This window comes from Aulonocara stuartgranti (assembly GCF_965226115.1).
Source record: "Aulonocara stuartgranti genome assembly, chromosome: 6".
Classification (NCBI taxonomy): domain Eukaryota; kingdom Metazoa; phylum Chordata; class Actinopteri; order Cichliformes; family Cichlidae; genus Aulonocara; species Aulonocara stuartgranti.
This window is the reverse complement of record NC_138944.1, coordinates 23,987,097-24,108,992: the sequence shown is the minus strand read 5'-3', so window position 1 is coordinate 24,108,992 and position 121,896 is coordinate 23,987,097. Positions and strand designations below refer to the sequence as shown.

Below are 121,896 nucleotides of genomic sequence, written 5' to 3'. Positions count from 1 at the left end.
GCATTTTAAACAGGCTGTGCCACGACAGATACAAAGTAGAAAATAAATGCTGAACCTGAAAGCAAGCATGGAAATCCTAGGTGACAATGTGACAAGTAGCACGCGAAGCACAAGAGAATACATTACAGGATTATTAGGGTGTGCAAAATAACAGCAGCTGAGCCCTACCAGGCGACCAAAAAGGAAATACTATACATAATTAACTGCCAGTACTGTGGACACCAATAATTAAACTCAGTGCTGTTTATTAGAAAATTATGCAAGTCAACCGAAAAACACATTTTATAGTTCACACAGGTAAAATATAAAAAAGAGAGAGTGAGATATTTAAGATCACAGAGGACGTAGGAAAAATCCCTTTGTACCTTTCACATGGACTCGTTATGAGTGGCTGCTGTGTTAACCCAAGACACATAAACAAGGTCAGTGTTTGTCAAAGAGGATAATTGACACCAACAGAGAGTGTACCCAAATATGGAGCAGTGAGCTGTTGTGGGCAACCAGCCACAAACTCTGCAGCATAATGAAATGGAAAACTGTTGGCAAAAACGCAAGAAATGAGCAGAATTTTTAATTAACTAATAAGGTGAAGTTAGCAAAACAACTCCAGCTCCATCATTTCCTGGAAGAGGATTTTGCCCCCCCCCCCAAAAAAAATAAATAAAATAAAAATCATCACCCAATGGTTAAAATTCAGATCCCAATTTAAGTATAAAATTATGCTCTAAATCTCATTATGAGCAACTACATAAAGAAAACAGATTAAATAGCAATAAACTATGCATACAGCGTCTGTGTAGTCACAGGTTATTGTACATTGGAGAAACTCGCATGTAGTTGACTTTTGTATCGAGGTCAGCCCTCTAATTACGCAAATAAAAAATGCATTAAGCTAAATATGTGAGCGACTCTGCAATGCATTCGCAGAAAGGTTTCAGGAGGTGAATCGTTAGAAAAGAACATCTCTGCATTTAGATGAAAATGAGCCAATAACAGCTCATCTGTTTTATCTAAGCAAAGAATCCACTGTTACTGTTCTGATGTTTACTCTAAGCCAACTGCCTTCACCCTCTGCATTCTCCTTCCGATGCACACTTTAAGTAGTGCCACTGTTCCCCTCTTTTGTATGTATATGAATTTCTGTAATGTGCACTTGCCACAAGCATGAACAGGGAGTAGACTTCTGAAATAATTCCGATCCTCGGAAGGAGCTGTGTCTGTGGCCATTTACCTCGGGATAGATTGACTCTGCTGACTGAATTCAGATGAGCCTGACATCTGCGAGGCCTGCATCTCTCTCACATCTATCCCTTCAGTGGGAGTGGGAAAAACTGGCTCCTTGGCTACCTCCCCAGATTTCTCAAGCAGCTGCATCAGACTGTCAAAGGTGACAACACTGGATTTTTTTTCGTCTTTTTTTCCCAGAGAAACACACGAATAGTTTCAGATGCAAGACTGAGAGCTTAAGGTGCCTCACTGTGACTACAGTAACCGGGACTGGAAATACGGAGCGCGCTGTGTGATTTCCAGTTATGAGGCACTGAACACCGTGCGTCTAATCAAGCGCGCTGACCTTTTCACCAGCTTCATAAAATATTCATTACTGCTGAAAGTATTCCAGAATGCATACCATACTCGCATTGCTTTTTTATGAGGAATAATCAGGTTCCTCTGTAGAACCATGAAAAATGCGACACTGTATATTACCCGATGTGACTCGAGTTTAAATCCACCTCTGATTGTCTCTCGCAAGAAAAAAGAAAACGACAGAAGAAACGTAGGTGAGATGACAGCGAGGCGATTCCTCACCTCGTCTTTAAATGCACACGAGCTGTTAGCACTGAATTTCTTGTGTTAATCAGAAGTAGCTGACTACTGAGCGCTATCCCAGAAGGCTGTATACAGACTATTTGCGAAAACAGCATGAGGACGTATGTCATACTTCATTCACAATATGGGTGTGCCAAGTCCTGCTGCGTCTGTGTGCGCTGACAGCTTGAGTCACGCAGTTCAGGCAAAGACAAAAACATAGCATTGCAGTTGGGGAGAAGCTTGAGCAGATGATCAACTAAAGTGTGTAACTCCCAGGAATGGCATGGTTGCTTTAACGTTTAGCCTGAAAGAAACTTTAAAAGATGGTAAATGGCCTGTATTTGTATAGCGCTTTAGCCTAAGGACCCCAAAGCGCTTTACATATCCAGTCATCCACCCATTCACACACTGGTGATGGCAAGCTACATTGTAGCCACAGCCACCCTGGGGCGCACTGACAGAGCTGAGGCTGCCGAACACTGGCGGCACCGGGCCCTCTGACCACCACCAGTAGGCAACGGGTGAAGTGTCTTGCCCAAGGACACAACGACCGAGACTGTCCAAGCCGGGGCTCGAACCGGCAACCTTCCGAATACAAGGCGAACTCCCAACTCTTGAGCCACAAAGCCAGATGACCTTTGACAGTACAGAAATAATAAACATGTATTTTCTGCAGTTAAGGCTGAGCTTGTAAAAAAATAAATAAAGTAAATTGTTGAGGGTGGTTTAAAAAACACTCGTGATACAGCCAGAAGCCGGATAGTTTATCAAACCCTTACAATGCTAAAGACGCTCTGCTGTACTCCAGAGAATCGAGTGTTAATTATGCACTGCCTCTTCCAGTTGGCCAGCGGTGACTTCCAGTCCTCTCTTCTGCAGCAGCCTTCCCACCAGCATGTTGTTCTTTGGTGAGCAGCTTTCGGGCTCCATAGTCATTACTTGAACCGAATACCCATGAGTCTCTGCTGCCCATGACCGGTCCAAGTCTACCAAGCCCATACACTGTTTACCTGCAGAAGGAAAAAAAAAGGATTGAAATATTATTATTATTGTTCTATAATCAGACACTAAAATACTTTTACCTAAAGTGACTAATGTGTAAAAAAACAATATTTAAAATCTTTTTATTTATACTATACTAGATATTAACGCTGCCCCCTCAGTCCACGCACTGACTGAAACATGTCATTTTATCTCATCTCCCAGATGGATCAGTCACAGAGGAAAACCAGGCTGGCAACCTCCCTGCAACTGGGTGGGAAAAAAGAATCAGTCGTTGCACTGAATCTTTCACATTTGGTGACCAATTGCTGTCTAATTTATAAATGTATAGAGACTGCCTACACGCTGCAATCAATGTGATAAGCACAGCTCATCTGCAATACAGGACTCGACTCACCTGGTTGCAGAATGACTGTATTTTGTATTGCTCTAATAAAAGCAAGGTTGCTGAGCACCTGTGACATTGCAAAATTTCCTGTTTCACACCTCTGAGGATGTAAGAGACTAATATGAATCTATGTCTATATAGACTGCAGATTTTCAGGAGTATATCACAGTGCCAATTTGACCCAATTCTAATGCAAACTAATAGTAGACTGTCTTCGTCTTATTGCCACCTCTATGCACCGAGAGATGGCAATTGACTGCAAGTGGTGGCAGGTATGGTTCCTGTATTAGGAGTAACTTTTTCAAAGGCAATAAGGTTGTAAGTTCACTGCACACTGCAGCAAGAACTTTGGCAACTTCGTTCCAACTTGCTGCTCCTAACAGGACAGAAACTTTTCCGTGGGCACAGTCAGAGTTTTGTGTGTGAGCGATGACCCCACACAGTTTCACAACAGTTTGTCAAAAGCAACACTTAATCTATTAGTTTGATTTTTTTTTCCACACAAATGTTCCTCCCTTAATGTTATATGAACATAAACACACACAGAAAAAAAGAAATTAAGCACACAAAGTGAAGATTTCCCATTTGAAATGGTAAAAGTCTGCATTTAAACATTAATGGTGGTGGCATGAATCATTTCACCGCTCACGCCACAGACTGGATTCTGCTGGACTTTAAACAGACTTTTGCGCTCCATTTGTGTTATTATGACTGTGTTGCTAATTAGGTAACTAATCACTTAAAATTTAGGCAATAAAAACATAACAGATTGGCTCTTTTACTTTGACATAAGAGTCTCTTTATGTTTTTGAGGAAATATTTGCATAAAGACATTTGATTCCTCCAGGATCAAATGTCTCCATCCAGGAAGCAGGAGGGATCACCGATGTGTCTGATGAGCATAAGGATGAAGTCAATCATATCCCAGTCACCAGATCTCAACCTGATTAAACATCCATAGATGTGTGACCATCACCATCCAACCACCAGAAGACTTATTTGGGGACCAACGACATTCAATGCCTCCAACTAGAGAATCAAACATCTTGTACTTCTGGCAACACATAGAGGCTCAACACTATACGAAGGCTGTATGTTGGTTCTTCTTATAACTTATTACATGTCAGGCGAAAATCAGCAAATCCCCCATCATTAAGGTCTTTATTGCTCTAAAGCTGTACTGCTTTATATACCATTTCTGCATATTTTCAATATTGTGTGTCAGAAGACAGTAATTCATATACATGGATTGTCCAGCCTCATCTGTTAGGATTTCCTTAAAAACACAAACTTCAAATGTAATTTAGCAGTGTGTGGAAGCAGGTGGCAGACACACTACACGTGAGCTTTGCTCCGCCGTGTTGCTTTGACGGGCGAAGTCTTACCAGCAAGCTCAAGAGGGACGAGATCACACATAGTTAGAAAATGTTAGTGGGAGAGGTTGAGCCCTGTTAACTGATATAGAGAAGAAACTAGTGTGACAGGTGGTGTCAGGTACATATGAAAAGGCTTCACGCTGACGAGACTTGGGGAGCCTTCTCGGAAGCTTTGATAAACTGGAGAGCTATCAGGGCGAAGAGAGTCCTCAACATAATGAAACCCTGTAGAGTGAAGCTTCAGCAGGGGCCTGTAGGGGTTCTGACAAAACATTTCCCTCTGAATCTGACAACACTGATCTAGCAGCTGTTCGCCGCAGCTGTTTTGTCACTCTGTACAAATCTCTGCTCTAACATGTTTCTCACATCTTGAAAGTCTAGACTTTTTAAGGAACCCGCAGCAGTGGGGCTACCGAACAGTGTAAGTGTATGAAGAAAGTATGTCAAAGGATATTACAATGAAAAGGTGCTTGTGTCCATCACACTGGACTTCATCAGTCAGTATCATCATGGAGGCGTCAGACTGGTTCCAGCTAGTTTACATATTCATTCTGCAGCAGCGCAATGACAAAATAATTTGAACAAAGTAATGTCGAAAGAAATATTCAGGAACATTGGAGCTGTTTCAAAGGCAAAGTGTGGTCCCAGCAAATACTGATGATTTGATTTTAAATTAGTTTTGATAATGATACTCGATGCTGTGTCTCTATGTGCAGCAGTTACCAGATACTGCTAAGAATGTTTAGCCTAAAAAAGTAATAAAGGACTGAACATAAATAATAGCTCAGGTCTAAAGAGAAGATTGCAAACAGCACCAATGAGTCTCCTGTCTGGCGGAAGCTGGACAGCCGTCTGGTCTGCGAAGCGACAGAGGATCATGTGTTCCTGAAACAAAGACAAAAAACGAGTACAGTTACTGCTCACTTATTGTTACGTGGATGTGGTGCAAGTGATCCGTTCATCACTGCGTTAAGATCAAGTATATCTGAAAATGTCCACACACTGTATAAAAGTTTAACTAATACCATTGTAGCTTATTTGTATCGATTCATCCTTTTTCTCCCTTGCTTACAGCAGTGGGGTCAAAAACATTCTCACTTGAGTATCGCATGGCTTAAAATTTCTGTGTATGCAGCTCTGAGCACACAATGTACTACACAACATGGCACAGTATATATTACACAATGGAGGTGATTTGTTTGGGATTTCCAAAGCCGGATAACGATCAGAGTAATATAACATTAAAGTATCTTTGTAAATATATAAATGTGCTTTAAGAAAAATCCAATTATTCTCAAAGTGGCCGCAGTTAAGAAGCGGTACAAACTTTACACTTTGTGAAAGATTTCCCTTGGATGAATTAAAAAAAATGTCTTCAAATTGAGCACTTATGTTCATTTGTTCAGATGAATTGATAATATTTTGGCAGTCAACAGTTAAGGTTACCGTGACCTCACAAAGCTTCGACTATAACTCAAACAATCATACACGGCATTTATGATGAAAATGATACATTATTACGTATGTATGTACCACAGGATAACAGTCAGAACTGATGAAATCTTATATGTAAAAGTTCAAAGGTCAAGTCTGCAATCGCAGCAAACCACCCTGACTGGTTTGCAGAACCATATACCGCAGCCGTGAGGCAGTAATTCTAGTTTCTACCTTATGGTTCATGGAACAAGTGATTCATGAGAGTGTTAAGTCAGCTGAAACTTGCCTCCACTTTAATTGGTTCTATTCTTCACTCTGCGGGGTCGGCGCTGAATGCAAGGCCATGGAACAGGTGCTTAAAGCTCGTGTGAGCACCAATATCTCTCACCATTAGCCCTTTATTCCAGTGATACACTATTTGTCATTGTGCTGTCATTCTGTTTAACTACTGTAGTTTGGAAAGAACAACTCTGGTTCTGCTGTAAAACGAGCGAACGCAGCTTTTATTTCTGTGACTCTTGTCTGGGACATTGCCTGGGATGTCTGGTGCGGAGGGGCAAAGAAACAGAAAGCAGTGGGGTTCCCTACCTTGAGCCCAAATAAATAACAAATGCCAAACATGTTTGTCGAAAGGAAAACCAAGGAGGGAGGCCGAGGAGATTTGGAGCTCAGGTTTAAAGTGGAGGATAATATGCCTGCTGGTATAAACAGAATATAGATTTCTCCTGCTGGGTGGCTGCATGCTTAGTGTCTTCCTTATTGTGTGTTTTTTTCCTCTCACTCAGCTTTTTGGAAAAATCTGAACTCAGTATCACGTAACACTGTAATTGCTCAGTGGCTTCTAAGTATAATACTATGTTTTGTGCCTCTTGGGCCATGTAAAAAAAAAAAAAAAAAAAATCTGATTCTTGTAGCGCACAAAGAAGTTAAAGGTGGTCCAATGTTGTGACATGTCAACTCTTGAGGATGCTATGGTTAGGACCTGCAGCTTCTCCTGCACAGATTTTCCCCAGGGGCCCTGACAGGTCCCATATATCATCGCGGGATATGCCCTCCCGGAGCACAGTGGTGTGTCTGTGCCGAGTGATAAGGGAAGTGACTTGGGAATCTTTGTTTGCGAGACACTGATAAGCGCAGAGATCTCATCAGTTCTTCTAAGTTTCTGATAAAATAAAGATTTTCATCCAGTTTTATGAATGAATTGGAAGAGTTGTTAGATTTTTGTTGCCTTTAGACTGGGTGGATAAAAGTCAAACCTTTTAAAGCTGTACACACAGTAAGTGTACATTAATGCACTATATGTAAACGAGCTATGACAAAAACTGAGCCAACTCACAATAATTTGGCTTGTTTTTTTGCTCCTAAAGTATGAACCATTTGAAGATAATATAGGAAATTATTTGTTAAATTCTACCCTAACCTACTGAGTCTTGTCCTCAAAGACTTTTTTCCATATTTAATACTGCAACAGTTTAAAATTAGTCATCTGAAAGTTGCTAGTAGTTGCTAGCGAGTTGCTCCTAAATGTAATCTCAATCATGAATACACAAATAGATTTTATTTAAAAATATTTTTTATTAATGCCACTTCCCAGGAGCAGATGTCCCTGCAAATTCCCTCTAAAGGTTAGACCGTATAATGTTTCTTTTCCCCCCACAAAGCTTGTAAAGATGGCCAAGAGCTAGATCTCAGACTCTGCAGATCTCGGTTAGCGTGTTACGTTAAGGCTCATGACAGATTTAGAAAGACTACAAACAGTATGGCTGTTTGTAGTCTTATAGTCAGGAGAAAGCCTCTTATCTCTGAAGGAAAACATGGCAGCATGGCTTAGCTTCGCCACAGGACCTTGGCACCTTGCGGTCATTGAGTCAAACACGAACTCCTCTGTTTACCAAAGTATTTCAGAGTCAAACGTGAGGTCATCTGTCCAACAGCTAACGCTTGGCCGAAAATGGGTCAAGTAACAGGACAATGATCCCAAACACAGCAGCAAATGTGCAACAGAATGACTGCAAAAGGAAAGAATCACAAGTTCAGATTTGAACTTGATTGAAACCCTGTGGTTGATGAAACGATCTTAAGAGAGCTGTGCAAAACCCAATGAACCAAAGCAACGCTCTAAAGAAGCTACTTAATTTTTAATCTACTGCTTCTTTCATTTTGGGTTTGTTTTTTCTTATATAAATAAGGACACGGTGTAATACGTGCACAGAGTCCTTGCTTTTCACATGTATTGACCTGCATGTGACACTTTCCTTGTAAAAAGTTGCTGTAAACCTGTAATCTGTATTAAACACAATAAAGAGAATTAATCATATTTAAAAGCATACCTTAGATGTCAGAGTCTCCTGGAACATTTTGCTGTAAAAAGAAAAGAAAAAGTAAATAAAAAAGAAAACACAAAAAAGTTTGCTGAGAGAAAAAAAATAATGGAAAAGTTCTATACAAACAAGATGAATGTGCAACAAAATCAAAGTCTTAAACCAAACAAAACCCATGTGCATAATCTCCAAAGCAGGGAAAGAAGGACTTTCATTACTTTTGTTTTGACATGGGAGTAAAGTTTGTTTGAGATGGTTAAACATGGTTTGGTTTGCTTCATGCTAATTAAAAATCAACATGAAACAGTTCAAGGGTTAGGGGCCAGTGCGGTCACATGGAGAAAAGTTTAGCACAAACTTTCATGGCCTTAATGAAACGGGCAGTTTAGAGCTTCACAGCTCATAAACCCACAGACTGCTTGGAATGTCTTCACCTGCAAAATATCCACGAGTACCTGGAACACGGCCTGAGGGCAAAACTCTAAAAGTAGCAAGATGAAGATTGACAGAGTCAGGTGGGCTAGTCCTCCTCACATTTATACCCCGCAGAAACAAAGCTTCTTGTTATCTATCACAGCTGCAAAGTCATTTTTAGTGTCATTCTTTAATATTTTATGAGGACTTGGGAGGGTTGAAATGTCACGGGAAATGTGAAAAATGTAAAATATTTATGTCGTACACTGAAAATCACATAGCAGGAGTCAACCGTTTAATCGTTGCTCTACATTGTTATGTGCATATCCCAACTTACATTGGGGAGGAAGTGGAGAACAAGAACAGTCAATTTAAAGACTGACATGTAGAGTCAGTTTTACAAAATGAAGCATCTTTCTTGGCAGGAGAGCGTGGGAAAAGCATGTAATTGTGCTGCTAAACAGTGCATAAGAGAGCAACCTAAAAACTTTAACAAGTGGTCTAAAATCAAAGTTTACTGCAAAATAATCATGATAGCAATATTTACAAAATAATTAGCAATATCCAACAGATTATTTAAAAGGAGGAACTGTGCTTTCCAAGTACTTACATTTACATATGATAAAAATCAAAACATTTAGAGTGCCTATTAAGATTTAATGAGTTTTCTTCCCCATAAATCAAGCATAAAATGTTTTGTAAATATTTTAAAAACCACGCTGATTGTATTTTTCTTGCAGACTTGTTCTACCTTGCCTTATGATCCATTGCTACATTTCCTTTCATATCACTAATGGTGATACCATCTACAAGTATGTGCGCCGCATCTCCTGCCTACTCCTGTCTGTGCATCTTTGTGCGTGAGATAAAAGCAAAATGGAAAACCTGCGTATTTACAGTCTTCTGTGGCATTATCAGTCGGCATTCCTGGATACAAGAGGTTACGTTAATGAAAACCTACATGAGAATATGCTGCTCATCTCTCACATGAAAGCTATTTTAAGAAAGAGTGTTATAATGAATTGAGAGACTTGAAGAAGCTTCGTGTGAATCACAGTAAACACGGAGACAACACTCGGTTGGCAGCCTGTGATTCTTGTACGATTCTCTTCAAAATATAAAGTGACACAACAACACGCAGGACGAAATGCTATGTTGCTATGGAACACGGCTGTGCCGTCATCAGACAATACCATCCAAGATAACACTGGAATAAAATTTTACTTGATATATTAAAAAAAAAAAAAAAAAAAGAGCGAGAGCAGCTTGTCAAACGCCCAATAAAGAACTGCTGCGCCCGCTAAAAGTGGAAACAACAAACTCGTTTCACCACTTCAGTCATAAATACAATGTCAAGCACAAGCAGGGTACAAAAACACAGAAGGAGGAGATGCTAGCAGCTGACGATGTGCAAACTAAATGTTACAAAAAATGACTCAAGAAGAGAAAACAGTGGCTGGAAGTCCTTGATGCAGTTACATGAAGGTACAGGATTAGGCAGGTTTAGGAAACTCAACTTAATAAAATATGTCTCTATTTAAATTTTATTATGTAACAATATTTTGCAGGTTTCAGAAGATTTCAAAGGTTATATTACATTATATTATTATTTCATGGTAAAGCTCAATAGTAATGCACTTATCTTACACTTTAACTTAAAACTTCCAACAAAAACACATTACTGTTACTATTATGGCAAGGCAAGGCAAGGCAAGTTTATTTGTATAGCACAATTCAACAACAAGGTGATTCAAAGTGCTTTACAGAGACATATTATGCTATAATGCTCCGTCTTGTAGCCCCTTATATCAATCGACTGACACAGTGTGTCATCAATGAAAGCAGCTCACTGGAAAAGAAGGACAGCAAATGCCCTTCATTTTGTTTGCGTCAATAAATGCTGCCTGCAAGCTACAATCACCAATAAAACACTGTTCAGTATTTAATTAATATCATCAGAAATATCATTATTGCACATTTCCTTGAAATATCACACATGGTTTTGAGGCTGTATCAAGGAAGCCTTACTCACTATAGCAGCGGTCCCCAACCCCCGGGCCTTGGACCGGTACCGGTCCGTGAGTCGTTTGGTACCGGGCCGCGAGAGTTGAGGCTCAGGTGTGAAATGTATGGTTTTCAGGGTTTTTATTGGTTTTCAGCGTTATTTTGTTATCGTTTTTATCGTTTTTATCGTTAACTCGGTTTTCCTTGGTCTTTTCACGTGTGTTATGAATAAATCTTCTTTTTTTCGGTACCGGTACTGGTTTTATTTTGTTGTATTTATCCGCGACACCTTAAAGGCCGGTCCATGAAAATATTGTCGGGCATAAACCGGTCCGTGACGCAAAAAAGGTTGGGGACCGCTGTGCTATAGAACACTGAAGAGTGCATTAAGGGCAAGAAAGACTTTGCATGTAAAGCAGGAGGTAACTGAGCTCCAGCTGAGCACCTGAAACTCTGATATCCTGATAGCTGTAATATAACTCTAGGTCACACGGCATAATTTTTTCTTGTTTGCTTGCCATTTTAGAGTAGCTACAAACAAATCTGATGATTTATCGTGCAGCGTTTAAACAAGATTTAAAGCGGATGGACACTGGACAACGAATAAAGCAGAAGAGCAAATGATAGGATCTGTAAACACTCTACACTATAATTTCGCCAACCTGAAGACTTGAACAGACTTGGCCTAACAACAAAACAAATAAAATCTCCAGCTTCACTTGCTGGTGACCAGACTTGTTGCTACAACAGCAACTCTGCGTAACAGCCTTGTTTTGCAGCAATCAGTCACCAAAAGTTGTTTTAGTAGCAAACTGCTGCATCTTATGTACCATTAGTGAGCATAGCAACAGAATCAACAGCGTCTCCCTCCACCCTGTTTTCCATCTGTATTCAAACAGCACCGTGTCACGGCTTGCATGATCACCAGACGTTTGGATTAAATGGTTAATTTCCTCGTACGCCACATAATAAAGTCGTCGCTGACATTTCGTTCTAAATTTTCCAGCCAGCCTATCTGTCTGACACATTCCTTCCAGTGTCTAAATTAAGAACCAAATTCTCAGTTCACATAACAACACACTGTGACTGGCGGACCATCTCGAGAAGGTGATGCGATGCTGCTGCCCCGAATTGGCAAATGGTTATGAGCAGTCAAAGGAGGCAAACAGAATGTAGTTAAGAGATATAGACTGTGTGTTTGTGAGTGACGACGAGATGAGAAACTAATGGAGAAAGTGACTCATAAAGACTGAAAGGCGAGGGAACAGGAACGAAGGGAAGCAACATCTATCTAACAAGAAAACATCATGGTTAGAACGACATTTTTAAAAGCAGTAACCCACAGACGTGACACTGGATCACACACCTCTTGGGGAAGCTGAACTTCACAGCATTCTGGATGAAGCCGTAGCAGCAAGGACTAATAACAAAGGCGGCTCCGGCCTGGATGCAATGCTCCATTACCATATCTGTTGCAACGCCACATGCATGAAGGGCGACCTGCATTAGAACAGAAAAAGAAAGAAAACACAAAAAAGTGTTACTTTCACCAACAAAATGATCTTGAAACCCTCAGATTTCCAACAGCAAAAACCAAAACTGAGAGCATGCACTCAATTCCATTGATTACTTCATAATGGCCCCTGCTATTAAATAAATCTATGCTCTCAAAGGTGCAGACGCCGGGAGTAGCAGCAAACAAAATATATCAGTGCGTTTAGAGTGCAGGCACGGATGCATCAGGATTCCTATTGACAGGGTAAACTGTGCGTGGTGATGAACACCTAGCTATGCATTAGTAATGGTGTGGTTATATATTGGATTGCAGAATGGTACTAAGAGACCCAATATCCATCATTCCTGGCCCTGTCCATCTGCAAAAATGCATTATGATTTCTCAAGGACAACGAGTTTAATATCCAGACGTGACATAACTTCCTCTCATATGTACAGTGACAAACCACATGCCATGTTAATGGCCCAAATAAAATCCTTTTTAAACAGCCTGATGTCCCAATAGCTCCTGAACTCTCTGGAATGAACCCCATTCGACTCAAGCAGCGAGCTCCAAAGTCTATTTGTGTTTTCCAAGAAGTTGTCACTTGGCGTCTGTGAGTCTGAATTAACTGCATGTTGCCTTGACAGCAGTGCCACAAAGCAGAAGGTCAGAGCTGATCAGGACAGAATTGAGCCAGAACTGTTGGCACCACCACACACAAAGAGCAGAACATACAGACGCTCTGAGCCAAACCTCCACCCACCCATAAGGTCAGTGAAGGTTTTGAACGGAGGGTATATTTCTTACAGCGGCTTTACGTTTTTCTAGAAACTGAACTTTTGCGTGTTTGATTAAAAAAAGATTCACGCCCATTAAGATCTGTATCGATTTAAACGTGAACCCATTAAATGAGACTCTGCGATTTAAAAGAATAACTTCAATTACGTCCATTACCTTGTATCCATTTGACAGCTAATCTTCCATTTTATTCATGCCGTCAGGGAAAAAGCTTTATGCTTTTCTTAACAGCATGTTTTAGACTGATGATTAGGAGGAAGGGTTGCTATCAGAAATTACACGATGTTACACCTCCTCACATCTAAGGCAAAAATAATTACCAAAATAACACTATCACTCATTCCTAGCTTCTTAATGCTGTACATTAGTCATGCTGTATTAAATCCTAATTACATTTTATAACCTTTAGCCTCCATTTACCGCAAACACAAAGCCAATCAATTAAATAAGAAACACACAACTGGAATGAAACACATTGTGATATGTCTTCGTAGCTAATGCTGTATTTACAAGTTCTGATGACACAGTCATCTCTGCTTTATAACTGTGGTATTGACAAAGCATGGACCCAACTTAACATGTTCACATTCTGAGTGCAGCTGATTGGAAATGCATAATGAAAGGTGAAAATGAACACGAGGCCAATTTAAATCTCACAGTCCTACCGAATTACATGCATATCCTGCTGAGCTTTGCCTCAAGACACAGTCTGGAAGAAGAAACCCTAAATTAATGCGCACAAGTAAAACTATGTTCATACTGAGCTATCATTTCTGGAGAGAGAAAGCTGTTTCTGGCTGCATTATTCTCTCAACAATCGCATCACAGAAATAACGAGGTTTCATTATTCACTCTTATTCCAGTAATTGTATCCCTCTCCAGGTCTATCTGGGCCTGAGACAGAGCAAGTTCCTGCAATACAGCTAATTAATACTTAATCAACATCATACGCATTTGCAAAATTGTGCTGCAAGCCTGTGCAATAGTTTTGGGAACTTTTTCTCAATACGGTGCACTTTTAAATGCTCAGGTTTGTCTGTTTCACTAATTTTATTACATGTGGACAAATGAATGCTTAGATGTGTCGACCAACCTATATTAAGTATGATTACACCGAACCAAAGAGTTGTTTTCCTCTCAAAGGTGGATGTAATGATGCCTTTTACCTGAGGTGATCAAACTCAATCTTAACTCACTCTTTTGAAAACAACCAAGACTATAAGGAGAGTAGAAAATAGTCCTAATACACCATTAGTATTAGAGCTGCACCAGATAAAGACACTTGGCACTTAATCAATACTGATTTTTTACATGAAGCCCAAAGTAAGACCAGCTAGTGCATTTTTCTACATGCAAACATAGAGGCAAATGAAAGAATCAACTGCAAACAATCAGACTCTTTAGCAGAACCAATAACGGACTTGCATCCAATAAAATTAAAACCTGCTTCAAGCTCCACAACTTTTCATGCCTCTATAGTCTGTAGACTGAAGAACGTCTGATAAGACACGTCATACAGAGGTTGGTTTAAGTTTAACACCGAGGCCATAAAGTGAGCAGACACTGACTAACATCAGGGACACCTCAACTTAATTAGCCTGATTAAGTGAGTGTGCCTAAAAATGGGACCATGTATTATACATAGCAGGATTAAAACTGATGTGATGTGTGGCTCCAACAGGTAGTAATTGCTTTGTTATACAGGAAGAAGCTTAGCCACAGTAAGAAACTCAAGCGGGGCAGAAAATTACAAGCATAAAAATTGTTCTATACATAAATATATTGTAAATTAATGCATCAGGTGAAATGAATCTGTGCGTGTGTGAGTGAGGAAAGATTCAGGCTACCCTGCAAAAGACACTCAGATATCGAGCAGATGAATAATCTGTGCTGTTTGTTTCTTGCCAAGTGGAACGAGTCTCAGTGGAGTGAGGATGCTGGAACAAAAGCTACTTCTAATTACAGGAGGTACGTATATTTTTCTATTTGTCTCGGTGGAAGTTAATGTGAGGCTACAAGAACAGCTGGTTTTTCTGACAGCTGTGACCACAGAGCTTTAACACAGAAGAGTAAGACAGATCACTGATCTAGCTCAGGCTGCTCAGAGAGCCTAAATAAGGCAAGAAGAAGAAAAGTTTTAACTTGTGTGCTTTTGCTCCGCTTGTTTGAAAAATTCAGACATCCAGTGCACGTCCACAGCTAAGTACCTATTTGCGCTAAATTGATAATTATCGCATCGAGAAGTCAAGAGCTCTGCAGATGGAGGTGGGTGTTAAACAGGACTGACAAGGGTTTTGGTGGAGAGTCCTCCTCAGTAATGATTTTTTTTGTTTGTTTTAACCCCATTTAGCATAAAGTTTGACAGCCAGTTAAATATTTAGTTTTACTTAAAACATTTACTGTGTTTAATCTTTTAGGCTTAAACACAAGTTGGAGAAATGCAGTGTCCATTAGGAATTCAAAAGGAGATATTGCCAGTCAAGATTCTTGTACAAGAAACATAAATTAAATTGAATTGGCAGAAAACACTTTCCAATGATTATACTTTCCCTTCCAAACATGATTCCTTCTGTGAAACTCAGAGTATAAAGCAAATGAAAAGCATTGTTGGATACAGAAAATGAGAACAAAGAAAGAAAAGCAAGAAATTACCAGTCCTCACTGAAGAGATCTCTAAACTCAAAGTCCTAAATTTCCTGGATGAAACTACCTTTTGGCTTCCTGATAATCAGGGAGCACCGACGTACCCTGTTCTGATTAAAAGCTCCACTTCAGGAAATGAACAGTTATTTTGGTTGCTCTAACAAAAATAACTTCAAGTTGACATTTTCAAGCTCAGTGAAGAGATGAATGACACATTTCTCAATGTGATGCGATAAAAATACAGCGATCAGACACCTTAAAGCGAAGATGTGATTGTGGCAAAGTGGAAAATCGCACTTTGTTTATGCAGTGTTAATCCTTATGTTTCAATTTCAGTCCATCAGTAGAGAACTAATACACTCTCTTCCACAGAAAAGGTCAGGTCGTACCCCTGTCAATGTACAGTACTGTGCAAAAGTCTTGAGCTACCCCTCATTTCTCTATATTTAGATAGGAAAGTGGGAAGTGAGTGCAGCACATGTAAACATACATGGAAATACAGTAAAATAAGACAAAAAAGAGCGTGCACAATTCAATAAAAAGAACGTCAGTATTTGGTATTACCATTTTAATTCTTCAACACAGTCTGAACTGTCTTAGTAGGCAGGCTTCTTCTAATTTCTTTAAATAATCTCTAATTGGGAGTAGTTCTCCAGGCTGAAGGACATTCAAAGCTCTTCTATGGATGCTGGCTCCCTTTTGTTCCATACCTCAGCCTTTCCTCCCTGTTTCCCTTCCTTGAGACCATTTCTGATGAGCCTTTAGTCAATAGTAAATGGATGAACCTACAGGCCAGATGCATCTTTAAGGTCTTGTATCAGGTCAATGCTGCATTTTTTTTCACCTCATTTTTTAAGGACATCGCTTTTAGATACTGTTCATCTGCTGCAGAGAGTTGTTTTTTTGGCCTTCCAGAAAAAAATACATTTAGCTGAAAATGATCAGATACAAAGAGTGGACTAAAAATGAGTGAACAGCAGCCAGTGTCACCAAAAAAAGTTTGAAAGACCTTCAAAAATCCTGGGGAGTTATTGCTCAAGACCACTTTTAAAAAATTACAAAAACGTCAGGCTCAGTGGAAGGAAAACATATTAACGTGAGGACTGGCTCAAGACTTTTGCACAGCACTGTACGTATGCACATTTTGTCAAAAAGCCAGATAACAACAATTGTTTTGATGCTACAGTTCTGTCAGTTATTGCATAATTAAAATGTTTGAATTTTTAATTCAGTCAAAGACAGAATATCACATTTCCTTTGCAGGATAGTGCAACAAGAGAAGCAGTGGGACAATTATCTGTGCACTGATTATTTATATTTCTATAAGAGAAAAGTTTCTATCCCAAATGTTATTACTGATTAAATTCTCCACATTTTTAAGATTCTCTTAGAAAGCTAAGCTGTGAGAAAAACAATTAGCTTTAAGAGGTATTTTGAAAAACCCCATTATGATTCATGATACTGTGATTGCAATATTACAGTAATTACAATTTACAATACAATAAAACTGCAGAACAGATAATATAATAATTGCTCTTAATGGGTTTAATTTCATGGCTCTGGTGTAATTTAGTGACTTTTACCATGACAAATAGATTTGACATCACATGCGCTTGCTGCATTTTTGGTTTCTGTTTTTCACACACTGGGAATCTGAAGTGTTAACCACACTGTCTACAGCAGCGGTCCCCAACCCCCGGGCCTCGGCCCGGTACCGGTCCGTGAGTCGTTTGGTACCGGGCCGCAAGAGTTGAGGCTCAGGTGTGAAATGTATGGTTTTCAGGGTTTTTATTGGTTTTCAGCGTTATTTTGTTATCGTTTTTATCGTTAACTCGGTTTTCCTTGGTCTTTTCACGTGTGTTATGAATAAATCTTCTTTTTTTCGGCACCGGTACTGGTTTTATTTTGTTGTATTTATCCGCGACACCTTAAAGGCCGGTCCGTGAAAATAATGTCGGGCATTAAAGGTTGGGGACCGCTGGTCTACAGTACTGTACTCTTTAGATCATCATGCAAATAAATGAAACAAATTGTGCAAAAACGATTTTTGTAACTTGCTATGCTCACCCCGATGTGAAAAGGTCCAGTGAAGTAATCCAGATTGGCCTGAATGAAGCCGATATTTTTCAGACCGAGCTCAGCACTGCGACTCTGAGCCCTGACCAAGGACTCTTCTTTGTTCTCTATGAGGATGACCTTAAGCAATGACAGAAAAATCCCCACTGTGAGTAGCTGCTTCTTTTTAAAAAAAACCTGAAACAAGCACAAATGCATTTAAACTTATCCGTCTACATATCCTTAACAATATTAAAACACATCACAAATATTAAAAATTCTTAAACAAACCATATGCTTTGTGAAAAACTAAAGCATTTCATGGAGATGCATTTAATTATTAGGAATAATAACACATAATAACAGAGAGGGATGGGAATGGAGAAGCGGGAGGGGGTTCTTGTAAAGTACCCGCTTTTGCTTCTTTCAGTAGTTCAATTCCTCGGAATTGCTATTCTGCTTGTCTTAGAGGCTGGATCAGAGTCTCGCAGATGTTTAGCTAGCCTTTTCATTAAGGCAGGGAAGTGGTCCACTCAGGACCGGGTCTTTCCCTGCTGCATGTGCTAGTTGACTTCTTCTGGAGCTTCTGGAAAGCTTTGCACTCGTCAGGCCCATATGGGCTCCAAAGGCTCAGTAGCCCCCAGTGCACACAGCCAGCCCAGCGGTTTCCCAGCTGGGCAGCTGCCTGAGGGGTTAGCTGGTTGATCTTCCTCCCCTCCCCCCAAACCGGTCATGGTGGATGGCTGCTCCTCCCTGAGCCTGGTCCTGCTGGAGTTTTTTCTTCACACTGTCATAAAGTGCTTGCTCATAAGGCGTTGTCTGATTGTTCGGGTTTTCTCTACTACTGTAGGATCTTTACCTTACAATATAAAGTGCCTTGAGGCAACTGTTGTTATTATTTGGCACTATATCATTAAAATGTAACTAAAATTGAGATTAATATTAACAGGAGAGTAAAATGACTGAGGCGAAATTAAATGAATGTCATCAAGCAGCGACTCGAGTGTGTCCTGTATTTCGATAGGATCATTTGCTGCATGTGATAAAATTAGCACCATCAAAACTGCACGTTGTTGTTGTTTTAATTATAATCCTAACGAGATCCTAATGAGAATCGATAACAGAGAATCGATAAGGAGTCAAATTGATAAGTGATATTTATAATGGAATCGGAATCGATTCCCATCCCTAACATTTTTAAAAATGCCTGCCAAAAGTCACCACATACCACTCACGAACTCTACTTAACACGCAGCTAACACACACACACACACACACACACAACATCTTCATACATGTTACCTGGCAGTCTGGAAGTGTGTGAGCAAGAACAATCCCTACGTGGCCCTGAGAAAGAGCACAAAGAATAAAAATATGAAAACGCATGAAAAGAAAACAGCACACATCAAAGAGGGCATCGACAGAGTTATGATTAGTGTCTCCCTTTCCAGCCCTGACCCGTGCTGCGCCACTGCTCCGAGCCTGCATTTTCATTAGCACAATTACCAGTCTGCTTGTGCGCACCGGCCAGCAACAAAAGGCGTTTAAAAAGGGAAGAAAAACGCGAGGGAGTGAGGGCTGGTTCCTTTCAGCTGGTCCCTAATGGAGCATCTATCGAATGCAGCCGTGGTCAGGTATAGTGATAAATATGCATGCTGAGCCGGACTGATGGATGAATACTCGTACCGTTCCGCTGCAGAAATCCACGATGGTGTATCCTGGCCTGGCGAGCTCTGTAACCATGGCAACCAAGTTATTCAGCTGTTGCATCTTCCTGACTGCACGGATATTTGACATTTTCCCTGCAAAAAAACCCAAAAACCAAAACACTCATTTCATTTGAGCATAAAGTGGGAAAAAATAGACTTTAACATCAAATTCATCCAAAAACCCCCAAAAAACAATTAAAGGATTTTTTTTGTTTTTACACTCCCGGAGACGACAGCTATCAAACATGAATTACATTTTGTGAGGATTAGAAAAGCCTTCTTTATAGCTTAGTTGATCTGAGTCAACATTAGCCGTTTACAATAAGCACAAGACTTTCGAATAAAGCACATTTTTCATTATTGTAATGCCATCTTTCTTTCTGCTGTCAGGGAACAAACGGGCTTTTCCCGCAACTGCTCAAATTATGATTTACAGCCAGCTATTTCAGGTAATGGTTATAGCACACAGATGAAAAGGCCTCCACTCTCTCATCAGCATGTTTCTGGCCAACAGGGACCGCGAACAATCTTTCAACATCATAAAAAGCGGACCTTCCAGCCAAATTCAAATGTCCCCTCGTTGGTGGCAGAGTTTTCTGCTGCTGTGCGAGCAGTGTGTACCTCATTAACTCAAAGCGCACTGCAGCCTCCTGCATCTTCCGTTTTCCAGCACGTCACGTCGGCAGTGAGCCGTTGACACGCTGTGAGGACACCATCTCTGGTCCATAAATCTAGAGTGATGAGTGTTTCATTTACCCCTGAGTCACACCCTCATAATCAGACGACTGGTATAGCAAAATCAAAATACTCCTATACTCATATCTAGCTCACGTTGCTTCATATACAATAACAGGAGAGGAGAAAAAATTCATTCTGCCACAAATGGGAAATTTCACAAAGGAGCCATTCAGCCTCTCGCACTGGCTGTTACTGAGCTGATCACAGTTATAGGGAGAGCACAAACCATAAGTGAATACAGAGAAACATCGGCAGGATACTGAGAAGACTGCTCTTCGTTTGGATGGGTAATTTACACAGCTACAGATATTTCTATATATGCACAGCTCAACTCCAAAAAGGCCTTAAAATAGAAGGTTTCTGAAGGCTGTGAACAGAACTAGATTTTAATTTTAAATTAACATGCAAAGCATGATAAGATTTGACGGTGCAGGAATGGATGTCTGGGGCGTCACTAGGTATGCCAGGGATGCAAAAATGCAGTGCAGATTAGCTGTGTGTAATGTTTGATGTGAAAGACGCAGGACACGGGAGCTTTAAAACATCACCAGCTTATCTTTACTGATAAAGCTGATAAGACAAGCTTGGCCCATTTTGACAGACCTTTCCATTAATCCGACAGCCCGTGTGCTTCAAGTCTGAAGACGCACTTCACTTAGCACTTCACTTTCCCACAAAAGTCTTGATGGAAATCTCACCAGGTCAGACCGAGTACTGGTTTCAACATGATACGAGTGTGACTGCATACAGTCACGTTAACTCTCAGGCTCTCACCAGTTTACGACTGCGCATGCCTCTTGTGCATGTTTGTGAGGTGCTCAGCTCATTAGAGAATCCCCTTAACAGCAATAACATGAACACATTGGCATTTTATCTTATCGACTCTGTTTCTAATTTGCGATAAGATTAAGGCATTAACCTATGATGCCTCTCTCGCTACCTCTCTGAGCCTGTGAGGGATGTGCAAGGTGGCGTTTAGCACAGACACAGACAGACTTTTACCATGACCATGGCACGCCAAAGGTTTGGTTACAAAAAAAAACAACAACAACAACAACAACATTTCAATATATTGGACAATTTCTTTTCAGACACACAAAATATGCTATATGTAGTTAAATGCTTGTTTACAGTATGCCTGACTCTGCTTGCACTGGTTGTTACTTTCCAAACATGTGTTTCCAGCAGGGATGCTGCAGAGTGGTGGCCAAACTATAAACTATACAACAAAAACACCCATAACACATCGAGTCAAGGAGTTTATTGAACTCCTCTATGTATACCAAAGTATTCTAGAGTCAAATGTGAGGACTGGCAGTCCTGAAATGCATCAATAATCCCACTCACAGCAGCAAATGGCTGAAAAAGAAAACAGTCAATGTCAAAAGTCAAAGTTTAGACCCCAATCTGACTGAAATGCTGTGGTGGGACCTTAAGAGAGCTGCACATAAACAAATGCCCACAAATCTCAATGTGCTGAAGCAACACTTTTAGACTCTCACACTCTGTGAGTCTGATAAAGTCTAAAAACCATTACTTCAAGTTATTGCTGCTAAAGATGGTTCTACAAGCCACTAAATCAAGGGGTGTACTTAATTTTTTACACACTGCTTCTGCTTTTTTTTGCTTTGGTTTGTGTTTTATAAATAATCACAATGCATCTCGGGGTGTATTTACCACATTTTAAGGTTTTTTTTTAAAATTATATCCTTATATGTAACCCTGTAGAATAGATGTGGCGTGAATAAGGCACGGCGGGACCACAGAGCAACGTTCAGAGCCATCTTTATTTAATTCACGTCACACCACAACACCCCAAACCCATGAGTTTTTAACTAGGCGGGCGTGATTAAGGATGCCGTGCAGGTGCGTCCGCCCTCCCTGCACGGCACCGCAAACCACGCCCCACCACAATAGAATAAACAGTGTATTTTTCATTTGACCTTTCTTCTACATATACATTTATTAATACATAATTCTAATTTAATCAAACATCTGATGTTTAATGACAACAAAAGGTTTCAGATTCTGATTTAAAGCTCTACCTCTGCTCTGTAACAACCATCTTATATTGAATACAGAGGCTTATTTATCAAACAGGAGGGTTGAGGTTGGGCCCTCTGCTTGAATGAATAGTTTCACAAGTACATCACGACATGATGCCAGGGTTGCTAGCTAAGGAATAATAACATAAAGGGTAGTGAATACAACCACTGTGCCCGAATAAAGCTTGGTCAAATAAAATATAGCAATTGTGACACAGAAGCCTCAAAGGTCTTATCCAAACCCTAACTTACAAAAGAAAACCAATCACAAACCATGTAATTCACACAAAGCTCACTCTGAGAAGGACCCATCTACAGAGATTTTTTTTCTTCTCCACTTTTCCCCCCCTCATGCATCCCAACTAGATGTTCTATCCCTCAGTCACTTTACTTATAAAGTGAAACCAGCTGGAGCAATCACAAGTATGACAGAAACTGCCTGCCACTACCACCTAGCTCAGCCCAAATGATCCACTTGCAAGCAGAGCTGTTTGACAGGTACACATTAACTCAACTCTCCTCTATCATTACTAACCCAACATTTCAGCCATTAGTTAGGCACTGTCCTTTACAGCATTATGCCAAGTAATTAGAAAACCATGCATAAATTATCTTTTATGGGTAGAAGACTGACAGCAAGGACTGAATCTATTCACCTGAAACAGGAAATTAGAGTTTAAAAAAAAGAAGCTTGGCGAAAACGCTGAAACATGGCTTGTTGTAGACAAACAATTGTCACATTTACAGATATTCATTAAGAATGTCATGTTTTCTTAAAACAAGAAGAAAAACACATCATAACTGATTGGGCATAACTTTATGGCCTGATATTGTGTTGGTCTCCCTTTTGCTGCCAAAACAGTCCTGACCCATTGAGGCATGGACTCCACTAGACCGCTGAAGGCGTGCTGTAGTATCTGGCACCAAGATTTCAGACACAGCTTCCTTAAGTTCCCATGGATCAGACTTTTTTTGCCCAGCGCATCTCACAGATGCTCAATTGGACTGAGATCTGGGGAAACTGGGGAACAAGTCAACACCTCGAACTTGTCAAACCATTCCTGAAACAAGAGGCCACAGCCTTCAAGGAATACTGGTCCCATGAAAGGGTGTACATAGCCCGCAACAATGCTCAGGTAGGTCCGTGTTAAAGTATCATCCACATGGATGGTAGGACCTAAGGTTTCCCAGCAGAACATTGCAAGCATCAAAACTGCCTCAGCTGGTTTGCCTTCTTCCTATAGTTCATTATGGTGCGGTCTTCCCTTGGTAAGCAATGCACACACACCCGGCCATCAACGTGAAATAAAAGAAAACATGATTCATTTGACTAGGCCACCTCCTTCCATTGCTCTGTGGTTCAGTTCTGATGCTCGCCTACTCATTGTTGGTGCAACAAAGTGTGATGCGTTGTGTATTCTGACACTTTTCTATCAGAACCAACATGAACCTTTTTGGCAGTTTGAGCTACGGCAGCTCGTCTTGACCACACAGGCCAGCGTTTGCTTCACTAACAGATGTCAAGGTGAAGTCATAAACAGTGTCATAATGCCTGATTGATGTCTAAAATCAGTATAATCGGGCAAAACATAAATGCAAGTTTAATTGATGGATTTATAATCACTCTGCTATCCATAGCTTACACACTGTATATATGCTTAAATACAATGTAAGACCAAAACAATAATTTTGGATTTTCTGCTTTACCTGTCTACATGGGAGAAAATATTTATTCATTGGTTATACTACACAACCACAATCCCAGTCTCCGGTTGAGAAACGTAATTACTTCTTTGTTCCGGATTATGTTTCCTTGACCTCTCAGTATATTCTGCTGACATGTTCCTTTGGTTGGAATCTGATGGGGTTCAGGTGTTTTCTTCTCAAAGAGTTTTGTGTTTAACCTCCTTCCGCAGGCGAATGCGAGCCGAAAGCAAGCACACTGATGTTGGCGGAGGTTATGAACAGGTGCACGGACGCCATCCCACCCAGATAACTCCAGGCACAAAGCCAGAGATGACAAACCTAGTAAGAGGCTTGGTATCACAGAAACAAGTTTTCTGTTTTCGTAGGAGGCTGACTCTGCTTTGACATCTCCCAAAGCTCAGAGAGGAGAAAACATGCTGTGGCAGCATCACTGGAGGGAGACACAGGATCCATTAATATGTGTGTCCTCTGCTGCTAAAAGGTGCCTAGCACTTCTGCTGCTGGCACTGAGCCCCGATCTACTGCCTTTTTCCCCTGATGCTGCAGAACTGCCTTCCTTATCAGGGAGGTCCATCACACAGATTAGAATGTAAACACATTTCTGTGGCACACGGGACCTCTGTATTCTGCAGGATCCAACTACCATCTCTAAGAGGACATGCTGGTTTAAAAAGCAAATATAAGAAGGGGCTGGTTTGAGATTTAAAGTTGAGATTATTTAATGTTTGACTTCAATATTTTACATTTTTGGATTCCATGTTTGTTTGGAGAAATTGCTAACTATTTACTGCCAGAGTGGCAAAAATGTAGGAGAATGTTCTCTTTGGAAAACAAAAAAAATTCTCCAACTCTTTTTTATTTCCCAGAGTCTGATTTGCATTTGAATTTAGGACAGCGCATTTGTGTGCCCGGAAATACCCATGCATGCCATCAACTGTTAAAAGTACCACCTTTTACATAGAGATCCTGCTCCATTTAATCCCTAACACCATTGGGATAGAAAGTTTCCATATGTTCACGTAACGTGCACATGCCAGAGTAACTCAGCCTCAGACGTGTACCAAAACCTACAGGAGCTATCTGCTGGATGACGCTATTGGTTCTGCTGCTATAGAGGAAATGAATTTCCAAGAGTGGAGCATGTCTGCAACAATGTTCCCTGACAGAGTAATCCATTTACAACCACGAAATATGAAGTCACAGGATGTCATGTGAAAAGATGGCGAGCCAGAAAAGCGACAACTTCCAGAGAAACTCATTATGCGAATCACATATGGACAGCTTTCCATGGCATGCAAGCATATGGCTAAAAAGAACTATAAAGAATAGAATACAGTATTTTGTATGTCTTTAATATTGTGGCAGTGAATGTACATTTAGATATTGTTGCAATAAATATAAATATTTACCTAAGCATACTAAATTATGTAAATATAAATCTCTGTGTGGGTTCAGTGTTTTCCATTTTTAAATAGTCTTTATCTGACAGAGGTGCTGCAAAGTGCATGGGCAATTTTAGAGTCATTATCTCCATTAGGCTTATGTACAATAATGCTTTGACAATATGATTTGGGGCAGCTGTATGTAATAATAGGATGAGATTATTTTTTTAATATATAGGAACAAATGTTATAATATTGACTGTAAATGGTGTTTAATGGTCTGAGACGAGTAATTTATGTGTCAGTACATATAAAGTAAATAAAACACTGGTTTATTCTTTGACATGGTAACTATGGAAGGAAACTTAAATACTGCATTCAGTTAAAATATATGTTGTATATTTTTCATACCATACAGTCTACTGGAAGGAAACAAACACAGAAAAGTACAGACAAACAAAGGAGAGACTTTATGATGGTCACCAGGGTGAAAAGAGAAATGCACATATTGATTTTGAAATAAGAAAGGCTGAAGTTTGAAGAGGGAACTGTTGCATTCAACTGAATACATGTTTGCATAACTATAAATCGAATAATGAAGTCATATCCAAGTACCGATATAGTTATATATCTGTTGATATAAGCACAGGGAGACCCAATGTGCTCAAGTGTTTCAGAAAATGAAATGGCAACAGTGTGGATCATCTTCACAACCACTTCGGCAGTTCTTCTGAACGTGCTGTGAACGCCTGGATCCGGCTTAAGTAGCCATGAATACGGCAGAGTGTCAACAGATCTTGTGGGAGTTGGAAGTGCCAAAACCGAAGATCCTTAAAAAAAAAAAAAAAAAAACTAATATGAAGCCGTAACCTGTAAACACCAAGTCCTGCAGCTCAGCCTGTCATAACTGCTGAATAAAATATTCAATTCTTTCACTGTCTAGGCCAAAAATGCTCTATAAATAATAATAACAATAAAAAGGTCTGTGCGCCTCATACCAGTGAAAGACTGGCTGATGTAACCACAGCTCCTGTTTCATTGCTGGGTGACAGAAAACAAGCTATATTGCAGGCACGACATGGGACTAGAAGAGTGTGACTTGCACACATAGACCCAAATAAAGAGTGCTTCTGACCACTTAATAAATGAACTGCCTGGAGCTCAGTCACTAAAGTAAAAATGGATTAGAAAGACTTTGACAAATGCCTGCCAGGATATGAAAGGCATAAAAGCACACGGGGTAAGAAAAACATGTCCTGCATGTACTTTTTTCAAAACCACATCATTGATGACTTTATGATCATAGTAATTAAAATTCAATGTCTACTTTAAATGGCCATTCCACTGCAACTAATGAAAATACGCCAAATATTTTGTTCATGTAAGGCATTTGTCACTTAGCTAATTAAAACTCTAATTTCACAAAGCTAATTACACATTTGCTATTTGCCTGTCAGCAAACACCCTCCCTCTAAAAGGGAAATATTTCATCATGTTGTAATGTCTTAACAACGCCGAAGCACCAAGCAGGTCCCCCTTAAAGCACAAGCTAAGTCTTTGTTAACTTGTTCTTTTTTCGTGCAGTTTGCTGACACGTGCACTTGTAGCTGCCGTTCATTGCGATCTATAATTATGACATCAGAAGGAGACTGGTGAGGAAGGTGGAAAACCTTTGCACAAATACGGGTTCTCTCTCCAGTGTTAGATTTGCATCCCTAATATTAATTTCTGTGGAGTTAAAGGGACATTCAACATATTTTTATTCTGTCAGGAACCCAATGTTTCTGTATATGGCAGGTAGAATTGTTAGCTTGTCAACTTCTTTTCCCTAATTCAAAAGCTGAACATATTGTTGGCATTTATAAGTTTACGCACTGGTGCATTTGGCCATATGTTCATCATTATGGAAATCTGCTAGCTAATGAATGAGGAAATGAGCTCTGGCATGTCTTTGCAGCGTGTTGAATGTTGGTTATTAATGACAGGCAAAAAATCCAAATTCAGCCAACAGTGTAATTATCACGCCATATATTCACACGTATCCTTTAGAAGGGCAAGGAGACTGGAGCCTATAATGGGAAGTTAAAGGTGGAGGTGGACAGGTTTGCCAGTCATTGTGTAAATAATATGGGGGAAATCCTGAAAGCTTTAACAACACATGCCAAGAGGTTTGAAGCTATGAGGAGAAACGCTGAGCAGTAAAGATATAAAATCTTACTGACGATCACTGAAAGCTTCAATTGTTGTCAAGCTGTCAAAGAAAAAAATATCCTGGCGTCACTCAAAGATTTTTCAGCACATCTGTGTAAGACTGTAGTGACAAGAAAAACAAAAGGTAATGAAAATAAACACGAGGAAAAAACTTCTCATTGTGCATCCTTAAGCAGTGCTGGAATGTCTATCAAAACATGACCTAGCTGTACGCGTAGCTGTAGGCGAGAGGTTGGGAAAATTATGGAACTCCTTTTGTCCCTCCAACAGGTCGTGACACATTCCCAATCTGTGTGCAATGCCTTGCTTCAATATGAGCGTTCAACCAGACATAACAAACGTGTTTCCTGAAATACACCAGTTATCATCTGAAATTATGTTGGAACCATTTATTAATAAATTACAACTGAAAAATTAGTAATTGGCAAAAATGTATAAATTCCAATCTACTGTTTTCCTTTTTCCTTAGCAATAAAAAAAATCACTGTCTCTGTAGACACAATTTAGATCTAATGTCGGATTTGGCCATAATGCACAGCACTACATGTGGCACAAATCAAACACAGCACCAGAGCACAAACACTTCATACCACCAGTCATGTGTCTAGACTTTGCTTTGCTACAGTTACTTCCACATCATAACTTTTTTAATTACACATATTGTTCTTTTTATGCCATAACTGGGATGAAAACTGACCTAAGTCTGCTTTATAAATGAGCTGCCTGTAAAATTAAGTGGGCTGCATATGGGGTTAGGTGATCTGTTCTCCTCCCATGAGTAACCCGCACCACTGCAGCCGGTATCATCCATTTGTTATAGTGGTGCTATCCACCCTCCATAACCAATGCTGTGTGTTAAATAATGTTAGAACATTTTCCTGGTGTTTGAGTTTTTGTATCCTCACAGTTTTACTAACTTGCTCAATCAGCTTTTGTATATATAAAATAGCTTATCTTCACCATGTTCAGCCCACACACAACGCGATCTCTTGCTGACAATCACCCATGCCAAATTAAACAAAAATGAGTGGAGATAAACTAGTATCTCTACCAATTTAAAATCAAAGCTTCAGATAAAAAAAAAAATAGCCTTCTTCTGTTTTCTTTAACTTCTAAAAAGGGAAAGGTGCATCAGGGACGCAGAACTGAAACTACAGTGAGGCAGATTAAATTGACAGAATTACATTTATCCAATAGTAAAATATTGATTTCATAAAACAGGAAAACACGAAAAGTTTGCCTTTATTGGCAAACTGTCGGCAATGACTCGGACCATCTCTGACACCACTGCAGCTGCAATAAGAAACTAAACTATCCTGTAGTGATTTGTAGGTAATTTCAGCCTTCTGACATTGCTCGTTGGGCTTGACATCACTTCCATTCACATCAAAGAAAGTGTGTTTTGAATATTGATATTTTGAAAGTATACATAGTGCTTATTCTCAAAGATTTCTGGATGGTTAAAGAGAGACAAAAGCAACACCACGACAAGCTTAGCTACTGTATCATTCCAACACTTATGGAGATAGCATTGAATATCTTAGCCATCATTATAACAATGTGACATTTTAATAATGGCACGTCAAAGAAGACAGATCAATAACTCTCCTTTCGGCTCCCATTGATTGCATAGTCTAAATGTTGGCTTGCAGTCGGTCTCCTGGGCACCGTTCGCTGCCCTGTTTAAAGTGGATGTGGCAGGGGAAAAACTCCTACATTCTTTTGCTTTAAAACTCGGATCGTTCGTAATCGATCCATCCTGTAATAGCCAAAAGCACATTGTTGCAGAAGATTCAATGACCACAGAGCTGTAATCTGGACCAGCACATTCACAGCTCAGAGAAACAAATAACCTGAGGCCATCCAAAGGCTGACACGCTGGTAAACTATCTTCACAAGGAACACACCGTTTGTGTACTTGAAATGTGTTTTTTATATATATTTTTACCACAGCAAATCAATCTGTCCCATTTCATGAGGTACTGGAACCTAAAGAAGGTCACATGTTATGAGTTTTTCAAGGAAAGAAAGCACTACAATAAACTTCTGTAGATTAAAGAATTTTGAGAGCTGTGTAAATGAGAATAGAACAATGTAATTAAGGGAAGATGATTCAAATGCTTTTATTTAATTGAAAACTTTAGTAAACAGAATGGTTAAAAAACGATTTTGGGAATTTTGACTTTGAAAGTAGGAATCTTTTGTTTAAAAAATAGCTTATTATCAGTAACAGCATCTAACACTATACATCATTACAATATTGAAAACAACATAGAAACACATTTAAATGAAATGTAATAAAATGATTGTGTTCTTCAAAACTGCACTTTCAAGACGTGAGGAAAATAGATTAAATAAAAACACTTTTTTAACATTTCTTCAGGCTACAAAGAGCTACAAGTATGTTAAGTCTAGAAAATGCTTAATTTCACCTGTTCTTTCTGTTACGGCTCCTCAAAGTCTTCCTCCACAGTTGTACATTTAAACTAAGTAGTTTGTTTTTATTCAGCGCACACTCTCAGCACTCTACACTCTGCCAGAGCTGTCAAAGTCAGGGAGTATATGGCATAAAGCTGGCATCGTTGGGGGGCTGTGTCAATGTCTTTTGGCCTGCAACCTTTGTAAAATCTTCCAGCCAGAATGGCTTTTAGCCCTAGTTTTGCAGTGCTAACTCAAGTATAAATAAAGGCTAGTTGGACACCAGCCAACTGGTGTCCCTTTTGCTCTATGTGTCCTTACAGAAATATTGGGTTGTCAAAGGCAGGGCCCCTCTGAATAGAGAAATAGAGAAATGTAACCTTATTATTGTCACTGCAGAAACAAACACACTCCTGGAGCTTAAAAGCAAGATTTTAACAACAAATACTCTGTTTTGATGGAATAAAAATCATTGCTCCTTTAGCTTTCTTTGGCTCTCCAGCTCACATTTTAATTAAGTGATAGAAAGCAGACACTTTGTCTCAATATTTATCTGCGTCCTCGTTATATCCACAAATGTGTTGGCGCTACACAGACATTCCTATTTAGGAATGTGGGACAAGAATCAAGGGATTACAGACTGGCCACAAACACCACACGTGCCCTTTGGATAATTAGAGGAGGATTTACGAGTCATTATTCTGTCTTACGGAGCTGTCTGCATACTAAAGGCACAAATCGTGCGAACACTGATGTTAAACTCAGTCTCAAACCTCTTCTCACAAATTCCAAACCAAAAATAGCCTGATACACATTAGTGTAGATAAAAGAATCTACAGTTATCAAAATATCAAGGTAGGTCGCTCCTGCAGCCTAGGTGATATATGTTTATTGTAAAAAGATCTGCAGACACAGAAACAGACAAAACACGTGCATAAAAGACGATTCTCGCCTTTATCAGTGTAATCCTACACCATGAGGGTCTAAAATACACAAGGGAAAACACAACTAACAACAAGGTGTTGAACAAAAGCAACTGAGACATGCATGCCAAAGTCTATCCACAACCTTGCTTTGAGCCAAATTAGATGTGGGCAATGGGGGAGGTCCCTCCTATATAAAGAGCACATTTTATGGTACTCACTAAAACCAAATATGACACATCATCTATTATAGTTCAATCGATACAGAACTGAATAAAAAGGTTTGAGCTTTTCTTTGAGCCCGTGCTTACAAAGACAGAAATTCCAGTGAGGTGACACATAATGATGGGAACAGCAAAATACTTTAATTTTGCTGTCAGGAGTTTGTGAAAATAAAGTTGAAAACATGTCCTTTGTGTCAAAGCAATGCTTATGACCTGAAATTATAGAGGCTCTGAACAGAAACAAAAGGAAGGTAGGAAGCGAAAAGGGAGAAACATGGAAAAAGAAAAACAGACAGAAGGAGAGAGCGTGCATACTGCAAAATATGCCAGCTCACATAGTAAATCAACAAGACAGATGCATGCCATATTTAAGAATGAAGTATCAAGCTGCAGATTTCAGCTCTCCATTGCTAATTTAAGTTACTCAATTAGTTCAAGACTGCTATGGAAAATATTAGTAATCAATTAATTATGTGACATTCATTCATTTTTGGAGGCTCTGCTTTCCACACATAACCCAAAATAAAGGTAACCAGATTAGCATCTCCTCGTTTCCACTTGTAATTATAAATTAACACAGTGGAATGCAACATTTTATAATAATATGTGAAATGTTTGTAGTGGACGTACATGTTGAGTCAAAGGAAACCATCAAAACATCCTTTGGGACGAAAGACTTTGGTCACGCAGGTAACCATATGGTCGATTGGCCAAACAGAAGCCATTTCTCCCAAAAAAAGATCATGACAGTCCACTGGGAGATTGCCAAAAAATAGCTTCCAGACTACGAGAAACTAAATCTTTTTCTCAGAGCAATGCTACAGTTTAAAATAAATGGCTGTCACATCATGCTGTGGGAATGTTTTTCTTTGACAGTGTCTGGGACAAGGACAAAAGGAAAAATGGATGCAGGAAAATATCGAGCAATCCTTTGACAAAACCTTTTCTAAAGTACAAAGGATCTCAAAAGTCACAAAGGAAACCGTTGCTTCAGGAAACCTCTGGACCTAAATCCAGATTAGTATCTCTGGAGCGACCTGAACGTGGCTGTGGACCAACACCAATGGTAAAAACTTCCAAACTGATATGTAACAGTTTTGACTTTGTCTTTTTGTACACTGGACGAGCTCTTCACCTTATCTACATCTTGTCTGTCTTACTCTAGCTACATATAGACCGGTTGGGCACAGGGTTTGCCCAACCGGTCTATATGAGTTTTATGGATTTAGACCAGGGCTGCCCAATCCCAGTCCTCGAGAGCTACTATCCTGCAGCTTTTAGATGCATCCCTACTCCAACACAGCTGAATCAAATGGTTTGATTACCTCTTCAGCATGCCATCATGTTTGGCAAAGGCCTGATAACAAGCCATTCATTTGATTCGGGTGTGTGGGAACAAGGATGCATCTAAAAGCTGCAGGACGGTAGCTCTCGAGGACCGGGATTGGGCACCCCTGATTTAGAGAATTCATATGACTGTATAACTTCATGCTGTCCTGTGAGGAGTTCTTCAAGATTATTATGGATTATTGTTACAGACTATTCTGGTTTTTGGCTTTATTGGCTTTTTTTTTCTTGGTTATGTCTTAACCAGCTTGAACATGGTCGGTCTTGCAATCAACAGCTAGAATAAAAATTAGCACCTCCAAATCTACAGTGATGGTGGTCATCTTGGAAAGGATGAATTGTCCAATAGGGCTGGAGATAAGGTGCGGTCTCAGAGGAGTTCCAGTAGCTTGGGGTCTTGTTTGCAAGTGGGGGAAGAGTAGAGGGGGAGACTGACAGGAATGTCCAACCATAGGGGTAAAAAAATAAAAAATAAAATAGATGGACTGTTAAAATTTGAAAGAAAAAAAAGGGGGGGGGGGGATTTCTAGTCAAACCATTTCCAAACTGTTAACAAAAATGATTAAAAAAAAAATCCACATAAGAGTGGATGAACAAGACTGCAGTCTCTAGAAAAGAATATTAAGAATAAAAGAATATAATTACTTAACAAATAAATTGAATATATGGCTTCTGATTATTTTGTATGATAACAAATATGACTTCTGAATATTGGAGAAAAACAACTACTAAAGTAAAAAGTCCAAATATTTTAGACTTCATAAAAATTATTTAATCATTTAATTACACTATAATGTCTACAATGGAAAAATATAGTGGTAACTAAAGGAAAAGATATTTTTCCCCCACATACAATAGTCTAAACTATGCTCCACAGGAATGGCCTGCAGAGACCAGATTGCGCAGGCTGAACAGACTAATCACTAATTAATTACGAGTGCAGTGAAACTGCGTTAGAAACATGTAATCCAAAACTCATTGAAAACTAGCTGAAGGTAAGGCAAATTGTCTTCCTCCTCAATACCCACACTGCAATCCCTCACCAGAGATTATTGAACAAAACAAAACTGGGGAGACAAATGAATATTCATGATATGACATTTGCAAGGAGCTCATCGTGGAGGCAGTCAGTGGCTCTGCATTTAAATGGGCACAATTCAAACATCACTGCAAATAGTGAAACTCTGTAGTAAGCCTCCAGGGAGTCTAGATGTGTTTGAACCTGAATTGTAGAAATAAAGTGCCAATTATCCCTCTAATTACGAATAAAAAAGCTAGCTTCCTGTTGTGCTGGCTCCCATGTTTACGGCATATCTTTAAATCTGCAATTTAAAGGCTCTAATGAGTTCAATTAATTGAGAATGAGAGGAGTGATTTGGGAGTCACAGCCTGCTGTTTGGAGTTGTAAGCCCACGGGGATGCATGTTAACCAAATGTAGGGATACAGTTCAAATATATCCTCACTTAAAATAATAAGATCATTTAAAAACACATGCATACTGTATATTTATATTTGTATCAAAATATTCTCTACAAAGAAACTACAATCTCTCATTTTAACGACATAGGGGTCATATGATTGTTGGGTTTTTCTCTGTATGTATCATTGTCGGGTCTACCTTACAGTATAAAGTGCCTTGAGGTGACAGTTGTTGTGATTTGGCGCTTTATAAATAAAATTGAATTGAATTGAATTGAATCGAATTCCAGGTCTGAGGCAATACTAGTGAGAAACGGTTTTAAACTTGCCCTCTAACACCAGCAGTGGTGACTCCTGTGGTTTGAAAAAGAAAAAGAGTCTGAGAGAAGTCTATGGAAAAGTGACCATACTACTCATATAGTTACTTGATCTTAAAAACAAAAATATGTTCATTTCCTATAACATTTAGTAACATCTCGTATAATCCCGCTTCTTGTCCTAGAAGAGCTGGGATAGGCTTCTGCCTCCCTGCAACCTTAACCCTTGGTAAGTCTAAAAAAAAGTACCCCTTATGGAGGTCCTAGAGGCAAAAATCGACCACGCCATAAAAAGTGCTATAAAAAGATTATACATTAATATTTTTCCATTTCAAATTAGCCAATATTTTAGACCTACTTCTCCTTGAAATATATATATGAAGTTTTAATTATATTTTCGTTGTTTTAACCCTTTAAATCCCAGGTTTATTACAGGAGCGCCGTTTTTTTAGCCCCAAAAAACAAAAAAGTAAATATTTTCAAAAAAACCCCATTTGAAGTAATATTCGTTTGTTATTATAATTAGGCCTTTAGATGGACTAAAGATCGGCACCAAAATTAATTTCGATCCACTTACAATTTTTTTTTCCGGAGCCGGAAATGTTCTCCAGGCGGCCAATGCTCCTTCTCTAGGCCGACAGAGGTGCATCTTCCCGGCTAAGTCGCGACGAAGAACCGGGGCATTTTTTCGTGGGACGCATTTCTCCAGCACACACGTCCGGTACCACGTGACAACAAATACGTCATTTCCGGTTGAGTAAAAAAAAATTTGCACCCTCTCAACGACCTGGGGACAGAAAATGGTCCCGCCCGATCAGCGGGCGAAGCCGGTGCTGCAAGCCGCAAATGAGTCTTCTTTTCCCGCAGGTCTGTTAAGGCAGCCCGCTGTTTTCCAGCAGTCGTCAAATGTGAAGCAAGGGCGCCACCCGGTGGCCAAATAAAAAAATTACAACTCTAAGGCCTCTTCTCCAAAACGGAAATGAAACTTAAGCCATCGCGAGATGCTTACGGTATAAATCCTGCAGTGAAAAATAGCGTTTATAATGGGTTTCAATGGGGCGATTTATGGCTCTAGCGCCTCATGTGGATGGCGGTTTTTAGCTTAGCCACCTTAAGCTAATCGAATAAACGGAGACGGCAATTCTAAAGAAAAAAAAAAGGGTTGGAAGGTTTGGCTATATTCTATTCAACACAGTGAAAATGGCCTAATATTAAAAAACGCTGTGGATGAAAAATGGCTGTAGGTCCTACTGAGGGTTATTAATAACTTTGAGATTCTTAGATTAAACACTTTGGACTCAGGAGGAATATTTGATTTATTACAAGCATTTGGAGAGTTGAAGTTCTGAATGGTGTCAAGATCAGTAAGTTACATTTAGTGCTGGGAAACTGGATGGAGATTTTAATTAGCCTGATATCCAGGGTTAGTTGAAAGAGAAATCTGTATACATGGCAAGTGTCTGAAGGATACATCAACTCAGTAAAATTCCAAATAGATTACCCTTGACATTTGTCTGTCAAAAGCCTAAGGATGCTAAGCACCTTTTGACAACTATCTGACAGCCAGGCAGAAAAAAACACATTTAGCCCCATTCCTTAACTTTCCCTCGTTACTATTACTGAACTCAGACCAAACACTAATGGTTTCCAGAAAAAACAAACTAAACACGGGCAGAGAGTCAACAATGTGATCTTCAGAATAAGCTGATATGTTAATGCACAAATCAACGGTTAAATACATTTGTGTCTGAACCTGATGTAAATCTCTCAGCAGAGCATCATTCAGCCCGATGGCTGGACAGCAAAATAAGTGACTAAAAGTGGAAGTTTGAGTTTGAGCTTTGAACAAGTTTTTTCAACTGTTCCTTTTCCAGGATGGAATGATTTTGAAAACAAAAAAGTATTTTCTCTAATGTTAAGAGGAAGTTCTGCTTGTAGCGTCAAAATTATGCATAAAGGCTCAAACACATATGCATGCATCCCCACTAATTTACTAGCCATCAACAAGCTTCTGGCCAAATTCTGGCCAATTTTAACCACTCATCTTGGCCAGAATTAGTAACCTGGTTTGCATGGACCCAGCACATATTGACAATGATAATTATTTTAAATAACTTACACTGAATATAAGAAGATTCACTTTTCTATAACCTAAAGGAAGAAAAACTGAACTTTCACAGAGATGCAAGATTTCATTTGGAAGATGAAATCATTGTCATACAGTATTTATTTTATTTTTTTTATAGTTTATGATAATCCAAAAGAGTGAAGTTCTACTTTAAGAATTAGTATTATGCCCTCAGGGTATCCAGCCAATATCTGTTGTTTTTTTTAATGAGAAAAAGTCAAGTTCATGAATCTAGACTTCAATCAAATACAGCTAATTATCTTCTAGTAAGTTCATTAATAGTAAAATGACATGCCTGAGGGAAAACGACACCCATGAAAGGCAGCCAAACTGATTTAACAGTGGAACAAATCTGGTATGTGCACATATTACAACCTTAATCCAAGTCACTGGAAAAGCAGAGCAGGAAACAAAAAGAAATTAATCCACCCACATAATAAAATAAATGACACTTGTAATTTGGACATTCCATCTCACATCTTACAGGCAAGTCTTCCAGCTCACAAACACATATGTTAAACATCTGAATTTTACCTGGAAGCTAAACATGACAGATGTTTAAAAGCTCAGTGTGGAGAAAACAAGCAAAGCACTGAAAATTGTGCAAGGGTCACAACTTCTGATGAAGCTAATGTTTCCAGTGGGATTTAAATTAAAAAGAAGAGGGTGATGCAGGAAGATGTCAGTTATGGGAATAGGAAGTTCCAGCTCAGCTGCAAACACCATTTCAAATCGTTTAATGTGTTTAATGTTGCCTCGGAATATTGTGAAACTACTTAACACTGCGTGGATATTATAATACTGAAAAGCCATTACAGATCGACCCTGACAACACCGCATCAGCAGCCCCGCGGGCTGGGAAGTATCACAAGTTCACCACATTAACAAAACTGTTTTTTCCCCCAGTATATCTAAACTAATGGGCAGATTTAGAAGCAAATCAAAACTTTTACATCAAAAAATGAATCAAGTGGCGTATTCGTGACAGAGGCCATTGGTAATCATGAACCTACAGAGAATTAATACAAAGCCTGCAGCTTTCCTTCGAGCTTTAATGACTACTTAGCATTTTTAGCTCACCGATTTGGTTTAACAACCTCAGGTTTACTGTTTTGCTTCAGTCTCTGTGCTCTTTCTGATGCAGCAGCAAAGAGCAACTAGTCAACAATGAGCAACTAGGTGATAACGGAGTATTTATATTAAAAAAAACAATTTTAGATTAAAACCTGGGGTAAAATAAGAGAACCCAGCAGGAAAAAGTGCTACTGTACCACAATGACTGGATTTTTCTTCTTACTTTTTAAAATGTATTTTAGCTATTGCATACACAGCCCTTCAATGGAGAAAGGTCATGAGGCACGTTGTGAGGTTATTGTGTTCTAGTGCAGCACTCAGTTGTTCAAAATATCTGAAACAGCACCTTTAAGTACACACAAGCCAAGTTATTAATGTACAAAACAAAATATTCTACATGATCTGCATCCAGTTAAATTACCCACATAACCAAGTTCCTAATTCCAGTAAAAGCAAATCTCTTCCTCATTTTTTCTATTAATCTATGCGTACTTTTCAAGAAATATACACAGTCAGCTGCGGAGTTTGGGGAATCTCAATCACATCTCTCTTGCAGTAGAAGCAGGGAGCCGGAGACAAATGGAGCCAGCTTTCATTCAAGCAGTTCAACTTCTGCCATGCTGTTGTAACCTACGACAAAAAACAAAGGAACTCGTCTCATCTGCGTGTACCAAAACAACCCCGAAGGATCTAATAGCGCCATGTCTCAAGCATGACAACTTTGCAGTTCTTCACCAGCTCTCCCCTTTAATGGCTCGTTGTCTTGTTCACCCCCTCGTTCCTGCCTTGTTTTCTACTGATAACCCTCGTCTCCCCTCATGCTGTCTCACCCCTATCTCAATCTCCCACTGTCACCCACTCCATCATTCTACCATGCTTTATTTGCACCTCCTCTCCTCCATCTATTAAGTGAAGTGCTGGAGACAAGCCACTGGCTGTTCTAACACAATGGCCCCTCTATTCACATTGCTGTTTATCTGTTTGCAGACAAACCCTGACTAAACGTAGTGAATCAGCGCCTCCATACAAGCAGGACAACTTTGTTGTTCTACATATTATGCACACCTGGGAGCCTGTGTGTACAATTTTTTAATCAATGAATGCAAATAGGTCCGTATATAAAGCAAAACAGTTTATGGAGATGTGCTAGCATGATTATTATTTGACAATTGTTTATTTTTTAGCAGTCAGACGCTTGGAGGTTTTTCCATGTATACTGTAAGACCTAAATTGTACCCGACCTTGGAAATGGATAAAAATAGAAAAAATGGATGAAGGCAAACTCTCATTTATTAATTTCAAATCCATTGCTCTAGAGTACAGAGCAGAAATAACCCCATTTCAAAATTTCATGTTTCAAAGGCTTGTGGGTGTTATATATTAGTTTTGCACACATGGAAATATTTATGCACACGTAAGGGGAAAACACTGAAATTTTCCCTGTAGTACTGTACGTGTGTACATGTGTGGAGCCATTTGTGCGCACAAAAGGAATAGATAGATGGGGAGGCTCATGCGCTGGAGTTCTGTACAAATTGTGTGCCTTTCGTCTCTGCTCCTCTTTAATTACACAGTACAGAATCACAGGGGCTACCTGCATGCAAGCATAATTCTGCAGGAGCAGACATCAAGAGCACCGTTGATCATGCAGAGTGCTGACAAAAGTGGAACAGCTGAAATTTAGTATCTCTACATGATTTTCACTCTTGGTATAGACACCCCGCCTACATCACATAGAGTACTTCAGTTCAGGTATCAGTGGAGTTTTAGGGAAGAGCATTCTAGATGTCACTGAGGTTTAGGCTAGAAATTGATGCTAAAGTTTCACTGTGGAACCACATTAATGAGCTAAAAATCAGTGAGACCCAATATAACCAGTACAGTGCAGTCAAAAGTAAAAGGATAATGACATGAGCTCAGTTTTATTTGGCTCTAATTCAGCACAACAGACCAACAATGAAACATTGACTATGCAGTTAAAGTGCTTCGATAGTCTTCTAATGACGTTTCGTGTGGGTTCAAAAAGGTTTCCTGCTTTTTGTGCCTGCACTTCTGAGTATTGGGACTGTTCCTGCTGCTCTATTCGTTTTGTTGTTTTTTTGCTTTCCCACGCTGCCAAACTCTCCTCACTCTCAGCTTTGTCATTACTCCTCTGATGCAATCATCTTTTTGGCCGTCTTCACCGAGTCAATTGGTCTCATATCCCCTCTTTAAAACTCAACGCTAATTATGTCAGTTTGCCTTCCAAGTCCATCTTTCCTCTTCTGCATCTCCACCTAATCCAGGATGTTCTGAAAACATTGTCCAAAGTTACAATCAGCCATCTGCTAACTCTGCTCCACCCCCAGACATTTTGGCAACTTTGAGACTTCGTTCTGTTTTTTACTTTACTGGAGTCAAACTGCCAAAAATGAGTTCAGTGTGGAACTTCTTTTTATACAATCCCCCAATTTTAGGACAATGGAGCTGAACAAACATACAGACAAGATATCCAAGTTTCCAGGATGACTTTAGTGATGGTGAGATCCCTATAATGTTTTTTTGGTTAATCTGTGCCATGAAAAGAAATTTTGTAAAGATTTATTTAACATACAATGAACTCTTCTAATTTAGGAGATGCCTTGACTTTCCTATACCTCAACCTTGTTTTCTTTAAATAAATATCTCAACACATTTTGAATTATTTCTGATCAAAATTTCTTAACAAACATGAGAAAAACTGTATTTACATTTTTTGCCCATGTGAAGAACATGACAGACTATCTGTGCACTTCAGTCTTAAATCAGTCATCAAACTTGATACAAACACCCAAGTAAATGAAGTCCCATACAATGAGAGCGCCGAATACAAAAAGCTGACCCGCTAACAGAAGTCGGATATTTCCTAAGTCTGGTCTAACCTCCCCTCCCCACTACTCTTCCAACCTTATCTTGATACTACCAAACAGCAACAGATCAATGGACGACACTCGGGTCTACACCTAGATGAAAGCAAAGGTAGTGTGGTGTCTAAATGTGGTAACTAAGCATCAATCATGTAAATTGCATTAAGGAGGGCAAACATCTTCTTGGATTCTAAAACAACAGATAGCCTGCATCAGGAACTCAGTGATCTTAAATCAGGTTTTTAGTAGCAAAGATCCATTGGTTTTAATGCTTGTTGTTTTAATGGCAAGAGCCTCAAACCAACTAAGCCAAGTAAGTAAGTGTCAATAAACAATAATTAGCATCATGACTTTACTTCAATTTTACAATATTTAAAGTACGTAATGAGGAGTTGAGAGACTTTTAAAGTTACATATTCATAATTAAGTATTTATTTCGCTGGCATAATGAGAGAAATAAATGAAAAAAAAAAAAAAAAACATACTACAGTTATTGAAATCTGCTACTGCCCAGCTGCCAGAATTGTGAATATATGTACAGGTCCAGATTGGGTGCTTTTTTATTTTGCTCATTTTTAACCTTTATGTTTTTATAAATCCTACACTGCACATTTGTATACAGCTTCAAATGAAAACAATTTGAAAGTAAAGACCAAATATTAAAACACATTTTTTTAATTTTTTATCTCAAAATTATGACAGATAATAGAAATATGTCAATGTGCTAACAGGCCCTTATTTGGGCAACACATCAATTTAGATGTGTGTCATACTGACTGCCTGGAATATTCACACAAACAGAAAATAACAATGAGCAAATCAAAACACCGTTTGTTATCAAAGTTTCTGTTGAATCAGTAAAAGTAGGAATAAATACATCGGGAAAATACGCTTCAAAGTAGCGCAAGTTAAAAGATGGATCACAGAGCAAAGGCTTCAGGACGCAAAATAAACAAAATCACTCAACAGCTCGTTTATCTGTTTATTTAGCGTGTTTGCTCATTCCCTGCGGGGTTTTTGTTGTATTGTATGGTAATGTATCATTTTGTAAACCTGTTTGGTTTGGATATGGATAAAATCAATTTACTATTCAAGTTGCTTGGAGTGAAAAAAAAAAGCTTAATATCATGGTAATGAAGTGGAAATTTGACCTACACAAAACAAAAGCTGAAAAGAGGTAGAGATCTTAAATTAAGGTGTTTTTTTTTCCTTTTCTCATTTTGTTGGAGGAAATAGGCACTGCATGAACTCCTGCTTGTAACAATTTCCCAAATAAGCAAAAATGAAAGGAAGAAAGAAACGAGTGCGCTACACAATATTAAAGAAAATTGAAATATTTAAACAATCACATGCATGAAGCATGTGCCTTCATCTACCTTCCCCAATTTCTTGTGTCAATAACACTGAAGCGGCAACGTGACCGTATGGCAGCAAGTGCCCTCACCTCACAGCAAGAAGGTCCCACCAAAGCCAGACTGTGGAGTTTACATGTTCTCCCTGTGTCTGTGGGGGTGGTCTCTCCGGGCTCCAGCTTTCTCCCACAGTCTATAAACATGCACGTCTATTCCAAAAATGGCCAAAGATGGGAATGTGAGTGTGAATGGCTGTCTATCTCTCTATGGATGGACGGATTCAAATGTATTGGATTGAGATGGATGGATGGAATAACACTTATATGTTGGGAGTGATGCATGTGCATCATTTAGCGTTGCTAACAACAAAGACATCTTACTAAAAAGAGAAACAATGCAGGTGAGGAAAAGAGGCAAAGAAACAGATTTTTCCCCTCTCTCTGTTGCTCCAATGCCACCTGGGGCAGCAATCAACAAACCTCCCCCATTGTCTATCACAAACTACTCTCACAGCAAGAAGTATCCACTAAGACAAGTGGGACACTGTACAAGTTGTCTTTGAACCTTTTTAGGTGTTTTTATTGTTTTTGACTCTTGTTCTACCACAGACCTATTTCACACTTTCACCCTACAACATCAGCAGGATAGCACATGTAGATTAAAAATCATTAGGGGACCCTCAAGGGGAACCGCATCCACCTGCAGATTAACATAAAATGTGTTAGCATTAGGTGCAGCTATAAATCACCAACAGCCACAGTAGTACCGAAAGGTATAATGCAAATATTTATTCATGTTCCTCGCTCCATATATAGTAACATTTGTGTTTTTTGAAGTCAACCCAGAAATAAGGTGGGAGAAAGAGGCTGTGGAGTGTTGCAGAGGCATACAGGCTTACAAAACATGAGGGAAGTAAAAATAGTGAAAGGAGGACAAAGAGAGATGAAGACATCAAATAAATACAAGAAAATAAAAATAAAACAAACCAAAGGGGCAATGATAAAAGTGCAAGGGCAGGAGGGCAAAAATAAAATGGAGCCAGCAAAGAGCACAGCCTCGAGGCAAGATTAGAGTTTACCTTCAGTAGGGTTGATCGCTCCTGGTAAGCTTTCCCATGGGAGGGTCCAGGAAGGGCAAGGATGAGGAGTGAAGACTGCCTCGATGCCATTTTCCTTAGGGAAGAACACACACATGAAAACACACACACACACAAATATACAAATACAAGTTACTATAGAAACCTACAGCCTTTGTTGTAATCGAGTGACTTATTTTGTACAAGCCCTCTGCTACCTTGCACACAATACAACTCTTATTAAATTTTCAAGACAGAACATTGCTTCACCAGTACAGAACATACTCCAGCACATCTAGTACAATTAACTACAATAGCAAGAGAACCAGGGAAACCATGGTAAACTTTTTTTTAGTTCTCTCCATGATGACAGCAGGGCTAACTATGTATTTAACTAGCTTTGCTAAAGTTTGTCTAGATAGATGCAATATTTGTTGCTAGAAGGCAGCGCTATTTAGAAGCTCCTGATGAGGCTGTGTTCTCAGTTCTCCTTTCCTGCCGTGTTTCTCACCACAGCGTCTGGGGTAGCAACAGCTCATTTGCTACAGACTCTGAAATTGACTGAAACCGCAGGTATACAGGCATGGTAGAATGAGCGATCTGAATGGTGTTTTAAAATGAAACGTGAAAGGCATATTCTCAATCATGCAATAGCCTCTATTGGTAAAGCCTTAATTTTTCAGCAAGACAATGATCCCGAACTCACTGTCAATGCAGTAAAAGCACATGTGGATACAAAAAAATGAAAAATGAAACTCTATCAATCATGGATTGGCTTCCTCAGAGCTGTGTTAGATCATTTTGACAGAAAAGAACAAAAGGCAGCCAAGATCCAAAGAAATTTGGGTCATATTAAATAAAATATTTTATGCAACCAGGTAGAGCAGGGCGATATGGCCAAAAATATTTATCACGATATATATTTGAAAATTTGCAATAACGATATAACTGACGATATAATTGATGCGTGACAAAATACAACTCCACAACATTACTAGCGCAAAAAGACAACCTATCATTTATTTTCACTTAAACAAGAAGCTGGTTTTTATGTACATTAAAGCTTTATAAAAATGTAACAGTGCAAATGCAAATTCCTTGCTGAAAGTTTAACCAAAAGGCATTTCCAGTAGAAATAGGCTGACATATACTGAGCATAACCATGTATAATATCCACTGAAGTTAAAAAGAGGTGCTTTGCAACATTAAACTGCAGTGTGCAGTACGTATTTTTCGGACCATAAGGTGCACGGGATTATAAGGCACATTAGCAGTCAGATAAATCAAACTTTATTAAACTCATTCTTCTTGCTTCCTCCACTTCTGTACCATTGATTCATTAATGTTGAATTCTCTGGCAGCGGCTCTATTCCCATGTTGCTGCAGTATATTAATGACTAACCTCGTATTGTGGATGGATTATCTCAGTTGTTCTCCTGACTGAAGATTGGTCCTTTTACAGCATCCTGCCATGCGATTGCATTTGTCTCTAACCATGAAGAACCTTCACGTTAACTTTTATAAGTGGAAAAGTGTTAGTGTTCGTCCTCCAGCTTCACTGTTTATGTTATGCTAACATAGCTGTGTCGCTAGCGATCACGTAGCACATGATTATATACCAGCTAGCCCAACTTCAGTAACCCTACAAACGTCACTGCTGTTTAGTTTCCTGTCTTCATTTATGTTGGAAGTGATAGCAGAGCTGTACGTTTGATTTTTTTCAGAAATCTCTCAGTCAGAACATGCTATATCATGCTTAGGTAACTAGCGAAACTAGCGAGCTAACTTCCGCTAGCTTCCTGCTAGCTTCTAACTCCGTTAAATGTAATACATTTTGTTTTCATGGATGCCTGGAAGTTAAACTTCATAGTTACACCTGGTAAAGCAGCAACGCTGATCGTTTTTATTAAAGATGAAAGAATTTAGACAGTTTTAAACTCTCAGTGATGCTGCAGTTTTCGTTTGACCTGAAGCATACGGAGTTTAGGACCCAGATTACTCCCAGATTTAAGGGCATCTTAGTCCGACGGCCGCTTGCATGTTCTGCAAAAAAATGTGCTTTGTCGTGTATCTGACAGACAAACACCAAACCAGTTCCACATCACTGAAGTTGCACCATTTTTACAAACCAATTCTGGATCATCTGTTTCACTCAACAATCAGCCATGTGCGTATGAAAACAAAGGCACTGCGCATGCGTGTTTTACTCATATTCTATCGCGATATTTCATTTTCCTATCGTTGCCTAACATTATACCGGTATTACCGTGAACGGTATAATATGGCCCAGCCCTACAACCAGGACAGCGTAGATGGAAACACTCATGCAGAGGTTTCACCGAATTCAGAAATCAGTGGACGACATCACAGTAGCTATGTCCATCTTTTGTACTGTCTGTATTTACATAGACGTTTGCACTTGTTTCAGTAAATCCCTGGAGCTGTTTCCCATATAAAGAGGAAAAAAGCTCATCTTACTATAATATGACACCCTTTTAATAGAAGGTCTAACATGGAACATTAAATATGTGCAACATAGGGCTGCACGATTTTGCATAAAATGAGAATCACGATTTTTTGGCTTAGAATTGAGATCACGATTCTCTCACGATTTTCTTTTCCAGTATAAATATTTATTTCGCTTATTAACTGCACATCAACTTCGTAACAGTTGAGACTGAACATAAAAACAATAAATAAACATAAAAACAACAAATGTCTCACATTTTGTCGTTGCCGCAAAATATTGTACTGCTTGTAATTCCGTCTCCACCGTTGCTCAACACTGCGTGTATAGAGCAGGTAGTGCAACAATAGAAAAATAGTTGCGGGAGGGCACTGTATAGCATTTCTCTAGGGTGTTGATCATTTTCCTAAATCCCTCGTTTTGCACAGTGTTGATGGGAGCCATATCTTTGGTCAGGTGATAAGTGATAGCCTCTGTAATTTCTTTGCCTGCGGGAGTTCGACGGGTATAGGGAAGCGCTGTAGGTTCCTGTTATTAATGTTTGGGTGGTTGACCGGGACGGATTTTCTCCTGTCACTTTCTCGTCATCCCTGACGTGCTCTCCGTTGTTTTTCCCCTGCTAATTTTAGCATCACACGGCACAGCTTCTGTATCACGTGGTATAAGGCTCCGCCCTTGTCATTTGTTGAGCAGGAAGAGTGAGCGCTTGTTTTCATGCAGATTACGTCCCGGATCAAAATGCGGTACAATCGTCGTCGTCTTTTTCTTTTTCTTTTCTTTTAAATCGTTGTCACTTGGAAATGAGATCGCACATAAGTATGAATCGAGATCGCGATTTTCTAACGATTAATCGTGCAGCCCTAGTGCAACACTATGGTCACCGTCTGTTACATTTAAATGTGTTTCATGAATAAAGACTTGACTATCATGTACAATGACATCAGAAAAATACATACACTGTGAGGTGCATCACTATGATGCAATAAAAGCACTGCAATTAAGACTATATTACTAAAAACCCTTAGTTCTGTTGACACTAACTGATCTGTGTGTTATACACTGGGGTTGAACAATGTCTCGCTGCCATATTAAAATATTCTAATATTTTGTTTTATTCATCTTTATATAAACACATACTACTATATAATACAAACCAATCAAAGTCTACAACACTGCAAACCTCAAGCTCAAAAAGTCTGTGCCAAAACCAATTATATTCACTCTCCACAGTAACACAAACTTGTAGTGCAAATGCTGATAAGGTCATTTTTGGTCACTGGGTAAATATGTTTGAGGTACCTCAAAGTACACTAAGGAAACATGCACCTTAAAGCTTTAATAATTTTGAATATGAAAAGGTGATTCTGTTTAAAGCTCTATTTCTTCTATTAAATCATATTCTTAAGTTTGATAGTTCACCTGCAACAAGGATGTCTGGTCAAACTTTAAACCCAAATGACAAATAATAGGTAATAATACAAGACTGCGTTATTATCCTGCCATAATGCTCGTTGATTTCAGTGAGGAGTTTTTCATGGGAACACACACAGACTGTCTTCAATCGCTGTTTCTGGAACAACAGCTCCCCTATGAACCCAATTCATCAGACATAAAATCAAAGACTTAACTTCCTTCCTGCAAACCCAGTAATTCTCCTTTTAAAAAAAACTCTATTTTTGATATCCAAGTTGTGTTAGCTTTTGTTAGGCAGTGATAATACCGGGTCTTAATTTCTGGTGTCGGGATGCCTGCTTGTTTACCATAGATACAGATCACAGGCTGGGGCTCCACAGATCACTGCATGGGGAGCTTGAACAGTATGCATGAGTGTGTGTTAACTGGAGTGATAAAGGGGCAGAGTTTATGAGCCATTTGTAATGTGAATGGTGTTGCGAGATGAGCCCACTGCCTCTGGTTAGCCGCCGTGAAGGATCGACTGTCACCATGTGAGACGGCAGACTGTGTGTTTATACCTTGGTGGGACACACACAGAGGACATATATGCGCACACAGACGCAAACAGACAGGCACATTACCCAGCGCAACAGCTGCACTGCAGACATGATGATGGCGACATGTAGCCATCCTTGTAATCCCTCTAGGCAGAGAATGGTGGCCATTGTGTGTTTGTCTGTGTGTGTTCACGCATTCCTCTCGGTTTTAATGTCGGATTTTAACCTGCCAGCAAAACTGTCATTTACACACATGTGGGCCTGACTAAATTTCATCCGGCAACACAGCACATCTAAAAGACACATCCCATCCTGACCACCCAGCTCACTCACCCTCATCAGAATTTTCCAAACCTCTTGTTTTTTTTTCTCCTCGCCTCGCTCACATTGTTATAGAAATGTAGCCAGCAGGAAATCACAGAAATATCTTTCCTAAGAGAGCAGAGCAAAAAAAGCCAAGTAAACAGTCTGAGGGCTCAGTGGCGAGAGGTTAGTCAGGGTTGAGGAGACAGTCTCCTTTAAAACAGCTGGGCCTGCTTATCTCCTGCTGTTGCAGAGGTAATATATGGAGCAAAGAAATCTATAAACGTGTGCGAATGAGCAAGTCTCTCGACAATCCTTCCTAAGGGACCTGCATTGGGTCGTGTATCTTGCCTGTGCACATGTAGATTTTTAGCCATAACTATAAACTAAGTAAAGCTATAACATTTTTGTTTTGGACCAGATTCACTGTTTTTATTGCACCTGAAGTGAAGATAAGCTGAATGTGCACTGTCTGCACTCCTGCAAGTGGTAACAGGATCCACTGAGAATACTGAAATGTGCATTTAAAAAAAGCACCCCAGGCAAATACAGTGTTTTTTCTCATAAACAGATTGTTAGTCTTAAAAAAAAAAAGCTTCTTTTTTTGTAATGTCTACAAGAGCAAAATAATATGCATCGATAACAGCTTTGAATTCCTTTCTTTTTTTTTAAGACCACTTAAAATGTTAATTTTATGAGTGAAAGCAATCACTGTTAAATATCTGGCAGAAAAACTAAATATCCAACAATTACAAAAGTCTGCCAGAAACCGAAACATTAACTCAGAGCTACACTCTTGAAGGCGCAATCAACAGAAAATGGAGGCATGAAATTACAGGGATAATACTTAACAACCACTCTGGAGGCTGCGAATCTGTGCTGTTAGGGGACAATGGGAGGCAGATCCCTTGATATTACGTCAGGATGGAAGTGTTGGAACAAAACATGTTTGGTTAACATATAGCTGCAAAGCATGCTGGGGATTAAGTAAAGGAAAGTAATCATTTACTTTGAGTTTAGTCATTGTGGGCCTTGGGCCGCCGACAAAAGGAACCTCTGGGGCCATCTCCCGGCCTTCTTCCTCTTCCACCGGTAGACTGGTTGGGTTGTCCTCTGCTGAGAGAATTGGGAGTCCAGACGTGGGAGCCTGGGGTATGGACAGAAGTAGCCCACAAGCCTTGGCTGCCCGAAGCACCCCCGGTACCTCCTGGACACGGCCGTACCAGCGCAGTAGGTGGGGGAGATGATGTAGAGTGGCGGCAGCGCGTGCTTGGAGGGAACACTATTAAAGACCAAGAAAAGGATGAAAGGATGAAAGAGAAAGAGGAAAACAACAAGGAAATATTGATTAAGTGACTCGACTGACATGTTACTGCCAGCGGAGCGAGATGCCACGTTCCACCAGAATTCACACATCACGCTGGTGAACACTTGTGCGACAGACTGGCAAAAAAAAAAAAATCTAAACAGAGCTGGCAGGAGGAGAGGGTGAAGAAACAAACAGAGACATGATCTGAGACGAAGCATAAGGGCACAGAGTGTGTGTGTTTGTGTGTGTTTGGACACAGAGTGGTGCACGGAGGCAGAAGGGGCACTCCGCAGCACGACAAGAGGGTGGAGTGGAAAGGATTCACTGTGGCTGCATGTGTTGTGGACAGTGATGGCCGTTAAGAGGAGACACGCTAGGCTGAGTGTGAAACTGGAAACCACTGGGGCACAGCTGACTACTAAAAGCCTCATTGTGAGAACTTCAGTTCTTTCCCACAGTCGAGGAGTAGCTGGAGACAGCTGAAAGGTGAAATGAGACCCACTCCACTGCCAGACAATGCAGCATTCCTGATCAATAACAGCATAAGCCTGAACTTTACAGCTCTCGGTTCGCCGCTGCAGTTGCTACCAAATTCATCACAAACAATGAGGCGTAATGAATATTCAGTGAGCACTTGAGCTTCTAAATTCTTCAAAGATTTTCAAGTTAGGAGTTTGTTTTTTTAGGTCAACATAACAACCTGCCAACTCTGTCAGCTGTTCCCAAAGTAAAGTCAGTAAAATGTATTTCAACCTGCTGCATTTGAATAAAAACCCTCCCCGTACAGTGTTATCAGCCTTTGCCAGGTGGCTCCAGACCACCTTTGAGAGCAAAAACTGTGCCAAGTCTGATGCAGCGAGTCTTCTTAACCCAAGTTTCTGCCTGGCTGGATTTAAAAAAGGGAACTGGGTGTACTACCTGTTCACCCTGACCAGAGTGTCAAAACCACACATCATGCATAATTTGACAAGTCATCATAATAAAAGTATTAAAGAGCCAGCAAATTCATGTAACTGCACGCTCCGGTCTGCATGAAAGCATTCAGTCTGACATCAGCGCCACTTTTGTATCCACTGAGACAAAGCCTTTCCTATCAGCACTTGACTGTTTGTGTAACAGGTGTATTATTGAAAGAGCATTTGTAAAGAAAGTGTGTCAGTGAAATAAAAGCGACAGGCTTAAACTGACAAAAAAGGGCTAATAAAATTAATTGTGCTTTGATGTGTATGTGCCATTCTTAATTAGACAGTAACAATCAGAATGAGGTTGTTGACACCACTCAAAAATTCATTACATGTCAAAAAGCCCTTACCAGATACTGATAGATGCACGGGAGCAGCACCACATCAGTCAGAGTGAAGTACAGTCCCTCGGCAAACACATGCTCCAACGGAGGCAAATCTGCTGTCTTCACTTTCCTGATCTCAGAGTTCTCTCTGGTGGCTAAAGCTGGTACTGAATCCACAGACAGTTTGGCCAAAGCTGCTCTAAGCTCAAGTCCATCACAGGCCTGAGACGACTGTCCAAGCCCGGACTCGGAGTCCAGGTTCTCTTGGCTTTCAGCAGACTCTTCACGTCTCTGCTCCTGGAGTTTCCGCCTTCGTATTTTGTCATCGTTGTGGACTCTGACAGGCTCCGCGAGCCTTCGCTCAAGAGTGAGAATGGAGAGGGGCACCTGTTGATCATCATTTGCAGGATTCTGGAGATGTTCTTCAACAGCAGAGGGGATTTCAATTTCACACAATCTAGTCCACCGGCTCACCTAAGAGTGAGGAAAACATGGTGTTTGAGGTCTGTCCGTAAATGCACTCAAAATAAAAAGGCTGAAATACAAGTCCTTATCATAGCACTGTGCACAACTTGTGCAGTTGTCAGATATTTATTTGTAATTAAAAACACAAAAAACATAACTTTGCTACATATTTCCAAAACAAAAAAAGGAGAAAAAAAGTTTTGGTGTCAGAATTTGTTTTTTTTCCAGTTTTTGACTTTTTGGCAGTTCCTTTTGTCGTTGTTCCCTTTTGGATTGAAGAGTGAAAGGATCACAAGTGGAATATGTGTATATGTGAAATACATCTAGTTTACCACAGAGTGCTTTAAATTTCATTAGCCAACTGGGAACCACCATTTGCTCAAATCTATTATAAATAACCTTCTGGGACCCTGATGGGGAACAATAGACGGTCAAAGTTGTGAGGTATAAGAGCTTTCCTAGATCTGAAACCATGCAAACTTTAAAGCAAACTAAGAATTAGTTCATTATTTACTTATAATACTTTTTAAAAGTTGTTAATTGTGTGATTTCTAATGATGATCTCTAAGATTTTGCATTTATTTGGTTTACTTCAGGGGTGCTCAATACGTCGATCGCGATCGACCAGTCGATCGCAAAGGTAGTATTGGTAGATCGCATGGCATTAAAAAAATAGATGCCAGCCTATCATCCATCCCGTCACTTGATTGATACAGGGAAGCCAGTCAGATGACAGCAGATTTTTTCTGACGCTTAGGTCGCTGCGCATGCGCAAACAGCGGCGCGAAGTGTAGTAAAACTGACAAGCTAGTCAGCGAGTTAACTCCAATTTTTAGCTCTCGGTTTTTTCTCTTAAACCTGGCCGTCAGCAGCTACTGTCCGGACTATGCATCCCTGGCTGATTCAATTCAGTGCAAGTCATCAGAGTAAACTCAGGTAATGACAAAAAATTTACATAGTTAATTGCGTTGTGAAATATTGGATATTGCGGTTATGCATGTATATACATTGTAGATATAAAGAATCCTCAATATATTTATAAATAAGTATATGTTTTGGATTTTTGTAGTGGGTAGATCATTTTGACTTGGTCATTTTATAAGTAGCTCACATGCGGAAAAAGTGTGAGCACCCCTGGTTTACTTGATTTTGTAGATTTGCAGATGGTCTTTATTTTTTGTTAACCGTCACTTTTTGTAATGACTGAGTTTTGGGGTTTTGTTCGCATTAAGTTGGTTCGGTTTTCCTTTCATTCAAAGATTTAATGGTTCTTTTTGATTTCAGCAAATCATTACTTATGGAGAGAGCATTACACTGCTTCACAACAGCTTTCAGTTTGTTCCTGAAGTCACTAAATGGTCAAAGCACTTTAAAAAGCATGCCTCATTCAGTCATTCACACAAGGTCTTTTTTTCAATGCGTTCTCTACCAAAGTGCTTTCTATCTAACATTCACACACATTCATATTCCAATTACTGCCTCGGGAGAGTAACTTGGGGTTCAATTTCTTGCCTAAGGATACTTTGGTTTCAGCTAACTATAACTGATTTGTAACTGTGTGCTTACTTTTAGACATATTTAACCTCCTAAAACCCGAACTCTTCCACAACATGCATTTTTAATTTCTTTTTGATATTCGGGCATATTGGGGCCCGATGAATGTAAAAACAAAGAATTACCAGATTTTTTTTTCAACCTTATCACTTGTTTATTTTCTTTTGTGCATTTTTGTCGTTTGCTTCCCTTTTTTCCACTAACCTCAGCGCAGGCTTTCAGACAAGTCTTCTTGAAACCCAGCAGAGCCAGTACATAATTTCTGGAGGGGTCAGCTTCGATGGTTTTGTTGATAATATGTCTAAGGACCACTGCCAGTCCTGCCCTGCAGAGCTGCCCAGTCTCATCCAAAACAGCAGGGAGGCGACAGTCCCTAACCAGCTGAGGCAGAGCCTCTGACTGAACATCAGAGGAGTCCAGATGCTCTGGCAGCTGACTTCTCAGAGACTCGGAGCTGCTGGGTTTCTTGAAGACCAGGTAAACTTTAAAAAACTTGCACTCGCAGTAAGAAAGGAGGAATAGGACGATGGAGGTGTGCAGGGGAAGGCGCGGCTCCTCGTTTTGAAAGCAAACTTCTAAATAGAGAGAGGGCTGCTGCTGGTTTTCGGGCTGTTGCTTCATTGTAAATAAAGTCAGCACTGCGGGGTGAAACACATGTGAAGGTTTAAAAAGTAGCCTCGGTAAGGTGTTCCGAGGTGGGGTTTGTAAATGGAAAAACAGCTGTATCTAACACGTTAAATGTCACTATGAGTGATACTTACAGCAGCAGTAGCTTCTATAAAACCACGTTGTTGTTATCGTGTGGGCTGCTTCTTCTTCTTCCCCTGTGCTAAAGCTACCACAGCTTCACCTGTTTTCTACTTACGAATAAACAACATACGATGTGTCACTGGAAAAATACATGTAAAACTGTATAATATATTATATGCCCGCTCCATAAAACTGGTTCTTTTAAAAAAAATTAACTATTCAACGAAGAAGCCGTAATGTGAAATATTCTGGAGTAACACAAGTTGCTTCATAAGGTTCCGCGCTTATATCTTGCGGACATATTTGAGTGTTGCACAGGTTAGAGGAAACGGCTTCTTTGTAGGAAGTGTTGTTCTGCCGTCAGTTTCCCCATGAAATCGAAAAGACCGGATTGAGGAGAGACAAGCTTACGAGAAGCAGAGTGTGAGGTATGGTATTCCAGTTTAACGATTTCATTCGTAAATCCTAATTTCTAACTGACAGCTTCGAGTAACGAGAACTTTTACCGTTGTGGTGCTATTATGGTCCCTTGTGTTGCTGCTAGTCCGGACTGAATATGTTACGCAGCAGCCGAAGTTAATCTTTTTTTCATTTGTGTGAACTTTTAAATATTACAGACGGAATTGAGACATTTGGGACTTAATCTACAAACGTGAGAAGGAAGATAATAATAAATATTTGTTTTAACCCACAGAAAAAAAGCACATGACGTATCACAAAACACAAACGCATGTCATTTACCTTGGAAGTCGGTGCTAACAAAAATGGTAAAAAAGCGCAAAATATGATTTATTTCGGTTCTTAGCAAGGTAGAGCCGTTTAGCTATTACTAGCAGTACAGCATCGTATTTGTTTTTTAATCTTAAAATGACCGTCGCAGCACATTCATGGGTAGAATCTGACCAGTGCTCTCTGCATGGCTTATTTAGCGAATCATAAATACACAAAAGTGACAGTACAGATTATACATTTTACAGTTTTACTGCTGTTTACGTTCACTGCCGCCATCTTGGATAGTTAACTCGGGGTTGATGGGTCTGTTCCGAGTGGGGAACCTGAGTTGAGGAGATGTTCCAGATTAACTGGAATCTACAGATTGACTGGGAACAAGGAAATTCAGATTTTCGACTTAATCTGGAACGCACCATTAATCCTAGTTTTCCCGGAGATCTGTCGTCTCCCCTTCAAGTGCCCTTCGTTTAGTAATAAAGATGTTTATTGTGACAGAGCTTTAACTCATGGGAAACAGTTTTCACTAAATATTTAAGTCTTACTAAAATATTGACTTATGCATAATTAATGTTAAGAGCACCAGAAATAGATGCATGATGTTTCAAGGAATTTAAAGAACATGTTACTTAATAAAGTGTTGTGAAAAGGTATTTGCCCCTTCCTGAATTGTTCACATTTTTAGCACTTAAGTTTCTGTTCAAGAAACTAATTTTAACGATAACATAAATAAATATAAATATCTTATTGTTGAATCATTAACTCTGACCTTAACTGAGGCAAGTGAGACCTGCTGTTCTTTAGTTGTCGTTTTGGGTTCTTTTGTGACCTGGATGATTTTGGTAGGTCGGTCACTCCTGGGAGTGGCTCTCGCAGTGGTTCACTAGAGTCCCAATGCCTTAGAATTGGCTTTGTGACCCTTTCCAGATTGATAAATGTCTTTGACTTTGTTTCTCTGCTTTTTGTCACTTTCTTTAGATTGCAGTCTGGGGCTGATTGTTTTAGCCTACTTCACTTTGTTAAACAGGTTCTATTTAAGGGATTTCTTGATTTAACGTGTCTGACAGTAATCTGGTGGCAACTGCTTTTTCACATGGGGTCAGGTCGATTTGGATAGCCTTTTTCCCTAATAAATGGGTGGAAAAAACCAACAATTTTTTTACTCTTACTATCCTTTGTTGTCCTTAGTTTAACTAAACTTGTTTAACTGCACATGATTTACTCAGTAGAGGGATGTTATTTGTTCCCCGAAGCCCGAAAAACTGTATTTTCTGATCCTCAGTTTCCATCATGGCTGGACCTGTCAGTTTGGAGTTGGATCCCATCTTTCTAAAGGCACTGAGTTATTTACACTCCAAAAGTAAAGACTCAGCTGAGAAACTGAAAGCTCTCCTTGATGAATCCCTTGCAAGAGGAAGTGACTCATCATACCGTTCATTACAAAAAGTAAGAAACTGGAGACGTACATGTTTATACAGTCTCTTTATGCTGTATCTCATTGTTGTTAAACCTTAATTTCCCTTTCTCAAACTAAAAGTTATTATTATTATTATTATTATTATTATTATTATCATCATTATTATTATTGTCATGTGTCCTCAGGACATAGAGGTATCAAAGGGGACTGTGTCAAAAATGACTTTAAGTAAGCAAGACTCCAAGTCTTCAAGTTCTTCATCTTCAAGTAGCAGCAGTGGAAGTAGTAAACCTGAGAAGAGCAAGAAAGACAGTGAGAAGAGACCATCTGAGAAGGTACTGTGTGAATTTTGCAAAACTACTAGAAGATCTCGACAACCTGGTAGTCCAACGCAAAAGGTGTTGCGTTGGACCATACAATCCTTCTTGTAAGGTGAAGTAGTGAAAAAAGAAAAAAAAGAAGGGAAAACATAAGTAAGTCAAGAACACTCTGCGATTTAAGCAGTCTTTTCTTCATATTTAACATTATTTAATCATTTTGCAGACACTTTTGATATTCTCTGATGATCGTAAACGTGCAGCTAAACGGCTAAAGAGCTTTTCAGGATGGAGAGGTCAATAAGTCGTGACAGGCCAAGTCAAATAGCTGCTCTCACTCCAGTTTAGCAGCATGCCAGATGCCTAACATGAATCTTTCTTTAGTCGGCTGTGTCCTAGTCCTGTTTGGCTCCTGTGAATAAGTATTTGTTTTGGACCTTAAGCACGTGTACTCTCAGGCCAGACAGGCTACCAGGTCTTTTTAAATTTATTTTTAGTTCAGTGCATGGCTGTAGCGGGCAAATCAAAGGGAGCTTCTCTCCTTATACTGAGGGGGGAAAAGGAATGAATAGATATTTTAGTAAAACAATGAACCTTTTTTTATGGTGAAAAGTGGAGGAGTAATCAGTCAATCAAGGTAGAGAACCAGCTCAGAGTAGGTCAGAGCTACTTACATGTTAAATAAATTTGAGTTCAGAAATTTACTGCAAATCTGAGAAGCATACGTATGTACTATTACATAGAAGAGTACTAGTGTTACAGTGAAGTAGATGCAGTTTGAAAATGTTTGTCAGTGATGCCAACATGCCATGTCTAAAATGTGCTCTTTCTGTCTTCCTGAAAAAATAGATCAGGGTTGACTTGGGTGAGGTGGACCCCCCGAAAAAGCCTCGTTTGGAGAAACAGGAGAATCGCTCTTCTCCGATCACTGTGCAGACGAGCAAAGACCTGCTGCCAAACATAAATGATGATGAGACCAGCGCCGATGACTTCGCCATGGAAATGGGCCTGGCTTGTGTGGTTTGCAGGTACATGTTGAATATTTGTAGATATGGTAAATTTTTGAGTTGCCGTCCCAAGTTTTATTTTTTTTTAACCTTTTATTATCATATGCCGAGTAAAGAAACATGTTTTTTCTGTCCCAAAGTGAGCCAATGAAATTCTTGCTTTTCCTGTCCACAACAGATACCAACCTAAAAAAATCCACATACAAAATAGATAAATAGAATAAATGCTAATTACAACAACAGCATATCAGAAATCCAGTAGGATTATAGCATATGAAAAAAAATTGTACTTGGAACTTTTTCCACTTTAAATTATTGAGATTCATTTTACTCCATCGTCAACCTAAACAGGTAAACGTGTTAGCAAATTAATTATGTGTCCCTGCCATATGTCTTTACTTTCCTGCTGTTTTTATTCCTTAAGACAAATGACCGTGACCATGGGGAACCAGCTGGTCGAGTGCCAAGAATGCCATAACCTGTACCACCAGGACTGCCACAAGCCCCAGGTGACCGACAAAGAAGTCAATGACCCACGGCTTGTGTGGTACTGCGCCCGATGTACCAGGCAAATGAAGCGTATGGTGAGGAAAGTAAATTATCTTCCAGTATCAGCTTTGTATTTGGATTCAGCGAGCTTGGTTTGTTTTTAAGTGAAAAGTTGTTTGTTTGTTTTTGTCCACAAGGCCCAGAAACCTCCACAGAAGCCGTCCCCTGCGTCTGCATCTTCAGCACCTGTTGTAAAAGACACACTAGTGAAAAAGACGGAGCTTAAACCCAAAACTGACACAGCCAGCACCTTCCAAGCATTCAAAAGAACAGAAGTGAAGGTATGTGTTAACTCGTTATGGCTTCCATCGACGTGCATTGTTAATGCGAATGTTTATACACAGCCTTTGTGTCGTCTCACGTTCTCCTCCTTCTCAGACAAGAAAAAGTTATGATTTCACATCCGTAAATTACTTGGGACTGCAAGGGAGAGAACAGCAGTTGCAGTCAGAGTGCAAAGCTGCTGTGAAAGGAAGTCTGCATAAATCCCCGCAGAGGAAAATGAGCAGAAAGTGTAAACTTATTTTCAAGGATCAGCGTTCCAGCACGGTGCCATTTCTCCAGAGGGAATGGGTTTAAAACTTTTCAGAGCGCTTTCACTTAATGGAGTTCACCAAAAAGTTATTTTGATAGCAAACATGATACCCTGTAGTCACAGATTTGATTATGTTAATACTTCTACCGTGAGGTGTAAGAGTTTTCATAGTTTGCAGCAAAAGTATTGCTCAGGCAAGCAGGACGCGGCGTGAGTAGCTGAGGAATCACATTTTTACTTGATATTTAAGAAACTGCAACTGCGCTGTATGTTGTTGTTGTTTTTCCTGCTTATAGGCTTTTATTTTTAATCAGATGCCGTAACAAAGCAGAGGCTGGTAATTTGATGCTTCTGCTTTGCAGTTCACAGACTGATGCAAAGAACCTTTTCTTGCATTTATAGGTCATTTTCATTTTTGTAATCATCTGTTCACCTTCTGCCTCCAGCAAACTTCTTTAATATATGTTCAGTCACATTATAATTGAGTACAAGAAGGTTGAAACTCACAAAAAGTGCCTGCAGAGATTATTGGTAATAAATTTACTAACGCACCAGTGACAACGACCAATTTTATTTATATAGTACATTTCATTATATTAAAGCTCAGTGTGTTTAATACAGAAAAAGAAGACTTAACACCATAAATCAGTGAAAAATGCTTAAGAGAACAAAAAAAAGAATAACGCATATTAACTGTAGGCCTGTGTGCAGAGAAAGGTTTTGAGTCCGTTTTTGAATCTGCACACAGATGTAATTGAACTTGAGTCAGCAGGCTGCTTGTTCCCAAGATTAGGACCACAATAATTGAAAGCACCTCAAGCGTACTTGGATCAGATTTTGGGAGCAGTTAAAAGATCACCCAGGAAGTTGATTCTGTTCATCTGGACGTAGCGTTTTCAGTAGGAGAAATGTTTCTGTCACCCATCCAAGTGACTTCTTCGGTCTAAAGAAGTGACCTCTCTGTCACTCAACTCCCAGTGTTTTCGTTGAGTTGCAATCAGGGTTCATTGCTCTGCCAACTTGTCTGGTGGTCAGCTCTGCCGCCAGCAGTCAAATAGCACAAGCTCCAGTCATGTCATTGTTACCAAACTGTTGGCCTTGGGTGTCCTAGATAGATGAATGGTCTTTTGGAGTTAGTTAGATAAAGGCATTGTGACTTCTTCCCCAAAATTGTATTTTGAGGCACAGGACTATTCACAATAATCAGTCAGCTCTGACTGTTGGGGACCATAAACACAACCCTGCATGCATTTGGACAACTAGTTTTCTTAACAGAGAAGCTCTTCCTGAATTGGGCCAAAAGTGCATTGATGTGACAAGAATAGGGGTGACCCAAGCACATCATCGATAGACAATGAAGCCTTCAAGTCCTGTACAAAAGCGTCAGTTAAAAATGGATTGTATTCAGCTGAATACTGTTTTCCTAACCCTCCTAATTCAACTGTATAATCTTAGCTATGGTGGCCACTGAAGGACAAATGGGTTTTTTGAAAACTAAAGCTCCAAACTAGGTTCTTCAGGCCCAAGTGGGAGCAACAGGGACTTGTTCTCAAATAATAAAACATAAATGAAAGAGATGAAAAGAAAATCCAAGTAGTTAGTAGTTTGTTATTAGTCAGTATTACACTCTAATAATGACAGTAACCTTTTCCCATGCAGCCACCAGCCACTTCAGCCAATCCCACCAGCAGCAGCTCCTCCTCCTCGGGCAGCGGTCTTACCGGCTGGGCTGCATTTGGCGCCAAAACGAGCCCATCTCTTCCTGCTAGCACCAAACTAGGTTCCTCAGGCCCAAGTGGGAGCAGCAAGACCTTGACAACTCCTTCTGGACAGAAGCCTGTTGGGTTATCTGGGCTAGCTGGAGGAAAGTCAGGGCTTGGGAGTGCAAAGATATCTGGGAGCGGCAATGGAAACGGCTCCAGTCAGGCAAACCTGAAACCGCCTCCACCTCTGACTCTGGGTAAGCAGCCGTTGAATAGGTCATCGAGCGGTGAAGGCCAAAGCAAAGGCAGCTCTTCGTCAGGGGCCGGCTCTCCTAACAGCTCCCAGACTGGAGGCAATGGAGGCAGTAACGGAGGAGGTAATGGAAACAATGGGAATGGGTCAAAGGCTGCACCTGGGGACAAACTACCTACAACCCAAGAGTCCCAGCTTAACGCCATGAAGCGGTTACAAATGGTGAAGAAGAAAGCAGCGCAGAAGAAACTGAAGAAGTGAGTGAGGACTGAGTGAAAGGAGGAAGAGTTGTGAGGAAAGGGGAAAATAAATGTTCAAAGAGGGCCGGTTGAGTGCCAGAGCATTACGTTTCTATTTCAAGAGCAGTTGTACATCAAGTAACACCATTGAGTTAAATACTTGAATTTCACTTTGTTTAAATGCTGCTAGACTCGTGTGCCTCATCCTGTCCTTACAAATCTAACCAGTGAAAAAAGTGTCATGTCACTTTTTATCAGTTAGTGTCATTAAATATCCTGTTCTTACATACTCGCAGTAGCTTTGACTTTATTGTGACTGTCTCAATTCAGTCATTCAGTTTTATTGGGAGAAACGGAGAATGGAGAATAAACCAGAACAGCAATAACCACAGAGGCAGTTTTTATTCATAACGTTATCAACGACTTTGAACGTATTTCTTCATTTCAGGGCAAACGGTGAATAAAACTTCATATAAATCATTTCACATAAAACATATACTCTATCTATAAATCACGTCATATATTTTTATATATAAAAATGTACTTCATTAATAAATCACTTCATTATTCATATGAACTCGACAACACTGAAGTATAAAAAGTGCTCGGCACAGTGCCCTGTGCTTTTATAATTCTCCACATTCATCACAGATCACTGGTCAAGCTCCATTAGTGAGCTCTCTTGTTATCTTCTGAAGGCCAAGCAGGTTCAACATCAACACTATGGTATGATAATAATATCTGTTGGGATGCTCGCCAAGCAGAAATGTAGCTTGGTTCAATTACATTTTGTTAAAACGGTAAACTGATGCTCAGAATTGGGTGTTTTAGGCGTAGGACATCCTGCCGAGGTAGTTGGCCGGGACGTATCCTTTTTGTCCGTTAGCCTCAGCCAACCACCACTCCTTGTTACCTCCCAGGTCACAGAATTGAAGGATGCGAACGTGCTGGTGCTCCTGCAGGGTCAGTTCCTGTTCGCATCGGGCTTGAAATGCATACACGGCGTAATACTGTGGAAACAGACCCAGTTTAGGTGTGAGCAAAGGCAGATGCAATTATCGCTTTTAAAATGTGTTAAAAGCAAAAAGCTAAGATTCAATCCAAAAACCTAAAACAAAAGGCATCATGAAGGAATATGTAGGCACTCCTGTTAATCCAGAAGGTGGCAGTGTTAAGCTTCCTGGCAAAACACAGCAGTAACACCAATACTGATTCTCACTCGCTGCGATCCATTAACCTATGTCAGTTTTTATTTATAATCTTTTATGTATTTCAAGACCTTTTAACTCGATGATGATCAGAGATGTATTTCAGTCAAAGGCCCCAAGGACGAACCCTACGAGTGCTGCTGAGTGACAGCAATCTCACCATGTAATGCTATTTTAAAAACAATTAAATTTAATGTCAGCAGACAGGGTGAAGCCATTAGACGTGATTTTAGAGTGACTCATCTTCTGCTGATCGAGTCTATATACCTGCGGTCCTCGTTTACCTACGCGCTGCAATAACCCATAATTCACAGCTGTGGCTCGGGTAAACCATTAGTTATTATTGGCTGAGCCTTTTTTTTTTTTTTTTTTTTAAATCAGTTTTTTTAAGGTCTATGTGATGTGTGTTTTGTTGTTGTTGTTGTTTTATTTCTGACCTTGAATTTCAGTCTTCTTTTTTTTTTTCTAACTTCAGTGTATACAGCTACTCTGACCTTAACTGTTAGGTTATCCTCTATGGAGCTAAGTAGTGCGATATGTTAATATGACACTGAGAGCAGTACTGATCAGCTGGCAGACCACCACACACACCTGCTGAGCCTCCGAGTCCACTGTGTCCTCCGTGTCCTCAGTGCTCTCCAGCTCCCCCTGCAGGCCCGAGAGAATTGAGCAACTGTCAGTGGCGCTGAGCTTGAAGCTGCGCAGGCTGCTGCTGCCGCTTCCTGACACGAACAGACTCAGGTCATCAAAGTCCTCATCCACCGTAGCAGGTGGCTGCTGCTGGGGCTGCTCTTTGGCCATCTGGCCTGCCCGCTGCGAGTCCCTCAGAGGGTTGTACTGCTTCAGGAAGGTGGAGTAGACATAGCCTTGCATACCTGACAAGGGACACAGAGATAGTTTGTCAGGTTCACTAAAATTAAGCTTTTTTTTTTTTTTTAAGCTTTATTTAAAAAAAAAAAAAAAAGCTTAATCTCTCTTTATATGTAGCCCTGCAGATTATTATGGATGTTATAGAAAAATATCAATATGGCATCTTCTGCCAGAAACGTAATCTTTTAAAGCCACTGTTATTTTTTTCATTTGTCTTTCATTCATATTTTTTGATTGGCACAAGAAAATAATCCATTCAAATCACAATGGGATCAAAGCAGCAATCTTAGAGATGTATGACAGTGAGTGTTAAGGGGCTTCATCCAGAGGCCACAGAGCACTTGCTTACACAAGTCTCGAATCCAGTTCCAGTGAGTTACTGAAGAGTGTGTAAATATGAGGCCCGCATATTCATAGTGTTGATATCAGCAGAAGGAAGAACAACAACTTCCTGGGAATGCTTGTTATCCCTGAGGAAAAGACAAGCCTGTGAAGAATGTACTTTACGCCAAGAAACATACACACACTATTTTTTTTCTAGTGTTCTTAAAAAAGAACTTGTTATTTCAGAGTACAAAGATGAGCACCAGTGATATCTCTTCATCCTTGTCTCTGAATCCCCAGGGGAAAAGTCTTTGTACTCTAAGTAACACTGCATACAACTGCGTACAGCAGTTTGTTCCAAGCAAGATGCTGGGATCTCAGGTGCCTCTATGAGACGCAAAGCAGAGATAGAGACAAGCTATGGAGCCGGCATTGTTGTGAGGCAACAATCTCCAGAGGCAACCATGACAGCACAGGAGCTCCTGGGACAAATTCTCATCTGCTGACTTATCAAGGCCAGAAAGTAAAGTTTGGTGTGAGTGTTTTCACAGAGAAAAATGCATTAGATAAAACCTGTGGCACCCATACTTGCAGATGATCCAGTGTGATAACTTAATCCACGGTGTGTGTCTTACTAACAGTACTACACGCGCACACACACACACTTGCCTCCAGTGTGTACCAGCCAGCGGCTGCTGCTGCCCATCGGATCTGTGTCCTCAATCAGAGCTACCAGCTCTCCCTCCAGCAGGCTCAGGTCCTGCTCCTGGCAGCCATTGCACTTCCTCTTCAACTGGTACAGTCGGTTCACTGGGTATTCTGCCAGCAGCCAGGCACGCTGTTCCTCGGTCTGATGCTGCACCTCCGGCACCTGAAGGACAGCACAACACGAAGTGTTGCCGTAAATATTTGAAGCGGGTATGTGGTGTGCAGGTTTACGTAGGAGTGTTAGGTAACAGTACACAAGGGTAATCTAGGGAGGGTGAATGGTAATATGATCCTGGAGCTAGGACGTTCAAACACATCTATTCACGTGCTCAAGAAAAAGAGCCTTCTAATATAGGTGCAGATGTTTTAGTGTATATGCGTATGCAGACCAATGAGCATGCCAATATACAGTACTGTGCAAAAGTCTTGAGCCTCCACAGTGTTTTACTGATGGCTGTATCTCTCTCATGACCTCCTCTGTACGTATTGTAAAATTTGGATACTTCCCCCAATAAGACTAATTGTTACAGATTTTCAGCCCAATTCTTATGTAATTTAGAATACCTCAGCCTTTTTTCCCTGTTTCCCTTCTGTAAGAATGGCTTCTTGGCATCCATTTCTTAAGGACATGACTTTCACTGACTTCGTTTTTTAGTCCTGTCACTTCTTCTATTGTATTCTATTTGTTTAATTTCCTCAAGTTTTTGGGGATACAGTGCACACCATCCCAAGATATGCCAAGTTTTGGGCTAATAGTTTTTGGAAATCACCTTGTTGGTGCAAAAATACCATTTTATGCCTGTAAAACTGTGCTACATTTGACAATTTCATAGAGTTGGCTAAAGAAATGGGAACTAATGATGTGTTTTTGTGAAAGGCTGCTAATAAAAAAGTGCTCCCAAGCCCCATTTAGATCTGGTAACAGACACAACGCTGGTGCATCCTTTTACTTGTTTTGTTTTTTATGCTTGAATGACGCAAAGTTCAGTCTTTGCTGAGTAAACATGCAAAAAATAAAAGATCAGGTACAAGAACTACACTCAAATTGAAATAGCAGGGAAAAAGGGAAAAAGCAGCCAATGCCCAAAGAAAAACTTTGAAAGACCGTAAGAAGCCTGGAGAACTTTTGCTCAAGAGCACTTTAAAAAGAAGAAAGTCTGGTCTTCTGAAGCAAATTATAGAGAAATGATGGTTGGGTCAACACACTTACACAATCCTGCAAATGAGACTGATGCCTATCTCCTGAATCAAGTACTTAGCTTCATCATAGCCTATGCGTATAACTGAGCATTTATGCCTTGCGACTGATTTTGTCAGAGTTTGGAAAAACAAAGGTCTTTTTGAATTTTCTCAAAACTGAAGACTATGGCACATTTGTTTTAACCTGTGATCAGTGACGAATGGAAAAATCCTCAGACCAGAGGTTTTAAAATCACACACTTGAGGCTTTACGTAAAGGTGAGATTAGTCTGTTCAGCTTTCTTACCGCAGTTTTCCTGTCTCGTTTTTCAAAGCTGACTTTTCGCTCCATTAACTTCTGTGCATTGTCCTTGACAAAAGTCAGATTATTCAGCTCATCCATGATGCTGTTCTGGACCTCAGCAATGTTTGACAGCGGAGGCTGAAAAGGCAAACATAACACAGGTTAGCTTTATTGTTCTTTTATTTAAAAAAAAAAACCTTTAAAGTCTTCCAAATGGGATATTTGTAGATGTATCCTTACTGGTAGCTGGTGCACTGATGGAGCACCCATCAGTGCATTATTCATCAGCCCTCTAAGTAGCGCCACTAGAAACACCACACTGTTAGTCAGGATAGTGTATGCAGCTGTGTTGAACCTCTGCAGTTCTTCCACTAGCAAAGCATTGAGAGCTTCGTAGTCTCTCTTGGCTGGACCTGGTGGGTCTTCTGATGCCGGTGAAAGAGAGGAAGAAGTGGTGGAAGAAGAGGATGAAAAAGAGGAAGAGCGCTCCAGGCGACTGCAGTAATCTAGTAATTTGTCATAGCGTTTTTGGATGAGCTTCTGAGGGGCTGTGAACATGCCGTGCAGAGAGGAGAGGGGGGTGAGCACCAAGTGCTCCAAATTGTCTCTCTGGGGGAAAAACATGGCAAAAGGAAAGAAATGAAGATTAGTTTGTGTAGCTCATAACATACTTATTTAATTTGTACATATAAACAGTTTTGTTTTGTGAGCATCTCCTTAAAAATAAAAAGAGAGAGATCTTTTTGCAAAATCTTTTTCTATGACGCATCTTTGAGGCCCAGCAGTTTTCTCAAAGTGGAGATGAAGAGTGTACTTTGACACTGGCACAGAATATCATGCAGTGATACAAATATAAAAGCAAACTGGAAACATTTTTGCACTGAAGGACAACAAATAGCACACTTACAAAGACCTTATAGGGATCGTAGCCATTGTCGTGGACCAAACCATTGCCATCATTTTTGTTTGAATCCTTGACTATGTTCTTCACATCCTGCACACTCTGAACAGCTACAGACACCATCTCCTGCAGGAAACATGGAAAAACAAACCTTAAAATAAGCCAAATTATATATTATGCATATTTTGCAAAAGAAAATGGTCAAACATGTACTTACCTGAGTGTACTGCAGGTAACATTGAACGTTTTTGACCAGTTGCCTCGCAGCTTTCTCTAAACTCCTGAAAAGCTTCTCCTCTCTGTCAAACACTTCATCTCTCACCTACGGAAATAACACATCACTTACACATAAACATACTAATAGCCAATTATTCCTCTGTATAGCTCATATTAGCTATAAAGAGTGGAGAATGAACTGGAAAAAGTTTGCTGTCACTTTGTTTTACCTGTGTATCAGCACCCGCGAGGATTTTGAGATAACCGGCAAACCTGTCTCCCTTCTTCCTGATGGAGTGGATGTTAAACTTGTTTAATTTTCCCCTCAGTGTGCCGTCATCCTCCAACCTCTTGTACTTCATAACTGAGAATCAACAAAAAGCCGGGGAACAGGTCTGATCAGATTTGGTGTGGATATATTTGGTATGGATCGTGTATAAAACACACATACCGGTACACAAAATAAATTTGCAGTTTTGCTAAAGCCGTTCATATAGATGCATTTTTTTACAAACACACATTATGAATAAAAATTGCCTCACGTATGTCAGTGTGAATGAAATCTCACCTATGTCCTTGCGTCTTTTGAATTCATTGATGTTAATATTTATGATCTTGGCAGCTGTGAATGCCTCCTGCGTCGGCTGATAGTCGGTGTGGTCTTCAGGCGTGGCGTGCCACAGCTCCCCAAGAAGCAATGGGTACTTCATGATCCTCTGAACGGGTTTGATGAGCAGTGAACCCATATCCAACAAATTAGGTTTCCCTCTGTGCAAATGTGCATAATAGCCAATAATCAGCTATCAAAGCTAAAGTAATAACAAAAAATACATAGTGCAAAAATTTTGCCAGTAACTACACTTACTCTTTATCATAGATTTTCCTGAAAGGAAAAGAAAGAAGATTACAAACAGAAAAGGATAATTTTTGGAATACATAATAATAAACATAAAAAAAATAATAAAGGTGAAAATCATTTAGAGAAAGTGGCTTAACTTACTTCAGTGCTAATACACATGTGGTAAAATGTTGCTTGATTTCTTCATCTTTCTCATAGGATTTGAGGGATGCGTTAGCCTCATCATGATGGTAACAGTAAATCTTATATACATCTTCTAAAGCTGCCTTTGCCTGGATAAATACGTCTCCTTTAAATTAAAATAGGAGACAACATGTTTCATTTACTACTGATGTGACCAGCAACAATCGCCAAAGACAAAACTGCTTCAGTCAGACAGCTTGTCAGTCACTCAGAAACTAGACTAGCGTTACCTATGACAACGGCTTCTGGATCAGGGTCAGCCATGGCCTCGTGCAGTCTGTGAAGGAGTGCTGCAGAGACCTCACACACCGTCTCCATGTTGGTGAACAGTCGATCCACATCCACAACCTGCAACCCAGCAGACTCAAAATGTACAAGTGCATTTTCTACCCACACGTCAGTTAAACTGAGTATTGTTAAACCAAAGGTTGATGTTATTTAAATGACCAGGCTTTGCTTTGTTTTGACATTTAAGCAGAGATTCATGACCTTCTATCAAATGCTCAGCGTATAGTTTAAGAATTTGAACTGAGGTTTACATTGGCACTGATTTTCATTGTTGTCGCATACACCAGACAGGTTTTTTGGTATACCTTGCTAATATCCCCTTTAGCCTTAATAATGTGTTTTATTCTTTTTGGCGTAGATTCTACAAGGTGCTGGAAACATTCATAATGACATGATCATAAGATGGATGCACTGTTGTCATAAATTGGTAGACACTGAGGTAGGTTGTGGTGTTTAAACAATGCTCAACTGGTAGTAAGGAGCCCAAAGTGAGCCAAAGTATTTCCCCCACACTGATATCACAACCACCAACCTGAACCACTGAAACAATGCAGGATATATCCATGCTTTCATGTTATTTACACCTAATTCTTACTCTATCATCTGAATATCGCAGCAGAAATTGACACTCATTTCGTCTATTGAAAATTGTTTTAGTTGACACCCAGTGTGGTCTTCTGATGCTGCAGCCCATTTGCTCTAAGGTTGAATGCGCTGTGCATTCAGAGATGCTCTTCTTGGTTGTAATGAGTGGTTATGTGAGTTATCGATGCGTTCCAGTCAGCTGAGAGCAGACTGGCCATTCTCTGGCCATGTTATTTACTCAAAACTGCTGTTCACTGAAAATATTTTGTTTTTGGGACAAGTCTAAGTTAACCCTAGAGATGGTTGTGTGGGGAAATCCCAATAGATCAGCAGTTTTTGAATTACTCAGACCAGGCCTGCTACTGGCACCAACAACCATGCCACAATCAAAGTCTCTTAAATCACTTTTCTTCTCTATTCTGATTCTCCATATCTCATGTCTAAACACACTGAATTCCTGCCATTTGATTGGCTGATTAGCTATATGCCCGAGCAAGGACTTAAACAGGTGTGCCTAACAAAGCGGCCAATGAGCGTATATGGATATCTGTCAGCGGTAAGGTTACAAGAGATTTTAGTGAGGATCGTGAAAAGCACCTACCATGAGATTTCGCAGAGGCTGCACCACTTCTCTAATGCACAGCTCCAGGTCAGTGAGGAAGTCCTTTTCAGTCTGAACAAGTTCCTGAATGACTTTTGCCCTGCGCTTCATCTTCCTCGCACGCAACTCCTCTGGGTCAACGGCCGGAGATGGGATTGGGGACAGACCACGTGGTGTCATTTTCTCTAAAAGTAAAAGACAGTCAAACGTTAAAATTTCGGAAAGGTTTTTATTTGACATCACAATCGTAGCATCTGTCCTAATGAGTCACACAGATTATACAACATTAATGAGCTAATTTTATATGTTTTCTACCATTTTAAGCCATCTATGTGACATTTTCTAAAATCTGGGTAAATACCCTGGCGCCATAAGCTGTGCAATGCTTTGAAAAAACTGTAACACATCCTCTTGATGCCTAAGCAGCATTCTTTATTTCACAGTGATCTAATTATTTTGACTTGAATGCCAAGAGACTTCACTTAACATGCCAGTCAGGCTGACTTCTGCTTCTTTTTTTAACTGCTCTGCTGCCTAATCAGTCTGTGGCTGCTCTGTGCTTTGCATGGCAGGCAGGAGTGTCTGCTCAGGGAAGAGGGATGCTTCCTTGCTGCCTAATCGACACCACACACTGCTTCCTCCTCTGCTGCGAGAGCACGATGAAAAGAGGGGGGGAGAGACAGAAGGCTGCAAGACCTGTGTCAGGTTGCAAAACTAATCGTGCCACTGATGTAATCCTACAGCGTGCTCAGGCATTCCATCTGCTGCGTGTGTGTGTGTGTGTGTGGGGGGGGGGGGGGGGGGGGGGTGTAGTTATGAGTACACACGTACAAATACACCAACACACACATCAGCACTGATTCACATGTTTTTGATGAACAAACACACACACAGTCACGCATGCACATTTAAACAAATGTATTCCGTCAGCCTCAGGTTATGCATTACACACACAAGAGTAAACACTGCAAACTCTAAAAAGTTGAAGTTCATCTTAGTGTACAAATATTACCAAGAGCTTCTTGTATTTTTTGGGGGGGGGGGGGCATCCAAGGAACCATTTGCAAAAGATGACTACATCTATATATCAGCAGCTTGAGTAACATGGCCATTGCCTGCTGGTGCAGACTGAAGATGACGAAACAGATGCCCTTTATTGAAGCTACGCAGAATGCATCTTGTGTTTCTGGCCGGTACTTGCTCTCTTATGAATGGGAGCAGTGTTCAGCATCGGTGAGTGACTCCAGAGATCTGCTGCGTACAGTTTCACCTTGCTTCCCAGCCTTGTGAAACTGTAAAATGAATCTGCAGTGGTTAGTCATGATTTATTTGACTGATTTTTTTGCCAATTCAACAAGAGCTTCACACAATTCCTTCAGTTATATTCCTTCAGTGACATAAGAGTCACTGAAGGAATATAATTAATTGGAATACAATGTTCTTCCTTCCTAAAATACTTTAAGTATTTTATAGTATTTTAGTATATTTTAACATGTGGTTAAAATGTGGTTGTTTTTGTGAAGGCTCTACTTGCACAGTAACTATACTGAAGCCACCTCACCTGGTCATTACATGGTATAGCATATACTATATATATATATATATATATATATATATATATATATATATATATATATATTATAGTCATAAATAGATATTTTCCTGCCACTGTAAAAGGTTTTAATGTGTTAAATGAATCCCGGTTCCTTTCCAGAGCTTTGAACTGAACACGTCGTCTGTCTCATTCAAACTTGACCTTGAAAGGTTCCCTCCACAGAGTTTAAAAAAAAAAACCATGGATCAAGAATAGGCGGGACATTTCAACTTATCCTTCTGCCAGCATTATGTTTGGTGAGGTATGGTTACTAGGATCGGAGTTCTCATGAAAGCAAATACAGGGTGTTTTTAACTGCTCAGTCCAGTGAAAGGGATCCAATAGAGTGGACAGGAAAGAATGAAGGCCACAGTGTATCATGTATCACCATCAAGAAAAATGACATGACAGACTTATCCGCATAGCACAGGCCCCTGTGACAATCAGTGGGAAGGAGAAATACTTTGGACACAATAAATTAAATTGTTTTTTAAATGCCTGAAGTTATTTGAAAGTTAGAAAACAGGCGAGAAAGACTTCAGAAACTACAAACAAATAGGTAGTTTTATCTGTTCCATTACTGTCCTGTGGCGTTTTTTGCTGGTAAATCATTGTTGGAAGTATTTTATTTAGTTGCGGTAAATAATTAGACATATTGATGTCATTGTTGCCATGGCTCTATGGCTTGACCAACCTGTCTGGCAAGCATATGAGAAGAGACTTTCTAGCAGCAAGTCATATGTTTCCTCTTTCAGTGAAGTCATCGTTCTGTCAATATTTGCATTGGTGTAAATATGTAATGCTGCTGGTTTCCCTGAGGGTGAAGTCAAAAGGCGCGGGTAAATAGTTTACTCAAAACATCACAGTGTTTTTTGTACAACTCAGCCTGCCATGATGCAGGTTCTGAAAGTAGAAAGTACAAAGGGATGAAGAGTGGTTATGTCTCATATAAACTTAACATCTTCTGAAAAGACAAAAGTGTGTGTGTGTGTGTGTGAAAGGTGTTGTTATCCACAAAACACCAAGATGGAACTAGGTTAGACTGCACTATTAGACAGTTATTTGAACCACGGTGCAGTCATGTTGTCATGTGATGAGCATTGTTCAATGAAAAAGAAGACAAAGAACAAGTGGCACAGGAAAGCCTACATACTTACCTAATCTTTCATATCAACCCCCTGCTGATGATTGATGTCATCGGCAGGGAGCATTCCCAGGCACTGACTGCACTTTAAGGACAGGGGAATCCAGTTTTACTTACTACTATGTGTTAGAATGAAAAGACTGTGTCAGCAGTAGTAATGAGGCAACACACAGCTGAATTGACAATTGTTTCTCACAGCTCATTTCCTATTGCAGCTGGCTTATGCCTCCCATGGTTTTTGGTTTAAATGCTACGGCCACTGTGATCAAAACTAAGACCCAACATTTAAAAAAAAAAAAAAAAAGAAAGATCCAAAGTCCCCCCCATCGCACAACACTGGCCTTGTTTACAAGCTGGCCTGGAACAATTTTAAGCCACTCCTCTGTGCCTGAGTTTGGAGCACACTTTGCATATGTGGCTTCATCCCTGTGGGAGTATCGCCTGCTCAACACATATTAACACAACAGGTTCAGGGTGCAGAGCGGCCCACACTTTTGTGTGTGCGTATGTGTGTGTGATCACTATTTGCCCGAAAGCCATCGATGCTGCTCCTACAGCCCGTCTACATTCAGATCTATTTGTCTGAACTTCTCCCACACAGCATTTTATCACCATGTTTGAAATGCAGAGACTTTTCAGAAGGACAGTTGCGCGTATAAGTTGTTGCCATAGTTTTGATCCCTGAGGGACATCATTAGTTGCTGTACCTTTAAGTTTGGCGCTGTACTCTGTCTTGTCAGACTGACTCCTCCTCACCAGCGTCCCCAGGTTGATGTCACCTTTGTCCGTGTCATCAGCTACGATTGTGTCCGTCTTTCTCCTCTCCAGGTAACGCAGGAACACAGGCCGGTTCCTCCTTTTAATCACTTTCTCCTTTTCCTTTTCACTTCCACCGCCCTCCTTGGGATCCATCATGAGGCTTTGCTATTAGACTAAAATCAAAAAAAGGCAAGGAAAGAAAGAGACACAAGGAAACAGAGCGAAAAAAAATAAACAAACAAAAAAAAGAGCTAGAGCCTGGGAAGTACAACAGGTGTACTGTTCCCTGTGCACTGGCCGCCAGCTCTGCACAGGTAATGTAGCTCCTCCTTGTGTCTACCTGTCATTGGAGCTGTGTGGCCACACCTCTTTGCTGCTGTTCTGTGTTTCTGCCCTTAAGGCATTCAAATCCATCCCGGAAGAGAAAGTGATAAACTAGAATCTGTCTCTCCTTAAGGGTAAAGACAGAAAAATAATGGCTAGCTGAGGTCTTTTTAATGAGTTATCCTCGTCTAAGAGCCTTAGGGTTAGGTGTCATATGTTGATAAGGAATAATTCATACATGTGACCCCCGCCCCACACACACACACACACACTATAAATCACAAATTGAGTTTTATATTTTTGCAATAATGTGATACAGGTCCTAATACAACATTTTAAGGATTTTACATCTGTGTGCCCTTTAACCACAGCAAATAGGAAAGGTATTGACAAGTCAAGTTATACATTAACTAACTACTGTTACATGCAGGACGTGGATCAGTAGATAAATTTCACATGGGTTTTTAGAAACATACGTCAGCAACACATGCTTAGATGATCACAGTGTTCCTTGTGAAAACAGTGAGTGTGTTTCCTCCCCACTGAAGGAGAGACAATAGACTCCCATTGTCTGTTTGTTTAAAACACCTATTCATCTTTTATTGACACAGACCTGTTTGACATCTTCTAAAGCATGCGTTCATAATCCTGATGAGAAATTGACAACAGTGTGTTTTTTGTAAGTGTCTGATATTATTCATCAGCAGAAAAATCTATTTGAATGTTTGGAGGGGAAAGAGAGTCTGAGCGTGTTTAACCATTTTAATATCTAGCAAAAGAGAGTTTTCAGCCTGAGACTCTCTGATCTTCACTCCTCCACCAATCAGACAACTAGCCTCTGGCAGACATACTGCATTGTCAGCCTGGGACGACCATTCATTAATTCTTTGCTCCATTAACCCCAACATATCTCCTGATGTTAGAAGGAAGGCATGGATTTCTTCTTGTCAACAACCTGTTGGTTCTCTGGCTGTGCCTTCTACCTAGAAGTTAACCCTTTCTTCTTCCACAGCTGATGCTTGAGTGGACTTTTTAATTGCCCTGACATCCTATCTCCATGTTTCTGTCAGCCTCTGGCCAGCTTCCCTGCCAGGTGGAATACTTTGTTTCTAGTCATAGAGCCTACAGCTACTTTTCCATATTTCTCTTACTAATATGTTGCTCAATTCCACTAGACTGATGCATATTAATAAAAGCGTGGAGACATGTAGACACATCTTCCTCATCTCCAGCAAAACTAACAATTGCTGTACATGCATACATAGTATTTAGTTCAGTTCAATTCAGGATTATTTATTGTATATAGCACCAAATCACAACCGCAATCTCCTCAATGTGTTTTATACTGTAAGTTAAAGACCCTACAATATTCTGGAGAAAATCCCAACCATAAAGCGACACCCTGTGAGCGAACACTTTGGAATTTCCCATACATATTTTCCTTATTTGAATACACCCATGCATATGCATGCACACACACATTTTTTTCTAGGAAGGTTGGGCGGTGCTTTGGTGAGACATCACATCCAAATAAGATACCCTACCACGAACTGATATAATGTGAGTTAACTCAGATAAAACTATTTCCATAATCCTGGGTTGCAGACAGCAAAAAATGTGATCTGCTTGGGCCTACAAAACACAGAAAGACTCACTGTACTCTTATTTTTTTCTTTTTTTTAACGCTCTGGTATTTTGTTGGGATCTTTCTCTTGAAAGGTGATATATAAATAACACATTCCTTACTTACTACAACATTGCAAATACGAGATTGGACCCACTTTGTCCCTCATACCTGACTTTATTGTGACACAGATTTGACAAGTTTATGCAGATGAGCCAGCTGGTCTTCCATGATGACAATATCCCGTTCCACCACATTCCAAAAGTGTGCTAATGAATTGAGATCTTGTGACTATAGAAGCCATTTGAGTACGGTGAACTCAGTAACATGTTCAACTAGTCTGGGTTGATTTGATCTTTGTGACACTGCATCTTATCATGCTGGAAGATGGGTACACTGTGGACATAAAAGTACAGAAATGGCCAGCAGCAGTACTCAGGTAAGCTGTGGCTTTAAACGACACTCAGTTGGTGGCAAATGCTACGCCCAAAGTGTGTCTTGAAAATATCCCCCACACCATTACACCGCCAACAAAAACCTGAACCACTCATACAAGCAAAGATGGGCTATTTGGCATTTATGTTGTCTACACTTGATTTCTTCTGTAACATTTGGTAGGGTCAGAATTTAGACTCATCAGACCAGGAAACATTTTTTTCTCAATCATCTGTTTTCCGATTTTGGTGTGCTTGTTCAATTCTACCATCACTCCTGTTCTTAGTTGATAGGATGGGAACCCAGTGTAGTTCTGCTGCTGTAGCACACGAGGTTCAACGTCTTGTGCATACACTAGCTGTAACAAGTGATGACTATTTGAGTTATTGCTGCCTTGAGCTCAAAGCATTCTTCTCTGACCTCTGGCATCAACAAGACATTTTTGCCACTGGATATTTTCTCTTTTTTTAGACTAGTTTCTAAAAACCTAGAGATGATTTTCTGGGAAAATCACAGTAGATCAGTAGTTTCTGAAATATTCAGACCAGCCCATCTGGCACCAACAACAATGCCACGTTCAAAGTCACTTAAATCACCTTTCTTCCTCATTCTGATACTCAGTTTTAACTTCAACTGGTCACCTTGATGATATCTGCACACCTAAATACATTTAGTTGCTGCCATTGAGTTAGCAGATTAAATATTTGCATTAATTAAGAACTGAATAGGTGTACCTAATGAAGTGGCTGGTAAGTGTATACATGTGCTTTACAAGACTAACAATAAAACTCTGTCTTGTGTGAAATGATGAACACCAGAATCTTTTGTACTCAGTAATGTTGTCAGTAAATTAATACTAAATAAACTCAATCTGTCTGCCTCAATTTGATATATAATTGTATTATACTTCATTGTCTGTTTTTTTTTTATTATTATTATTTTTAACTAAACCTTGTTTCACTGATATCAGTTTCAGATACATCTGTCTTACGCACCCTGCCTTACAAATATGACCTAGCAAATGATCCAATGAAATGATCTAGCAAAGTCAAATGTCAAGTGTTAAACACAAATGATTTCCCAGTGGTTTCCATTGGGATAAAGGCAAACCCTGTTCAGTGTTTTTCATAACCCCTTATACTTAGACCTGTGAACATTGGGTGACTCACAAAAATTATTTCCTTCTCTGTCAAACAGAGAAAGAAGCACAGGGCTGAACGTAGTCAAACACACATCAGAGCACAGAGTCTTATGTAACCAAGCGGACTTGATAAAGTAAACCATATCAAACACTGTAAACAAATGTCCAAGTGTGTAAACAAAGTTATCGTCTGTAAGCTGAACTGCTTCGCTCTAAGGAGCTGGTGTGACATTTTGTCATTTAAAGGTGTGGCTTTGTTTGATTTCATTAAGAGAGTTTACATTTGCAAGGGAATTTAGACTTATGGGAAAATCTGTGGCCTAAAAACACAGCTGTTATTTTTATCATCCATCCATCCATCCATCTTTCCACTTGTTCAGGGTCCGATTGGGGGTGGCGACAATATCAAAGACATGAACCAGCTTTTATGGCTCCTCATAAGCTATGCTTGTTTGTTTGAACAGAGGCCGACCTATAGAGCCGTAAAAGAAGCACATCAAGGGGAATGGGATCATTGTTTGTTCAAGGCACAATGGATACATACAGACTTTGATCTCATGATGTTGAAATTATCAACATGAAATCCACAATATCCCTGACAGCTATAGTATTTTTTTTTATTCGCTGGGAAAAACGTGCAATCACACAAGGACATAGGGTGTCCATGACCAGAATGCTTTGAGCTCAAGGCAACAGTAACTCAAATAATCACCACTTGTTACAGCTAGTGTATGCACAAGACGTTGAACCTCGTGTGCTACAGCAGCAGAACTACACTGGGTTCCCATCCTATCAACTAAGAACAGGAGTGATGGTAGAATTGAACAAGCACACCAAAATCGGATGATTGAAAAAAAAAAATGTTTCCTGGTCTGATGAGTCTCGATGTCAGGGACCAAGCAGTAAAGCATAAAGGACAGGTGTTTAATTCAAAAAAGAGGGGGTTTTATTAGTGATGGGACGTTCTGTATCGAGGCTTCAAAGCTTGTGTCGAGTAATGGAGGGGGCGTTTCCGCGATGCGCGTAACGAGGCTTGCTTCATTTATGGGAGGAGCTGAAAATGATGACGTCCGAAGCCTCGCTGTCCGGCTGTACCACGTGACTGGTTCAGGAAGTGGTTCGAACTTTGCCGCGAGCTATGACAGCGATATAAACCCCTCAGACTTCATTCAAAATGTGGGTGTTTGATGGAGAGTTGCGGTTAGTGAGAGTTTGGAGGTTTATGAGAGTGAGGAGAGAAAGTCAGGAGAGAATGGAGCCAGCTAAGAAGAGGAGGATGTCCTCCCCTGTGTGGGAACATTTTGATCTTATTCCTCCCAACAAGGTATGTAAATTTCTACAGAAGATGTATTTTCATAATACTGATGGTGCAATATAATTTGTGTTAAGCTGTCTTTACTTTTGTACAAGGTGAAGTGTTTGCTATGTGCCAGGGAGCTGGGATATAACAACAACACCTCATCCGTGCTTAGGCACTACAGAGCTTTGCATGAGAATAAGGGGAACAGCGATTGTGGAGCAAGACCAGGTGAGCCATCAAATGCAATGATAATACAGCATGCAGTAATGTTACTAAATGATATAACAATATTATACAACTGTTATAAGTTACGTGTGTGATATTTATATTTGTGCTTTGTCTTTATTGTCTTTCCTCAGGAGAACAATCTCAAATAGATGAAGACCTGGTTAGCATGGTGATTGAGGACTCCCAGCTATTTAGCATTGTGGAGGACAAAGGATTTAAAAGATTTGTTAAATCATTCAATCCTAGCTATGTTCTCCCCACTAAAAAGGTCATAAAAGCAGTGAAAATTTAGTTTTTACAGAAAAAAATGTGAACAGGCAGGACTGAGGCCTCAGTCTGTAGCTGTCCGTATTTCAACGTTACAAAAGCACAACCACTGCCCACACCCCAACCACACCTCACCTCACAGTAAATGATCATTTCCATTTTAAGCATTTCCAAATAATCATTTTCCATACTGCCAGTATAAATATACACAGTATACTGCCATCACTACAATATACATGTTTTACACACCCCTTTTGTTGTTGACATTTACAGGCTGTGTGCAAAATGCCACACTTTTCAAATTCATGCCAACTAATATTTTTACGTCCAGTAGATGTCCTACTAGAGCAAATGAAGCTTCAAGAAGCTTTGTGCTGGGGTGAACCAATTGGATGAAAAGCTTCAGTGCTTCATGAAGCTTCATCTGCCCATCACTAGGTTTTATTGACCCAAAAGTATAAAAAGATATTTTAACAAAGCCAAAACTTAAACAGGGAGACCAATAAAAGAGGTCAACTCAATAGACTAAACTCAAGATAACAATTAACAAAACTTCAACCCAAACATAAGACAAGCTAACCTGTTGAAATGACACATGGGGGAACTTAAATACTGGTTTAGCTAAACCAAATGACACACACAGGGGAAAACAAAATGGCTGCCATATAACCAACTAATACAAAACAATTAAACAAACTTGAAACACCCCCCAAGGCAATGAAGCATGTGGTTCTATCCAATTAGGCTGTCAGTGGTACTTCAGCTCTCCCAGCCCTTTGCCACACCTTTTGCCAGACAGGAGGAGAAGCCAAACCCCAGGTAACTCAAAGAAAGATGTATTAATATAACATAAAACAGAACTTTGAGCTTGCAGTGTTAATATGTGTGCACGCCATATAAACATTGGAAGGTGTCATAGAAAAATAAATTTCATAAAGAAACTATATTGAACAATAAGTAGAATATATTAAAGTAGTGACTGTAAATTAAACTTACCATGTGTGACATGCCATCACACTCGATTTCTGCTGTAACATTTGGTAGGGTCAGAATTTAGTGTAGACAACATAAATGCCAAATAGCCCATCTTTGCTTGTATGAGTGGTTCAGGTTTTTGTTGGCTGTGTAATGGTGTGGGGGATATTTTCAAGACACACTTTGGGCCTAGCATTTGCCACCAACTGAGTTTAAACCCACAGCTTACCTGAGTACTGTTGCTTGCCATTTCTGTACTTTTATGTCCACAGTGTACCCATCTTCTGAAGGCTGCTTCCAGCCCGATAAGACGCAGTGTCACAAAGATCGAATCAGCTCAGGCTGGTTGAACATATTACTGAGTTCACCGTAGTCTAACGCGTTACAGTAACGACGTTATTATTGTGGTAACGAGCACGGTAACTAGTTATGCCAAAATCAGGAACGCGTTAATCGCTACTGGGATTTAGATAGGGTCGTTATTCGTTACTTCGTGTGGTGGCTGTCGCGGAGCTTCCACAGATTCAGTAACATTAGCAAGTGGTGGAGGCCAGCAGGTGGATGAGAGAAAGGGGAGGCAGGAGGAGGAGAGACCGAGTGTCAGGTGAACTGAACTTCAGGTAAGAAGTTATGACCTGCAGTCTATCTGGGTCAGATATGAACCAAGTTTAGGTGGAGTTTATTTTCGTTGTGCTGACTTTTTCCGTACTGCGTGGTAGCTAGCATGACGGAGTTTCTATACAGCTGGGTGGGTGCTATAATGTTACTGATGTTGAACTTTATTTTGTTCATAAGGTTAATTATTAGAGTTGCCAACCGTCCAGTAAAAAACAGAATCGTCTCGTATTCGGAGAAAATATTACAGGTTTCGTATTGAGGTGAAAAGGAACACAGTTTGTCCGGTACTTCAGCTACAATGAAAAAGACACAAAGCTGGAGTTATTCTGTGTTTACGCTGCACAGCTGCCTCTTCTTCTCTCATCCTCTTACCCTCCCTCTCCTGTTTCTACTTCAATCATTAAACTGATCAATGATCAGCTGATCTGCTCTCTTGCTTGTTTATCGCCCACTTTGCACCAGAAACAGGAAATCAGCGGATGTCGCACTAAACAACAGCAGCACGTTTAAGCTTGATCAGCTGTTGTTAGAATTTATTTAATATTAATTTCTAGTATCAGCTGATGTTTGCTGGAGCCACAGCCGTAAAAGCTGCTGGTCATGATATGGTTTGGTTATCTGGTGAGAGGGAAACATGAAGATGAAACCAGGAGATGTCCTTACTGGATCATCAGAGCTGAACAGGTGATGGGGAAACAGGTTTACCTTTTAGGTGACATGAATGAGTTGAAGGGAAGTTATGAACTGTTTCTGAGAGACAAATAACACCAGGATCCTTTTTTAGGTAGCTGGCAGCTGGTAACTGTGCAGGGGCGGGTCTAGCAAAGTTTTGCCAGGGGGGCATGTAGGGCATTAACAGGGAGAGGGGGGCACAAAGAAATACTTTTCTTTCTTATTCTCATTTAAAATGTCTAGCTTTTAAAAAATAATTATCTGAATCTTACAACAAACGATTGATAGATTGATGCATATATACCATCAAAACAGTGTACATCACTGTCACAACAGTGTTTATTTTCATTCAAAGGCTTTATGATTTTTCCTATAATGGCGGGCTGGTCTCTAGTCAAAATGCCCGGGCTGATTTTTTTGTCCCAAACCAGCCCTGTATGCAGCTCATCTGCAGTCTGGTGTTACCTACATCTTCCTATTCAGAAGGCAGAATTTCAGAGTTCTGAGTACAATCGAAAGCACCACGACTGCAGTTTTTGTGTTGGATGTAAAAGGCGCACATGACTCTGTGACGTAGGCTAGAACCATGGCAGCGGTCAATGATGGTCCAGGCATGGGATTTCTCTCGTGGAAATATGCACATTATTTTTTCCTTTCTATTGGTAGGTGGCACAGTGCACTTGTGGCAAGTAAGCAAGCTAGAAGACTGGCAAAGTTATGGAAGCAACACATTAACAAGAGAATTCTGAGTAAAACCAAATTTACTTTCCCTAGTAACTAGTTATTTGTAAGTAACGAGTAACTTGAAGTAACTGAGTACTTTTGATAGAAGTAACTAGTAATGTAACTAAGTTACTAATTTAAAGTAACTTACCCAACACCGCTCTATAGTCACAAGATCTCAATTTGCATAAGGCAAAATCAGAGTTTGTAAAATTCCAGTGACCTTGTAAGTCAATATTTGGTATGGCCACCTTAACTCTTCAACAGAGCCTGAAGTCTCTTAGGCAGCTTCCTTGTCATTTCTTTAAGTTGTTTTTGGGAATTGTTCTTCAGGATTCTTGAAGGTAATTCAAAGCGCTTCTCTGGATGTTAGCTGACTTTTCTTCTGTTCTTGGTTGAGTTGTACATCTCTTGACATCCTCATATTGGTGATGATTTGAACCAAATATTTCACATTTGGATTCATCCCTCCATAAGACCCATTGCCACTGACTTTCCATCCAGTTTTGTGTAATTTCAAATATCTCAGCCTTTTCTCCCAGTTTCCCTTCCTTAAGAATGCTTATCCAAGATGAGCTCTATAAATCCTCTATAGGCACATCTAGTTGGTATTTTCCTTTTAATTTGATCTGTTTAATTTGCTTATTTCCATGATTATTATTTCTATTAATACTCAGTACGTGTGTAATATAACAATTTCAAGCTGACAGGCAGGAAGGTGGAGAAAAGGGACACAAAGAAAAAAGTAGAAAGACCTGAACGACAGCTAGGGGGCAGTAAAAATAAAGCTACTACCCATTACAATCCTTTCTGTGGCTGTAAAATTAAGTTAGAAATAATTACTTCCGGTTAAAATATGATTTATTATTAATAAAATAAAAACAATGTATTGGTAACAGACGAACAACTGAACAGACTTGAGGCATGAGACCAGGCTACTTATACGTGACACTACACTATTATACCAAATAAAAAACAAAACAAACAAGAAGATCGTGTTAAAGAAAAAAACGCTTCTACACTTTGGAGACGCAAATATGGGCCACTGCACTGACTAAATATGTCTAAGAGTGCTGGTCTGAATATGGGAAAAATAAATAAAATATACAGTACATTCGCACCTTCATGTAGAAACTGCGTCACACAAAACTACGTCCGCAGCTTTGGGGTGTTTTATTTTGAAACGCGCTGACCGGAAGCCCGCGGTTTCACGCCGAGGCTGTTGAAACAGAAGCTGGAGGACGGGAAGCAGGAACTAAGACGGGGGAAGTAAGAAGTGTATAATGAGCGCACTGATGTTACGCTCATCGGTCCGGTGTTTGGTGACAGTTTTCGGCACATTTTCCGCCTCTAGCCGCAAAGTTATTGCACAAGCAGCAGCTGTTTCGCACCAGTGTTATTTCAGAAAAACGATGCACTATCAAACGGAGCAGAGAGGACACCAGAACTCTCCCGACTACCGGCTTTATTTTAGTAAGTTAATTTCCGCCATTGTGAAAGGAACCATGCCTGTTTTTGCATTGAATGCTGCAGCTGGTTAGCACAGTCTCAAAGGTTGGTGTCCGACCGTGTTGTGGTAACCATAAGTCGACATGCAGGTCAAGGTAAACGCTTGACCTTTGAGTTATATTTCCTGCCCAAGCGGCTCTTTTGCGGCTTTGCTTTTAGTGCCAAAATCTCGCTAACGCTAGCCGTCGTTGTCACGTGTTTTGAAAGTACGCGTAAGGAGAAACGAGGAAGAGGTGCGTGTTCCTCGTGGGTTGTACTTCCTGTTTGTTGGCCACGTGGATGCCAGTCATGCAAAACCTCAAGCAAAACCGAAAATGGATGCATTTCTATCATCAAGACACATCATATCAAGTCAAACCGTGTTGTAGATCATGAATTTTCTTTATCAAAATGTAACAACAGGGATGAAACCAGATATAAAGCTTTATTCAGGCACAGCAAAGGTCCATGCTTGACCCCAAAACCGCACTGGGGTTGAACTCTGATGTGGTGCTGTGTGATCGCAATCTACACCTGAGCAGGGAACTCCAGTGCTTCCTCAGTGACAAAAGCCTAACTTAATTAAACAAATACATTTAGCTTCCTCGTGAACATTATTGTGATAAGGAGGAGAGAAGCTGAAAAACTAAAATAAACTATTCTGGTTCAGATTGTGAATGGCACCAAGCCCAAGCCAGGAGAGTGTAAGGAGTTGGGACAGTCCAGTTTGTTCACACTACAAGGCACTGTTTTCTTGGAGTATTAAAATGTGTTGTATGACCTCACTGTTAGCGCTTTACTGCTGCATCAGTAAATTACCAGAAAATGTAAAAGTGCCACTTTTTAAATGAAAATGCAAGTATCAATAAACATGAATATTTAAGTTATAGTGTGCACATGGTAGTAATGAGGAAACTGGACTGGAAATGAATGCATTTTTGCTTTTCACAATAATAATTGCTTTAAAAAAAAAAGGGAATTTGAATCACAATTTTAAAGAAAATGCTGTAATATTTGATTCATCTTGTTTCAAGCAGAAGGCTGCAGACATGCAGCAACAACATGCACACTGCAGTGCACTAACGTGTGGGCTGCATGCATGGAAATGCACTGCAAAACATACACCTGAGAGTGTGTTTGGGATTGAACATTGCTTTGGCATTGTGCATTAGAAAGCCAATTGTTCTTTTCCTGTTACTGTCAGTAATACAGGAACTTCTTAAAGCTTTGGCCACAATAGAAGGGCTGTACTGATGCCTGTGATTTATGTAGATAATTTATTATTGTTTAGTCAAATAATAAGACTCATAATGAAACTTTGTCAGAAGATTGAGCAGTTTAGGTTAATAATTTATTTTTCCCACCTGCATAATAATAATAATAACAATAATAATAATAATAATGATCAATGAATAGATTAACATCAAAAGTATTTGCACATTTATTGAACCCTGCAAAACTGTCTGAAACTGAAAAGCTTTTGATTTTACCTCACTTTCTAGTTTCCTCCATTGGCATTGAGAAAGTAGAGTAATAGTGTACCTATGACTGGGCAGTATATCAATTAAAATATGTTTTCAAAAGATATTAGCCGACAGCGTCATTAATACTGTTGTAGTTTGATGCTGTGTTTTGTAAAGCTGTTCTTCTGTAAAGCAGTGTTTGCAAGGCTTGTGTCTGTCCTCGGTGCACTGTCTGAGTGTAACCTCGTCCCTTGAAGCTTTGTTTTGCTGCACCAGTAATAGCTTAAAGGCTTGACCGTGTATATATATTTGTCTCTGTTCTGTTGCATGTGACAACATACACCAAAGTCTGTTGATTTGTGGACACAAGGACAAAACAGGGGTTGCTAGTCTAGTTGGTGTGAATGTCATTTTCACTAACTGACTGAGGCGGCAGTTAATTAAGACCTTATGTTTTTGGGAGGTAACATAACTGTTTTTGGTCAGTGGAATCTGGTGGGACGTTAAAGTTTCACTTCCTTGTGGTGAAGAGCTTCCTAATGGGAGCTAAAGCAGTGGCAATTTCTGTGCCAGTCAGTTCTCCTTTTTGCTTGAGGTTGTGCTTATTGCCGTCAACTGCAGGTAACACTGACTCATCAGAACCTCATACAACCCCCACTTCAAAAGCCCAAGTAAACAGTCCCTGCCTGAGTGATATGCTCCACCACCACTAAAGCAGTTCATTAGGCATAAAGCTCAGACAGGACCACTCGAGCTTCAATCCAAGGAGACTTGTTTATACCCCACAGACGGACAGCATTTGGGCAGAATGTCCTCTCTGTCAAGGGAGGCCATCTGTGGAACAGTCTTCCTCAACCCATTAGAGAATGCTCTACACTCAATTTGTTTAAGGCAAAGGTTAAAAACTGGTTATGGACAAATCAAGTGTGTGATCATGTATGAGTTGTATAGTTTTAATGTTTTATTTGGGAACAGAATGGTGTGTATGTGTAAGTTTGGTGATGGAGTTTTTATTATGAATGAATGATGAATTTTTATGAATTATTATGTCTATTTTTTATGCTTAAGGACAACAGATGGAAATTAGCCCTTGGCTATAATCTGGTATGTTTACATTCATGTAATTTTATTTTTTTTACATTTATGTTCATTAACACGCACTGTCCTAAATAAAAAAAAAAAAAATATGAGTAATACTTATATTTTAAACACCAGGAACAAGTGGCACCCCAGTTCTTTGAAATATGAACTATGACATCATTGTCATTATTATGATTTTTTTCTTTGTATTTTATGCCGATTAGTCTGTTTAAAAAAACTGTTGTGACATCTCTTATGATGTTTGTGTGGAAAGTGTCAAGATATAGCTATCCAATCACCTCAAAAATAACAAGATTTAAGTTTTTGTTCCCTACACAGACGTCTGGAATTCAATTGTAAAATGTGTGTTAAGCGTAAAATGTTTATGCACAGAAGTACTTTGCTAAAGTTTTAATTTATGTTTTGTTTTTTTGTTTTTTAGAAACCTCAGATGGGAAATACATTTCGCCATTCCATGATATTCCACTAATAGCAGAGACAGAACAGGTAAGGGTTAGATAGCAAAGGTCTGTTTTCACATGAATCTAATATTCTAACCATTTTTATTTATTTTATTTTCTTAAGGAAAATGATGTACCTGCTAAAAAGTCCAAGAAGAGTGAGAGTGAGGTAAAGTTCGATTAAGTGTTTCAGGTCACTTCTACCATTTAGGTGTCAAACTCTGGCCCGCGGGCCAAATTTGGCCCGCAGCCTAATTACATTTGGCCCGCGAAGCCAAACCAAATTACTAGCTGGCCTACTGGTATTATACAGCTCATATATATATTGTTTAGTATTAAGCTTTGCTTGTTCCATATTCAGTTTTTCAGCAAAACGTGTTTGAGTCCATAAGAAAAGATTCATTCTTATATCTGGAGGATTAAATATATTTCAATAAATATTAACGTTAGCCCGCGACTTTGTTCCAGTCTTGAGTTTTGGCCCACTGTAAAACAATCAGGATAATGTATTCGGCTTTCTTGGTTTCTCTCAGGTGCTCTACAACATGGTGGTGGAGGTACCGAGATGGTCAAATGCTAAAATGGAGGTAAGAATAGATAAAGTAGTCATGTACGTACATGCTACAGGTAAGGTATCACACATTACATTCTACTATACCCTATGACAACTGCTGTTGCACTGGAAAAAAGGTTATTATGCACAGTCATCTGTTTTTAAGAAATTGTAGTCGTGGTTTTGTTTTTAAGTCAGATAGCATAACGACAACCGGAAGACACTTTATTTATCTTTAGATAAGCATTTGATGTGGCTTTTTGAGTTGTAACTGACTTACAAAACTAAATGTAACTCACCACAAGGAAATTTATACCGCATTTAAAATGTAATGGAATGAGTTGCCTCCCACTTCTGAAGTTAGAATAGCAGTGCCCTGAAGCTGTTTTCATTTAGCTAGCTAGCTAAGCATGAAAGTGAATTTTGGGGAGTTCCTGACATTTAAGAAGTGAAAGTTATTTACCTAATTTCTTCAGCTGCGCTTCAACAGTGGAAAAACAACAAACATGCACATAAAAACACACACCTTCATAATTGCTTCAATTCCCAGATTGCGATAAAGGAACCGCTGAATCCGATCAAGCAGGATGAAAAGAAAGGAAAGCTCCGCTATGTTGCCAACATATTTCCCCATAAAGGTTACATTTGGAATTATGGGGCACTTCCACAGGTGAGGAAAAGCACAGTATGAGATAAGCCTCCTCCTTCTTCATTTTCATCATATCTGTTTCAAAATAACAGTACTGCAGTTCATTTTGTTGTATTTAAATATATTCCAATAATTATATTTTACAAATACCTGCATGATTGTTTTCTTACATGCTTGAACTGAAGACGTGGGAAGACCCGGGCCAGAAAGACAAAGAAACTAATTGCTGTGGTGACAATGACCCCATTGATGTTTGTGACATAGGCACCCAGGTAATACAGCTTAAATCTGTACATTGATTTTATTAGAAACATTCTATTAGGTACCCCTTTCTAGGATTGCTAGCAAGTCATATCTAATGAATCATGAGTCTTAGATATTTGTGCTATCAGTTAGGTGAACAGGTGCACCTAATGATGTGGTCAGTGAGTGTATATACATGTGCAATTTATGTAGTATTGCTTTTTATTAATTGATGATTTATTATGTGTTGTTTGGTTCTTCAGGTGTGCTCTACTGGTCAGGTTATCCAAGTAAAAGTGCTTGGCATCTTGGCCATGATTGATGAAGGAGAAATGGACTGGAAGGTCATAGCTATCAATGCTGAAGACCCTGATGCCAAAAATCTAAATAGTGAGTGTTTTAAACTAATGAAAGTCAAGAACTGGTAACATGTAATTAATTTAACGTACATTAGTGATTATTAGTAATTATTTTACTGTTTCATGGCAGCAGAAAGATTAAGGCAGATTCAAAATGATAAAGTGATCTGCTCTCTACCCTGATTCAAAAATACCATTTCATTTTCATCTGCTTATTCTATACAAGAAGATTAAGCACATGTAGAGCTGTTTAAGGTTAGCTATGCAGCCAGTATGCACTACTTGTCAGATTTGCATTTGCCCACGTACCAGGAGCGAGATACTAATGTACCTGCCCATTTCAGATTCAGTTGATTGTTTATCCAACACAGACATCATGGGAGAAATGCAGACTTGCACTCTGTAGTTAAGTCTGTACCCTGTGGAGGTTTTGCTGTAAACATTGCTGTGTTTATATTCAACGTGTCTTTCCAAAACACACTGTACCCTAGCCAACATGTTTAATGCATTTCTTAACCTCATACAGCATGTTCTAAATATTGTTAACCCTGCATTCATTTTAACTTGAATCCTGTTGTTGTATTAGTGTTGTATAGCTACATTGTGTCATAAATTATAATCTTAGAAACTGCTAACTGTAAATTTTCTCACTAAATATTTGCTGCACAATTTAGTTCCCAAATTCATGTTATTGAATGTGTTTTTTCTGCAGATATAGAGGATGTCCGCAAGAACCGACCCGGTCATTTAGAGGCCACTGTTGAGTGGTTTAGGAAATATAAGGTGCCGGATGGAAAGCCTGAAAACAAATTTGGATTCAATGGGGAGTTCAAAGACAAGGTACTTACTACCTTTGTAACAATCATATGACATGACAGTCTGCTACTAGTTGCAGTCCATGCAGTTAGCGAAAGAGGCAGCAAAAAACAAAATAGTCTCTATCTCTGTTGATAGGACTTTGCAGTTGAGATCATTAAGTCCACCCACGAGCACTGGAGGGCACTAGTACAGAAGCAAAAAAATACTGGAGGAATTGACTGGTAAGTTAGTTGAAGACAAAACTCCTGCTTTATGTGTTTGCATATGATGTAAAGGTGTAACTGGCTATGAAAGTATAATGAGCACTACTCTTTGCTTTTTTCTTCAGCAAAAACACGTTATGTTGTGATAGCCCTTGGAGATGTACCACTGATGAGGCCAGAGAAGTAGTTCAGTCGGTAAGAACTTTACTAGTTCTTGTTTCACACTATTGGTAGCCATTGCAGCAGTAAGATATAAAGCTACACGATGAGTAAGTGTGGTAGGTTTATTTTTATATTTTCATTCTCCAGGCTCCTGCATTTGGCAGCGCACATCCTGTGTCTCCAGAGGGTAAGTTAAAAAAAAAAAAAGACTTATTAATATATTTCTAGCTACATAAATTAATCGATGAATAAATAAAAGTGAGAGAGAAGAACGTATTCCAAGAATCATACTTGGATTTCCACACAGGGAAATTGCTTTGCAACAGTTGTCCAATTAAAAAAATAAAAGAGATACATTTTAAATAATTCTTTGCCATTCTAAACCTCTTCTTGCACAGTGGAAAAGTGGCATTTTGTCTGACACTCCCAAAACAGCATGGATACAGTCAAAACGTCTGAACACCTAATGAGGGATTCTTCTGCAATCTTATTTTGTATGGAGCCATTTAAAAGAGAGCCATCGACACTCTGTTATTTGTTGAATAAAAGAAACACACCAAGTGAAGAATTGTGCTAAAGTACCAGACTTGAAGTCTGGTCTGATTTATGGTGCCACAAGTGACACGTGTTTGAATTTTTTGCTAGTATGCCAATTATTATTTGTCATGGGGGAAAAAGGACTCCTTTTTTATGATTGTGAATCATGCTGTATTTGTATTCCAGGACTGTTGTGGCCATGTCTAGTTTATATTTATATAGTCCTCTAATTTCCTGTACAAATGTAATTGTTCTTGCAGATACAGAACCACACACTTTATATGTAACAAGTAAACGTTTGTGTAAATTAAAAGGAAAATCTTAAACAACATGTGTGTTTTATAAGTTCACATCACAAATTTCAACTTGTGGATAAAACACAGAATTTAGATATTGTGATTAACTTGGAAGTAACAAATAAAAGTGCTTTAAATAAATATAAATTTTATTTAAAAAAAACACCCACATATCAGCAACATCAGGAATGATATAATAAACAGCTTTCAAATAAACTGCATTCAGTACATTACAATACTTACAGTATTAATACCCATCCTCAATTTGATTTTCTTTTTTCTTTTGTAGCATACCAAACTTCAAGAGAACTAGGGAAGCTTTAAAAAAGTAAAATTACAGGCAAAAAGTTGCACTTTTTTTTTATACCTTTTAGTGTCTAACTGCAAAAAGACCAAGTGTGTATGAACTGCTGGCTTAACCTTTGAGATGAGCATACTAGCTAAGCCCAGAAAATCATTCAAGTAATGTTGACTCACTCAGAATCACTCTGAAGCATCTTCAAGTATGGCTATGCTTTTTAACCCGCTATTTCTTACTACACCTTGGCTCTCTCAACAACGACCTGCTACTGTAGCTGGGTACTGTACAATGAAATTTAACATTTCTATATGATTATTTTTACAGAACAGATTAAAAAAAAAAAACTAGAACTACTGACTGAACTATGGGGATACTATAACTGTAACCATTGCAGCGACAGTGAGTGTAATATTTACAAAAAACTTTCTGGATTATCTAACCAAAATCATTTTAACTTGGGAAAGGGTCTCAAAGGACGAACTATGGTAGAATTGACAAACAAAAAGAACCAACATGAACATTGAAGAATGAGTTATACTCCTGAAATACAAATTCTTGGTATGTACATTGTGACATAATTTATTTTTTTTAACACATAAACAATCTGTTTAAATAAAACGTTTTGAAATTCTACATTACATTTTTTTTTCCTGAAAAAGAAATGAAGTGCTTTAAGAAAATGAATATTGAAAAGTGGGGTGAGTTGTTGCTTTAGCATGACTGTCATTAATTTAATTACATTAATTCAATCAAATAGATTGGGAAGAAGTCATTGTACAGTTGCTTAGTGGTTATAAATAAATGTATACACAGGCACAAAGATGTGCAACTATTTTAATCACTGCTCTGGTCTTGCTTCGTAACATAAGCAAAAAATTGCTTTTTTTTGTTTTTTTTTAAGTCAATATCATTCCCTTTAGTCAGCTCAGTGCATATATGTTCAGATTACTATTACCTCCATTCTCCTTGCTAAAATATACGTACAAAACTGCAGGAAAGTATATTTTTCCACACAAAATAATTTTGTGTGAAATATAACAAACAAGAACCATATTGGGATTCAGGATGCAATGGCAAGTCCCTGAATATGAAAAAAAAACCAACCACATTAATACAGGCAATGCAGATGTACACAAAATTAGTTGAAAATGTCCCTGATTTTTGCAGTAATATTAAAGATTCAAGTTCAAGTAATACTTTCTTGCAGATTCATAAGAAAGTAAGAAATGAACTTTTATGCCTTTTGGTGGCCTGAATTTTAAGTGTGATCAACATTTTGAAAATAATAAACGAATAAAGAAAGAAAAAGATGTTATAATCCTATTGCCAAATGTTTGAGGTATATGACAGGTTTGTACTGTACACTATTTAAAAGCCTTCTCACCTCCCAAAGAGTCTCACATTTTATGTTTCTAGTAGGTTGAGTAGCACCTTATGAATAGATTCATTTGAAACCCAAAGAAATACAGTGAAACAGGCTGTTAGCATTCTTTGCAACAAAAAATCTCTAACAGGAATTCCAAAAGGAATATTAATTTACTGTACAAATCTCACCTGTTTATCTTACAGTTAGATTACAATAAGTAAAGACCACACAGCAAGCCAGCTGCCCTCTGAAACTGACACTGAGCTTACCCAGTATCATGTTTCTCAGTGTTTAAAAAGCACATTTACTAAGCACCACAGAAAAATCTACATGTAATATTCACAATCACCAGGTGTGTTCAATTAACCTGTTGTAAGGAACGTTTAAAAAAAAAAAATTGATAAACAAAGGAACCCTGGAAAAAGAACCAGAAAAACCGAGATCTTTCTCTCTGTTTTTTTTTTCTTTCAAAAATGCACCATAAAAGAATGGCTCAATTTACAGTAAAAATGACATAGGAAAGTGAAAGAAGCACCAGCAATTGATAAAACTGTTAAAACTTTTGCATGGACACCTTTATGGATTGTTCATACAACCCCCAAGTCCTTACAAATTCATGAATGTCACAATGTGTTGCTTAGAAATGACATGCTTTCAATGCAGACATATGCTTTTACCAGATCTTATAATTTAAAGGTACTACCAAAACTTTTTTCAGCTTCAACTATCATTACCAAATGTGTTTTAAAAAACACTGGCTTTTCGAAAAGCATTTTGTATGTTGGCATGATATTTCCGGTGTCCCGCTGACATTTATCTGTGCAGTTAGTGTAAAGGCATTTGAATTAAAATAAAAGGTAATAAGCATAATTTTTTAGCACCGTGAATGTTGTCATTTACAAAAAGTCAGTGTTTTATGCCAAGATTATATCTCCAAAAAACTTTGAAAGAAAATTAAAAACCACCAAAACTCACTCTTTACAGCTAAAATAGATCCGTGTGTATCAGAGTAAAAGCACCAGAGAGTTTGTATCTTGCAAAAGTTACCAAAGAAGAATAAATACAACCTTTGTAGGGTAAACGGGTAAAGCTTGATTGTTAAAGAGGTGAAAGGTGATTTGTAGCTCATCTAATCACAGGTTCCTTTTACAACAAAAGGGTGATGGGAGGGCATTGGTGCCTGTGGTCTTGTTTGTCATAGCACCTTCAAGGGTCTTCTTAATGAGTGTTTTCTACGCAAGCTGGCTGTAAGGCCCTGTAACCTTGGTGAAGGCGTACGGAGATGTACTGACATACGTGTTTGTTGTGCATGACAAAGATCCCTCCATTAGTGCCTTGATATAACGTTTGTAAGGAGGCTCCCCTGTGGTCTCTGATGACTCTAAATGCTCACGTTTAGGCCCCTTTTTGCTGGTCTTGCTAGGAGTCCCCTCACCGCCATTCCTCTCTGCTTCTTCTTCTTTCTCTCTAGCCTTTTCTGCCATCTTTGCTTCCCACAGTGCCAAACCATGCTTGGCTTCATTCAAATTTTTGTGCTGGTAGAACACTAAGGAAATACGGGTTGGGTGGGTGCGATCTGGATTTTTAAGGGGCGTTGTCGCATGGAGCTCCCGTTTTGCACACTCAATAAGGACAGAGCCATGGCTAGGTGCCACAGCCACTCCACCAATATCAGGGTCTAAGAAATTGTGCTCGTTGTCTGACCACAGCTCTGGCTTTTGCGGCGTGGTGGGTGTCTGTGGTGTTCCAGGCTCCAGCTTGATACTGGAACCCATGAGGCTTCCATTTGGCAACCTTAACCCTGACTGTGTTTCAGGGTTTAAACACATACTGCCAGACTGAGCAGAAAGCATTTGTGGACCAGGCATACCCATCTCTGCTTTGATTTGCAAATGGAAAGGATCTTGGCCTGGGGACAGCATTTGAGGGTTCTGGGGCAGATATGGATTTGGGCATTCTCCAAACCGATTGCCTTTGCTCATAGCAGTTTTGTAATCTACGCCTGCATGGGCTGAGGATGCTCTTGAGAGGGGGTCCAGAAACTGGGGATCTGAGGCGCTGTTAGGAGTATAAGGTCCATAAGGTCGCATGGGAGGAACTGGTCTAATGCTGCTGGCATTATAACCATTGACCTGTAAGCCTGGCTCACCATATCTTGGTGGGTAATTGACCTCATAACGCCGTATACCATACTGCTGCTCTGAGTAAAGTGTCGGCCGTTGTTGTCGATACATTTCTAAGTGCTTTGGGTTTGGGGGATAATATGGATTGTAGTTGTCAAAGGGAATTCCTCCATTACATTGATAACCGAGGTATGGACGATTGGATGCATTCATGTATGAGTTTGATGCATGGAGTGGGGAAGGATAAGGGCTGGAAGATGATGGCTGATGGGGATATATACTTCCTGGCTTTGAAGTGCTTGGAAAAGACCCATTATGGTTGGGAAACCTGGAGAAAGCAGCATTTGTTGAGCCAGGATAAGGAGGGAGAATGCTCTGGTGGTGTTGCTGCTGCTGATGGACCCCTAGGGGGTGTTGTGGCTGACATGATTGACGGGTTGCTCCTACAGCACCTGGAATAAGTCCTGGAAAACAAAATCCATTGTGTCACCTTTTGTAAAATCATTATTTGTGGGTCTTTTGGTGTTCAATTTAGTGTTCCAACAATATGTTGCTACAAAGAAAAAACATGTTTAACGCTTTCCCCCACAAAGACACATTTGACAACCTACACTGTACCATTAATGAAAAGTTATATATCTACATAAATCAATAAAGATGTAATGTTTTATTTATTTTTTTTTAGAATACATTTCATGTTTTTCCAACGGTAAAACCTGTCCAACCTATACAGCCCTGGTAAGCTGTATAGGCATAGAGCACCCTCACTAACTTCTGATGCACACCTCATTTTGTTCTGGAAGCAAGCCTGAAATATGACAGAAACCGCTCAGTTCAGAGAAATCAATGGATACCTATGAAGAGAAAATAATTTGTTACCCTACCTGCCATTGGATTGCTCTGAGTAGAATTCTCAAAAGTGCCAGCTTTTGATTTGGCCTTCTCTCCTTTATCGTTGGAGCTTTCCAGCATGGCATTCTTGTTGGCAGCTGCTTTCTTAGCATCCAGCTTTTTTTGTCGGCAAGATTTAGCAGGCTCTGCAAGCATGCGCACCTGGCGGCGGAAAACACTGAGAACTTGGATAGCCCCTGACTTTATTTTTTCTTGTTGACCTTCCTCACTTCCAAATTCATCAGTGTTGGAAGCTTTATAAAGAGGTAAGACATGAAGCTGCTCATCCTCTGGAATCTTTCCAATCCCTCTGTTATCCTCCCTCGTTAATGTACACACCTGAAAAAAAAAAAAAAGAATTACTATCTGAATTAAATGGCTTTGCAGGTTGAATTTATGCAAAGCCATAAATTCAAAAACCGGCATTTTTCTAAAGTACTTAGAGAAATGTGTTTCCCTTTTTTATCCTTACCACAGTGCTGCCACCCTGCATGTTGTGGAGGTCTCTATGAGCATGGGCGCAGAAATCCATACAAGCAGTAACCCCAGAGAAAGGACGGCCATCCTTGAGCCCAAGACGGCAATCCAAAGCCCTATGTTCATGTTCCACCTGTGTTCAGGAACAAAAAGAAGTTAATTTAAATAAGCTGCCTAAAAGTTTGTGAAGGTCACTACAAAAAACAACAAAATGATAAGCCAACATAAGGTGTTCTACTAGGGTAGCATAAATCACTTATGACAATTCTTCAAAACTGTTTACACGAAGACAATTTTTACAGTTCCTTTATTTTGTTTTTTAATATAGACCACATGATTCCCCTCGGCTTTTCCATGGGTGTTCAACTAGGGTGAGATCAGCTGACTATAAAAGTATAATTTATGGTGCACATCATTTTACATTTAGGGATTTCTCTTACCCTATAAATGAGGACATTTTCATTATAGAAGAAATGACACCATCGAGATAGAAATGTTCCATCATAGGATAAAGATCTTCACTCGTATTGCCTCTTGGGTTTTAGTAACCCACTCACTTTACAATGACTGTTTACAGTGATAAACAGGCCTAAGTTATGCACTTGCAGCATTGATCTAGCATTTTCATACATGCCAGAGAACAAGATTGAATCTTGGCTGCTTAACAGTAATATACAGCTTTCTTGTAAGAAAGGTCTATAAAAATTTGGACAAGGACAGGTTTTCTTTGCCTCTGTACACCACAAACACTGATCTTAAATCAAACAATCTAGGTGTGATAAAAGAGTTGACTTTAGGCTGTCATTGAAAGCAATAGATTTTATTAAAAAAAATATGTAGTTGGGCTTTTTTTCGTACTTTTGAGCTTTAGAGAATAAAGCACTGTACCAAAATGGCTGTAATTTTGAAAAAGTTTCAGTGTCATTTTTAAGAAACTCCCAGAATTAAAGTGAAAAGCCTTCACATCTTGATTCTTTGATTTAAAATCCCCTCTGGTGGATAAAATTCTCCAAAAACTTCCCTGTTTGCAATTTGCATTAGCCACATATAAATATATGTGCAGTATGTAAATGTTAATTGGTTTAGGTTTTACCAGGTAATAAGAAACTGTATTTTAATTTTTTATTTTAGTTTAAGAAAGAAAGAAAAATATGTCCAGATATTCACCTGGTTTCCATAAGCTTCAGGTGCCATAGTTTTATACAAGGGAGCCAGTAAAGTTGCCAGATTTTGAAAGTTGCTCTCCACTCTCTCTTCCTAAATGGAAAATTGTAAGCATTAAGATGAATAGCATGTCAGCTTAATCAAGGTAAACACAATGTGAATAATATTTTAAACTTCAAAAAGTACCTCCTTCACATCATCTCCAAGTAACTTGAATTTTCTTGGGACTTTGCTCCGGGCAAACTTGCAGCCATTGTAGTACATGCTCCAGGAACAGCCAAAGGAGAATGATGCTCCACAGGCTTCAGGATCTAATCCCTGGCATGCACATGTCCTCCTGCAAGGGCAGAGCAAAAATTAGGACTGTGATAGTCAGAATGATAATCTCATGATCAAAGGGGGAACTGGACTTGAAGCAAAAAAACAAAAAGTAATGAACAGAAATACATAAAAGCAAAGGCATTAACTATATTTTCCATGGACGCAAAAAAACAAACAAACTGAAAACTGTTTGGTTTAGAGAATGGTGGAATATTTTGGCACTGGCAAGGAGATCCTTAAGATACAGTTTTTATATTATATAAATATGTGATAGCAAATATTAGATCAAGTCTGAGTGGCTAAATGTGATTTACACAGTGGTGTCACTTACTCCTCATTGAGAGCACAGCGTCTCTGGGTGAGGGTTCCATGTTTTGTTAGAGTTTCACTTAGCTCGAGGTAGAGGCGGTCAGCTAGACTTGGCAGAATCCCTTCCCAAACTAGAATTACAACAATGATGCAGGTTGTTGCACATCTGTGGCCAGGGCGTTCCCGCACCAAAACCAATAGCTTTTCTTCTTCACTGGATCGACGAATCACCTGAAATGATGAAAAGTATGGGAATATGTGCACACAAAGATATTTAAGGGAAGTCTCAGGGGGAGTATAGAAAAAATATTTGTACCCATTTGGCTATGGGGCATCCTTGTGTACTTTTTCCTTCCTTCCCGGTGTATATTACTTTCTCAATTCTGATGGCGCGCCCTGTTAGGCCAGACCTTTAAAGCAGAATAAAAGCAATTAAATTAACACAGGTAAAACTGTACATTGTAGCTATGTAACAGTCATATTATTCCACTTCAGATTTTTGTTAACCTTTTTTCCATCATTTCCCGTATGCCAGCAATGCTTGGTGCTGCCCCCAAGTGAGTGTAGTATGGGCCTTCATCCTTCTCACTTATTTGTTCTAGTCATAAAGCAAAACATATTAATATATACAATACAACTGGCCCATCCTGTTTTAGGCTGAACTTAAGAGACTTACCAACACAGTGACAGGATGCAATATCATACTGTGTTTTCATTGGGGTGTCTAAAAGATTTTTTATAGGGGTATTCAACAGCTTCACAGGAGAATCCATAAAACTTTGTAGAAGTTGTTCCTTCTTAGGGGTGGAATCAGGTGTTTTTTTAAGAACTTCAGTGGATGAGGCAAGTGCTGATGATTCTACTCCATTCACATCAGTTTTGGTTGACAGGATTGTGACAGGCCCAGAAGATTCTACTTTGACTTTATTCAATGCATTGATGACAATGGATTTTTTCTCAAACACAGGTGAAAGCTGGTATTGTCTCAGGCTTTGTTCCATAGAGGCTATGATACTTGCCTGCTTCTTACTTTGCTCACACAGAGATTGTTGGTTTTCCTGCTTAATTTGTATTCTACCTGCCTCTCGCATGTGTATCTGATGCTCCTGGTTCTGTAACCCAGATATTTCAAGTCTGGGTCCATTTTCCATTTTCACAGCTCTCTGGATATGTTTAGGGTCACTAGAGTTCTGAGGGGTTTGAGGAGAGCCCTGGCGTTCTTGCTTTTGTAACAGGTGCATACGTAGGGCTGCATGCCTCTGAAAGTCTACGTGGGGACCTGCCGGTCCCAGAGGTAGTTGAGGTCCCCTTTGGAACTGAGTGCAAGATGTCTTCAGCTGCTGTTCAGCTTTGGGATACATTTGTTTTGTGACCTGTTGGCTTAAAGCACCTTGTGGTAAATGAGGTTGTGACTGTGTGGAGTTTGGGGGAAAGTCCACGTGGTTGGGTTGGTGGCAGTGGCTTTTAGGCTGCTGTGGTTGAAATTGCTTGAGGTTAGTGCTGCCTGAGTTTGGTGGATACTGCCTTTGATGTTGTGACATCTCTACTGTGTTAATATTACTAAATGTTGCATGGTCATTTTGCTGGACGTGTTGGTTGCTGGATTGAGCAGGACCATTTCCAAAAGGCTGATTGGATTGAAGCAGCTGCTGACCTGGCTGAGGCTGACTGTGAGGTCTGTAACTGGGAGACTTTAGTTGCTGCGCTTCGAATTGTGGTGGCTGGGACATTGGCCGTTGGAGCTGACAGTGCTGTTGTTGCTGTGTTGCCAAAAACCCAGGTGACAATATTTCCTGGAGGTCATTGTCCTCACATAAGCGCTCTGACTGCATCTGGGATTGGCAGCGACTGTCAACTTGTTGATTTTGAGTGAAGTTTTGCTGCTCTGGCATTTTCTGGGCTAAAGACGGCTGCATTTGAGCTCCTTCAGAATTTGATTGCTGCCACTCAGAGGCAGTGTTGTGCTGAGCTGAAGCACAATGCGTTTGCATTGGCAGATAATCCTGCTGTTTCTTCTGGAAGTTAGACCCCTGGCTGCCATCAGAGAAAACTCTCTGTGTCTGAAATCTTTGCATTGGGTTTGGCTCAAACATCTGGTCATGATCCGGGGGGTTAGCTGTCTGCTGTTCTGACATAGACTTAGTAGAGAAGTTCCTCCACAGATCCTGCTCTTGTGCCTGAGATGATGGGCCACTTGTTGGTGGCTGTTGGGAATGTGAAGAATTCAGTTCTCTCCAGCCTCTCTGGTTAGGGGTAGAACAAGATAAATTGGCTCTCTGCTGAGACGTGTTTTCCATCCCGTTTTCTATACCAGTGTGGTGTAACTGTTGGAGTCTGGATCCCATGGGTCCCTGACTCTCAGCTCTAAGTGGGTTTACAGCATTTTCTTGAAAGTTCTGGGTTTGAATCCCATAGTGGCGATCCCTATCAGTGCCATGCTGCAGATGCTGACTAGACGTGTTTTCCTCACCATGCCCCAGTTTCTGTGTCCCAGAACTGGGAAAGGACTCATATTCTGCCTCTGCTGGCTGTAGGGAACTATTGCAGTTTGGAAAGGAACTGCCGTTAAACTCCTGGTGGGCTTTTACATATACACCTTGATGACGTGTGTCATCCTGATAACACTGCGCACCATTTGGATGCTGTTGTGGGATTTTGGCATTATTTGTTGACAGGATCATGCCTGACAGCTGTCCCAGAGCCAGTTCCTCACCAGAATAAGATGATGTTGACTGCTGATGTTGTTGTGTCTGCTGGTCGTCTGCTCCAAAATTATTGGAGTATCCATTTAGTACATAGTTGACAGAGTTATAATTGTTGCCTCCTTCAGTATTTCCAGATGCCTGAGCCTGCTGTTGCTGTGAGCCAGGCATCTGTGCTGAATTGGGCAATCCTGAGGTCATAGGGGGAAGTTTAGCACCTTCACTGGACAGTTTATCAGGCAGTGAATTATTGACAGCATCTAATTGTGACCCAGACGTTTGTGGTGCAATTGAGACTTGCTCAGGATAATACTGAGACAAAGTTTTCTCTAACAAATCACCTGGGGTGCTTTCTATGGTTGAGGGAGATGATACAGCACCATTCGGAACTTGTTTATTTCGTGGCACACAGAAAATATCTCTGTTACGAAAATTGCAGTTCCTGTTATCGAACTTAATATCTGACGTTTGGGAATTGCATCCAAATTCATTTGTTGTTGTCAGTTCAGGAAACTTTTCCAATAAATCTGAATTTATGTCATCCTTTCCTTTAATCTCAGAATCAATTTTTGTTTTCTTGGACTGATGGACCAATAAGGACTGTTCAGTAAGTGCATGCTTTAACTCTCCATTCATCAGTTCTCCATTCATGATGTAGGATCCTTGATCCAGCAACCCTTGTTCTGAAGCAGGGTTGTTGCAGTTCTCCCTGTGCCTTTTTAAAGTGTTGGCATCAGTGCTGGGTTTATAATGGTTCCAGTTTTTATCCCCAGTGATCTGCAGAGAATTTCCCTCTGAAAACTGGCCTCCATTCTGGAGTTTATGAGGGATGTTGTGAGATGTGCCAAATTGCTCTAATATCAAACTTTCTTCCTTCTCATGTCTCTTCTCTTCTGTTTCCATCTGGCCTGCTCAGAGTCCATACACAAGGCTGCCCTCTGTCCGTCCTGAAAGACAGGAAGGAATTTGCTATTGAATTTATTTAAATATAAACATATTTTTAAATAAGATTTTTTGTCTTTTGCAAACAGTCATAAAACTATTGTGTCAAAATGATTAGTCCTCAGCAAAATTTGATTGTGCACCTATCCATTAGAAATACAGGTCAAGGTTAGGTCAGGGATGTGTCAACAGTTGTAATGCATTGTGAAAGCAAATGCGTCCATGCTAATACTAAAAGGACAAAAATGGCTGGGTGGTGTAGAGCAGCGTTCCCCAATCTTTTTTATGCCACGGTCCGGTTTAATGTCAGACAATATTTTCACGGACCGGCCTTTAAGGTGTTGTGGATAAATACAACAAAATAAAATGATACGACCAAGACAAAAACTTTGGTATTTTGTAAATATAATAATAAACACAAATTCATTGTGTCATTGTGTACATTTATTAGCAGCATCCTCTTGAAATGTGCTAACAACTTTGAGAGTAACGTCCTCCTCTCTGCCCCTTAATGCTCTCTGGTCTCTATGGTAACGCATAAATATTTCTTGCAAAATAACACAACTACAACATGGGAAAAGAGTTAACGATGAAAACCCTGAAAACCATAAATTTCACATCCGAGCCTCAACTTTCGCGGCCTGGTACCAAACGACTCACAGACCGGTACCGGTCCATGGCCCAGGAGTTGGGGACTGCTGGTGTAGAGATAGTGTAATATGCATTTGCCCTATATATAGTTAGATACCTTTCATTTCTGCATCCTAAACAAATGAGGGAAAATTGATTTACCCAAGAGCACCAGATTGATTTTTAAGTGTAGCCTCATTATTATGTTTTTGTGTAAACCTTTGTGTAAAGTCTTTTCATTTCAGTCCTTTAACACCAACCATATTTATTTAAATGTTTTTATGACTCACATTTACACTGCTAACAAACTCTTAGTGTTACTAAGTACTCTTAAATTAGAAGCCTATTTTTGAATATAGCACATAGTGTAATGTATTTAAGCTGGGTACTGAATGTTTATCAGATGACAGCAGGACCTTTCATAGACTTCACCTCCCTCTGTTAGACTGTAGTACTTGATCAGTTGTTCTGTGACATTTTAAGTGCAGGCTTGCCTATTAATGCACACCTATCAGCCTATAAGCTCTCTTTCTAGTCATTGTTTGTACTTTTGTTGCCATGTCTTGGATCAACTGCAGGCTTTTCATGGTTCTTTAACAGCCTGTTAAATTACAATAGTCCAGTCTACAAGTAACAATTGCATTAACTAATTTTTCAGTATCACTTTCAGTATGTCTCCCATTTCAGTTTCTAGTTATGAAGATGAGAGATATTTGTTTAGTGTAAGCAGTAAAGGATAAATCCTGGCCAAGATTCCTGTCAGTGTTGGTGAAAACCAGGATGATGCCATCCAGTCTATGTATCCCTTTAGACACCATGTTTGTAAAATGTTTATGTTAAATACAATCACAGTTCAGTTCCAAGAGACAGGAAGTCAGAGTTTTGTACTTTTCTAAGTTTAATTTAAATTCTAGAGAATTATACCTATGTATAAAACTATGTTAATATTAATATATCAAGAATATGAAGTAGAGGGTTTAGCAGCAAGCAAAAGTGATTCGAGCTGAACATTGATTTTTGTCTGCTGCTCTTACCCATATGGAAAAGAAATCGTAAAAACTTATATGTGATTACTCATGAAAGTGGCCACTTTCTCATTACTTTCATACATTGTTTTAGTAAGTATCCAAAACATACAAGTTTCATTATATAATTTTTCAAGGGATCTTATATCTGTTTTCACTCTTGTATGCTTTTCATACAAGTTTCACACAAGACAGATACAAACTTTATAAGATTTATATATATCTTTTCCATATGGGTAATTATTAATGCATGTCACATCTACAGCATCTGCAAAACCATTGCAGTGCACAGGTACAATGAACTGCAGTCTAATCCATCATAATTATTAGAAACTCTTTTGCAGATGCCAAAGGAATTTTTTTGAGCACCAAGAGGGGCCCTAATTCAGTATTAAAGTAAAACTGGATAAAGGAGAATAACTGAAGTGATCGATAACTGACACTGAGTTGTCTTGTTACCCAGTTGTCTTTTTGTGAATATCTACAATCAGGGTGAAGAATGCTAGTTGCCAATGCCGGGTTTGAGACAATATCTTCAACAGGACAGCACCGATCTAATGAAGTTAAAATTGTTTTTGATTTTTAAGACTTAGAAATGTAAACTATTCACTTACAACATATAAACACATAATACACTTAAAATAAGTAAATGTCACAACAGATGCCAGTTGCTATGGCTATCTTAAAATGTTATAATAATACCATACTAACATAATTGTATGCAGCTTTAGATTCACACAAAAGCAGTCTTGTTATTGTAAACCAACTATGAGGTTCACTATAGGTATTGACTGATGTCTGGGGAAGCAGGAAAGGAAAAAAATACTAAATAGGAGAGGTACTATAATTATACTCCATCACTGGGCACAATTATAACATCTGGAACCTGTTAGAGCTACAGAACAGCTGTTGTCATTCAAAGAACTTATGTCCACAGCTTTATAAACTTTGAAGCTCATTAAATTTAGAAGGAAAACCTCTGTCGTTCACATAAACACATGCTAGGCTCAGTAATTTAGGCAAATATCTTAAATTTGTGTCATTTTAGTCAAATATTTAATATATCCAATCATACATAATGACACCCTGTCTGGTGTATATTCTTTTAAGGCTTTAAAATCAAGTTCCTGTGGTAACAGCTTAAGAAAGTTTTGGGTGAAAAACTTTTTTAAAAAGTTCCTCAATTCATAAATAGTTAAAAACTAAATAGATCAAGAATGAAGAAAAAAAATTACATATGACCCACTCATTTGGACCAAGATGATAGGAAACTGCCAGGCCAAGCTTAGTCTGGAGAAGCTGGTTATCATAATGATCTTCTATCAATCACTCTTCCAAGACATTAGCAGCCCTCCAGACCGCCACATTTAGAGCGTTAAACCTCCTACTAACAAGCAAAGCTATTACAAGGTTCCTAAAAGATTCCACTGTTGTCACAACAGAGCTGCCAGTGGCTGGTTAGCAGGTGGAAAGGGGAAGCAACACACTAAAAACGAAAAAAGCTCCCAGCACAGCTAGGGAGATGAACCTCAAAGGTGTCTTTTTGACAACTTTGATTATTTTATGTATAATTTTTTGAAGACTTTTTAGAACTTCATTGAAATTTATGTTTGCCATTTTGCAAGGTTTCAACACCCAGTCGACAGTTTAAAAAAAAAAAAAAAAAGGAAACGAAACAACTGAAATCACAAGCTTTTGCCACTTATGTACCACTAGTGGAAACAATAAGTGATTTAAAGTGCAGACCTTTACGAGCAATCAATATCATGACCTTTATAATGGCTATACTGAAATACGCAACTCCAAACTAGAAACTTCTGTGTGATATATTGAAATGAATCTGTGGTCAGTGAGATAAATCTTACAAAACCTTTGACACTTAAATTTGTGATCTCCGGTTAACTCACTTGGATGAATGTGGTTATGAATTGATCTGTTAACATCACATTGATGTTAACAGGGAAATTTACAAGCAGAGTAAGAGAACAGGCAAAAATCTTTGGCAACACAATTACAGCAGTTCTTGTGAGTTATAGAACAAACTACAGTAACACCAGCCAGAGGTGCATTGGCATGACCATAGACAGGTAAGTGCTCCAGGCTCAGCACAGAGGTTATCAGTGTAATTCTGAGGTACCTTGAAAACCTCTGCAGACTTTGTACACACAAAAAAGAGAAAAGGGTGTTGAAAAGATGACATTTTAAGTGACACTATGAAATAAAAATACTGACTGACAAGATGGCTCACTGCTAGCAAAACGGTGGACTGTTCTAGCATGCTAACATGTCACGGAAGAATATTTAGAAGAAAACTGTTTGGCCAAGTGAATTTATTGAGAATTTTTTGTCCAACTGGCAGTTTTAATACTGTGGATGACAGAGTTTATCATCATAAATAAACAGAAGTACTGAAAAAAAAATTAGCCATGAAAGATGTGCTGACTCTTCTTGTATTAAGTTCCTACTGTGGCATTTGTTTTTTGTTTTTTTTCCTACTGGTCTATGACTAAGGCAGAATGCTTTCTATAAAAATAACTGATCAGAAATGACACTGAACCCATTTAGGATTATGTCATAGGTATTAAAACCAAGGTATTGTTATTTTGACAAATGAGGACAGTAAGAGCTATAAGCTTGGCTGTTTATGATGAATGGCAGTAGGTCTCTGCATCTGGAAGGCATTTTCATTTATGCAGCATTTCAATTTTCTCATCCATAGCAGCTCATCTGCTAATCTTACAAATTCTTGTTTGAATCTGTTTTTTACTGTGCAGTTTGCTGCAAAAAACAAAACAAGACTCAAAAGATGAGAGATGATAATAATCTCTGAAAAGTATGGAGAGTACTGCCTAAAGTTACTGCCTACTTAACAATCTCTGTTTGAATGAGTAACAATGTAACACTTCCTTTAAAAAAAACCAAAAAAAACCCAGAAGTATTTCTCTCTGGATTTGTACTTGAATTACTATTGCACCCGTATTTTTAACTCTTTTAAATAAAAATCATATTTTAAAACTTGATTTTTAAAAGATGTCTCTGTGAGGCAGACGAATGACGGGAACCCCCTGACCCCTTGTGACTACTACTTTGTTTTTCTGGTTCTCACAACAGTCTGTAAATCAGTAACAAAGTCAAGAGTTGAACACTGGCTCAAAGCCGCTTACAGTGCGGCTCTATTCCTGCGGGACACTCCAGGGTTTACAACCGACCAAGTTGAGCCAAGCAGCTTGTCACAGTAGGATACACCCACACTGGTAACAAAAAAATCTTTGCAAACCCAGAACAAAGCCAGAGATCCCAGCTGTGTGTGCGTCTATCTTTCGTACAAACATAAAAAACACACATAACATTCATGCAAAGTTGTAGATCCTGTTTCTCCTGAGTGCTTTAGTAGATTTGAAGTGTTAGCTTCATCCTGTTAACTATTTGTTAGATGTGATTTATGGAAAGATCTATTTTTGGTCCGGACGTAGAGCACTAAACTAAGCTGAGGCATAGCTTTGCGGTGACTTTAGTGTGGATGCCTGCTGGGAGTTATAATGCTTTGATCTATTTTGGTTTTCTTTCTTATAGCTGATGTCCACCAGGGAATGAGCACTCTGTTTCAGTTTATGATATGACTCAGCTTACATGGCTGGAACTGAATACCCAACAGACCTTTGTTGTCATTTTCTTTGTTCCTATTTACTGTCGTTTGGTTTCTTTTTGTCTGCCACAGCCTTACCTCTGCCTTGTAATTACGCTTCAGGTTCATCTTTACTTATGTCTGCCATTCATCTGCTCCCTTCCATCGAACTAGTACAGTTGAGAACAGCCGTTGTACATAGTTATTACCTATGCAACTATGCATTTGCTGCCATTAATAGATGACAAGTTGTAAAGTGCTTTGAAGCCTATAGACAAGAGTGGACTTATGGACACAGTGGGACTAGTGTTGCAAAACAATGGACGCAGTTTACACAAGAGGGCCTTATCAGTAGCCTGAACAATCAATATTTTTCTTTAAAAATAAAGGGTTTTGGTTTGCTAAGGAGAGTGTAATTTTAGTCTGTCAGTCAACATGACAAATGATCTCTCTCTTTTGCATTAAATTATGTGTGTAGGGAATATGCAGTCTGTAACACATTGCTTTGTCTTCATAGCACAAGTGCAACAGTGTTAAATACACTCGACTTCCACTGTGTTTTTGTTATTCCCAGAGTGAGCGAGTGAAATATGAGAACTGCCATAGTAGATGGGGTTTGTTTGGCGTGACTTGGCAGCCATATGTGACATTCACCTCCAACGACAGCTGCTGGAAGACTCAGGTCTCTGCGCTTTAAGCTTTAGACCTAGGCAGCAATGGTAAGGAGCCTTGCTGTTAAAGAAAGCAAGATGTGTAGCAGACCTGTAAATCAAATACATGCTTGCCAAGCCACACCGCACTTTTGTAGAATAGTCCCAAGAATAAGCCATAATCTCAAGTGCACATTTCCTTTTCTTTGTTGAAAAGAGTGCATTTGTAATTTCCTGCTTTAAAAGATAAGAACCTTGAGCATGCACCCAGGCTAAAGACTATACATTTTCTGACTGTGTAATAAAGAGAAACCCTACATGCTCTGTGAACTGTCTCGTAAAAAGGAAAGATATGATTTTTCTTTTTTTAAATTGTAATATCTTCTAACTGACCCATTGCTTCACTATTGCAATGTTGTTTCCTCTTCTTTTAGCCACAAGTATTGATACTGAGTAGATTTTAAAACATTTGAAAGCAATGATAGCATGCAAATTGAAATCCAATTTTTTTCATTTTGTGTATAAGATGACTTTGGCTAACTGGACTTGACTTCAGTTTTGCTGCACATGAGAATATGTGACAACATATTCTGAAGAATGTCTGAAGTATTTTTGAAACTTCTAACAGCTGTATATAATAATGACTCTGAAATATTGTATATGTTATAGCTATAGCAATTTATGCCTATATCATTGCACAGGACAGCCAGCCATTAAAATATTTAGTTTCCTCTTATGCATATTTTTTAGGTGGATGGTTTAACTCAAATTTCCACATAATTGCAGAAACATGAGATTTCCCTGCAAAAAAACTGCATGGTAGCGTGATGATAAATGTTACTTACATTTAATGTTATTTGATCAGAGTGCGGCCAGTTAGATGGGTCAGACTATAGGCAGCTCAACCGTGAGTGAAATCTCATCCTTAGCAACGCTTTATCGGGGTAATTAGGTCAGATGACTTGCATTCTACAGCGATCAAATCCCTGATGTAAATATAGAGCCGAACTTGCTGTTCTACAAACCCAACGACCTCTAGCACCTCAGCATTCCAGCTGACAATGTAAACAAGCAGTTATTTTCCACTTATATGCAAACAATCTTTTTTCTTTTTTTTTTAACTCCAAGCTTGAAATTCATCTAAGGTTACTAAAGTTTTTGCAGAAATATCATACTCTCAATCTTATTATTATTTGTTATGGGTTATTTTGGGTCTACTTTTTAATACCCCATCAATAAATGGGCAAACACAAGGAAACTCTTATCAACAAAAGGAGTTGACTCCCTCAGAGAAAATCTTTTTACAGATAAACTGTGATGGACTGGAAAGTGTAGAAAACCAGAAGACACACATCAATTCATAAGGCACAATGTGAGGTATTGTCCCTCAAGCATGTGTTGTTAACGATGGTCAAATGTTCATCAGGTGCAATAGGACAGATGTTATGTTATGTTCTTGTATTGCACCCCAGAGTCTCTTTATCAGGCATCTCACACTTGTGATTTATGTCACATGGCTTGCTCACACAGCGTGTACAATGCACATCCCACGGTGATTTATGCTTTGTCCCTCTCATTCTTTCTATCAGTCTGAACAACATATGACACTTTTTTTTTTTAATAAGAAACAAAGGGCCCCCCTGCGTCTGCAGTCAGAAGGCATTTTAATGTTTTCAGTGCTTCTATCTTGTTGCTACACATGAAGGGAGCTTAACGAAACTGGCATCTACACTCAGATGGGGCACAAACCTATCTAAACATTTTAAACAAGAAAGTAAAATCAGGGTCGAAAACCTAGATAAAAGTAAACCTCGTGTACTTGTCGGACCTTTGTTGCCATATTTCAGTTTCCTGATTTCGACACAGCTGAAACCAATACCTAAAACCACCTTTTGTTACACACTTTGGTCTCTTTATAGACTGTGAGGTACTGGCCTGTTACTTAGCCTGTTACGATAACGTTGTTTGTGTTCACATACAAATAAGCACATTTACACCACACTACACACTAAGTACATTTGAGTTGTTAGAATGTAGCACTGTTTCAGGTTGGTGTAGAGAATGGACCTTTAGAAAGTCTTTTCTGCTAATGCATCTGTCTAATGTTTGGCAGATAGAAAGTTTCTGTTAAGGGTGATCTTTTGAGCTGGTTATAGAGCAGATGCAGATACATGTGAAGGTTATTACAAGGAATGCAGAGGCTTGAGGCTGTGAGTTGCTGATGGGACACATATTGGTTCCATTAATGGCAACAAAGGTTGCTGCAAGGCTTTGCTGCATGGGGGTAGCAACTGACTTTGAATGGTACAACTTCAGGTCTATTTTCTTTTTTCCTCAGCACAGCATTTACCTGTTGATACTGTATATGGCCTAATGACAAAATTGTGATGTACGGATGTCTGTATCACATGGCATCCTGGAGTGAGAGATCTGTTTTTTTTTGTTTGCTTTTTTAATTCTCGGTTTCTCACCCCTGAGTAATTAACCACAACCAGGGCAACAGTGGAGGTAAAATCCGGTTATCGAGGGGATCATTCATGATGAATAAATTACTCATGCTCACATATGACACGCTTACCTTTAAATATGACACAAAACTGTCTCTACGTTACACTTTTCTAAAGTTCACTTTGATGGGGAATTTACATCGATGCATAAATGCAAAGACATGTAAATAAAAGCATAATCCTTTTGTTTTTTTTTAACGGAATCTTAAGCCAAGATTATTAGATCAAATCAAACACATAGATGGCATAAACTTCTGTTTGTAATTTCTTGGCCAGAGAGCCTCCTCCCCATCCATATGAAGAAGGGATCTGTACGATCTACATTGTTCTTGATGTCTAATGCAAGGCAGATGTGGCATACTTGTGGAGATTCCTAATGCAGTCTTTGTGCTGTCACAGCTTATTGTCTCGTTGCCTTTTTTGGTTATATTTAAACATAACTACCTAACTATAGTTTTATTTGAGAGAGTAAAATTTAAACTAATCAAACTTAGTGTAATTCTTTTGAACTGTAAGATGTTGTTTCCTACATTCAGTTCATGTAGCAAACCAGTCCTCTAATCTAATGTATGCTATATAGTACAGATATACACAGGACAAATCAGGTTATATGTGTTCTGCAGAAATGTCATAGACATGCAAAAACAAGCAAACAAAAACAAATGAAAAGTAAGTCTGTAGCATGCAGCATTCATGAGATGGTTAATCATGCTGAAACTGATGACTGTAATTGATGCAAGATAGTAGACTTCCAGTGAATGCTAATTGAACAGCAAAGCCATAAACGCTATATCTTAATATCTAAATATTTAAAAACCCGAACACACACTTGAAGTTAATGTCAGTCAGTTTTTAAAATCACTGTTTTTGGCAAAGGGCAAACATTATGTATTATTTATTTAAATATGTACACTACCTGACACTACTTAGGCACATCGTTTACTTTAGATGAGCCCGAAATCATCTAGCTGGAATATATGCAAATGGATAGACAAGTAAAACCGGAACGATGTACAATACCGATTCAGTTAACTTCTCCCCAAGGGAAAAATACAAACTTAGAGAGGGAAAAGATTAATGGATATCATCTGCATGGCCATTCATAATTATAATCACTCTCACTGCTAATTCAAGACCAATTCAAACACTCATTTTTTTGAACTTTTTTTTTTTTTGCTGATGGGTGAGGTTTTATGTCTTGACTCTTTTTTCCAGAGAAACTGTGTTCCCCTTATATTAGACCCAAAGCATTTAATAGATATTATTATTTGTAATTCTTTTACTGGGTCTAATTGTGGGTTAAGTCTGAGGAGTAGCTGATGATTTGTTTCTTGTGGTTGACAGTGTCATGAGTAACTCAAGTTGTTTGTTGAAGGTGTTAAACCCCATCTTTGAACATTTCTGATACAACTAGTTCAGCTGGTATTCTGGGAATATGACAAATGCATGCAAAACATTGTGTGGGCATGTTTTACTTTTGTCTTCCATTTGACTCACATTGGGCCTGAGTAAACTATTTTTACTGTTGTTAATTTTGCTTCAAATGTAATTGTAGTCCGGACATTTTTTAATATGTGTATGTATTTGAGTTAGACTTTATTTAGACCCTTTTCTAAACACTTTGTTAAGGTGTGATTGGCAGCAGTTACAGTCTTGAGTGTTTTTGAGTAAGATGCAACAAACTTTGCACCATTTGGGGAATTCTTTCTTTTCAGATCTGTGAAGGTCATGAAGGTTTAATGGGTACTGTCAGTAGAGAGAGATTCTAGTTCTCTACAGGTATACTTAATTTGATTCAAGTGAGGTGTCTGACTGAGCTGGAAAAACTTGAATCTGTTCATCAGGCCATACAATCTTGTTTCTCCAAGTCTGAGAGCAACATCAACTGAAATTTCAAGTTGGATTTAATGAGAATTTTGTCACCAGTGACTCAGCAATAAAGCGCAGATATTCAATATTCATGCCCACAGAGTCAGTTGGATTGCTATAAGTTTTTTCCATTTTCACACAGTGGCGCTCAGTCAGAGTAACAATGAGATTCTTGGTCATCCTTCACTGTTCTTGCTCTGAATATTTTCAAAGTGCACTGTATTAATTTTTAGCTACTGGGTTGATTCAGTATTAACCAAATGGTCAGCTGCCCATGATAATAGACAATAAGGTCACAGATCATGTAAATTATCTCTCACACCTCAAGAATGAATTAACAAGTATAGTCATTGCAAACACTATATTGTTTTATGGCAGCCATTCAGGAATCAGCAGTCATGTACTCTGCCTTGTGTTATTTGTGGCCACCAATAGCAAGTGTCACAATATTTTCCTTAAAAGCTGCATGCTTTTTTTTAATACAAGAGTCTGTACTCATTCAGACCAAATCTGTTCACCCACAGCCTTCCCTCCAACAACGTTTCACTAAGACATTGTCTTTGACGTTGTTTACCTTGACCTCAGCATTGAATATTTCCCCCAGAGCAGTCAATCCTGAAAGTTGCAGTTGAACTTGATGTCACTCCAAAAACTTTTTTAGCCTTTATTTTTCCAGTTTAGTCACCACGTGTGCTACAAAGAATCCTTACTGGGCTCTGAGGCTGACACATAGTGTCTAAATCTTTTTTGCCATCAAGCTGGATCACATGGACACTGAAGACATTGGCTTCTGAGCGTACAAACCCATTGACCTGCGCCCAACCCCTCACAGTGCTACACTCTTCCTTCCAGAGGGCTTGTCTCTATTTTCTCTCTCCAGCCCTTTGTCTATGCAACAGTCAATATATCTGACTAACTTGATGAACTGCACAAAGAGCAAAAGTTAATTTCTGAGTGCATGGTAGCCACGGCAATGTCCTATGAGCGCTTCAAAGCCCATCTGGGCTAACCATTACCCTAGCATGGCTGACTGCAGAAGAGGTTGCATTGCCGTGGTGCACACGTGTTCTTTATGGGTTGATCCTGCCAGTAATTCAACTGTGCCACATATTCAGAGGCCTACATTTGTATCTGTGTCAATCAGCACATTTAAAGGTCAAGTTTAGATATGTTGTTTAAAATGGAAATACCAAATTATGTTAAAGTGAAATTATTCATGATGTTTGAAGTTTAGAATCATCTAATCTTAGAATTGAGAAATTCTATTGTTTTTCAAAAATAACTGCTTACTTTAAATGATGAAATGACAAAAAAAGTAGCAATACTATAAGTGTTTAGAAACTAGGGAGAACAACTGTTCACATTTGACCAATGATTACTCTGGACTTGCAAGCTGGTCAGTTTAGCTCCTAGACACATTTACTCTTTTAACCATGCTGGTTTAATATGTGCAGAACATAGTTTAGCATTTTCTTGTTAAAACAACAAAAGCCTTCTTTGAAAAAAGACAGATTTTGGATCATGCAATGCGCTTCTCTGGAACCTATCTACCATTTAGCATTCATGGTTTCTTTTCTCTATGAAGTCATTTGCTTCCCCTATCCCAACATTTCTGAAAATTTTCTTTAAACCCATTCATCAGTTTTGCTATCTATTATGGCATCTTATCACTATTTCTAGTTTCATAGATTTAAATGATATAAAAATCATTCAATTTTGTTTTTATTAATATATAGCAATTTTTTGTAAAAAGTTGCAAATGTTAACTTCTAAGTGACTTTCCACTTAATTTTTTAAAATTCATATCCACTATAATTTAGCATGATCCATAAAGCCTAGAAGGCTTCTAGACTGTTTGCAGTATTCAAATCCAGACCAGTTTGTGGATGAACAGGAAGCAGAGGTGGACAGTAAACAGAGCAAATTATTATTGGAGGGAAAGTATGCCACACAAACACGGGGGCAAAGGGATCGTAGGTGGATATCAGTGCAAATTTCAGTTTCATTGAAGTTTGTGTTTTCTTTTCTTTGTCATGACAAACTAAGGCAAGTTTGGCAACAGGTTCTTTCGTTTTACTTTAATAAATGTGTAGCCAAAAATATATCACAGGAGGGTTAACAGTCATTTTGCCTGAGAAACATTTCTACGTGCTCTCTAGTTTTCTGGAAAGCTTTTGAGATGATCCCTCATTGGTTTCTAAGCAGCCTGACCTAAGCCGCTGTTTTCTAAGCTCCTTCTTTACCTTCACTCAGTAGGAGGCACGTGACTCATTGAATGGGAATCACAAATCCTTCTGAGAGGAATATTTTTGTGTATGGAGTATGGGTTGTATGAATCATATATGTCATCCCACACCTCAAGAATGAATTGCTAAGTATAGCCTCTGTAAACAGTGTATTGTTTCAGTGTTTACATAAATATTTCATTAAATTATGGCAGTCCATTACTTAAATACTGCAATTTGTTTTGCAGGCAAGAGTTTGTATTCTTTCAGGACAAGAGTTGAAGTCATACTTGCAACCTTTCCTATCATAAACAAGTGGATGAAGCCCAGTTCAGTTATCACTGGGCACTATGGCTCAGAAAGATTCCAACTGCTGCAATTGTACATTCCACTTAGGAAACCTAATATTAAGCCACAGCCACTCTAACTCCCCAGAACTGGTTAGTGATGTCACTCAAAGCCTCTGGTAGGGTTACACTTTTAATAGCAGTCTTGGCCAGCTGTCTACTTTTATGCTTCTTGTGTAGACCACAGGGGGCCTTTATAGTGACAGCTCGCAGCACTAAAATGGTTCATATCTAACATCCATTTTAGAAGAGGGCAAGTAGTAATCAAAAGCAACTGTTTTAACCATTTTGGACCTCCTTTAGATTGTGCTATAATGACAAAGCTTTGCAGATTTTGATAGTTTCCGCACTTTTAACCCTTAAAAAATAAAATTATAAAAAAAAACAAAAGATGCAATTTGACAGGCAAATTCTTTTCCAATAAATAGTTCTGAATTAAACCTCCACTTTTTGGTTGATTTCATTTAACTGGAAGTGAGCAATGATGGGGAATCTGAGTGGTGGTATAGTGGTGTGTTGGTTTTCCCAATTTCACACAGGCCAAAGGTCTGGATTTTCCGTTAATTGGTGATTATAAATTGGCCACTAGTGTGGATGATTAAAGTATGTATGCATATGGTTTATCAAGTTTTCTCCATCATTTTCAGGAGTTATTGTTTCCTGGTTTTGCTTTTATCTGCAAAGATTTTCATGTCACGCATTAAGAGATGCCATGTGCATGTTTTAATTGCTAGGCTTCTCTTGCTAATAATAGTAACAAAAATGCTAAGTACTACATTGCAACTTGGTGCTCTAAATTGATTAATGAATGTGTCCAGGAAATATTTAATGAATAATCCAATTAACCATGCAGGACTGTGCAATGGAGACATTACTGTGGACTACACTGTGTCCTCCACGGTATCTGCGCCCATGTGATGGCTTTGTAAGCTGTAATCACAAAAAAAGCTTACGGCACGTTTAAGGCCTCTTTAGTCTCCGGACTTGATGCTATTAGAATTGCACGAGAGCAATGTAGAATGGCACAAAGAAAAAGACCTGCTCACAGTCTCGCCACAGTCTCAGGCAAACCGACAGTGACTGAAGTGACTTTTGAATTTCTTTTTCTATTCTTAACTTCTGTCAGCGCAACCAGCGACAACAGTATTTAAGAAGATCATCCAAGCGTAGGAGGAGCGGCCTGGTGAGAAGCGGGAAGAGATGCTATTCGCTTAGGGGTGGTTACATAACATCTCACTTGCCTTCCTCGCTGCGGAATGCCGGGATAGTGTTTGTAAACAGAACGGCCATGTGCGTGTTCACGTGGAGGAAGCTTTTGAGTCCCTGCCCTCTCTGTCTCACCCCTGAGGTAAACCCTGACATCGATATATGCTCACAGGGCCAGCAACCCTCTCTCCGGGCCTGTGCCACTCAAACGCAGTCTTATCTCTCTCAATCGATAATTAAACGTCAACTTGGCTAACGGCGCACCGCTTCGTAGTAGGAGGCTATGAGTCATATTTATAGCATATGTTGGTTATGAATATCTTTTTTTTCTTTTTTACCTCAGACCGGATCATAATTACTTTAACAAGTTAGGGCCATCTGGTTTGGTGGTCTTATTAGTGACATATATTTTTGATCTGGCTTCAGTTAATAGACATTGTCTTACATAATGCAGTTTATGTTCAATCAATAGTAAAAGTAAAACAAACACCATACTAAAAAAATGGCAAAGCTCTACAGGTTTCACTGATGCTAAAACAATGTGAACATTTTTGCAGCAGTAAGTCAAAACACACTTCATGATAAATTGCATCCAACTGTAAATTCACTGTCACTCATTTGAACATTAAGATATGTTCAAATGAGTGACAGCGTTCTCACAGAGTGATCCCACTGTTGAAGCATCTGATAGTGGCTTGCTGCTACTCCCTTGCTCTCTATAGGAAAACAAAACCCCAGCAGCAGACAAAAGGGAAATCAATATTGCAGAAATCAATACAACACTCAGTATCTCGCCATTTTGTCTTAGGAAAGCAGCTGAGCTATGGCCAGCCAGGTGTAGTGCAATCTAAAATGTCTAGCCTGCCACTGGACCTGTTCTGTGTCATTTCTGAAATGGCTCCTGGTTGGAAAAATAATACATGGGTTGGATAGGGCAGGGTCAGAGGTGAGGGCTTGGGTAAAGGCTTGCGTATTTTAAGTAGACAGCATTGTTGTGGAATGCTATGGCAACTGGACATTCTTCCCAAAGGTGATATTGTGTTTGCCCTAGGAGTGACATAAAGGGAACTTAAGACCATGACGAACTAGCAGTCCACCCGTGAGGCTTTATCTGTAGGTGTGGATAGATGAGAGAAGCTATGTGCATGTGATTGATCTATATGGCCCTTCCCCCACTCAGCCCCCTGTAGCCCTATTAATGCTTTCATGCCTTTTCAGCTGCTGATGTAACAGCAGCAATGCAGAGAAATATAAAACTGCAAAACTATTAGATGGTGGTTGTTTTTTATTTCTGTTATTATGTAGCATTAGTTGTGCAGGTCAGGATTAGCACATATAAATCCTTTGCACAGTCCAGCTGAACAGAAAGAGAAACATGGGATAGATCCACATTGTTTTTGTTATACTTAGCATCCACACTAGTGCACATTCTTGGATGTTGTGAAAGCTTGCTGACCCAGTTTTAGTTTGAAAACTTGAAGGGTCAGTTGCATAAAGCTGACACAACCCCTGTATATCCACAAAGGTGGTACTTTTATTTTATACATTTCAATAGCGGCTTATGCATTTTACATTTGCGTATATAAACACTCCATTGCAAGTTATTGAACATGGCAATAGCTTGAAATTCAGTCACACACAGCAGATGACTAGAAAAGATATACATACCAGACATAAATGATATTTTTGTATGGTGGTCTGAGCACCGGAATTGCAAACAGAATAAAAACAAAATGGAAAGTCAACTAAGTGCAGATATAGCCACAAGTTATAACATCAGACAACTGAGATTAATAGTGCACTCTCATAGCAAGAAATGAGGTGGGTTCATTTCTGTTCATCAAAGTACAATGTCTGGTATTTCAAATGACACACTAAGCATTATCTGCAGTCTGTTAGTTTATGTGGGGCAATGGGATCACCGTACACACTTACACACACAAAGGCTTGGCTCACCTGATCTCATGCAGTCACAACATTCTTTATGAATGCTACAGAGAGCACTCTTGCTTAAGAACTTTTGTTGATGCTACACAGCCAGTGACCGTGCTCATCGTGTCAAAACACAGGCATGGTATTGCGCAAGAGGTGTATACCACTACTGCTGGTTTTAAACTCTGTGACTTAAATAGTATCTTCTTCTACTAGCACCAGATATGTTTTTAAAAGTTGTACCACAGTGCAGGAACTGCATGGCCTGCATCGACAATCAAAGGAAAAAAAATACAACTTTGTAACCAAAACTTAGTAAATGTCTTTAGTAATTTGACAAGGAGCTTCACTGTCTATTTAACCTCTTTTAATCTTGCCCTTATGGATCACTAATAGTCAGTGTCTGAAAACTTTCGTGTTGATTTAAAGATAAAAACCGAAGCACAAGTTCTTCAGATAGCCTTGTTAAAGTGTGATGCCAAATTAAATGTCAGTCATTAGTCTCCATCTTCCTTTTGTTTAATTTGTACCCTGAGGCCACATGGCTATCTGACGACTGCAGTTAGCGCAATACACAAGCCTAGCATGGAAGCCTCCGAAATATTTTTGTTATACTAATGAGCCATTCAGATGTTAATCTTAGGTGAATTCACATACACAAGCAGAAACAACAAATAATTATGCATTTGATAATTAATAGGAGACTTGGCGTCCTATAATAAAGCTCAATTTACATGTATTTAAAACTATGAGGATTTATACATGATCGTGTTACTGCTATCATTCTGTTATTGTACTTCTGTTAATTTGCGATTCATACAAGGCAACATAGCTGTTTTTTTATTTCAATTCCTTTAAAATAATGACATTTCATACACCCTGAAAGTCACAGGCACAATCTGCATTGTGTTGTCAATAATCTTTATGTCAGCAGCTAGATCCAAAACCTACAACACCCTGTTAGCTGTGACAGCTTACTCCTTGTAATGCATTAAAATAGACAAAATAGTCTTGCGAAGTCACCAAGTTGGTCAGTTTTTTAGAATTGATGTTTGTTGTTGCTCCCTGATAACAACCTTGTGTTTAGTGTCAACTTCTAAAGGAAGTAAGGGAAATCTCCAGAATTACCAGTCTTGTTTGCCCACTTAATGGTGCAGTTGGATTGAATTTCATTTCCTTCATAGCTTTCTGACCTTGTCCACCTACACTACGCTCTGCCACCACAATTCTATTCTCCTTTGCTTCTCCTTGGGATTTGCCTTTGTGTCTGCTCGTCATTCAGTGGTGAAAGCAATGAAAGCTGATTCATATACACAAAGCCAGAAGCTATTTCAGCTCTGCTGCCGTGCAGACTCTGTGCACTTACTACTGGACATGCTTAGGTTGGACTTTTACTCTCCTACTGAAGGCTGAACAGAATAAAAATGCACATATACATCAGTGAGAAAGGATGGGGTAAACCAAAGTGGATAACTACCTAAATCTGAATCCATATTGAATTTAAAAAAAAAAAAGACAATACAATCATAATTATGATTTTGTAATAGTTGTCAATAACACATAAATGCTGCAAATGTGTTTTGACAAATAGGAAGTCACTTATACAAAAATGTTTGTTATATTACATATTGAATACATTTTTAATGTGTTTAGGAAAAAGCCAGGGTTGAATAGTAAAGGTAGTGTCACACAGGCATTTAAATTATGCTTTTAAAAAAAACTAACTCCTGAACAAGTCCACTGTTTTCTATAATGTATTCAAATGCAGCAAGAAGCACACACAGGAAAACACAACTGCTGTCTTTCAGTTTTAGCTGGCACAAAAAAAGAGAGAATTTGTCAGCCATGTTGGAGTAGCTTTATCTCATATCCCCCCCTTATTATGTTGGCTCTTGCTTTTTACGATGTGGGGCATCTGCTGTACTTCATCTGACTAAATACCACCAAAAACACACACAAGGTTACAGGGGGGAAAGGGCTAAACGGATTATTAAGGTGCCGAGCCAGTTCTCACCTGCCTTTCACGTCCCTCCACTTTGTAGAAATTCCAACAAACCGTCTGGATCTCCTCTTTAACAAATCCTAAAGGCAGCCATCTTGCCTCCTTCTGTTCTTCTATGAAACAGACTATCCTCCACATCAATATTCATGGAAACCAGTCTGACGTCGGCTCTCATCATCAGGAGAAGCCCGGGTGTCGCTGTTTGGCAGCCTCAGAAGCACACTCATATGTGACTCCCGTAAGGCAGCAGAGGTACAGAAATTGGAAACGATGCTGTTTGGAGGTCAGGAGGAAGAGCCTTGCTTTGGTGTCTACCTCAAATAATTACAAAATCACCTTCTTGCTGAGACCTTCCCACACAAAGAGGCAGATTTCCTTCCCCCCTATGCTCCCTCCTTTTTCTTCTTTCCTCAGCCGTACACAATAGTGAACACTAGGATTGCCCTGAAGAACTGGAGTGGATCCGGATTCTGGGTTTGAGACAGAGTATACTTTTCTGTTGAATATTGCACTGGTTTCAGCTATCTGACTGTGGCAGTGTAGAAAATGTCTCCACCCACTTCCTTTTTTTTTCAGACAGGAAGCCAAGTGACTAAGGGGTTTTTTCCCTCCCTTTTTCAGTTTATCTCTTTCTTTTTCTGTCATAGCTTGCAGAAATTTCCCTCAAGTGTAAGAGCACTCCCTTTTTGAGAACACTGCAGAAACAACAACATGTGGCCAGTTATGGAGTCCAATCGGTAGAGCAATGAATTTCCAACTGCTGTTGGAAATTCATTCTAGTCTGCCGACTGGTTCATTTTTAGAGTGACTTGTAAGACAAGTCTGCGGGCAGCATATTCATGTGTCTGCCAAGACCCACCTCCTGTTGACACACACCACGTGGGCCTGAAAAAAGAGAGCAGTGTGAGAGGGAAAGGGGATCAGGGTGATTTAAAAGAGAAATTCAGCCCTGGAATGTTGCTGAGTTAACACAAGTTAGAAGTGTTAGGAAGGTGGCAAATATTAATAAATGGTCTGTATTTATATAGCGCTTTACTAGTCCCTAAGGACCCAAAACCGCTTTACACATCCAGTCATCCACCCATTCACACACAGATTCACACACTGGTGATGGCAGCTACATTGTAGCCACAGCCACCCTGGGGCGCACTGACAGAGGCGAGGCTGCCGGACACTGGCGCCACTGGGCCCTCTGACCACCACCGGTAGGCAAAGGGTGAAGTGTCTTGCCCAAGGACACAATGACCGAGACCGGGGCTCGAACCGGCAACCTTCCGATTACAAGGCGAACTCCCAACTCTTGAGCCACAATCGCCCCGTGGCGACTTCAACTGCTGTTTTTGTCATAGGATTCTGAAAGGTAGCCGCAACTTGCATGTGTGTATGTTTGTCTGTTTGGTGTTAAACTGCTAAAGGTAATCTCATAAATCTCACCAATGATGATAGCATTAGGAAGGATTATCGGTTGTCAGGGAAAAGTGTGTTAGTGTTTCTCTTTTTCTTCGAGGAATAAAGCAAATCCAAATGAATGAAGGCCTTATCACCTCAACCTTACTTTTTTAACATAAGCCGATTTGTCCATTTGGCCACATAAGAAAGGCCAACTAACTAGTTACCAGGTGGATCTTGTCTTAAAATAATCTGCTATTATCTGTACTGCAGGCTTAAGACCCCACCTCTTTCCCCACAGTCCCTGCCTAGCTGCAATGACATTTGTTGACTCAATACTTTCAGGCTCAGCAGAGAAAAGGAGATTTGTTTTTACACACACTGGGGGGAGGGGAAGACGCAGCGTGAGAAGAAGGAGAAGTCACTGTAGACTGCAGCACGGATCCAAACGGACCTTGTTCTCAACGTTAGCACTGAAGCACAAAGCTGTCACTCAGATAGACACCAGGCTGTCTTTAAAGCACATTATTCAGTTGCCAAACAATTCTAAAGCTTTCTAAATCTGTTCTGCTGGCACATGGTGGCCAGGCTTCATCTTATTAAGATATTATGTGTTGCTTTTCCTTTTCCTTTAATTTGGGACAAACCTGTAGATTAAGTGTTGCACCGCAACACTGCAACTTGTCTTTCTCTTCCCTTTTCATGATCTGCCATCAAAATGCCTTCAAGCTTGGTAGTAAAACTCAAACTGCCACCACTGAATGAGGTCTTCAAGCAGTCAGTGCTATGGGACTTTCAGGGGTTGTTTGGACTGGACAGCTTCCTTCCTTCTCCCTTTTCCTTCAGGCTGGCCCTATAAACAAGGAAATGCTCTCACTCCTCAATATGTGGTTAAATAATATTCAAGATACATATCAATGTTTTACAAGTTTCTGCATTATGGAGTAACACTTACTCTGTAATGCTTGTACAGCTTCAATCACTATTTAAAAAAAATAGAAGCAACATAGTAAAGTTGGGGATGATTGTTTAATCGTCCTGTCCTAAAATGTATGATTTTTGTTTACTCTGAATGGATTGGTTGCCATTTTTTGGCTCCCATAACAAACAAACCACTGTCTGCTATGTTCCCAGTAACTGAGCACAGACCGGAACAGTTAGCAACAAGCTGGTGAACACAGTGGATCATTTAACAGCCGAAGGCCCAGATCGTTCTCCCACGAGCTATTGGACAGTGAACATTGGGCTTGTGTTTGCCAAGTGGCCAGAAACCTGACTGCAAAAGCATGATAATGTTAAACACTGATTTGTTAGTAACTAAGTGTTTCCTAACAACATCACTATATGAAGTCAAACGATGATGAAACGCTGTTTGCAGCGCTCCAGCAGTGCAGTCATTGCTTTTTGCTGTGTGTATTGTCAGCATTCCAGCAGAGGAGCTCCTTGCTGGGCTGCTTCCCATTACAGCTACTGTAACTCGTAAAGCAGAGATTATCTCATTATTCCTCTCACCTTGCAGGATTTCAAAGGAATAGTGGCGTGTGCCATCACCTCTTCCGTAAACACAGAGCTGTGGCCCCATGCTGACACAGGGTCATCACAATTCAGGCACACTTGTCACTTGACTGATTTCACACTCATGCAAACGTGCTGATGACCATTAGTGGGGGATTTAAATAGCTTTTCTTGCTGCCGCAGTAGCCTTGTTTATTTATGTGCTGCAAATAAAGAATATTGGTCTTCTTGAGTTATATGATTTACATGTAAACTTAGAAAACCTAAGTTCATTTAGGGGGCTTTAAGAGCGCACATTCAAACATGAAGCTCTTTGCAGAGTTAAATCAGTCATCTTCTTTTACTCATTTACATGCCACGTAAAATGTTTGCCCTGATCCAAGTCGCAATGATAAAATCTTATAACAACAAAAAGCATTTTCAGCGCCCTAAAACTGCAAATGTGAAAATTCAGAGAAAATTTTAATTTTGTACTATTGATCTTGATCAAACAGGATTTCAGATACTAAAGACTAACGAAATCATTTGAAGGGTGACTCTTAAAGCGTTTCACATCTGTGAAACATTTAACTAGTTAGCATCTTCTACACTTTTGGAGATGTAAAACTGTGCAACAGAGTTTTTATGACATCTGAATTAATGGGCTTGCACATTTTTATCAATGAAGCCACATGAGGGCATGACCTCATTTGCAAAAGCTTTTTTTTCGGTGTTAGTCACTTGTTGCTAATCAGTTGGAGTCATTTGAAAGGACTTGTGATGTAAGCACAGATTTATGGCTTTCCTTACATTAGTCTCAAAGTAGGAGAAAAGGGTGACCGTTTGAGGAATGAATGAGAACTGCTGGGGATCATCGTGAGGCTGGGACAAGCACCACTTCCCACAATCGCCAGTGGAATTTTACACATCTTACCTGAGGCAATCTAAACACACAAGCCTTTATGTAGGGTAAAAGATACACACAGACTAGGCCAATACACAAAATGAGGACACAGGATTCCCCCCCTAACAAGATGTCATCCTTCTGCCCCTCCTCCTGTAGTTATCTTAAAAGACTAGGGGGAGTTGTTACTGTGGATCTCGCGTAGCCTAATTGTTTAAGTCCCAGCAGGGGCCTGGTGTACAGTGGTTTATAGAAAAAGAGGGGAGTATAAAATTTTGAATTCTTTGTGTTGTTGTACCTTATTTCACATTTCACAAACACACATTTTAGACTGTGTTAACCATATGCCGTGTGTGTGTGTGTGTGTGTGTGTGTGTGTGTGTGTGTGTGTGTGTGTGTGTGTGTGCGCACATTCACTCCATACAAAGATTGACAGTGCACCTCTCTGGGCACAGCAGGGTTGGACCAGGCCAATCATGGTCTACTGCTGTTCCCGTGGAGACCAACTGCTTCTGAGAGGTTCAAGAAGTGGTTCTTGCATTCATGCTGCAGGTGTTTCCATCCACCCCTTACACCACCCCAACTGAAGCCTCAGTAGGCATGGACAGCTATTAAGACCTTTTTTTTTTTCTTAAACCAGCCCTGAAATGTAAGCATTTTAAATACCTTTTCAACCCTTAATTAAAGAGGGGATTCGCAGCCCTCTTACAGTTTCCAGGTCACCCAGAAGAGGTTAAGTTGACTTGCTAGTACATAGTTGCTTCTGAAACATTCTTACTTATACTTTTTATTACCAGTGACTGCTTAAATCCAGCACTGTTAGGTATGGAGCGGAGGATGACCCCTGCTGGTGAAGCATGATGACCTGCAGTACGTCTGATCCTTCACTTAAGATTTTGTAATTGAGTTAAAACAAACAAAGTTTCAGCTTCATTCATTTAGTTTCCTGTAAATGCATATCCAGATATTCCCACAGACATGACTGTAGTTTCCACAGAATTATTGTCCATGTTGGACAAAAGCCTGTGTAGGTCCACGGACGCCTATGTCTGCCTGAACTTTTTCTTCCTAGTAACTGCACCAGAAAAACTGCAGTCATGTTTGATGCTTGAATGGTGTTGAAATGAATGGCATTTTGGTTCAGTCTCTGCATGTGAGTTTTATGACCTGAAAAAAGGTGGTGGTGTCATCACAGTGGCAACAAAGAAAAATGTAAAATATTGCATCTAAAAAACAACAACAAAGTTTTTCCTAGTAGAATTGGTATTACTTTAATAGAAATTAGATGATAAAAGTAAGTCAGTCCTACATTATTTATGTCTACACACACAAAGCTACACATTCACGTGCTGCCAGTGTTGCTGAACCAAGTCAACAATGTCTAAAAGTTGCCATGTGTCACTTTTTGAAGGCCTTACAGAGTATTTTTGTATATTAGCACGGTGACACCACACTCTTGTCATTCCTTAGAAAGTTCCACCTGTCATTCACTGTAAAGGTTTTCATGAGCAACACATAATTCTTATAAAACTTGAAAGTTAAAACTGGAAGCCATTATTAAGGAAGGGAAACAGTAAGGAGAAAAGACTGAGGTATGCCAAATTACACAAGA

At 39.5% G+C, this 121,896-nt stretch overlaps 5 protein-coding genes and 1 long non-coding RNA gene across 7 annotated transcripts; 3 read left to right on the top strand and 3 right to left on the bottom strand.

Annotated features, from left to right (window-relative positions):
- Window positions 1-228: 228 nt before the first annotated feature.
- On the bottom strand, window positions 229-53,064 carry gstcd (glutathione S-transferase, C-terminal domain containing). The gene is made up of 12 exons (XM_082537139.1): window positions 52,803-53,064; window positions 52,246-52,679; window positions 50,047-50,496; window positions 48,435-48,707; window positions 42,707-42,800; window positions 19,435-19,550; window positions 19,051-19,095; window positions 17,761-17,889; window positions 12,121-12,254; window positions 8,346-8,376; window positions 5,394-5,463; window positions 229-2,822 (listed from the first exon to the last, which is right to left on the bottom strand). Exons 2-12 carry the CDS (start codon window positions 52,660-52,662, stop codon window positions 2,632-2,634), a joined length of 1,950 nt encoding a protein of 649 aa, XP_082393265.1. The 5' UTR covers window positions 52,663-52,679; window positions 52,803-53,064; the 3' UTR covers window positions 229-2,631.
- ints12 (integrator complex subunit 12) lies at window positions 52,428-59,829 on the top strand. 2 transcript variants are annotated; one of them, XM_082537148.1, is made up of 7 exons: window positions 52,428-52,518; window positions 54,803-54,966; window positions 55,123-55,272; window positions 56,104-56,282; window positions 56,686-56,845; window positions 56,948-57,091; window positions 59,005-59,829. In XM_082537148.1, the coding sequence occupies exons 2-7, from the start codon at window positions 54,811-54,813 to the stop codon at window positions 59,560-59,562; spliced, it is 1,347 nt and encodes a 448-aa protein (XP_082393274.1). In that variant the 5' UTR covers window positions 52,428-52,518; window positions 54,803-54,810; the 3' UTR covers window positions 59,563-59,829. The 2 variants fall into 2 exon arrangements, with proteins under 2 accessions (XP_082393274.1, XP_082393273.1); XM_082537147.1 differs by lacking the exon at window positions 52,428-52,518 and adding an exon at window positions 53,098-53,219.
- Window positions 59,830-59,921: 92 nt separating this feature from the next.
- arhgef38 (Rho guanine nucleotide exchange factor (GEF) 38) lies at window positions 59,922-71,585 on the bottom strand. Its single transcript, XM_082537138.1, has 14 exons — window positions 71,212-71,585; window positions 67,767-67,951; window positions 66,523-66,640; window positions 66,251-66,398; window positions 66,116-66,133; window positions 65,819-66,018; window positions 65,481-65,614; window positions 65,252-65,356; window positions 65,041-65,160; window positions 64,374-64,742; window positions 64,137-64,271; window positions 62,612-62,813; window positions 61,340-61,623; window positions 59,922-60,550 (listed from the first exon to the last, which is right to left on the bottom strand). Exons 1-14 carry the CDS (start codon window positions 71,417-71,419, stop codon window positions 60,368-60,370), a joined length of 2,409 nt encoding a protein of 802 aa, XP_082393264.1. The 5' UTR covers window positions 71,420-71,585; the 3' UTR covers window positions 59,922-60,367.
- Window positions 71,586-75,650: 4,065 nt separating this feature from the next.
- LOC309708852 lies at window positions 75,651-77,369 on the top strand. Its single transcript, XR_014277340.1, has 3 exons — window positions 75,651-76,111; window positions 76,198-76,315; window positions 76,447-77,369. It is a non-coding gene; the product is annotated as an uncharacterized lncRNA (long non-coding RNA).
- Window positions 77,370-80,773: 3,404 nt separating this feature from the next.
- On the top strand, window positions 80,774-88,573 carry ppa2 (inorganic pyrophosphatase 2). The gene is made up of 12 exons (XM_082537158.1): window positions 80,774-81,043; window positions 84,044-84,108; window positions 84,187-84,231; window positions 84,596-84,649; window positions 85,166-85,285; window positions 85,450-85,536; window positions 85,771-85,897; window positions 86,579-86,706; window positions 86,821-86,906; window positions 87,014-87,083; window positions 87,198-87,237; window positions 87,449-88,573. The coding sequence occupies exons 1-12, from the start codon at window positions 80,854-80,856 to the stop codon at window positions 87,469-87,471; spliced, it is 1,035 nt and encodes a 344-aa protein (XP_082393284.1). The 5' UTR covers window positions 80,774-80,853; the 3' UTR covers window positions 87,472-88,573.
- On the bottom strand, window positions 88,012-116,932 carry tet2 (tet methylcytosine dioxygenase 2). Its single transcript, XM_082537137.1, has 10 exons — window positions 116,510-116,932; window positions 95,512-98,484; window positions 95,343-95,433; window positions 95,152-95,245; window positions 94,858-95,066; window positions 94,392-94,542; window positions 94,209-94,298; window positions 93,037-93,174; window positions 92,558-92,903; window positions 88,012-92,137 (listed from the first exon to the last, which is right to left on the bottom strand). The coding sequence occupies exons 2-10, from the start codon at window positions 98,438-98,440 to the stop codon at window positions 90,783-90,785; spliced, it is 5,403 nt and encodes a 1,800-aa protein (XP_082393263.1). The 5' UTR covers window positions 98,441-98,484; window positions 116,510-116,932; the 3' UTR covers window positions 88,012-90,782.
- Window positions 116,933-121,896: the final 4,964 nt, after the last annotated feature.

Coding starts and splice junctions, on each gene's coding strand:
- gstcd (XM_082537139.1), bottom strand. CDS start 52,662: ATGAAGCAACAGCCCGAAAACCAGCAGCAGCCCTCTCTCTATTTAGAA. Junction 12,255..17,760: donor CTGGACCTTTTCACATCGGG/GTGAGCATAGCA, acceptor GTTCTAATGCAG/GTCGCCCTTCATGCATGTGG. Junction 2,823..5,393: donor GCCAGACAGGAGACTCATTG/GTGCTGTTTGCA, acceptor TTCCTTCTGCAG/GTAAACAGTGTATGGGCTTG.
- ints12 (XM_082537148.1), top strand. CDS start 54,811: ATGGCTGGACCTGTCAGTTTGGAGTTGGATCCCATCTTTCTAAAGGCA. Junction 55,273..56,103: donor AGAAGAGACCATCTGAGAAG/GTACTGTGTGAA, acceptor CTGAAAAAATAG/ATCAGGGTTGACTTGGGTGA. Junction 56,283..56,685: donor CTGGCTTGTGTGGTTTGCAG/GTACATGTTGAA, acceptor TTATTCCTTAAG/ACAAATGACCGTGACCATGG.
- arhgef38 (XM_082537138.1), bottom strand. CDS start 71,419: ATGATGGATCCCAAGGAGGGCGGTGGAAGTGAAAAGGAAAAGGAGAAA. Junction 66,399..66,522: donor TCCAGAAGCCGTTGTCATAG/GTAACGCTAGTC, acceptor TTTAATTTAAAG/GAGACGTATTTATCCAGGCA. Junction 65,357..65,480: donor TCGCGGGTGCTGATACACAG/GTAAAACAAAGT, acceptor TTATTTCCGTAG/GTGAGAGATGAAGTGTTTGA.
- ppa2 (XM_082537158.1), top strand. CDS start 80,854: ATGAGCGCACTGATGTTACGCTCATCGGTCCGGTGTTTGGTGACAGTT. Junction 85,286..85,449: donor ATTATGGGGCACTTCCACAG/GTGAGGAAAAGC, acceptor CTTGAACTGAAG/ACGTGGGAAGACCCGGGCCA. Junction 85,898..86,578: donor TGATGCCAAAAATCTAAATA/GTGAGTGTTTTA, acceptor TTTTTTCTGCAG/ATATAGAGGATGTCCGCAAG.
- tet2 (XM_082537137.1), bottom strand. CDS start 98,440: ATGGAAACAGAAGAGAAGAGACATGAGAAGGAAGAAAGTTTGATATTA. Junction 95,434..95,511: donor TGCATCCTGTCACTGTGTTG/GTAAGTCTCTTA, acceptor CTTTATGACTAG/AACAAATAAGTGAGAAGGAT. Junction 93,175..94,208: donor CTGAAGCTTATGGAAACCAG/GTGAATATCTGG, acceptor TCCTGAACACAG/GTGGAACATGAACATAGGGC.